We start from the raw sequence: 120,769 nt of genomic DNA on the forward strand, positions 1-120,769 counted from the left end.
ATCAAAATCCTCGAGGAGAAAGCAGGCAAAAACCTCTGATCTTGCCTGCAGCAATTTCTTACTCAACACGTCTCTGGAGGCAAAGGAAACAAAAGCAAAAATGAACTACTGGGACCTCATCAAAATAAAAAGCTTCTGCACAGCGAAGGAAACAATCAGCAAAACTAAAAGTCAACCGACAGAATGGGAGAAGATATTTGCAAATGAGATCAGATAAAGATTTAATATCCAAAATCTGCAAAGAACTTATCAAACTCAACACCCAAAACAAATAATCCAGGTAAGAAATGGGAAAAAGACATGAATAGACACTTCTCCAAAGAAGACAACCAGATGGCCAACGTATACATGAAAAAATGCTCAACATCGTTCATCATCAGGGAAATACAAATCAAGACCACAATGTGATACCACCTGACACCTGTCAGAATGGCTAACATTGGCAACTCAGGCAACAACAGATGTTGGCGAGGATGCAGAGAAAGAGGATCTCTTTTGCATTGTTGGTGGGAATGCAAGCTGGTGCAGTCACTCTGGAAAACAGTATGGAGGTTTCTCAAAAAACTATAAATAGAACTACCCTATGACCCAGGAATTGCCCTACTAGGCATTTATCCAAGGGATACAGGTGTGCTGTTTCAAAGGGACACATGCACCCCCATGTTTATAGCAGCACTATCAACAATAGCCAAAGTATGGAAAGAGCCCAAATGTCCAAAGATGAATGAATGGATAAAGAAAATGTGGTATACACACACACACACACACACACACACTGGAGTATTACTCAGCAATCAAAAATAATGAAATCTTGCCATTTGCAACTACGTGGATGGAACTGGAGGGTATTATGCTAAGTGAAATTAGTAAGAGAAAGACAAAAATCATATGACTCCACTCATATGAGGACTTTAAGAGACAAAACAGATGAACATAAGGGAAGGGAAACAAAAATAATATAAAAACAGGGAAGGGGACAAAACAAAAGAGAATAATAAATATGAAGAACAAACTGAGGGTTATTGGAGGGATTGTGGGAGGCAGGATGGGCTAAATGGGTAAGGGGCATTAAGGAATCTACTGAAACCATTGCTTCACTATATACTAACTAATTTGGCTGTAAATTTTAAAAAATAAAAAATAAAGTTAAATAAAAAAAAACTTTGAGACAGACAAAATTAATTGTCATTAACAAATTGCAACAGAGGTAACATGAGCTTATTTGACCTTTGCTCATAACTTTAAAGACAGGTCCAATAAACTAAATTAGTTTATACACCGAATATGTTTCACCTGCATCCATCTAAAAGTCAATTTTTCCCCATTGTCAATTTTCATTTGGGGCACCAGTGGTGGTATCTGAAATGGGTGGTCCAAGGGGGGTGCAATTTGCTCCTTGACTTGGAGAATGGAAAGATGAACCAGTGGTGCCTGAGACACTAAGGATGTTATAGGACCACACCCAAGTTGGTACAGAAAAATGAGGGGAATGGGAAGGCAGAAACAGCAACTGCTTGGGAATATTCCTTTAAGTCCCTGTCCTGAGGTAGACTAACCGCAGTTGGCTCCAATTATAGCTGTTAACCTGGGAATGAGGGAGAATTTCTCACACCTATTAAGCAGAGGAACAGGGAGAGAAAGTCAGCATCCCCTTTTAGTCTGGTTCCATCTAGGCTAGACCAATAAGGTCCTCTTCTCGAGGTTCCTTCTGATATCTGCTGGGTTTTTGGGACTTTCCTGGTTGGGACTCTTATTCTTTTTAATGTCCTTTCCCCTTGCAGTAGGTTCATATTTATGGCCTTCTCAGTCCCTGCTCTAATCTCCTGGAGAGCCTCTTGATACCAACAGATGTGGACCAGCATCTGGAGAGTGGCTGGATCTGGCCGAGGTTGCAATCTGGCTGCAGGTCCTTGTGGGGGAGCGTTCTCTGGCCCAGAAGTGAGGAGAGATGGGCAGCAGTGGCAGTGGCAGTGACAGTGAAATGGTGGCAGCAGCGGAAAGACACATGGGGGGAAGAGTTTCAAGCTCAGAGGAGGGGAGGGAGACTACTGAATCATGAGGAGGCCCAACACTAGGGGAGTGGTGGGTGGCTTCTTTGGATCCCTGGGTGAGTCTCAGGATAAAGTGGCTAATCCTTTGCCTGTCTCTCCTTGCTTGTCCTGACCCCACAATGCTCCCGTGAAGCAGAGTCACAAAGACAGACAGAGGGACAGGGGCACCCCCTCCAATGAAGAGACCAGCCAGATGCCTGCCTGGCCATGTCCCAAAGGAACTCAGGTGATGCTGACCCTACAGATCCCAGCCCTGGGACCCACAATCAGAAAGCACTCTGATATCACCACAGACTGAGCACCATCCATCGTGGAATCACAGACGGGCCCACTCCGACTCCATGGGCCCCTGGAGACCCAAGGGCGCCTGCCCATGGAGCCACAGAATCAAACTCAGCAGGCAAGCTAGACTGAGTCGCAAGTTCACACGCACATACACACCAGAGGTTATTACATTCCCTCCCATAGAATTCCTACCTGTGAGACTTATGAAGTCTTGGGGAATGATCAGGTCCCCCTTCCACTCTTGTGAGTGGGACTGACTAGATTACCAGTTCTGATGTTGGGTCCAGGTTCTTACTTGCCAAGTCTCCTTGAGTCGGGCGGGAATGGCAGAAGGGGGCTGGACTGAGGCGACAGAGATGGAGACTGCCGAAATGCAGGCAGAGCACACACTCTCTGTCGAGATCCCTCATTCCCTCACTGCCTCATCATTCTCCCAAACCAGCGGCAACAATGGGCCAGTGCGGTTGAGTTTCCCATTCAGGGAACCACATTTTTTTTACAGAACAAGGCTGGTATGCTGGAGGAAAAATGAAGTGGCACTAGGAGATCTTGGTGGATCAGAGATTTATTTAACACTGGCAGGCTCAGAGGAGATTGTTTCTCCAAAGATCTGAGCCTGGAATGCAAGGAGGAGGGTAATTTATAGTCGTCAGCTTCTAGATCTGTGGGATTTTTCATGCTCACAGCAAACAAAGGAAGAACCCAGAGGAGGGGTCTCTAATCTAGAGACCAGAGCTTATTTTAGCCCCAACCACCATTTTTGGTGCAGTACTTTATTCACTTCTCCAACACACACATAATGTATCTATTCTGATCCCCGAGCTGTGTTTTTAGGAGGCTTAGAGTCACATTAAAATGTGGTAAGGCTTTCAGTCACACAGCAAATGCCCAGGGATTGTTAGCTGGCTCCCACTCCATTCCTATGCTAGCCTAGAGCAATCCATTTCTGACATCTCCAAATAATGATTAACTACCTTGACTGACTTTGTGGGGCTTGGCATTGATGGTTACCCAGGTTGCCTCTCTCCCCTGGCTACTTGGGATGCCTTCACATGAAAAGCAAATGGTTCCCATATAAGCATTCAGCCTCCAGAAGTGCCCAGGGCATTGCCTGTTCAAGGAACACTTCCAAAGTGCCTGATTCCAAAGACATAAGTGTGAAAATCCGTTATACCAAAACCACTAGTGACTATCCACTGTAGGTTAGGGTAAGAAATCCACTCAGTGACAAAAGATTCTCATCCCTTTATGAAGTCCCAAAGGAAGAATTCTTGCAAAACTGGTTACCAGGGTAGCCAATAGAGGATTCCTTTGCCCCAGCCAAGAGGTGTTTCTCATGTCCAAGTCAGCCAGCTTGTCAAAAGAGTGTGCTGGTCATTTAATTCTCAGATTTATTCCATTCTCAATTGAAATGGAAAACTTAGGCACTTTTGCCCTTTTTCAAACTAGGTCTTCCCTGTGAGATATTCACAGCCAATGTCCAAGAGGTACCTCCTCTGCTTTTAACTGGACAGTCGCATTGGCCTCAATTTCCTCAGGGATAGGTTGAGCAACAGGGCCCCTTGGGACCTGAATTTCCTAACTCTATTGACAAAGGGAGGCCTAAAGCACTGCAAGGTGCCCAGAACAGAATTTCTTCCCACAGGCTAAGTCCAGAGGGGCTGGGATGGAGCTGGCCTCCCTTATGGGACCAGAAGGAGCTTAGCTACTCATTTCTCTCTCAGCATTATACCATCCTCTTCTGCAGCGAAAAACTTGGACATTGTCTCCATTGCCATCCCCTGGCACTTTTTCTACTAGGCAATTACTGTGGGGCTTCAGGACCAGAGTGTAAGAGCCATGTCCTCTCTTGTCATGTGGGGAGTCAGGCCACGTCCTCCCAACTTGCAGAAAAGTTAGGCAACATGGGCCCACCCACAGGGCTTGCCTTTCAGCCTTCCCGTTGGCCACAAAAGACATAAAGCTTTGGAAGAAGCCTGGCACAGAATGTTTGCATGTAGGCAGGGACAGAGGAGTGGGATGGAGCCAGTCTCAGTTCTGCAGAAAGGGGAAATGAAGCTAGGCACCAAATTATTGGATAATATAAGTTATATCCTATATATCTCTTAAAATAAAAACTCTGGCTTTCCATATGTTCCCATCTCCTTTCGGATTATCTAAGGAGGTCACACTCAGGAGCAATGGGATCGTCACTCACATTAGAAGCACTCGGGGATTAATGGAGAGTTCCCTGTCACTGCCTGAGCTAACCAAGAGCAATCAGTTTCTGACTTAACAAAGAAAAACATGCTCTCCTTTGACTGAACATGTGGTGCTTGTGATAGGCTGAAGGTGGCATGGGGATGTTTACGCTGATTATGTCCCACACTGGGCTTATTGAGCTGCCTTCATGCTGAAAAAACAGAAGGCCCCCAGATGGGCATGTTGCTCCCAGATACTGGTCAGTGCAGAAAGAGACCAGGCAAAGTCTCCTGCCTGGTTCCAAACACTTGAAGGTCCACAGGGAGACCGACCTTGAGTCACTGAAGGAATATTGCATCTATACTTGATGGAAAGGGCAGGAGAAAAGGCAATAGACCGAATTCCTGGCTTACCAATCTTATGGATTAACATTTATTGCAGTGGGGTATCAGGCGTAGTCAATGGACACTTTCCTGGGTCCAAACCATTGGTGTGTTTTACACTTGAGATTATGATGGTCACTTTATTCTTTGCTTTATCCTATTCTCCTCTGTAAGAAAGAACTTTGGGCCTCTGTGTATCCATGTCCATTTTTGGTCTCTTTGTCAAACTAGGTTTCCTCTGGTAGGCATCTGGGGCCAGACAAATGCAGGCTAATTTGAGGGCCAAGTTCTCTGGACTCTGGGATACTTTGGGCTATGGGACCTCACACAACGTGTGTTATAGAACCATGCATACATCAGGAGACCTAGCACATTTGAGGGGCCAGCATGGAACATTTGCCTATAGGCAGGCCCAGAGGTATTAGGAGAAGGAGTTAGGAGGAGTCCTTCTGCAACAAGAAAACACTGAGCCATATAGTACATTTTCAGTTGTATCCCATTCTGATTTGAAATGCAGATGAAGGTTTCCTCTGGACTGGGCTTCCAGGTAAACCCAGTGGTGTTTTCCCCTTTCCTTAGTGCACACTTGCTTCCAATTCTGAAGACAGCCAGTTTCAGATAGGTTATACTAGTCACTTTATTCTCTGCTTGATCCCTTTCTCATAGGAAAGGAAGAACTTTGGCTTTCATGTGTCCATTCTCATTCCACCACCAGTTTTCTTTCTCTCTTTTTTTAAACCTGTTTTTAGACATTTCTCATTTTTGAGTGAGAGAGAGAGAGCGAGCGAGCATGAGTGCGGTAGGGGCAGAAAGGGGGAGACAGGAGAGGCAGGAGGCAGTCTCCAAGTTGTGAGCACAAAGCCTGATGCGGAGCTTGACCTCACAACCATGAGATCATGACCTGAGCTGAAATCAAGAGTCAGCCACTTAATTGAATCAGCCACCAATGTGCCTCATCCGTTGTGCTTGTCTTATTATATCTTGCTTCCCACCAGGCACAGTGGGCCTGACAATAACTCAGTGAAAAACCAGGGATTGTTGGAAAGTTCCCATGCTATTCCCATGCTAACTGTATGCATTCAGTTTCTGATACACAAAAGGATCTAATGATCCCTGTCACTGATGACGTGATGTTTGAAAGCCTGGAGTTGGCATGGCAATAGTTAGATAGCATAACTCTAAACACTGGCTGATACATATACCTTCATTCTGAAGAACAGAGAGTTAACCCATTTTCAGTATTCTTTAGGACCTTCAGAATGTGCAGGAACAGCTCATTCAAGGATCAGTGCAACAGAACCACTTTCCAAATACTTGAGGATCAGCTACAATCCAGAAACTGCCAACAGTGTAGTATGACTGCCTCAAAGAACATGACCAAAAAAAAAATCCAATGCCATAAACTTTCCCTCTCCTTCTGAAGGGACAGTGCAGGAAGTTTCCCTTTGTCCTAGTCCACACAGGATTCTAACTCCACAGACAACATCTTCACAGGACATTGTGTTAGTCACTTAATTTTTTTACTATATCCCCTTGTCTTCTGTTTATAAAGAACTTTGGCCTTCTGTGTATTCTCCTCCACGCTGTTGCTCCTTTTCATGCTCAATTCTCCCTGTTGTCCATTTAGGCACTCTGTCTTAGACCATTTCCTATACATTTAACTAGGGAGTCTGGCCATGTTCTTGTCACTCTGAGATACGCTGGGCCACAGGGTCCCTCAAAAATGGCCTCTCAGTACTCTGTTTACAAAGACAAGCCCAGGGCATTTCAAGATTCCCAGCAGGAATGCTTCTGTGAGGTGAGGGTCCGAGGCATCAGGAAGGAGCTATTCTAACTTCTGGGACAAGAGGAACATGGAGCTAGAGAATTCATTCTCAGCTCTATCCCGTTCTCATTTGAAATGAAAAGCTTGGGCCCTGTGTGTAGCCATTCCAATTCCCTGGCTGTATTGATAACTACGTCTTGGGTCCCAGGAAAGGCTAATGAAACTGTCCCCCACATAGGGAGTCCCCAGCCAGTCCTAATGAGCTCTGACTCTGGTCTGTGCTAACCAAGAGGAATCAGTTTCTTATATTCCAAATGAAAGATTGCCTTCCTGGGAGTACTTGGTGTTTGCCTGGGTGATCAAAGAAATGATTCTTAAGCAACTTGTCTCACTCTCTGGCTGCTAAAGATGCTTAACTCTCAAGTATTCTCGAGAAACTGTTTAGCACTGAAAGAGACCATTCAAGACCTATTGCACCAGAGCCCAGTTCTAAACAGTTCAGCACAAACCCACTACCCTTTAATCATGGCTACCTCTATCCATTGATAGGATGGGAAGGGAAAACAGTGAACTCCCAAAGCTTTTCTTCTCTTTCTCAAGTAACAAGCATCTTGCCATGAGGGATCCCACGGCATACAGTGGTGGTTTTCCTTTGCCCCAGCCCATGTGTTTCTTATTCCTGAGAGAGTCAGCTTGCCAGGAAATTGTATTTGTCATTTCATCCTCAGATTTATCCCATTCTCAACTCTCATAGGAACACTGTCCCTCTGTGTATTTATTTCCACCCTTGTCTTCTTTTTTTGTGTTTATTATTATATTTCAGAGAGAGAGATTGAGAGAGAAAGGGAAAGAGAGAGAGACAGAGTACAGGAGGGGAGGGGTATAAAGAGAGGGACAGATGATCCCAAGCAGTCTCTGTGCTCACAGGAGAGAACCTGATGTGGGGGTCAAACTTGCAAACCATGATATCATGACCTTTGTGATAATCCGATGCTTAAGAACTGAGCCACCCAGGAGCCCCCTCCTTTTTCTATTTTAATTTTTTAAAAAAAATTTATTTAATTTATTTAATTTCTTTAAAAAATTTATTTAGGGGCGCCTGGGTGGCTCAGTCGGTTAGGCGTCTGACTTCGGCTCAGGTCATGATCTCGCGGTCCGTGAGTTCGAGCCCCGCGTCGGGCTCTGTGCTGAGAGCTCAGAGCCTGGAGCCTGTTTCAGATTCTGTGTCTCCCTCTCTCTCTGCCCCTCCCCTGTTCACGCTCTGTCTCTCTCTGTCTCAAAAATAAATAATAAAAAATGTTAAAAAAAATAAAAAAATTATTTAATTTTGAGAGAGAGACAGAGAGAGACAATATGCAAGCAGGTGGAAGGGCTGAGAGAGAGAGAGAGAATCTAGCAGGCTCCAAGCGCCGAGCTGTCAGAACTAAGCCCGGCATGGGACTCGAACTCATGAACTGCGAGATCATGACCTGAGCCCAAACCAAGAATCAGAGGCTTAAGCGACTGAGTCATCCAGGCACCCAATTTTACTCTTTTTAAAACTAGAACCTGACATGGGCAAATCTGGCTTCAGGTTCATAGCAATTCCCTCTGCTTTTATTGGGGATTCTGAATGAGTACTTGTGACAGTAGAATAGGTTGGACCACTGGAGCCCTGCAACAACCCTTCCAGATCAATATTCACATTAGATGTAGGTCAATGGAAAGTACTCAGCACAGAATATTTGAGTGGAACTAAGGCCAAAGGTGTTGGGAGGCAGTTGACCTCACTTCTCGGGCAGGGGCAAATTAAGGGACACATTTCCCTCTCAGCTTTCTTCCATTCTTATCTAAAATGAAACTTTGGCTGTTATAGAGCAATTCCCATCACTTTGCTATTTGCTAACTAGGACTTGATTTGCAGCCTGGGTGGGCCAGTGAGACTGTCAGTAATCCAGTGAGGTCCCAGGGATTGCTGGTGAGTTCTCACACTGCTTCTGTGCTAAACAAGAGTAATTATTTTCTGACAACCTACAGGAAAGATTGTCTTGCTGTCAGAGAGCACTTAGTGCCTGGCCTCAGATTCCCAAGAGCACATGATCCACACGTTCCAGGTATGTTCCAGGACCTAGTCAGTGCAGACAGTGGCCCTTCAAAACCTAATGCACCACAGGAATGGTTGCAAACACTTGAGAAATAGACTGGAGCATGTACCCATTACCCCTGAATCCCTGCTGTCTCTATCCTCTAATCGGAAGAGCAGAGAAAAAAGCCAAGGTTAGAAGTTTTCCCTCTCTTTCAGAAGGAAATATACAGACTTCTTGCAGACTGGGATTTCAGGAGGTTTCCCTTTTGAGGTTTAGTTAGTCTCTGCCCCAGGAATTTCTTACTCCTTAGACACGACCTTGCCAGGAAATTGTCTTTATAAACACTTTATTCTACCCTGTGTCCCATTGTCATCAATAATGAAGCATTTTGGCCTCTACATTTCCATTTAAATGAATACCTTTTGTCTGCTTGCAAAGTAATTTCTCCCTGGTTGCCATTCAGAGCCAGTGTCTCAGAGAAATATCTTTTCCTTTAAGTTGGGGAATCTGGCCAAGTCCTGATATCTCTGGCAAAGTTGGGACACAAGACCCCTCATTTTGTGCCTTTCAGAAGTGTGTGGATAATGAGTGGCATAGGGCCCTTGAAGGTGTCCAGCAGAGTGTCCATGTGTAGGCAATGCCAGGGTTTGGGAGGGACCTGGCCTTACTACTGGTTGAAGGAGAAACTGTGTTAAATGTTTAATTCCTAGCTTTATCCTAATCTCCTCTGTAATGTAGAAGCTTTGCCTTCCTTATAGCCCTTACCATCTAGTTTGTTTTCATAACTAGGTCACCACCAGGTGGAATACCAATTCCATCTGTCACATAACCAACATCTAGGATTTGTGATGAAATAACACTCTGGTCCTGTGCTGTGTGAGAGCAATCAGTTCCTTTATCCCAAAGTATAATCACCCTCCAGCCCATGAGTGCCTGTTGCTTGCCTGACCCAGGTAATCTTTGTGAAGGGTAGCCAGATGGCCTCTCTCCCCTGACTGATTGACTTGTCTTCATTCCCTAAGGCAGATGGGTCAGGCATGCATAGTAGACTGCAGGACAATTTGCCCCAAAGAAGCCTTAGAAGGAATGATGCATCATGACTTGGTTAGAAATCTTACAGCACCATTGGGAGCACTAACTGTTACCAGTGAATCACTTCCCTGAGCAGTAGGGCATACAAAGGGGCCTAGGTCAGGAGCCTTCCTTCTCTGTCTTTTTAAATTATTTTTATTTATTTTTGAGACACACAGAGAGAGATAGAGCATGAGCAGGGGAGAAACAGAGAGAGAGGGAGACACAGAATTGGAAGCAGGCTCAAGGCTCTGAGCTGTCAGCACAGAGCCCGACGTGGGGCTCTAACTCACGTACTGTGAGATCATGACCTAAACTGAAGTCAGTCGCTTTACTGACTGAGCCACCCAGGTACCCCTTCCTTCTCTTTCTGAAAGAAAAGAACAGGCCTTTTGACAAATGGTCACGCAGGTGTAGGCAATGGTTGTTTCCCTTTGCCCCTGACCACAGGTGTTTCTTACTAGAGACAACAGCTTCTCAGGAGATTGTGTTATGCACGTCCTTGTCAGCTTCATTTTGGTCTCCTTTGTAAGGAAGGATTTGGGCCCTCTATTTCCCTCTTGCTTTTTTTTTCAAACAAGGATTTTGGTGGAGTTGACTCAGAATCAGTTTCAGAGCAATATCACCCACTTTCAACTGGGGACTCTGGCTGAGTCCTGGTGACTTTGGCATAGACTGGCAACAGGAAGTCTTTTTTTTTTTTTAATTTTTTTTTTCAACGTTTTTTATTTATTTTTGGGACAGAGAGAGACAGAGCACGAACGGGGGAGGGGCAGAGAGAGAGGGAGACACAGAATCGGAAACAGGCTCCAGGCTCCGAGCCATCAGCCCAGAGCCTGACGCGGGGCTCGAACTCACGGACCGCGAGATCGTGACCTGGCTGAAGTCGGACGCTTAACCGACTGCGCCACCCAGGCGCCCCATGGAAGTCTTGTAACTTACCATGAGAACTCTGTTCACAATGAGAAGCCTAGGGCATATGAAGGTGCCAAGTTGGGTAAGGATGGATATGTGTAGGAAGTACCAGAGATTTGGGGAGGCACTGGCCTTACACAGGCAGCAAAGAGAAATGAAGTTACCTATATATGCCCAGCATTACCCCATATCCATCTGTAATGTAGACCCTCCCTCCTTGCAGCCATTCCTACCAATTTGCTATTTTCTAAATCGCTGGTCACATTCAGGGACAATTGGACTTCCACTCACTTCACACAAGCAGAGCCCAAAGATTGGTGCTAAATTCCCACTCTGGTCCTTTGCTATGTGAGAGCAAACAGTAACTTCAAATCAAAGAAAGCATAGCCTTCTTGTTCCTGAGTGCTTGGTGCTTGGCCAGCTCCTGTAAAGTGCATTGAAGGATAGACATGCCTTCCTTCTGAGTCAAACATGCACACTAGGTTTCAGGACTAAGAACCAAAAGGGCCCTTTCAAGAACTACTGCATCACGTCCAGGCTCCAAACACTTGATCCCCAGCTAGGTGCAGGATCCCCTTACTTCCAAACCAGTGGTGATTCTATTTCCTAATGGGAAGGACAGGAAATACCACCAAATCCAGCTTTTACTGTTTGTTAATGAACAATAGAGACCTCCTGCAGAATTTCCTTCTTGGGTGTAGCCAATGGAGTTTTCCTTTTACACTGACCCTCAGGTCTTTCTTACCCCCCAGACAGCCAGCCTGCCAAGAGATAGGAGTAGGCACTCAATTCTAAGCCCATTCCCATCTGTGATGAAGACCTTTGGTCCTGAGGTTGCCTATTTGCATTGTATTGCTCTTTTTTTCGAACTAGTTTTTACCTGAGAGCCTTACAGAGTAAGTGCCTCAGAAAAATATACCCTGTTTACATTAGAACTTTCCAGGATCCATAGGTCTGTGACAGGTACACAGTCCAGGTCCAAACATTGGCGTGGGGTTCCCAGTCCATTCCTGAGCCAATTGACAGTGTCTGGTATCCCAGAGAAAAGCAGGCCCCTCTGTCCTTGGGGGCTTCGTGCTTAGTCAGCTAGAGTCATTGCAGGGATGTGTAGCCAGCTGGCCTCAATCCCCTGGATGACAAAGATGCCTTCATCCTGCAAAGTATATTGTTCATGCATGTGCACTCTTATTGAAGCTGTGGTTAGTGCCCAATGGGACTTTAAAGTGAATATTGGTTCTAGGCTGTGTTCTAACCACTTGGCCATCAGCTAAGAGCCCCAAACAGCCACATCTTTATCACTGCAGCCCAGCCACTACTGGAAAAGGGCAAGAAAAAGACCAAAAGCCAGGGATTTCCCTCTTTTTCCAAAGGAAGAATGCAGACCCTTTGTAGACAGGGCTTCTGGCTGTAGCCTGTAGGGAGCTCCTTTCACCAAAGTCGACATGTCCTGCTTATTCCTGAGAAAGCCAGCTTGCAAGGAGATGACACTAGTCACTTTATTCTCCACATGATCCCATTCTCATTCCTAGTGAATAACTCTGGCCTTCTGTGGGTCAATTTTCACCCTTTTCCTCTATTTGGCACTCAAACCTCTCTGAGGTCCATTCCATGTAGTCTCACAGAGGAATATCATTGTTGTTCAGCTGGACACCATCATCTCATCCTTTGATTATGTGATACATTTGGCCAGAGGACCCTGGCAAGTTGATGTCCTAACCATGCAGGCATTCAGAGGTCTAGGGCATTGGAAGAGCCCAGGGTAGAACATAGCCTCTGAATGGCTGCATACTTCTGAAACCCAGTGAATTAATGAAGAAGGAGCCCTATGGCAAAACTTCTCTTTCAATCAGAAGGACTGGAACAGAGTACCAGGTGGAAGACACAGGAAATAACTCTTGAGACACTGACTCTGAATGGATCACAGGAAGAACCTTGTTTCCACAAGACATCAGAGATGTGTCAAGGTGGATAAGGAGGGATAAAGCTCTGCAGAGCTTGGAAGGTGATTTCTATGGAGAAGGGAGTGCCAAGAACTAGTTCTCTGCACTGGGCTGGCCATGGGAAGAATAAGAAACAACAGATGGCTTAGGGAAAAGTGCCCTCTAGAATCTCCATCTGGGATCCCTGTCAGCTGCAGGCCTGCCTTCTTCCTTCAGAAGTTTCTTAGGGCCCTAGGACTTGGTCTGTTTCTCTTGCTTTTCCCATCATTGAATGGAGAGAGCAGTGATAGTGCTGTAGATGGTGAGTGCACCCAGCTCTGGCTCCAATGTGTGGAGAGGGGCCTCGGTGCCCTCTTCCTGTAAAAGGTTCTTTCTCTGCTGACCAACTTTTGTAGGCTATCGCTCCAGTGTGAACTGTCTGCTTTTCAGAAGGAAGGCATCTCAATCAGGCAGAGCAAGTAGGTGAGCTGGCTCCCCTCCCCCTCCCCCTTGCTACAAACAGCCACACACCAAACGCAGAGATAGGAGGGCTATTCTCCTTTGGGATATCTGGTGGGAATGGCTGTCACTGAGCATCAGACTGAGTGGTAACCCAGTGCCCATTCCTGGGTGCCTGCTGAGGGAGTGCCAGCTCCATGCCACCTAAGGGTGAATGAAGATGCAGTGAGAAATACAGGAAGGGAGAGGGAATGGCTATAGCCAGGACCAAAGGGTGTTCAATATTTCCACCCAAAGGAAATGCAATCAATGTGGCATGGAGATGTTTATCTTCATTTCCCTGGGCCAAGCAAGGAAGCCTGCTCCCTGCTAATACATCTCACCCAGCCTCCTCACAAACAGATCTCAGATGGACTGATTCTGATGCCCTAGGGTTATGGATGTCCATCTAGTCCTAAAAGCAAAAGGCCAGAGCTTCTTTGGCTCCCTGTGTCCCACAGTCACAAGGGCTGCTCCCCTTTGAACCTTATCTGAAATTTGCAGATAGTACTCTGAAACACTAATTTGGTTGGACCCTGAGATGAACCTTGATGGATAATAAAGCAATGCCATGAAACTGGATACATCGACAGCCACAGTTTTTCATGAAGGATGAGAATGGATCTTGTTTAGAAGAACCTGACTATCTCAATGTATTCGCAAGCTGGCTAGCTTAGGAATCACAGAAACCTTTTGGGGGATTTGGCCACAGGAGTGCTCAAAAGGATGCCCACTGGAGCCCTGTGAACAAGAGGCCCACATTCTCCCTCAAGAAATAGAGGGGAATGTTGGTTTCTGGTGTACTTCTGCCCATCGTATCCATTGAGAGGGGCAGCAGAGTCTTTGAGATATGAAGAATGTGCTTCCATGTGACAATCAAGAGACGGGAATGGGGCCTTGGTTCAATATTTATTCAAAAGGCATTTCATGTGCTGATCAGGTTTTGGAATATGCTGCACATGCACAGACTGTTCTTTTGAATGAGGGTAGCTCCACCCATTAGGGGTGGGGATCACGTGGCTACCCATTTCCACGATATGGTAGCCTAACGAACACCAAGGGATCAGGAAGAAGAGGGATATCCTGTCCTCTGGGATATCAGAATCTGAGAGCCCTGTGTTTTCTCAGAAAGGCTTCAAAACTCACCTCCACACTGGGACGTTGTGTGGTGTAGGGGACAGACACAGGGTCTCCTTGTGTGCACTGAGACAATGTTAAGAAGGCAGAAATGGGAGAGGAATGACAACAAAGTGAGTCAAAGCTGTGCATTCAAATGGGCACAGGGGAAACCGAGGAAGGAGATCACAACCTTCCCTTCCACTTGTCCCACACAGCCGGCAGTATCCACCACCAACCTCTGGTCTAGACTACACACAAGTATTCTCCTTGGGCACCTGCACACACCCTGGGTTTGGGGAGGACCACATCATTCTGAAACCAAATTCAGAAGGGTCCAATGCAGCACCTCAATCACCATCAACAGGACCACCAAAACCCCAAGCTGAAACAAGAGGATACTACTCTGAGATACTGTCTTGAAATAGTTTCCGTGCAAACCAACTTTCATCAAAAGGACTAAAGGGTGACAGTGGAGACAGTCAGTGTTCTTCATCACACATGAGGTTTGGAGAAAACTGAGAATGAATTACCTAGGTCAATCTCCTATCAGGCAGGTTGTATACAGAATAAGAAAGTCCTGTGGGCTTAAGCCAAGGGAAACCTATTCAGGACTATAGCTGGGAGCCCAGTCAGCAATAATCCTGAATTCTTTCTTGAGGAGCCAGTGATTTCTGGATTTGTCTATCCCTGCCTCTTTTCCCATCAGTTGAGGGAGGCAGCAGTTTTTCAGCTGGAGCTATTGGGTTCTGATGGGTCTTGTTAAAGGAATCTGCAACAAGGGCTTGGTTCCCTAATTCCTGGCAAGGCCTCTTCCAGTGCTGACCCTCTCCCTGTTTGTACTGCCATTGGCCAAACTGTATGCTTCTCAGAATGAAGGCAACTCAATCATCCAGGTCAGGGAGGCAAGCTGGCTCCCCTTCATCCTCCATAGCACAGCAGGCCAAGCACCAAGCACGCTTTCCTTTTGTAGAGCAGAGCCTGATAGCTTTCACTGAGCACAGGAGCAGAGTGGGAATTTGTGGCCTACTCTGAGGTGTCAGCTGAGTGCTAGATGGCTCCATGTTTCCTACGTGTGAATGAGGAGATAGTCAGAAACACAAAAGGGATAGGGAATGGCTGTAGTCAGGATCAAAGTGTGTTCAATATTTCCATCTAATGAGAATGTGATCAATGTGGAAAGAGATGTATAACTTCCTTTCTTCTAGGCCCAGCAAGGAGGTCAGCTCCTTTCTTCTACGTCTGGCCCAGCCTCCACACAAACAGCTCTCGCCTGGAACCCTTCCAGTGCCCTAGGGTTCTGGATGTCTCTGTCTTCCTGAAACCAAAATTCCAGGGCTCCTTTGGTTTCACCTGTCCCACAGTCACAAGGGCTGCTCCACATTTGTCACTTGCAAGCCAGAGGTTGTAACCTGAAGGACGGAGTATCTATGGGCCACATGACCAACCATGATAGATAATAAAGCAATAGAATGTATCTTGATATACTGAGGGCCAGAGTCCTTCATGAAGGATGAGTTTGGATCATGTTTATAAGACCCTGACTAACACAAAGTATTCACAAGCTGGCTTGCTCTGAATCACAAGAACATTTGTGGGCTTTGGCTACAGGAGTACTCCAATGGATGCCCTTTGAAGCCATGTTGAGCAAAAGACCCACATTCTCCCTTTAGAAGGCAGCAGTGGTTCTGAAATATGAAGAATTTGCTTCCATCATCGAGGTTAGAATGAGGCCAAGGTGCACTGTTTATTCAAAAGTCTTTGTGTGAACTGATTAAGTCATGGAGCATGCTGCACATGCACAGACTGTTCTTCCATAAGAGGGTATCTCCATCAACTAGGGGCAGGAACTCCAGGTAGCTACTCCCATGATACTCTACCCTGCTAAGCACCGAGAACTCAGGGTCAGGAGGGCTGGTTGTCTCCTGTGACATCAGACTCTGCATAGAACCAGAATGGGAGTATGTGGCCTACCCTAAGGTGCCACCTGAGTCAGTGACAATTCTATGTTTCCTATATGTGAACAGAAATATACTTAGATACACAACAATGGGGTGGACATGTCTAGGAGGATGAGGACCAAAGCTCAACATTCCAAATGGGAAAAGGATTGATCTGGAAAGGGGATGTCTCGCTTCATTTCCTCTCAGCCCATAAAGGAGATCAGCTCTTTCTAGCAAACTCTAGTCCAGCATAGAATCATTCTCCACTGATCCTCTTCCAATGACATGCCTCTAGATGTCCATATACACTTCACCTCTTCTTACCCCAAGCAGGATCCTGGTTCCCTCCCCAGACCTCTGAACTAGCCTACATACAAACATTCTCTTTTGGGCACTTTCAAATGCCCTAGACCTCTGTATATCCACATACTTCTGAAACTAAATTGAGAAAGGCCCAATGCCAAACCCATATTGCAGTCACAGGGATACCACCAGACTCCCAAGTTAAAAGCAGGGAATATTGGTCTGAGACACTGTCTCTATTTGGATTCCATGCAGAACGTTGTTTCTGAAGAGAAGACAACGGTGTGTAAAGGGAAACCACGGATGGCCAGAGTTCTTTCCTAGAGATGTTAATGGGAGAATGTTGAGAATTAAATATACAGCACAATCTCCTACTGGTATGGCTGTCTCACCAATACTAAAAGCCTGAGAGTTTAAGCAAAGGGAGCCCTCTACAATCTACACCTGGGAAACCCTGTCAGAAGAGGCCTGCATTCTTCCTGCAGTAGGAGCCTGAAATCCCTGGCTTTGTCTGTCTTTTTCCCTTTTGTCATCAGTGGATAGAAACAGCACTGGTTGAGCTGTAGTTGTTGGGTACTCCTACCTGTGACTCAGGGTCTGGAATAAGAACCTGGCATTGTCTTCCTAGAAAGGGCTCTTCTTGCACTCACCAGTTCCTGGAGCAAAATGCCCATATGTGAACTTTCTGCTAGTGAAAATGAGGGCATGTCAACCAGCAACAGAAATGAGGCAAATTGGCTCACCTTACCCTCCAGAGCACAACTGGCCAAGTGCTCATGTATCTTCCCTTTGGATATTTGACACTTGTTCTTCTCATTGAACACATGACCAAAGTGGCAACTCCCTGCATCTTCTTGGGTGATGTCTGAGTGTGTGAGATCTCCTTGGCTCCTATGTGCGAACAAAGATCTCATTAGAAAAAAATAGTGACAGGAAGTAATGTACCCAATGAAGGCCAATGTTCTACATTTCCATTGGGAATGGAATCAATCTGCAGCCCGGGTGAAGCAGCCCAAGAGGATCCCTGAGGCTTCCCCGACCAGGGACCCATCGACTCTTGTGGCATTCGCAGCTAAAGACTGATCCTGACCGGCACACTCCCTTGTTCCCTCAACTCAGCATTTGGGGAGACCAATGCCCTGTTGTGAGTTTGGCCCCTGGACCCTCCTGCGACCTAACCGTAACCCTAACCCTATCCCGAACCGGAACTCTCCACTGAAACCTAGGCCGGCCTTGAACCCTAAACCTCCACTTGAGTCGCCCCTTCTCATGGGCCCTCACGTCAGCCCTTGAGGGAGATCACGAGACCGGAGTCGCTTCGGCCTTGGCGACGTCCCTGGGCTGAAACCTAACCCTAGCTAAGGCTCTCTCCCCGTGGGGACCCAATCCCAAAGTCTGACAACAGCACGCGCCTGGGGGCCAGAAGCGGTGCAGACTCACTCGGCATGGAACCTGGAAGCTCAGTATGTCGTTTCCCAGGCACGGCTGCAACTGCCGGGAGGATCCTGAGGTCTCCCCAACCAGGGGCCCATCGATTTGTTTGTCCTTGGCAGCCAAAGACTGATCCTGACCGGCACCCTCCCATGTGCCCTCAACTCAGCCCTTCAGGGAGACTACTGCCCTGCTGTGGGTTCGGCCCCTGGAGCCTCCTGGGACTTCACTCTAACCCTAAACCTACCCCTAACCGAAACCCTCCTCTGAAACCTAGGCCGACCTGAAACCCTAACCCTACACTTGTGGCACACCGTCGCATGGGCCCTCACTTCAGCTCTCCAGGGAGATCACGAAACTGGAGTCGCTTGGGCCCTGGCGACTTCCCTGGAACAAACCCTAACCCTGGCAATGGCTCTCTCCCATGGGGACCCATTCCCAAAGTCTGACGACAGCACGTGCCTGGGGTCCAGACACGATGCAGGCTCACTCGGCATGTAACCTGGAAGCTCACCGTGTCGTTTCCCAGGCCCGGCTGCAGCTGCCCGAGAGGTTTCCTGAGGCCTCCCCAACCAGGTGCCCATCGACTTGTGTGTCCTTGGCGGCCAAGGACTGATCCTGAGTGGCCCCTCCCTTATGCCCTAACTAAGCCCTTCCGGGAGACAAATGCCTTGCTGTGGGTTCGGACCCTGGAGTCTCCTGGGACCTAACCTTAACCCTAACCTTACCCCGAGCAGTAACCCTCCACCGAAAACTAAGCCGGCCTCGAAACCTACAGCTCCACTTGAGCCGACCCGTCGCATGGTCCCTCACTTCAGCCCTTGAGGGAGATCACGAGACCGGAGTCGCTTTGGCCCTGGAGACGTCCCTGGACCGCACCTTAACCCTAGCTAAGGCTCTCTTCCCATGGGGACCCAATCCCAAAGTCTGACAACACCACGTGCCTGAGGGCCAGAAGCTGTGCAGGCTCATTCGGCATGCAACATGGAAGCTCAGCATATCATTTCCCAGGCCCAGCTGCAACGGCCGGGAGGATTCTTAAGGTCTCCCCGACCAGGGGGCCATCGATTTGTTTGTCCTTGGCAGCCAAAGACTGATCCTTACTGGCACCCTCCCTTGTGTGCTCAACTCAGCCCTTCGGAGAGACCACTGCCCTGATGTGGGTTCGTAGCCTGTCGCCTCCTGTGACCTAAATCTAACCCTAACCCTACCCAGAAACGTACCCTCCACTGAAACCTAACCCGGTCTCAAACCCGAACCAAACACTTGATCCACCCCGTTCAAGGAGCCCTCACTTCAGCCCTGGAGGGAGATCACGAGACCAGAGTTGCTTTGGCCCTGGCGACGTGGCTGGACTGAACCCTAACCCTAGCTAAGACACTCTCCCCATGGGGAACCAATTCCAAAATCTGACAACACCACGCACTTGGGCTTCACAAGCAGTGCAAGATCACTCGGCATGGAATGTGGAAAATGACCATGTCGTTTCCCAGGTGCGGCTGCAGCTGCCCGAGAGGATTCCTGAGGCCTCCCCGACCAGGGTTCCATCGACGTGTGTGGCCTTGGCAGCCAAAGACTGATCCTGATTGGCACCCTCCCTTGTGCCCTCAACTCAGACTTTCGAGGAGACCACTGCCCTGCTGTGGGGTCGTAGCCTGTAGCCTCCTGGGACCTAACGCTAACCCTAACCCTATATCGAAGTGTACCCTCCACCGAAACCTAACCAGGTCTCGAAACCTAACCCTACACTTGAGCTGCCCTGTCACATGAGCCCTCACTTCAGCCCTTGAGGGGGAGATCACGAGACCCGAGTCGCTTCAGCCCTGGCAATGTCCCTGGAACGAACCCTAATCCTAGTTAAGGAACTCTCCCCATGGGGTCCCTATACCAAAATCGGACAACACCACGCGCCTGGCGTCCACAAGCAGTGCAGGCTCACTTGGCCTGGAACCTGGAGCTCACCATGACATTTCCCAGTCCTGGCTACAGCTGCCCAAGATGATTCCTGTGGCCTCCCCGACCAGGGGCACATCGACGTGTGTCGCCTTCGCAGCCAAAGCCTGATCCTGATCAGCACCCTCCCTTGTGCTCTCAACTCAGCCCTTTGGTGAGACCACTGCCCTGCTGTGGGTTCGGCGCCTGGAGACTCCTGGAACCTAACCCTAACACAAACCCAACGTAGAACCGGGACCCTCTACCAAAACCTAAGCCGACCTCGATCCTAAATGTACACTTGAAACGCCCCATCGCATGAGCCCTCATTTCACCCCTTGAGGGAGATCTCGACACTGTAGTCGCTTCGACCCTGGCGACGTCCCTGGACCGAAACCAACCGCTAGCTAAGGCACTCTCCCCATGGGGACCCTATACCAAAATGGGACAACACCACGCGCCTGGAGTCCACAAGCGTTGTGGGCTCACTCAGCATGGAACCTGGAGCTCACCGTGTCATTTCCCAGGCCCGGCTGCAGCTGCCAGAGAGGATTCCAGAGGCCTCCCCGACCAGGGGCCCATCGATATGTGTGGCCTTGGCAGCCAAAGACTGTTCCTGATCGGCAGCATCCCTTGTGCCGTCATTTGAGCCCTTCAGGGAGACCACTGCCCTTCTGTGGTTCGGCTCCTGGAGCCTCCTGGGACGTAACGCTAACCCTAAACCCACGTCGATCCGGGACTCTCTACCGAAACCTAAGCCGGCCTCGATCCCTCAACGTACACTTGAGATGCCTCTTCTCATGAGTCCTCACTTCAGCCCTCGAGGGAGATCACGAGACCGGAGTCGCTTCGGCCATGGCGACATCCGTGGACTGAAACCTAACCCTAGCTAAGGCACTCTCACCATGGGGACCCTATACCAAAATGGGACAACACCATGCCCCTGGAGTCCACACGCAGTGCAGGCTCATCGGAATGGAACCTGGAGCTCATCATGTCGTTCCCCAGGCACGTCTGCAGCTGCCCAAGAAGATTCCTGAGGGCTCACCGAAAAGGGGCCCATGGACGTGTGTGGCCTTGACAGCCCAAGACTGATCCTGATGGGCACCCTCCCTTGTGCCCTCAACTCAGCCCTTCGGGGAGACCACTGCCCTGCTGTGGGTTCTTAGCCTGTATCCTCCTTGGACCTAACCCTAACCCTAACGCTCCCGAACCGTACCCTCCACCGAAACTGAAGCCAGTCTCGAAACTTAACCCTACACTTGAGCCGTCCCATCGCATGAGCCCTCACTTCACCCCTCGATGGTGATCACGAGACCGGGGTCGTTTCGCCCTGGTGACGTCCCTGGACCGAACCCTAACCCTAGCTCAGGCACTCTCCCCATGGGGACCCAATCCCAAAATATGACAACACCACGCGCCTGGGCTTCACAAGCGGTGCAGGCTCACTCGGTATGGAACCTGGAAGCTGACCATGTCCTTTCCCAGGCGTGGCTTCAGTTTCCCGAGAGGATTCCTGAGGCCTCCCCGACCAGGGTTCCATCGACGTGTGTGGCCTTGGCAGCAAAAGACTGCTCCTGACCGGCAGCCTCCCTTGTGTCCTCAACTCAGCCTTTCGGGGAGACCACTGCCCTGCTGTGGGTTCGGCGCCTGGAGCCACCTGGGACCTAAACCTAACCCTAACCCGACGCCGTTCCGGGACCCCCACCGAAACCTAAGCCGGCCTCGAGCCCTCAACATACACTAGAGACGCCCTGTCGCATGAGCCCTCACTTCACCCTTTGAGGGAGATCACAAGACCGGAGTCGCATTGTCCTTGGCGACGGCCCTGGACCAAACCCTCACCTAGCTAAGGCACTCTCCCCATGGGGACCCTATATCAAAATCGGACAACACCACGTGCCTAGGGTCCAGAAATCATGCAGGCTCACTCGGCATGGAACCTGAAGCTCATCATGTTGTTTCTCAGGCCCGGCTGGGGCTGCCCAAGAGGATTCCTGAGGCCTCCCGTCCACGGGCCCATTGACGTGTGTGGCCTTGGCAGCCCAAGACTGATCCTGATTGGCACCCTCCCTTGTGTCCTCAACTCAGCCCTTCGGGGAGACCACTGCCCTACTGTGGGTTTGTAGCCTGTAGCCTCCTGGGACCTAAACTTAACCCTAATCCTACCCTGAACCGTACCCTCCACCGAGACTTAAACAGGTCTCGAACCCCAACCCTACACTTGAGTAGCCCCGTGGCATAATCCCTCACTTCAGCCCTCGAGGAACATCACGAGACCGGAGTCACTTTGGCGCTGGCGACATCCCTGGACCAAACCCTAACGCTACCTAAGGCACTCTCAGCATGGGGACCCAATCCCAAAATCTGACAACACCACGTGCTTGGGCTACACAAGCGGTGCAGGCTCACTCGCTTGGAACCTGGCAGCTATGTCGTTTCCCAGGCGCGGCTCAAGCTGCCCGAGAGGATTCCTGAGACATCCCCAACCAGGGTTCCATCAACATGTGTGGCCTGGCAGCCAAATACTCATCCTGATCAGCACGCTCCCTTGTGCCCTCAACTCAGCACTTTGGGGAGATCACTGCCCTGCTGTGGGTACGTAACCTATAGCCTCCTGGGACCTAACCCTAACCCTACCCCGAACTGTACACTCCACCAAAACCTAAGCCGGTCTTGAAACCTAAACCTACACTTGAGGCGCCCCGTCACATGAGCCCTCACTTCAATCCTCGAGGGACATCACTAGACCGGAGTCACTTTGGCGCTGGCGACGTCCCTGGACCGAACCCTAACACTACCTAAGGCACTCTCAGCATGGGGACCCAATCCCAAAATCTGACAGCACCACGTGCTTGGGCTACACAAGCGGTGCAGGCTCACTCGCTTGGAACCTGGCAGTTGACTATGTCGTTTCCCAGGCATGGCTCCAGCTGCCCGAGAGGATTCCTGAGACGTCCCCAACCAAGGTTCCATCAACGTGTGTGGCCTGGCAGCCAAATACTGATCCTGATTGGCATGCTCCCTTGTGCCCTCAACTCAGCACTTCGGGGAGACCACTGCCCTGCTGTGGGTTCGTAACCTGTAGCCTCCTGGGACCTAACCCTAACCCTACCCCGAACTGTAAACTCCACCAAAACCTAAGCCGGTCTCGAACCCTAAGCCTACACTTGAGGTGTCCCGTCGCATGAGCCCTCACTTCAACCCTCGAGGGACATCACGAGACGGTAGTCTCTTTGGTTCTGGCGACGTCCCAGGACCGAACCCTAACCCTAGCTAAGGCACTCTCCCCATGGGGACACAATCCTAAAATATGACAACACCACGCCCCTGGGCTTCACAAGCGGTGCAGGCTCACTCAGCATGGAACCTGGAAGCTGACCATGTCGTTTCCCAGGCGCAGCTGCAGCTGCCCGAGGGGATTCCTGAGTCCTCCCCGACCTGGGTTCCATCGACGTGTGTGCCTTGGCAGCCAAAGACTGATCCTGAGCGGCAGCCTACTTTGTGCCCTCAACTCAGCCCTTCTGGGAGACCACTGCCCTGCTGTGGGTTTGTTGCCTGTAGTTTCCTGGGACCCAACCCTAACCCTAACCCTACACCGAACCGTACCCTACACCGAAACCTAAGCCGGACTCGAAACCTAACCCTACACTTGAGCCGCCCTGTCTCATGAGCGCTCACTTCACCTATCGAGGGAGATCATGAGACCAGAGTCGCTTCGGCCTTGGCGACATCCCTGGACCGAACCATAACCCTAGCTAAGGCACTCTCCCCATGGGGACCCAATCCCAAAATCTGACAACACCATGCACCTGGGCTTCACAAGCGGTGCAGACTCACTCCGTATGGAACCTGGAAACTGACCATGTCCTTTCACAGGCACGGCTACAGCTGCCCGGGAGGATTCCTGAGGTCACCCCAACCAGGGTTCGATCAACGTGTGTGGCCTTGGAAGCAAAAGACTGACCCTGCCCGGCAGCTTCCCTTGTGCCCTCTACTCAGCCCTTCAACACGACCACTGCCCTGCAGTGGGTTCGGCGCCTGGAGCCACCTGGGAACTAACACTAACCCTAACCCAACGTCGATCTGGGACTCTCCATCGAAACCTATGCCGGCCTCGATCTCTCAACCTACAGTTGAGACGCCCATTCGCATGAGCCCTCACTTCAGCCCTTGAGGGAGATCACCAGACCGGAGTCTCTTCTTCCCTGGAAACTTGCCTGGACTGAACCCTAACCCTAGCTAAGGTACTCTCCCCATGGGTTCCCTATAGCAGAATCGGACAACACCACCCGCCTGAGGTCCAGAAACCATGCAGGCTCACTCGGCATGGAACCTGGAGCTCACCATGTCGTTTCCCAGGCCAGGCTGCAGCTGCCCGAGAGAATTCCTTAAGCCTCCCTCACCAGGGGCCCATTGACATGTGTGGCCTTGGCAGCCAAAGGCTGATCGTGATCGGCACCCTCCCGTGTGCCCTCAACTCAGCCCTTCGGGGAGACCACCACCCTGCTGTGGGTTCTTAGCCTGTAGACTCCGTGGACATAACCCTAACCCTAACCCTACCCCGAACCGATCCTTCCATCGAACTTAATCGGGTCTCGTACCCTAAACCTGCACTGGAGCCACCCCGTTGCATGAGACCTCATTTCAACCCTCGAGGGAGATCACGAGACCAGAGTCGCTTTGGTCGTGGCGACCTCCCTGGAAAGAACCCTAACCCTAGCTAAGGCACTCTCCCCATGGGTACCCAATCCCAAAATCTGACAACACCACGCACCTGGGCTTCACAAACGGTGCAATCTCACTCGGCATGGAACCTGGAAGCTGACCATGTCGTTTCCCAGGCGCGGCTGCAGCTGCCCGAGGGGAATCCTGAGTCCTCCCTGACCAGGGTTCCGTCGACGTGTGTGCCTTGGCAGCCAAAGACTGATCCTGAGCGGCAGCCTACTTTGTGCCCTCAACTCAGCCCTTCTGCGAGACCACAGCCCTGCTGTGGGTTCGGCGTCTGGAGCCTCCTGGGACCTAACCTTAACCCTACCCAATGTCGAACCGGGACCCTCCACCAACCTAAGCTGGCTTCGATCCCTAAACGAACACTTGAGACGCCTGTTCGCATGAGCCCTCACTTCAGCCCTCGATGGAGATCACGAGACTGGAGTTGCTTCGTCCCTGGAAACTTGCCTGGACTGAACCCTAACCCTAGCTAAGGCACACTCCCCATGTGAACCCTATGCGAAAATCGGACAAGACCATGCGCCTGGGGTCCACAAGCAGTGCAGGCTCACTCGGCCTGGAACCTGGAGCTCAGCATGTCGTTTCCCTGGCCCGCCTGTAGCTGCCCGAGAGGATTCCTGAGGCCTCCCCGACCTCGGTTCCATCAACGTGTGTGGCTTTGCCAGCCAAAGACTGATCCTGAGCAGCAGCCTCCCTTGTGCCCTCAACTCAGCCCTTCGTGGAGACCAGAGCTCTGCTGTGGGTTAGTAGCTTGTAGCTTCTTGGGACCTAACCCTAACCCTAACCCTACCCCGAACCATACCCTCCACCGGGTCCTCACCCGGTGTCGAACCCTAAACCTACACTTGAGCCGCCCCCTCACATTAGCCCTCACTTTAGCCCTCGAGGGAGATCACGAGAACAGAGTCGCTTCGGCCTCTGCAACGTCCCTGGACCGAACCCTAACCCTATCTAAGGCACTGTCCCCATGGGTACCCAATCCCAAAATCTGACAAAACCACTCACCTGGGCTTCATAAGCGGTGCAGCCAACTCGGCATGGAACCGGGAAGCTGACCATGTCGTTTCCCAGGCGCGGCTGCAGTTGCCCTAGCGGATTCCTGAGTCCTCCCCGACCAGGGTTCCATCGACGTGTGTTCCTTGGCAGCCACAGACTGATCCTGATCGGCAGCCTACTTTGTGCCCTCAACTTAGCCCTTCTGGGAGACCACAGCCCAACTGTGGGTTCGGCCTCTGGAGCCTCCTGGGACCTAACCCTAACCCTACCTAATATCGAACCGGGACCCTCCACCAAAACCTAAGCCGGCTTCGATCCCTAAACGAACAATTGAGACGCCTGTTCGCATGAGCCCTCACTTGAGCCCTCGATGGAGATCACGAGACCGGAGTCGCTTCGTCCCTCAAACTTGCCTGGACTGAAGCCTAACCCTAGCTAAGGCACTCTCCCCATGTGAACCCTATACGAAAATCGGACAAGACCATGCGCCTGGGGTCCAGAAGCAGTGCAGGCTCACTCGGCCTGGAATCTGGAGCTCAGCATGTCGTTTCCCTGGCCCGCCTGCAGCTGCCCGAGAGGATTCCTGAGGCCTCCTCGACCAGGGGCCCATCGACGTGGGTGTCCTTGGCAGGCAAAGACTTATCCTGATCGGCACCTTCCCTTGTCCCCTCAACTCAGTCCTTGGTGGAGACCACAGCTCTGCTGTGGGTTCGTAGCCTGTAGCTTCCTGGGACCTAACCTTAACCCTAACCCTACCCCGAACTGTACCCTCCACTGGGCCCTCACCTGGTCTCGAACCCTAACCCCACACTTGAGACCCCCCGTCGCATGATCCCTGGCTTCAGCCCTCGAGGGCGATAACGAGAACGGAGTCTCTTCGGCCTCTGAGACGTCCCTGGACCGAACCCTAACCCTAGCTAAGGCACTGTCCCCATGAGTACCCGATTCCAAAATCTGACAACACCACACACTTGGGCTTCACAAGCGGTGCAGGCTCACTTGCCATGGAACCTGGAAGCTGACCATGTCTTTTCCCAGGTGCGGCTGCAGCTGCCCGAGAGGATTCCTGAGGCCTCCCTGACCACGGTTCCATCAACGTGTGTGGCCTTGGCAGCCAAAGACAGATCCTGAGCGGCAGCCTCCCTTGTGCCCTCAACTCAGCCCTTCGGGGAGACCACAGCTCTGCTGTGGGTTCGTAGCTTGTAGCTTCCTGGGACCTAACCCTAACCCTAACCCTACCCCGAACCGTACCCTCCACCGGGCCCTCACCCGGTGTCGAACCCTAACCCTACACTTGAGCCGCCCCCTCACATTAGCCCTCACTTTAGCCCTCGAGGGAGAGCACGAGAACGGAGTCGCTTCGGCCTCTGTGACGTCCCTGGACCGAACCCTAACCCTATCTAAGGCACTGTCCCCATGGGTACTCAATCCCAAAATCTGACATACCACGCACCTGGGCTTCACAAGTGTTGCAGCCAACTCGGCATGGAACCTGGAAGCTGACCATGTCGTTTCCCAGGCGCGGCTGCAGCTGCCCAAGGGGATTCCTGAGTCCTCCCCGACCAGGGTTCCATCGACGTGTGTTCCTTGGCAGCCAAAGACTGATCCTGAGCGGCAGCCTACTTTGTGCCCTCAACTGAGCCCTTCGTGGAGACCAGAGCTCTGCTGTGGGTTCGTAGCGTGTAGCTTCCTGAGACCTAACCCTAACCCTAACCCTACCCCGAAACGTAACCTCCACCGGCCCTCACCCGGTCTCGAACCCTAACCCCACACTTGAGCCACCCCGTCGCATGAGCCCTCACTTCAGCCCTCGATGGAGATCACGAGACCGGAGTCGCTTCGTCCCTGGAAACTTGCCTGGACTGAACCCTAACCCTAGCTAAGGCACTCTCCCCATGTGAACCCTATACGAAAATCGGACAAAAACATGCCCCTGAGGTCCAGAAGCAGCGCAGGCTCACTCAGCCTGGAACCTGGAGCTCAGCATGTCGTTTCCCTGGCCCGCCTGCAGCTGCCCGAGAGGATTCCTGAGGCCTCCCCGAACTCGGTTCCATCAACGTGTGTGGCCTTGGCAGCCAAACTGATCCTGAGCGGCAGCCTCCCTTGTGCCCTCAACTCAGCACTTCGGGGAGACCACAGCTCTGCTGTGGGTTCGTAGCCTGTAGCTTCCTGGGACCTAGCCCTAACCCTAACCCTACCCCGAACCGTACCCTCCACCGGGCCCTCATCCGCTATCGAACCCTAACCCTACCCTTGAGCCGCCCCCTCACATTAGCCCTCACTTTAGCCCTCGAGGGAGATCATGAGAACGGAGTCGCTTCAGCCTCTGCAACGTCACTGGACCGAAACCTAACCCTAGCTAAGGCACTGTCCCCATGGGTAACCTGTCCCAAAATGTGACAAAACCCGCACCTGGGCTTGACAAGCGGTGCAGCCAACTCGGCATGGAACTTGAAAGCTGATCATGTCGTTTCCCAGGCGCGGCTGCAGCTGCCCAATGGGATTCCTGACGCCTCCCCGACCAGGGTTCCATTGATGTGTGTGTCTTGGCAGCCAAAGACTGATCCTGAGTGGTAGCCTCCCTTGTGCCCTCAAATCAGCACTTCGGGGAGACCTCAGCTGTGTTGTGGGTTTATACCCTGTAGCTTCCTGGGACCTAACCCTAACCCTAACCATACCCCGAACTGTACCGCCCACCGGGAACCTCAGCCGGTGTCAAACCCTAACCCTACACTTGAGCCGTCCCCTCATATTAGCCCTCACTTTAGCCCTCTAGGGAGATCACGAGAACGGCGTCACTTCGGCCCTGGCGACGTCCCTGGACCGAACCCTAACCCTAGCTAAGGCACTGTCCCCATGGGTACCCAATCCCAAAATCTGACAAAACCACGCACCTGGGCTTCACAAGCGGTGCAGCCTACTCGGCATGGAACCTGGAAGCTGACCATGTCGTTTCCCAGGCGCGGCTACAGCTGCCCGAGAGGATTCCTGAGGCCCCCTTGACCACGGTTCCATCAACGTGTGTGGCCTTGGCAGCCAAAGACAGATCCTGAGCGGCAGCCTCCCTTGTGCCCCCAACTTAGCCCTTCGGCGAGACCACAGCTCTCCTGTGTGTTCGTAGCCTGTAGCTTCCTGGGACCTATCCCTAACCCTAACCTAACCCCGAAACGTGCCCTCCAGCGGGCCCTCACCTTGTCTCGAACCCTAACCCTACACTTGAGCCGCCCCGTCACATTAGCCTTGACCTCAGCCCTCGAGGGAGATCACGAGACCGGAGTGGCTTCGTCCCTGGAAACATGCCTGGACTGAACCCTAACCCTAGCTAAGGCACTCTCCCCATGTGAACCCTATACGAAAATCGGACAAGACCATGCGCCTGGGGTCCAGAAGCAGTGCAGGCTCACTCGGCCTGGAACCTGGAGCTCAGCATGTAGTTTCCCTGGCCCGCCTGCAGCTGCCCGAGAGGATTAATTAGGCCTCCCCGACCAGGGGCCCATCGACGTGGGTGTCCTTGGCAGCCAAAAACTTATCCTCGTCGGCACCTTCCCATGTCCCCTCAACTCAGCCCTTCGTGGAGACCAGAGCTCTGCTGTGTGTTCGTAGGCTGTAGCTTCCTGGGACCTAACCCTAACCCAAACCCTACCCCAAACCCTACCCACCACCGGGCCCTCACCCAGTCTCCAACCCTAACCCCACACTTGAGCCGCCCCGTCGCATGAGCCCTCACTTCAGCCCACGAGGGCGATAACGAGAACGGAGTCGCTTCGGCCTCTGAGACGTCCCTGGACCGAACCCTAACCCTAGCTAAGGCACTGTCCCCATGAGTACCCAATTCCAAAATCTGACAACACCACGCACCTGGGCTTCACAAGTGGTGCAGGCTCACTTGCCACGGAACCTGGAAGCTGACCATGTATTTTCCCAAGCACGGCTGCAGCTGCCCGAGAGGATTCCTGAGGCCTCCCTGACCACGGTTCCATCAACGTGTGTGGCCTTGGCAGCCAAAGACAGATCCTGAGCGGCAGCCTCCCTTGTGCCCTCAACTCAGCCCTTCGGGGAGACCACAGTTCTGCTGTGGGTTCGTAGCTTGTAGCTTCCTGGGACCTAACCCTAACCCTACCCAATGTCGAACCGGGACCCTCCACCGAAACCTAAGCCGGCTTCGTTCCCTAAACGAACACTTGAGACACCTGTTCGCATGAGGCCTAACTTCAGCCCTCGAGGGCGATAACGAGAACGGAGTCTCTTCGGCCTCTGAGACGTCCCTGGACCAAACCCTAACCCTAGCTAAGGCACTCTCCCCATGGGTACCCAATCCCAAAATCTGACAACACCACGCACCTGGGATTCACAAGCGGTGCAGCCAACTCGGCATGGAACCTGCAAGCTGATCATGTCGTTTCCCAGGCGCGGCTACAGCTGCCTGAGAGGATTCCTGAGGCCTCCTTGACCACGGATCTATCAACGTGTGTGGCCTTGGCAGCCAAAGACAGATCCTGAGCGGCAGCCTCCCTTGTGCCCTCAACTCAGCCCTTCGGGGAGACCACAGCTCTGCTGTGGGTTCATAGCTTGTAGCTTCCTGGGACTTAACCCTAACCCTAACCCTACCCCGAACCGTATCCTCCACCTGGCCCTCACCCGGTGTCGAACCCTAACCCTACACTTGAGCCGCCCCCTCACATTAGCCCTCACTTTAGCCTTCAAGGGAGATCACGAGAACGGAGTCGCTTCGGCCTCTGCGACGTCCCTGGACCGAACCCTAACCCTATCTAAGGCACTGTCCCCATGGGTACCCAACCCAAAATCTGACAAAAGCACGCACCTGGGCTTCACAAGCGGTGCAGCCAACTCGGCATGGAACCTGGAAGCGGACCATGTCGCTTCCCAGGCGCGGCTGAAGCTGCCCGAGGGGATTCCTGAGTCCTCCCCGACCAGGATTCCATCGACGTGTGTGCCTTGGCAGCCAAAGACTGATCCTGAGCGGCAGCATACTTTGTGCCCTCAACTCAGCCCTTCTGGGAGACCACAGCCCTGCTGTGGGTTCGGTGTCTGGAGCCTCCTGGGACCTAACCCTAACCCTAACCCAATGTCGAACCGGGACCCACTAGCGAAATCTAAGCCGACTTCGATCCTTAAATGAACACTTGAGACGCTTGTTTGCATAAGCCCTCACTTCAGCCCTCGATGGAGATCACGAGACCGGAGTCGCTTCGTCCCTGGAAACTTGCCTGGACTGAACCCTAACCCTAGCTGAGGCACTCTCCCCATGTGAACCGTATACGAAAATCGGACAAGACCATGCGCCTGGAGTCCAGAAGCAGTGCAGCCTCACTCGGCATGGAACATGGAGCTCACAATATCGTTTCCCCGGCCAGCCTGCAGCTGCCCGAGAAGATTCCTGAGGCCTCCCGGACCAGGGGCCCATCGACGTGTGTGGCCTTGGCAGCCAAAGACTGATCTTGAACGGCACCCTCCCTTGTGCCCTCAACTGAACCCCTCAGGGAGACTGCTGCCCTGCTGTGGGTTCGTAGCCTATAGCTTCCTGGGACCTAACCCTAACCCTAACCCTACCCCGAAACATACCCTCCACCGGGCCCTCACCCGGTCTCGATGCCTAACCCTACACTTGAGCCGCCCCGTCGCATGAGCCCTCACTTCAGCGTTCTTGGGAGATCACGAAAACGGAGTCCCTTTGGCCCTGGCGACATCCCTGGATCGAACCCTAACCCTAGCTAAGGCACTGTCCCCATGGGTACCCAGTCCCAAAATCTGACCCACCACGCACCTGGGCTTCACCAGAGGTGCAGCCTACTCGGCATGGAACCTGGAAGCTGACCATGAGGATTCCCAGGTGTGGCTGCAGCTGCCCAAGAGGATTCCTGAGGCCTCCACAACCTCGGTTCCATCAACGTCTGTGGCCATGGCAGCCAAACACTTACCCTGACCGGCAGCCTGCCTTATTGACTCAACTCATCTCTTCGGGGAGCCCACAGCCCTGCTGTGGGTTTGGTGCGTGGAGCCTACTGGGACCTAACCCTAACCCTAACCCAACGTCGATTCGGGACCCTCTACCGAAACCTTAGCTGGCTTCGAACCCTAAACGAACACTTGAGACGCCTGTTCCCATGAGCACTCACTCAGCCCTCGATGGAGATCACGAGACCTGAGACGCTTCATCCATGGAAAAGTGCCTGGACTGAACCCTAACCCTAGCTAAGGCACTCTCCCCATGTGAACCCTATACGAAAATCGGACAAGACCATTCGCCTGGGGTCCAGAAGCAGTGCAGACTCACTCGCCATGGAACGTAGAGCTCACAATTTCGTTTCCCCGGCCCGCCTGCAGCTGCCCGAGAGGATTCCTGAGGCCTCCCCGACCAGCGGCCCATCGACATGTGTGGCCTTGGCAGCCAAAGACTGATCCTGATCGGTACCCTCCCTTGTGCCCTCAACTCAACCCTTCTGGGAGAGCACAGCTCTGCTGTGGGTTCGTAGCCTGTAGCTTCCTGGGACCTAACAGTAACCCTAACTCTACCCCGAAACGGACCCTGCAAGGGGCCCTCACAAGGTCTCCAACCCTAACCCTACACTTGAGCCGCCCCGTTGCACGAGCCCTCACTTCAGCCCTCGAGAGTGATCACGAGAACGGAGCTGCTTCAGCCCTGGCAATATCCCTGGCCCGAACCCTAACCCTAGCTAAGGCGTTGTCACCATGGGTACCCAATCAAAAAATGTGACAACACCACGCAACTGGGCTTCACAAGCGATACAGACTCACTCGGCATGGATCCTGGAGCTCACCTTGTCTTTTCCGAGTCCCGGAGACAGCTGCCCAAGAAGATTCCTGAGGCTTCACAGACCAGGGTTCCATCGATGTGTGTGGCCTTGGCAGCAAAAGACTGATCCTGACCAGCAGCCTCCCTTGTGCACTCAACTCAGCCCTTTGGGGCGACCACAGCCCTGCTGTGGGTTCGGAGCCTGGAGCCTCCTGGGACCTAACCCTAACCCTAACCCAACGTCGAACCAGGACCCTCCACCTAAACCTAAGCCGCCCTTGATCCCTCAACGTACAAATGAGATGCCTGGTCGCATGAGCCCTCACTTCAAACCTCGAGGGAGACCACGAGACCGGAGTCACTTCATCCCTGGAATCCTCCGTGGACTGAAGCCTAACCCTAGCTAAGGCTTTCTCCCCATGTGAACCCCATACCAAAATTGGACAAGACCACGCGCTTGGGGTCCAGAAGCGGTGCAGGCTGACTCGGCCTGGAACCGGGAAACTCACCATGTCGTTTCCCCAGCCCGACTGCAGCTACCCGAGAGGATTCCGGAGGCCTCCGCGACCAGGGGCCCAATCACGTGTGTGGCCTTGGCAGCCAAAGACAGATCCTGACAGGCAGCCTCCCTTGTGCCCTCAACTCAGTCCTTCAGGGAGACCACTGCCCTGCTGTGGGTTCGTGCCTGGAGCCTCTTGGGACCTAACCCTAACCCTAACCGTACACGAACCTGGACCCTCTACCACAACCTAAGCCTGCCTCGAACCCTAACCCTGCTCTTGAGCCGCCTTCTGGCATGGGCCATCACTTCAGCCCTCGAGGGAGATCTCGAGACCTGAGTCGCTTCGGCCCTGGCGACGTCCCTGAACCAAACCCTAACACTAGCTAAGGCTCCCTCCCCATGGATCCCATTTCGAACGTCTGAGAACACCAGACGCCTGGGGTCCAGAAGCGGTGCAGGGTGACTCGGCATGCAACCTGGAATCTCACCATGTCATTTCCCAAGCTGGCTGCAGCTGCCCAAAGCGATTCCGGAGGCCTCCTCGAACAGCGGCCGATCGACGTGTCTGCCCTTGGCAGCAAAAGACGGATCCTGACCGGCAGCCTCCCTTGTGCCCTCAACTGAGCCCTTCGGGGAAACCACTGCCCTGCTGTGGGTTCGGTGCCTGGAGCCTCCTGGGGCCTAACCCTAACCCTAACACAACCCCGAACCGGGACCCTCCATCGAAACCTAAGCCTGCCTCGAACACTAAGCCTACACTTGAGCCGCCTTGCTGCATGGGCCCTCACTTAAGCCCTCGAGGGAGATTACGACCCGGAGGTGCTTCGGCGCTGGTGAAGTCCCTGGACCGAACCATAACCCTAGCTAACGCTCTCTCCCCATGGGGACCCAATTCCAACGTCTGACAACACCACACGCCTGGGATCCAGAAGCGGTGCCGGCTGATTGGCATGGAACCTGGAAGCTCACCATGTCGTTTCCCAGACCCAGCTGCAGCTGCCTGAGAGGTTTCCAGAGCCCTCCTCGACCAGTGGCCCAATCACGTGTGTGGCCTTGGCAGCCAAAGACGGATCCTGACCTGCAGACTCCCTGGTGCCCTCAACTCAGCCCTTCAGGGAGAGCCCTGCCCTGCTGTGGGTTCAGCGCCTGGAGCCTCCTGGGACCTAACCCTAACCCTAACCAAACGTCAAACCAGGACCCTCCACCAAAACCTAAGCCAGCCTCGATCCCTCAAAGTACAAATGAGACGCCTGGTTGCATGAGAGCTCACTTCAGGCTCGAAGGAGACCAAGAGACCTGAGTCTCTTCGTCCCTGGAAACGTCCCTGGACTGAACCCTCACCCTAGCTAAGGCACTCTCCCCATGTGAACCCCATACCAAAATCGGACAAGACCATGCGCAGGGGGTCCAGAAGCAGTGCAGGCGCACTAGGCACGGAAACTGGAGCTCACCATGTCGTTTCCCAGGCCCGGCTACAGCTGCCCGAGAGGATTCCTGAGGCCTCCCCGACCGGGGGCTCATAGACGTATGTGGCCTTTGCAGCCAAAGACTGATCCTGATAGGCAGCCTCCCTTGTGCCCTCAACGCAGCCCTTCGTGGAGACCATAGCCTTCCTGTGTGTTCAGCGCCTGGAGCCTCCTGGGACCTAACCCTAACCCTAACCCAACGTCGAACCGGGACCCTCCCCCGAAACCTAAGCCGGCTTCATTCCGTCAACTTACACTTGAGACGCCTGGTCGCATGAGCCCTCCCTTCAGCCCTCGAGGGAGATCAGGAGACCAGAGTCTCTTCGTCCCTGGAAACGTCCCTGGACCGAACCCTAACCCTAGCTAAGGCACTGTCCCCATGGGTACCCAATGCCAATATCTGACAAAACCACGCACCTGGGCTTCACAAGCGGTGCAGGCTCACTTGGCATGGAACCTGGAAGCTGACCATGTCGTTTCCCAGGCACGGCTGCAGCTGCCCGAGAGGATTCCTGAGGCCTCCCTGACCAGGGGCCCATCGACGTATGTGGCCTTGGCAGCCAAAGACTGATCCTGATCGGCACCCTCCTTTGTGCCCTCAACTCAACCCTTCGGCAAGACCACTGCCCTCCTGCGGGTTCGTAGCCTGTAGCTTCCTGGGACCTAACCCTAACCCTAACCCTACCCTGAACCGTACCCTCCACCGGGCCCTCACCCTGTCTCGAACATTAACTCTACACTTGAGTCGCCCCGTCACATTAGCCCTCACTTCAGCCCTCGAGAGCAATCACGAGAACCGAGTCGCTTCGACCCTGGCGACTTCCCTGGATGGAACCCTAACCCTAGCTAAGGCACTGTCCCCATGGGTACCCAATCCCAAGATCTGACAACACCACGCACCTGGGCTTCACAAGCGGTGCAGGCTCACTCGCCATGGAACCTAAGCTGACCATGTCTTTTCCCAGGCGCAGCTGCAGCTGCCCGAGGGGATTCCTGAGTCCTCCCCGACCAGGGTTCCATCACGTGTGTGCCTTGGAAGCAAAAGACTGATCCTGAGCGGCAGCCTACTTTGTGCCCTCAACTCAGCACTTCTGGGAGACCACAGCCCTGCTGTGGGTTCGGTGTCTGGAGCCTCCTGGGACCTAACCCTAACCCTAACCCAACGTCAAACCGGGACCCTCCACCGAAACCTAAGCCGGCTTTGATCCCTAAACGAACACTTGAGACGCCTGTTCGCATGTGCCCTCAGTTCAGCCCTCGATGGAGATCACAAGACCGGAGTCGTTTCGTCCCTGGAAACGTGCCTGGACTGAACCCTAACCCTAGCTAAGGCACACTCCCCATATGAACCCTATACGAAAATCGGACAAGAGTATGCGCCTAGGACCAGAAGCAGTGTAGGCTCACTAGGCATGGAACCTGGACTCACCGTGTCGTTTCCCAGGACCGGCTGCAGCTGCCCGAGAGGGTTTCTGAGGCCTCCGCGACCAGGGGCTCATCGACGTGTGTGGCCTTGGCAGCCAAAGACTGATCCTGATCGGCACCCTCCCTTGTGCCCTCAACTCAAACCTTCGGGGAGACCCTTGCCCTTATGTGGGTTCATAGCCTGTAGCTTCCTGGGACCTAACCCTAACCCCAACCCTACCCCGAACCGTACCCTCCACCGTGCCCTCACCCTGTCTCGAACCCTAACCCTACAATTGAGCCGCCCCGTCTCATGAGCCCTCTCTTCAACCCTCGAGGGCGATAACGTGAACGGAGTCACTTCTGCCCTGGCGACGTCCCTGGACTGAACCCTAACCCTAATAAGTCCCTGTATCCATGGGTACCCAATCCCAAAATCTGACAGCACCATGCACCTGGACTTCACAAGCGGTGCAGGCTCACTCGGCATGGAACCTGGAAGCTCACCATGTCATTTCCCAGGCCAGGCTGCAGCTGCCTGAGAAGATTCCGTAGGCCTCCTGGACCAGGGGCCCAATCGCGTGTGTGGCCTTGGCAGACAAAGACGGATCCTGATGGGCACCGTCCCTTGTGCCCTCAACTCAGCCCTTCGGGGAGACCACTGACCTGCTGTGGGTTCGTGCCTGGAGGCTCCTGGGACCTAACGCTAAACCTAACCCTACCCCGAAGGGGGACCCTCCACCTCCACCTAAGCCTGCCTCTAACCCTAACCCTACATGAGCCGCCTTGCTGCATGGGCCCTCACTTCAGCCCTCAAGGGAGATCACGAGACCAGAGAGCTTCGGACCTGGCGACGTCCCTGGACCGAACCCTAACCCTAGCTAAGGCTCTCTTCCCATGGGGACTCAAATCCAACGTCTGAGAACACCAGGCGCCTGGGGTCCAGAAGCGGTACAGGCTGACTCGGCATGGAACCTGGAAGCTCACCATGTCGTTTCTCAGGTCTGGCTGCAGCTGCCCGAAAGGATTCCGGAGGCCTCCTCAAACATGGGCCAATCAACATGTGTTGCCTTGGAGCCAAAGACGGAACCTGACCAGCACCATCCCTTGTGCCCTCAACTCAGCCCTTCAGGGAGACCACTGCCCTGCTGTGGGTTCGGCGCCTGGAGCCTCCTGCGACCTAACCCTAAACCTAACCCTACCCCGAACTGGGACCCTCTAGCGCAACCTAAGCCTCCCTCGAACCCTAACCCTGCTCTTGAGCCGCCTTCTGGCATGGGCCCTCACTTCAGCCCTCGAGGGAGATCACGAGACCTGAGTCGCTTCGGCCTTGGCAGCGTCCCTGGACCAAACCCTAACCCTAGCTAAGGCTCCCTCCCCATGGATCCCATTTCCAACATCTGAGAACACCAGGCGCCTGGGGTCCAGAAGCAGTGCAGGCTGACTCGGCATGGAAGCTGGAAGGTCACCATGTCCTTTCCCAGGCCTGGCTGCAGCTGCCCGAGAGGATTCCGTAGGCTTCCTGGACCAGGGTCCAAATCACGTGTGTGGCCTTGGCAGACAAAGACGGATCCTGACCAGCACCATCCCTTGTGCCCTCAAATCAGCCCTTCGGGGAGACAACTGACCTGCTGTGGGTTCGTGCCTGGAACCTTCTGGGACCTAACGTTAAACTTAACCCTACCCCGAACTGGGACCCTCCACCTCCAGCTAAGCCTGCCTCGATCCCTAACCCTTCACTTGAGCCGCCTTGCTGCATGGGCCCTCACTTCAGCCCTCGAGGGAGATCACGAGACTGGAGTCCCTTCGGTCCTGGCGACATCCCTGGACCGAACCCTAACCCTAGCTAAGGCTCCCTCCCCATGGGGACCCAATTCGAACGTCTGAGAACACAAGGCGCCTGGGGTCCAGAAGCTGTGCAGGCTGACTCAGCATGGAACCTGGAAGCTCACCATGTCATTTCCCAGGCCCGGCTGCAGCTGCCCGAAAGGATTCCGGAAGCCTCTTCCAACAGGGGCTGATCGACCTGCGTGGCCTTGGCAGCCAAAGACGGATCCTGACCGGCACCGTCCCTTGTGCCCTCAACTCAACCCTTTGGGGAGACCACTGCCCTGCTGTGGGTTCGGCGCCTGGAGCCTCCTGGGACTTAACCCTAACCCTAACCGTACCCTGAACCGGGACCCTCCACCACAACCTAACCCTGCCTCGAACCCTAACCCTGCACTTGAGCCGCCTTGCTGCATGGGCCCTGACTTCAGCCCTCAAGGGAGATCACGAGACCTTCGGGGAGACCACCGCCCTGCTGTGGGTTCGGCCCTGGCGACGTCCCTGGCTCGAACCCTAACCCTAGCTAAGGCTCTCTCCCCATGGGGACCCAATTCCAACGTCTGACAACACCACGGGCCTGGCGTCCAGAAGTGGTGCAGGCTGACTCGGCATGGAACCTGGAAACTCACCATGTCGTTTCCCAGGCCCGGCTGCCTCTGCCCGAGAGGATTCCGGGGGCCTCCTCGAACAGGGGCCGATCGATGTTTGTGGCCTTGGCAGCCAAAGACGGATCCTGACTGGCACCGTCCCTTGTGCCCTCAACTCAGCTCTTTGGGGAGACCACTGCCCTGCTGTGGGTTCAGCGCCTGGAGCCCCCTGGGACCTAACCCTAACCCTAACCCTACCCCATACCGGGACCCTCCACCAACACCTAAGCCTGCCTCGAACACCAACCCTGCACTTGAGCCGCCTTGCTGCATGGGCCCTCACTTCAGCCCTCCAGGGAGATCACAAGACCGGAGTCGCTTTGGCCCTGGCGACGTCCCTGGACCGAACCCTAACCCTAGCTAAGGCACTGTCCACATGGGTACCCAATGCCAAAATCTGACAACACCACGCACTTGGGCTTCACAAGCTGTGCAGTCTCACTCGGCATGGAACCTGGAAACTGACCATGTCGTTTGCCAGGTGCGGCTGCGGCTGCCAGAGAGGATTCCTGAGGCCTCCCCGACCAGGGTTCCATCGACGTGTGAGGCCTTGGCAGCAACAGACTGATCCTGACCGGCAGCCTCCCTTGTGCCCTCAACTCAGCCCTTCGGGGAGACCATAGCCCTCCAGTGGGTTCAGCGCCAGGAGCCTCCTGGGACCTAACCCTAACCCTAACACAACGTCGAACCGGGACCCTCCACCGAAACCTAAGCCGGCCTCAATCCCTCAACATACACTTGAGACGCCTGTTCGCATGAGCCCTCACTTCACCCCTCGAGGGCGATCACGAGACTGGAGTGGCTTCGGCCCTGGCAACGTCCCTCGACCGAACCCTAACCCTAGCTAAGGCTCTCTCCCCATGGGGACCCAATCCCAAAGTCTGACAAGACCACGCGCCTGGGGTCCAAAAGCGGTGCAGGCTTACTCACCTTGGAACCTGGAGGCTGAGCAGGTCGTTTGCCAGGCCTGGCTTGAGCTGCCGGAAGGGATTCCTGTGGCCTCCCTTACCAGGGACCCATCGACTCTTGTGGCATTTGCAGCCAAAGATTGATCCTGACCGGCACACTCCCTTGTTCCCTCAACTCAGCCCTTCGGGGAGACCACTGCCCTTTTGTGATTTGGCCCCTGGAGCCTCCTGGGGCCTAACCCTACCCTGAACCAGAACCCTCCACTGAAACCTAGGCTGGCCTCGACCCTAACCCTCCACTTGAGCCGCCCTGTCACATGAGCCCTCACTTCAGCCCTCGAGGGTTCACAAGACTGGAGTCGCTTCAGCCCTGGCGAAGTTCCTGGACCGAACCCTAACCCTAGCTAAGGCTCTCTCACCATGGGGACCCAATACCAAAGTCTGACACCACGCCCCTGGGGTCCAGAAGTGGTGCAGGCTCACTAGGCATGGAACCTGGAAACTCAGAATGTCGTTTTCCCGGCCTGGCTGCATCCGCCGGGAGGTTTCCTGAGGTCTCCCCGACCAGGGGCCCATGGAGTTGTTGTCCTTGGCAGCCAAAGACTGATCCTGACTGGCCCCCTCCCATGTACCTTCTACTCAGCCCTTCAGGGAGACCACTGCCCTGCTGTAGGTTCGGCGCCTGGAGCCTCCTGGGACCTAACCGTAACCCTAACCTTACCCCGTGCTGGAACCCTCTACGGAAACCTAAGCTGGCCTCGAACCCAAACCCTCCATCCGCCCCGTCGCATAAGCCTTCACTTGAGCCCCCGAGGGAGATCAAGAGACCGGAATCGCTTCGGCCCTGGCGACGTCCCTGGACCGAACCCTAACCCTAGCTAAGGCTCCCTCCCCATGGGGACCCAATCTCAAAGCCTGACAACACCACGCGCCTGGGGTCCAGAAGCAGTGTAGGCTCACTCGCCATGGAACCTGGAAGCTCAGCATGTCATTGCACAGGCCGGGCTGTAGCTGCCGAGTGGATTCCTGAGGCCTCCTTACCAGGGGCCCATCGAATTATGTGTCCTTGGCAGCCATAGGCTGATCCTGACCTGCACCCTCCATTGTGCCGTCAACTCAGCCCTTCGGGGAGACCACTGCCCTGCTGTGGGTTCGGCCCCTGGAGGCTCCTTGGACCTTACCCTAACCCTAACCTTACCCCGAACCAGAACCCTCCACCGAAAACTAAGCCAGTCTCGAAACCTAAAGCTCCACTTGAGCCGCCCCATCGCATGGGCCCTCACTTCAGCCCTCGAGGGAGATCACGAGACCAGAGTCGCTTCGGCCTTGTTCCCAGAGGATTGCTGTGGGCCGCTGAAGGGGGAGAGGCCGAGGGGGCTGCTGTCTTGGGATACCAAAGAATCCCACTGTGCAAGGGCCTGGCATCTCGGCACCGAGATTTGGAATCACAAAGGGAACTGTTTCGGCTCTTAAGACTAATTTCCCTGGGGTGAACTCAATGGTAATCTTACATTCAACAGTGGGCTGAATTGTAAGTATCTGAGCACAGAGAGGCTGACTGTGCGTAAGGGTTTACATACAGGATTTATAGCATTTTTCAAACAGCGCTACCACTCACTGCCAAGAGATGGGCTCCCTGGTTTTGAAAAATGCACAAGAAATCTGAGATAGGGGTCTCTTCCATGGGACAAGCCACAGTGTTGGTTCCACTATCACATGGAATTATTCTTCTCCTAGCCAGATATGAATGATATTGTGGCACCTCATCTGATATTGCACATTAGACTAACAGAGACCAAGTAAGTACCAGGCATGGGCAGAACAAGTCAAAAGGTAGGAGACTGACTACCAGCTTCAGTATCAATCATCAGATTCATTCCTCATTGAAATAGTGGTCTGAGAGAACTTATTTTAAGAGAGAAACTGACAAGGGGTCAGGAAAATGAGCTTATAGAACAAGGAAAGAGAGGAAGGGGAAAAAGAAGAGTATAGTAAGAAAAGCTGTTCTTTGAAGCACTAAAGGGTGATTGTGCTCTAGATGTTCCCTTTCATTGCTGAGCAGGTTTTGGAAGCTTTGCGGGGATGAAGGGAGGAAGTTCATGCCTTTTCTATTATCCAAAGTAATCTGGTTTCTTCAATTCAATGTGTTTTTTCAATCCCTTCTTGCCCCCCCCCAGCACTCAGCACAGCAGCTCTCTCGCTGAATGCACGTCCCAGACATCAGGTGAACCATGATGCAGACCCAGGTGGGTGGGAGCCCCCAGCGGCAGGGCTCACGCACATAATAACCCTGCTGGTTTTTACTCTTTCATAGTGTACTTTCCAGCTCTACTCAAGGGTGCTACTGGTCTAGTTCTTCAAACCATGAAGATTTCATTCAGACTGCGTTGGTCAAAGATTACTCAAGATTTTAGAACTGGGGGGAGTTTTGGAAGCATTCTCCTCCAAACCTTTGTTCTATGGTAAGGAGACAGAAGTCCTTAACGAGGTGGGACCAAGGTTGGAGAGTAGCCCTTCCTTCCCTCTATGTCCAGCTCCATATTCCTATCTCCTATGCTTCCCCTGCAAACACCTGCCTCCCATATGACTCTCCTGCCATTCTCTCACCTTGTTGGTTCTTCTTACCTCCTTGTCCCATCAACATGCTGGTCCCTTTGAACAGAACACCCTCTCTGACACCCAGTCAGAAGCTTTGCAGCTTTTCCCAACTTTTCTGGGATCAGAGGCTCCATCCTGTGTTTCCAGAACACCATTTTAAAACTCTCCACATAGAATTACCTATTTAGACACCTGCTTCTTTTAGGAGCCTGACTACCCTAAGTGCCTCTCCATGGGGCTCTGGTGTGTACAAGACACTTCATGTTTACTGAGAGAAGGAATGCATAGGAGCCGGACCCAAGCATCCTTTGACTTTAGCTGGGGCACCTCAGACTCACATCTCCAGCTGTTCTCTGGATGTACCCCCACTTTAGAACCTGTTGTCAGAATCTCCTCTTCTGTCATCTGGCACTCCATTTGATGGCACTCATAAGATGTCTCTGTGCAGGGATCCTGCTCATTCACTGCATACTGTCTTACCAATGTGTCCCAACTCTGATAAGTGACCCTGGCTGGCCTCTAAAAGGCACTTGGCTGCTGGCTCAGGTAATGTTTCCTGGGAAAGCCAACAGAAGATGCTCTAGCTTCTAGGCCCTTACGTTTCTCCTGCACTCTCAATTTTTAAAAAAAAATCACCTAATGGGGTGCCTGAGTGGCTCAGTTGGTTGAGTGTCTGACTTCGGCTCAGGTCATGATCTCACAGTTCATGGGTTCAAGCCCCACATTGGGTTCTGTGCTGACAGCTCAGAGCTTCAGATCCTGTCTCCCTCTCTCTGCCCCTCCTCCACTTGCATTCTGTCTCTCTTGGTCTCTCAAAAATGAATAAATGTATAAAAAATTTTTTTAATCACCTGATACCTAAACCTTGACAAGTTGGTTTTTTTTTTTTTCATTTTTAGGAACATCTGGTGCTTCAGGCTAACCTGGCATAACTTCCTAAGCATTTCAGGACTCTTGCCCCAGACAGTCCTGTCTCCTTCTACCACAAGGCCCCATGGAGGAAAGTTCTGAGGGAAAGCATGCATGAAACTAGGCAAAGCTCTGAAATACCAACTATCCTGGTCCTCCCGGTTCCTGCTTTGGTACTGGCCCACTTCACTTGAAGTGTATTCAGAGATGTTTACATTCAGAAGATCTTAGGCTAAAAAAAATTTACCTTCTATTATAGAGTTTTAGGCACCAACATGGCACTTGGTTCAGAAGGGCTTGCCAGAGGTAGTGACATCAAGACAGGGGATGTCCAAGCCAACCATAAGGGGGGCCAGGCCAGGGCCCGATGTGACAGGTGTGTTGAGCCCCCAAATGGCCAATGACCCATCAAGGAGGTGGTGATGGTGATATGGAAGCAGGCTATCTTATCAAAGACAACGTGACATGTGGAATCCCACTTACTGGCATTTTCCCTAATCAAACTTGGGAACAGTTGTCAGAAGGGAAAGACAAAACCTCACAAAAAATTTCAAGTGGCTGCTGTAACATGCTTATTAGTAAAAGTCTTAAAGTCTTCAGAAGTCAGTGATTTCGGAATCTAAAAGTCATAGAGAAGCTTAAGTCTTAACTCTTTGTGGAGCTTGCCTGGATGACACTACCAGTGCAGTGGAGCAGAGGAGAGGGTTTGTGGGTGCAGGAAATGCTCTTTTGGTTTTAGGCACATCCTCTCCCACTCACACACTGCCGTCCCTGAGATCTGAAGCAGTGTCCCTCAACTACAGACCCAAATACATTTTTAGGCACACCCCCAAGCAGGCACCCTCTGAAGAGGGCAATCCCCTGGGGAATCCTGTTATTAATGGAAACTGCACCTCTCCCCTTCCAGGATGCTTCATCAGCGTCACTCCCTCATCCCCTCTCAAGGTAGAATTTTACAGACTTCCCTTAAGAGAGCTGGAAGAGGGACAAGGATGCAGGCTGTCCTGAAAGTTATCTACTCAGCTGACACCATGAGTGGGAATGACTTCCAGGCAGCACAAACTTGATGACAAGTTGGCTAATTCTGAGTCTTTCAGACAGTCATCCTCAGCTCCATCTCAGAAACTGGCACAGCAGCTTCTGGAGAACAACAGTCTTCCAGCCTATCTCCCAAAGACAAACTCTTCTTTCCAGCCACCGCCTATGAAAACGGGAACAAGCTTTCTGCAAACTTGGTGAGGCAACCTGAACATACCTGTGTGCTTGACTGAGACTGTCCCCGAGACCAAGACCTCAGGTGAAGGTGACATGACAATACTGAGGCTGGCAGAGCCTTTGTGGGGTGGGTGGTAGACCAAGGCATTTGAGACGAGGAGGGGTTGCAACCTACCAAAAATACCACAGCCTCTGTATGGAGAGGGCCTGCATACAGTACCTGGAGCCACAGCAGTCCTAGTAAGGGCGGCATCTGTAGGAGAGAGGGGTCAGAGGCCAGTCAGTGTCCTGGGTCGGAAGGAAAGCCAAACCAGTCATGAGGTCCAGGCCAATTCAGGGCAATGGGCAGAAACGCCACCGCTGCACTTCACCAACCAGAACTGAGTGCTGTCTGGTGGCCCAAACAGAAGGTGCAGAGATGGATCTGGCCAGTGCAGATCAGTGTGATTCAAAGCGCCACTACCATCTCCAGATGCTGAATCACAATGGTTCCCTTCTCGTGGGGCCTGTGAACCAAGGCCAGCATGAGTCATGCCAGCACTGCAATGGGAAGGAAGTTCAACAGACCCGTGTCTACATGCTGTAGACCCTGCTCAGCACTCGAGCCCTGATGATGGTCCAAAGCTGGGAGCACGCCACTGGCAAGTCCCCTGAGGTTCAAAGCAGAGCTTATGAAGTCAGACAGATTAGCAAGTTTAGTTCTGGTCTTGCCACTTAATGGCTATGGGACTCTGGCAAGTTACTGGACCTCTGCAAGCCTCAGTTTCCCCATAACTGAGTTTTTGTAGTTTCCCAGTGAAAGGGGTGGGAGGGCAGGACCCCTTTACAGTGCTGCATCCTTATATACTCCGCTGACGGGACCGTCCTTGTCTCACTGCCCCCCTCCCCTCCAGGGTGCCTTGAGGCTTGGGGCCCTGTGAGGTGCGGGCGGGGCTCAGGGGCTATTCCTCCCCTAGAAGAGCTGCCCAGTCAAGGCCCTTCAGACTCAGTGCAGGCTCCAAGGAGTCAACCCAGTTTCCTTTAAGATGCCTGCCACCCCCTTTTTTTGGAAAAGAGAGATGACTATGAAAGCTGAAGCCCCTTGGTTCTGCACCTTGGAATGTCCAGAGAAACTGTCACTGCAGTGACTTGAGTCCATGTGGCCATAGGTGGGGAAAAGGGAGAAGGTGGACTGTTTCTCAGTAATGTTGGATGATCATATAGTTGTCATCTAGGTTCCTGCCAACTTTCTTCTTTTAAAAAATGGCCGGGAGAAATACACAATTTGATCCAGGATCTTAGACACTGAATCTGTAGATAATTCTGGTACAAATTGGCTTGCTTTATGAATAATTGTGTAGAAAATAGCTCCCTGGGAAGTATTAGTGAAGATTAGTTAAGACGGAGAGTTAGGAGTTATAGTGAAACTCAGCAGACCTGAGTTCCTATGCCGTTTCTCCTTGGTTGGCTCCCAGGGCTTGAGTCTATCTTTTTATTTTATTATTATTATTTTTGAAATGTTTATTTATTTCTGAGAGAGAGAGAGAGAGAGAGAGAGAGACTGTGAACAGGGGAGGGGCAGAGAGAGAAGGCAACAGAGAATACCAAGTAGGCTCCATGCCATCAACACAGCGCCCAATGCAGGGCTCAAACTCCCGAATGGAGAGATCATGACCTGAGCCAAAACCCAGAGTCGGACACTTAACTGAATGAGCCACCTAGGAGCCCTCTTGTGTTTATCTTTTTAAATACCCAGCACCCAACTGCTGCTAAATCTATCACTTCAAGGACAAAACTGATCTGAGAGACTCCTGCCCAGTCATCACCACCACCAGTACCTCATTCTCCATATGATACAGATGTTTTCACATCCAGTCCTCCCATAATCCACACACACGAACTTCTATGTACTAGATAGAACTTGTTATGATTTCCATGAGATGCTTCCGTCAATTGGTGACATAAGGTGATCTGTTTAACTTGCCTTAATCAATCAACACATAGTAGAACACTGAAGTGTGTGCCTAAAAATGCTGCTGATCGAACGAAAGAAAAAAGAAGCAAACAAGTCCACAGACTCTTAAATACAAACAATAAACTGGCAGTTCCCAGAGGAGAGGTAGGTGGGGCAGAGTGAAACAAGTGAAGGAGATTAAGAGTGCACTTACTCTCATGAGCACTGAGTAATGTATAGAATTGCTGAATCATCATATTGTACATCTGAAACTAAGTATATAAATTATATAAGTATATAAGTATATAAATTATACTTAAATTAAAAAATAAATTTAGAGGTGCCTGGGTGGTTCCGTCAGTTAAGCATACGACTTTGGCTCATGTCATGGTCTGACACTTTGTGGGTTTGAGCCCCGTGTCGGGCTCTGCGCTGACGGCTCAGAGCCAGGAGTCTGCTTCTGATTCTGTGTCTCCCTCTCTCTGCCCCTCCCCTGCTCACACTCTGTCTCTCTCTCTCTCTCTCTCTCTCTCAAAAATAAATAAATGTTTAAAAAATAAAAATAAAAAATAAATTTAAAAAATGCTGTGGGTTCTCATAATCTATGCATCCATTAAAAAGCCACACCAAGGTGCTACTAAGGAGAGTAGCTTTGCACTGGACCCTCGGATGGGGCGCGAGGGATAGAACAATGAAAAGCCAGACAGAAGTCCTTGCCAAGGAGGAGCTTTCTATCCAGAAAAGGGAGGCAAACAATAAATAAAAAAATATATATGAACTGTGTTGGATGGCAGTAAGTCCCACTGTGGTGAAAAATAAAGTAAGAGCTGGCAGGCTGAGAGCAAGGTAGAGGGTGTAGTAGATAATAACACAAGTTTAAACAAGGAGTTGAGGGATGACTCACTGAGAAGGTGACATCTGAGCAGAGACCACACAGAAATGCAGCCTGGCAATGACCTGGGCCAGCACAAGGGCCTCAGTGGTGGAGGAGTGTGGCTCTGGGGTGGCTGGACCTGCTGCCCCTCCAGTCCCAGTCGCACAGGGACTGTGGTTGCATTGTGGAGAAGAGTGGTTAAGCATAGAGCATGAGAGGAGATGAACTGCCCTGTTCAGGGGGCTGGGGGTGGGGGTAGGGAATCTGGGCCAGGGCTGGACCAGCAAGGACCCAGCACTGCCCAAACAGCACCCTCTGCTAATGTGATGCACAGCATCGTCCACAGTGACCCTGTGGTGCCCTCCTCCTCAAGAATCTCCATGGTCCTGGGTAACCAATATGTGTGTGCTCATGTGCGTGTGTGTGTGCGTGTGCACATCTGTGTGGAGAAAGAGGGGAGCATTCAAGGGAGAAAAAGGACTTCTTGCTTTTAGGGTAGGTGGAGTCCAAACAATTAATTGTAAATGAAAAGAGATGAAACTCTTTTCTATCATGCATCAGTAAAGAGAATCCTCAGCAATTACACTGGATTCATGATAAATGTGATAATATGACAAGCAGGTTTCAAAGATGGCCCCAAGATTCTCACCTCTTTGTGTATGTGGTGTTCACGATCCCCTCCCCTAGCAAGGGGTCCTACGAATATGATGAAATGGCCACCCCCATGATTATAGAATATTATGTAAGGTTTTATGTTATTTAAGGCTCTCCTGCTGGCTTCAAGAAGTAGCTACTGTGTTGTCAGAGGCACACATGGCTTGGACTGAGGGTGGTCTCCAGGAGCTGACTGCAACCACCAACCAGCCAATGAGGAAACTGGCACCTCAGTCTGACAAGCACAAGGAACTGAACTCTGCCAACCTGCATGAACTTACAGAACCCCAAGCTACAGATGAGGACACAACCCAGCCAACTTCCTTATTTCAGCTTTGTGGGACCCAGAGCAGAGGACTCATAGATGCTATGCCCAGACTTGTCATCTATAAAAATTATAAGATAATAAATATACAGTAAAACCTTGGTTTGCGAGCATACTTCATTCCAGAAAACTGCTTGTAATCCAAAGCACTCGTATAATCAAAACAAATTTCAAGAACCACTGGCTCAGTTGTGATCACGTGACATTCAGCATCATGTACAACTTGTATTGCAAGACATCACTTCTTTATCAACTTAAGATTTATTAGGAATGTTTGCTTGTCTTGCAGAACACCTGCAGGACGAGTTGCTTGCAATCCAAGGTTTTACTGTAATAAGTTTGTAGTAATTTATTATGTAGCAACAGAATACTAAGACAAGTAAGGACAAAGGTCACAGGTTATGAGAACTTCGAGGTGTTTTACCACTGTCATAATACCCAAAGCTTCTATATACAAGGTAAGTATTATTAGCTTCATGTTTGAAATAATCTCAGGAAACAAGGCATTAGGTATGTTTTGTCTCTTAACTGCAGGGCACTATCTGCTAAAGCCAAGAATTGACTTGACCAGCATTCCAGGAAAGTGTTTAGCACAGACACTGCCTCTTAGGTAATATGGAGTCTTCCATTACCGAAGGGTAACTTCTTTATCCCTACTTGGTTTGCCCATTCTTCCTGGGCCCTGCTTTTACAAGCTGCTATGGGCCGAGCCATCCCAGTGATGATGTGTGGTGACTGTACTAACAGTGAGTCCACAATCATTTAGCTCATGCGAACGAACCAACTGGAAGAGGCAGAGAGAACCAGAGCAGTTGAAGAGATGCCTAAGAAAGCAAAAGAGGTTGAGAAAATGTAGGAGGTGAAGGGGAAGTTTAACGTGGCAGAAGCCATTCCCAAAGGGCAAATCAAGCCCCAAGGAAGTGACAGGGAAAAGAGAGAAACTCAGCCAGAGCACAGAAACAGACACCAGCAAAGAATCCTTGGGTAAATAGCAGGAAGTCCCTGGGACAGAGGCGACAGATGGAAATTCTGCGACCACAGTTTAGTAATGCTTTAACTAGGGACAGATTATTGATTCCCCCAAATGCTTATACCACTCTGTGCCAATAACTCTCCACAATTAGCAGATAATTTAATCATTACAGATAGAAATAATACAGTAAGATGTGATATTAGGTAAAAGTATGATGTTCGTTTGGAAAGAACTCTCAATGCTGCCGTGATAAATTATACATCAGAACAGTGTTGTTTAGCTACTGTGACCGCCTAATGGATTGTGAAATCAGGTTATTAGGTTGTGATATCCATTTTACAGAGGCAAAGATAGATTTTAAAGAAATCCTAAGACATCATATGTAAGAAGTGTTTTGTGAAACTTCTCTTTTGGCCACATATATACCCATACAGATGTGTGTGTGTACTAGGCTACAACACAAAGGCTGTTTCCTCAAAGCTCTGTTGTGTAAGCCCCAAGAGTGGACAAGCTCAAGTTGTGTTGAGTCTAGATCAGCTTCTATACCCTCCTGGTAGGTTCTGGGCAGCATCAGGTCCAACCAGAAGGTCACTTCCTGCTGGCAGTGGTGTTGCGCTTCTACCTGGGTGATACTGGTCAAATGGCTATTGCATTTTTGTTCAAAACTCTACTAAAAGTCACCCTGAAATGATCAAATTCTGGAAGATGCAACTCTCAGGAAGGCCCCCTCAAGTGGGAATGGCCCCTGCTCACCTGCCTGCTTATAAGCACCCAATGAAGGGAGGAGGCGGCTGAAGAGTGGTAGACAACAAAGATGGCAGATGTTTGTGGATTGGGAGAAATGAGACTGTTCTCTTCCCGGTTCAGAACACTTTCTCTCCAATGCTCTACCACCTTAGCCGCCATGAAATTTCCTGCGTATCTCTATCTGGGTTTTACCCCTAACTATAACCAGAACAGCCTCAAGCACGGTCAGAGCTGAGGGCAGACTCAGGGAGTCCATTCAACTCAGGTAAACATGAACTTGCTATAAAGAAGACTACTCCTGACCAGCGCCCTCCCTTGTGCCCTCAACTCAGACCTTCGGGGAAACAAATGCACTGCTGTGGATTCAACGCCTGGAGCCTCCTGGGAACTAACGCTAATGCTCACCCTAACTTTAACCCTAACCAGAACCCTCAACCGAAACATAACCCTGTCTCGAACCCTAACACTACACTGAAACCGCGCCATCACATGGGCCCTCACTTAAGCCCTCAAGGGACATCAGAAGACTGGAGTCGTGTCAGCCCTGACAATGTCCCTGGACAGAACACTAACCATAGCTAAGGCTCTCTCCCCATGGGGACCCAACACCAAGGTCTGACAACACCACTTGCCTGGGGTCCATAAGCGGTGCAGGATCACCTGGCATATTACCTGGAACATCACCATGTCGTTTCCAAGTCCCGGCTGCAGCTGCACGAGAGGATTCCTGAGGCATACTGGTCCACTGGCCCATAGAGTTCTACGGCCTTGGATCACAAATACTATCTGACCGGGACCTTCCCTTGTGCCCTCAAGGCAGCCCTTCGGGGAGATAACGGCACAGCTGTGGGTTCAGCGACTGGAAACTCTTGGGACCGAACACTAACCCCCAGCCTAAGCCCTAACCCTACCCTAATCCACTATCCCTAAAAATAAAAAACCTAAAGCTAACCCTAAACCTAACCATAAACTGTAACACTAACCCTAACACTAACCCCTGATCCAAATACCGACCCATTACCCTAACCAATGTCCTAGACCTAGACCTCACCTTAACCCTAAATCTAATGAAAACCCTAACCCTAACCCTAACCCTAACCTAACCCTAACTCTCAAACCCAAGCCCTAAACCTAAACCTAAGCCTAACCCAAGACCAAACCTAATGCCTAAACCTAACTCCAAACCCTAACCCCTAACCATAACCCTAAACAGTAACCCTAACCCTAAACCCAACCCTAATGCATAAACCTAACTCTAACCCCTAATGCTAACCCCTAACAACAACCTTAACCGTAACCCTAACCCCTAACATCAAACCCAAACCCAAACCCTAACCCAATGCTCACAACACACAGGAATGGTGTCACATTGGCACTGGTGAAGTCCCTGGACAGAATATTAACCCGAGTTAAGGATCTCTCTGGTTGGGGACCCAATTCCTAACTCTGAGAACACCACAAAAAAAGGGCCCAAAGTGGTGCAGGATTACTCAGCATGGAACATGGAACATCATCATGACATTTCAAATGCCCGCATGGAGCTGCAGAAGGGGGTTGATGAGGCCAAACCGAAGATGTCACACACACGAGGCTGGCCTTGGCAAAGACTAAGTCTGAACAGGTCGCTCAAATAAGGCCTATACTCAATCCTCTGAGGAGACCACTACGCTGCTGGAGTTTCAGCACTTGGAGCTTCCTGGGACCTAACCCTAACCTAAACCATGACACTCAGCATACCGCTCAAACTAAACCTCAACCCAACTCTAAACCTAACCCTACACATGACCCGCACAATCATGGACCTCATTCAGCCTTCTAGGGTGATCACGGCACTGGTGTCACTTCAGCCCTGGCAACATCGATGGACCGAACCTTAACCTTGGCTAAAGATTTCCCCAGTGGGGACCCCATTCTTAAGTCTAAGGACACAATGGACGTGAGGACCATAAACAGAAGAAGATTACTCGCCATGGAACCTGGAACATCACCGTGTCATTTCCAAAGACAGAAGGAGATCCACAGGGGATTTCTTGAGGTCTAACCGAGGAGTAACCCTGGCACCCAAAACTCAGCCTCACTGGGACGCTCATTAGACCACCCACTCAGCCCTGCGGGGAAACAACTTCCCTACTGGGTGTATAGCACCAAGAGCCTCCTATGACGAAACCTAATCTTAACTGTTACCTTCAGTATACACGTGAAGCTAAATCTCACGTCATCGTTAACACCCACCCTACACCTAACTCCCAACATGCATGGGCCTTCAATTCATCGATGCAGAGAGATCACAGGACTGGTATCACTTGGGCGCTACAAACTTCCCTGACCCAAATTCAAAGTGTAAGTAAGGTCCTCTCCGCATAGGGAACCAATTCCACAGTCTGACACAATACAAATAGGATTGAGAAATGGTGGATAAATACTCGACATGGAAACTAAAATATCACAGAATCATTTCAAAACCACGAATGTAGCTACAAAAGAGGATTCCTGAAGACTACCGGACCATAGGCCCATAGAGCGCTCTAGACTTGCAACACAAAGACTAACCCTAAATGGCACCCTCCCTTGACCACTCGACTCAGACCTTCAGGGAGACAAGTGCCCTATGGTGAGTCCAGCACCTGGAGCTGTCTGGGATGTAACCCTAACCTTAAACTAACCCTAACCCAAACTCTAATGATAACCTAAATCCTAACCCTAACCCTAACTGGAACACTAACCCTAACACTAACCCTAACCCCCTAACCCTAACCCTACCATAACCATAACCCCTAACCCTAATCCTAACCCCTAACCCTAACCCTAACCCTCGGAAGGAGACCAGGAGTCACACCTGCCCCTGGCCACATTAATTACACATTGTCATAGAACAAATTGTCCCATCTTCGAATCTCTTCTCTCTCCTTTACAAAGAGCAGAGACCACATGTGAGGAAGGTAAGGAAATTAGTGCTCAGTGAAGGAGTGGGAGACTCCAGGATTATTCCACAGCACAGAATCCACACTTGGCAGGCTTTCTGGAGGCCATGGTCCTGGAGTCATGCATGTGGCTCTCTGAGACCATGCAGCCTCAGTGAGAAACTGCCTGCTGGGAAACACAGTTCCTCCTATATTCTTGATTCTTAACAAGTATAAATGTCCAAGATTATATTACAACAGAGAGGCCAAGGACTACAGGGCCAGTCTGCTATGTGGCTCTTGTGGCCAAGGCCACATTCAACATTTGGAGGGTTATTATATCTCTTGGCAGGATAGGAGGCTAGGAGGGAAGAGTTATTTGTCTCAACCACACAGACGTTGGGAATGGAAACATCCTGTGGACCGGTCTACACTGCCCATAGACCTGTTAAATTGCCAAGAGCACAGTCAGCTCAGTAATTGGCTATGGGGGTTTTTAGGACCTGAGCTGGTGGACCACAGATGCCTGCCTGGATGGTCAGAGGCCAAGGGCTGTCCTGTCTGAGACCTGACTGTCTACTGCTGATGGCTCCAATGGGACCAGGGATACAGCCAGTGCCAGGAGGCCCCTCCCATTCCACAAGAAGGGCTGCACATGGGGTCTTATAGGATGCTGCACTCAGACCTATATAAACCGACACATGTCCGAGTGCCCTGTGGGTCAGGGCTGTGCTGAAACCTAGGGCTGCCCAGGCAGAGTGTGGCCAGCAACACCCTCACCAGGTGAGAGGGTGGAAGAATCCTGTGTAATCTCTGAGGCTCTCCACAATGCTGGACTGGGTCTGAGTTCGATCTGAAATAGTCAGGGACCAAGCGGACATTTGACTCTCCTTCTCTTGGTACCCAGGGCTGAAGGGGCAGAAGACCGATGTTCAGATCAACCTCTGATGCATGTGTGATCCTGGGTGAGTCCTGTCCAATCTGGAGGGCCAGAGAGATGGAAAAGGGGGATGAAACACAGGCCCTGATCTCAAGCCTTGCACTGACCCCATTGCATGTGTATTTTAACAATAAAATCTTAAGTCTAAACCTTAACATTTTGTTTATACACTCACCACTGATGGACATTTGCATAGTTTCTACATTTTGGCTATTGTTAACACTGCTAGGGGTTAGGGGTTCCAGGTTCAGGGCTTAGGTCCAGGTTTTGGGTTCAGGGTTCAGATTCAGGTTGGAGTTAGAGGTCTGGGTTTGCAGTTCAAGGTTTAGGGCTAGGGTTTCAGATTGGGGTTTGGGTTCGAGGTTCAGGGTTCAGGTTAGGGGGTAGGCTAAAGGTTAGAGGTTACAAATTTTCTTCAGGTTGTCATCATAGATACAAAATTTCTCCCCAAAGGGTATAAACCTAGAATCTATTTACTCTGTGTGTCATGAACAGGTTCAGAGTTAGTGTCCCAGTAACTCCCTACTGACAGCATTCTGATGCTAGAGTTGGCCAGCTGCACAGAGGCTTCCCCTTGTCTCAAACATACCCTTTGCAGAGAACACACCCTGTGTGATTCATGGAGGTGTGAAACTAAGACCAGGACTCATGGAATATGAAACAGGATACAATATGAAACAATTCATGGACTCCTTATTCTTTCACAATAACAAATATCGAGTTTGGCTCCCAACAGAATGTTATAATGTACCCCAGGAGTGACTATGGTACTATCGACACAAAATGAAGAAACCCTTTTTTTTTTTTAATTTTTTAAATGTTTATTTATTTTTGAGAGAGAAAGAGAGACAGAATGAGAGTGGGTTAGGAGCAGAGAGAGGGGAGACACAGAAGCAGAGGTAGGCTCCAGGCTCTGAGCTGTCAGCACAGAGCCCAACGCAGGGCTCGAACTCACGAGCTGTGAGATCATGACCTGAGCTGAAGTCTGACACTCAACCGACTGAGCCACCCAGGCGCCCCAAGAAACCCTTTTAAAGAGAAAGGAAAAAGAGTTTTATTTGAGCTCAAGTTAGGGCTGCTGCCAACATACACAATATTCCCAAAGAAGAGAATGCTCAGGAGAAGGAACATTTGGCACAGGGTTACATGGTTTTTCAGTAGTTACAAATCTATGTGACAAAGGACATTCCAGAAAGTTACAGACTTTATCTTATCTTTTTGGTATGTGCAGGGCTATGTGACTTTAATCTTATGGGAACCAGGGATGTTTCTTTCCTTTTCTTATCTTCTGTTCAAAATCCTCCTTTGTGGTTTTTTGTCTGTTTGTTTTGTATGTTTGTTTAATGAAGCAGACATACAATGTGTGCTCAGGGAAGAAATAGAGTCCATGCTCTGAAGTTCTGCCAGGTCATTCTGACCTTGGTAAATGTTGAATTGTAGCTTCTCTGGGGAGCCCAGGAGCAAGGCCGACAAACATTAACAGCTGAAAGTTTCCCATATCATTACTCACTACTGGTACCAAACAGGGCTCCCTCCCCCTGGCTTAAGCTAAGAATCACAGGAGGATACTTACTTCATTGTCAAAAATAAAACTGTATTAATAACTAATTGGATGTTCCAGTGTACAATTTGTAGGGGAGTCATCAACATTTTCAATATGCAAATACCTAAAACGCAGGCAATATTGTAACACACGGCTCATTGGAATACCAACTACAAGGAGATTGATAGAAGTAATAAAAATATATCTACTATTAAACTCAACAATCACACTTTATGAGGATACCTATCCATAAAATCTAACATCTCTCCATAAGGAATACATCCATTAAGATCATGAGTGACAACAGCCTGCTGTCCCCTGTAACCACCCCGTCACTTACCAGATGCCTGTAATACCCACTCCAGCCGCTAGAGACATACTTCCCAGCAACAGAAGGGGACTTGCCCACTCCTCAGGCATCAACTCTTACAGGGACCTACATCTTAACAATCCTGCTCCTTGGAAATTCCAGCCCTTAGAACAAAGTCACAGAAACCACGCCCATACTTCATTAAAAAAAAGGCCGGTATCTCATCAGCCAGACGCTGCAGGTCCACCACCACTCTCGTGAAGTAACTCCACAGTGGACTCCAGATCCACCCTCTTCCCAAGATTACAAAGTGCATCATTCTTCCAATACCCCATCCTTAGAACAATTCTTTTTATTGTCTTAATCAGTCCTGCGTGCAGGCTCAAAGTGAGCCCTGTGAAAGCCAGGTACCTTCTTAAGAGCACTCAGGCTGTCATGTCTATTGAGATTTGCAGATCCTTTCAGACAGATGGGGTGCCCTCTCTCCGACTTCTCTACCAACTACAAAATACATCAACATCCAAAAGCCATTCTTCTGTGAAATTACTTATGGTGAAACACCACCAACCCCTCACACCTTCTAAACCTAGGTAAATTGGCCAGGGCTGTGACCCCTACCCCCTACTCTGCACAACCCCTTACCTGTGTGTTCCAGACCGGTTTTCACTTTGTTCATTCTCAGCCATTGTCTCTGCAGAATAGTTCATACCAAGCCAGCACCTGGGACATACTCAATTCTATAAGTTAATATTTATTTCATCAACCACCACACATCCCCAAACCATTATCACCATGGCAACCAGAAACACCATCCACACCAGCAAAGGTTCCTCTTCTTTGAGTACTTGAGAACAGAACCTTGTGGAGGTGAGCTCTACATGGTGCAAAGAAAAAATACTGCTCCCAGATTCTCCTGCAAGCTCTCAAGAAAAGGGTTTTTAGTAATATTTCAACTCTAACTTACCTTATAATGGCACATCCACATGTCTACAACCCAATGGGAGTGGTATTAATAAAATGACCTGTAGCCCTCAGGTGATTTTATTTTATTTTATTTTTTTTTTTTTAAATTTTTTTTTTCAACGTTTTTTATTTATTTTGGGGACAGAGAGAGACAGAGCATGAACGGGGGAGGGGCAGAGAGAGAGGCAGACACAGAATCGGAAACAGGCTCCAGGCTCTGAGCCATCAGCCCAGAGCCTGACGCGGGGCTCGAACTCACGGACCGTGAGATCGTGACCTGGCTGAAGTCGGACGCTTAACCGACTGCGCCACCCAGGCGCCCCTATTTTATTTTATTTTTTAAAGAGAGAGAGAAGGGAGCACCTGGGTGGCTCAGTCACTTAAGCATCTAGCTCTTGGTTTCAGCTCAGGTCGTGACCTCACAGTTCATGAGTTCGAGCACCTGAACTGACAGTGAAGACCCTGCTTGAGATTCCCTCTCTCTCTCTGTCTGTCTCTCTCCTCTCTCTCTCCCTCCCCTGCTATCTCTCTCTCAAAAATAAATAAACTTAAAAAAAATAAAAGAGAGAGTGAGTGCACACACAAGCAGAGGAGGGCCAGAGAGAGAGGAATAGAGAGAATCCCAAACAGGCTCCACTCCCAGCATGGAGTCCAACATAGAACTCAACGTGAGGCTCTATCTCACGACCATGAGATCATGACCTCTGGGGCTTGATCTCACCATGATATAATGACCTGAACAGAAATCAGGAGTCCAGATGCTTAACCAACTGAGCCACCTAGACGCCACATCCCTCAGGTGATTTTAAAGGTGCTTTCTGATTCATTAAATAACATGATCAGTTGCAGTTTGGGAATTCACTACAGTTTATATGGCAGTGATGCTCAAAGATGGAAGTGTGAATGTGAGTGTGTGCATTTGAGTATATGTTTAATTCTAGTCACAGTAATTCAGTAGAATAGACCTTCTCATTATTATAGAACTTTGATTTGAATGGCACCAAACAGTTCAAGATGGTTGAAAGCAGTAAATACTATGGCATTCATGCTTGGTGTTCACTCTTTGCTTTTCTTTTAAAATAACTTAAAGCACATTAAAATGCATCATGGTACCTCTTTTTCAACAAACCAAGATGCCCTGAAAAATGTGTCCAAGCTGATTTCCCCTCCTCTGCTGCCCTCTGGAAGCAAGGATAGATCCACTTCAAGCAAGAAAATATTTCCCAGAGCTTCAGCTGTGTCTTCACAGTTAGAGTTCAGCTAATTTCCAAGTTCCATGTTCCTTTCTTTTTCCATAGCATGTCAAACCTTCTGAATTATGTAAGCTTCTTCAATGTAATGCTTTATTCCTGAGAAAACATCAATCATGTGGCCACCTAGGTGCATTGGACAAATCCTGTCACTGTGAGGATGGCCCTGGGGTCCTCTATCATCCATGACGTACGTCAAGGAACCCCCACAGTCAGGAAGGCTTGCTTCCTGAGGAGTAAGGAAAAGGCAGTGAGTCAACATGTCAGTCTAGGTAAAAGTTGTAAATCCAAACATTACACTACAAAGTTTTGGCCCTATAGTCTTTGGTTTTGTGGTATCTTCTGCATTTTAAATTTTGAAAAGAAGTTGGTAGCCTCAGAAAAGACAGCTATCATCTGGTTTCTGTGGCAGAACAAACATCTATCTCCCTTAGGCCTTTTTATGAACTTCTGAAATTTCTGTTTGCTTCCAACTACTCATGGGACAATAAGAACGCTACCTTTAATGTTGGCAAGGGCAGGGGCACCTGGGTGGCTCAGTGAATTAAGCAGCTGACCTCAGCTTAGGTCATGATCAGTTTGTGAGTTCTAGCCCCATGCTAGGCTCTGTGCTGACAGTGCAGAGCCTGCTTGGGATTCTCTCTTCCCCATCCCCATTCATGCTCTCTCTCTCAAAATAAATAAATAAGTTTAAAATATATATATATTGGTAAGGCCAGTGCTAACCATCACAGAGGTGGACAACAAACTGAAAACAAGGCAGGCAGTCCAAATAAATAGGCGAAGGCAAACAGGTCCACCCTTTCCACACACAAAGCTCTCTGAAAGGCCCAGGGGCTGGCCTAAAGACAGAGAGGGGTGATCTTATAGCTACTCCAGCCACTTGTTCACCTAAAATCCACTCTCAGTGACTAGAGAGCTGCCCAGATAGTCAAAAAAGAAAGGAGCAGAAAGGCCAGAGCATCACAGTTTGCTCTATCCAAGCTGCAGGCCAGATCTTCGCAAAGTAGGAGACATAGCTTTCAATGGACCTCTATAGAAGCCCCTTCTTGTATCAAAGACAAATGTGAGAACTGTGGCTATTTGAACTTTTTGCTTTGAAATTGGACAATGTTTATCCCTAATAACTCCCAAAGAACAAGTTATCATTCTTTCATTATAATACTAACATCAGTAACTTATATATTCTATGGGAAAGACAGAAAACCAGAGACACCTAAATCTAGGCAGCCCTGTTGTTGAAATGAATTGAAGGACTAGATGTGACTTAAGAGGGCAAAACACACTAGCAGGTGAAGAGCAGCTCTTTACAATTATAAACTGAGAAACAGAATGCCACAGTTACCCTGTGTAAATGTCTGTATTTATTTCTCTGTCATTTTTCTGATGTTCCTTGAGACGTACGTTAATGCTCTAGTTTGGATTGGAAATTTAAGTCTGCCTTTTTCTGACAAAAATTCTGTACGGTTTTAGACCTTCAATTCACAGACTGCACTGTGTTTGCAATTGTGATTCTGTGTCAGCTTTGAGTATACGCACAGGCACAGCTGTGTCCTCCTCCATCAAGGACACTGAGGTGATCACTTCTTGCTGCAACTTTAGTTCTCCTGTATCCACCTGCTCCCCACTTCAAGTTTAGACCCTAGAACCTAGCAGGAATTGAGAAAACACCCAAATAAGTTATGAAGTATGTGCTAAATAGGAGACTTAAAGTTTCTAAATAGGACTTAAGTCTCCTAAATAGGAGACTTAAAGTGGACTTTAAAAGTCTGTAAGGTCTAGTTTTAGTACAGGGTTTTATGAGGCTAATTTGTGCTTTCTTAGGTTACTTCAGGTTTAGGGCAATATACTGACAGGCTCTAAAAGACTAAGGTTTCAATAATTGGGAGTTCATTTGAATTATCCATATACTCTATGATAGCTTTGTTTACATAATTTCAATTCAAAATAATGGCAGAGGGTATTTTGTTGCTATGTTAGTTTGTCATTTATAGAGAAATTCTCACTAAAATGGACCGAATTACTGCCCCATCACAATCTACATTTGGCTTCCAAGAGTTGCCCTACACTAGAGGCTTGTTTGTTCAGAGTTCTGTTAAAACAACTCATTCTAACACTTGAGGAAAAAACCAAGTACCACAGCCAAATTCTGGCCTGCAGCCACCATGAACCTTGTTTCTGAAATTGGATTTCAAAACAGAAGGTAAAAAGCTCCACAGAAGCTTCTTGGGGCACCCAGGTGGCTCAGTCAGTTGGGCATCCAACTTTGGCTCAGGTCATGATCTTGAGGTTCATGAGTTCAAGCCCCACAGCATGCTTGCTGCTGTCAGCACAGAGTCTGCTTTGGAACCTCTGTCTCTGTCTCTGTCTCTGTCTCTGTCTCTCTCTCTCTGCCCCTCCTCCACGCACATACACACACACTCTCTCTCAAAAATAAATAAATGTTTAAAAAAAAAAAAAAGGTTCTTAAATAACAGAAACTCAGAACTCCAGTGCTCCAAAGGCATCCACACACTTGGCAACCAGGTCCAGACCCTAGGGACTTCCATCTGCAGATAGCAGAGCTCAGAACAACTCTGTGTCCGCAAACAGTTCACAAATTGACAAACCACCCCAGGAGGGCAGATCTTCAGCAACTGAAGAAATAATACACTGTTATCTTGCTATCAGTCTCTGGTCACTACCCAGTTCTTTAACTGGAAATTGTGTGATGTGAGTACAAATTACACTACCTTCCAGGGGGAGGCCTTAGGGGTAACAATAGTAATAAGAGTTGAAAGTTATTTTGGTAACACTGATACAGCAGCAACACGTAATTATTACAATACTTTTAAAATACAGGCCTAAAATGAGAAAAACAGCAATCTCAAAAGTTAATATGTAAAACTAAGTGGTCAGAGAAAAGATTCTCTCATTTCTACATTTATTTATGTATGGCTTAAATTTATGGCTTAAAGAGTATGGATTGTATTTCTATTAAGGCTGAAGACTTTTTCACTATTTATTGGACATCTATGTTTCTTCTCTTGTAAATAAGCTGTTCGTCTTTTTTCTGTATATTTAATGCGGTGTTCAACTTTCCTTTTTCACAAAGAAAGTTTTGTTGTGTTAGTAGATAAAAGTTCATGTCACAGTTTTGGACTTGGGAGAGTGGGAGGTGTTTTCCCAGGTAAAGGAAATTTTCAACTTTTAACATTTGGGGACCCTACTCCTGGGCTTCCGGAAACTACTTAACGTTTACCAAGGTCCGTAGCACACACTATGTCTGCTTCATTAAATAAAATAACAAAAGAGGTGCATTCTTAACACAAAAAGATAAGAAAAAGTAAGAAACTTCCCTGATTCCTTCAAGATTAAAGTCACACAGCGCTGCATATACTGGAAACTTAAAGTCTGCAACTCTTGGAAACGTTCTTTGCCTAATAAAATGGAACTTTTAATGTAAAAAATGTATATAACCCTATACTGAAGATTGTGTATCACAGGAAGTTGTCCTAATCTAGACCTGAATAAAACACTCTTTTTAAAAATTTTTTAATGTTTTTATTTATTTTCAAAGGAGAGAGACAGAGCATGAGTGGGGGGAGGAGCACAGAAAGAGAGTGAGACACAGAATTCAAAACAGGCTCCAGGCTCTAAGCTGTCAGCACAGAGCCCAATGCGGGGCTTGAACTCACGAGCTGTGAGATTATGAAGTCGGGCGCTTAACCGACTGAGCCACCCATGTGCCCCAAAATGCTCTTTTTTAAAGAGATTCTAAAATGTTTGTTTATTGTGCCTTACAAGATGAATGGTTCCTCCTCCCTCTCCCAGGAGTGTGTTTACAGTGTACCTTGGCCGGTACAGTCTTCAGGCCCAGGCAACAATATATATGTGTGTGTATATATATATATATACACACACATATATATATACACACACATATATATATACACACACATATATATTGTGTATACACAATATGTATATATTGTGTATATATATATATGTATATATACACACTATATATATATATACACACACATATACATGTGTATTTATATATGTGTATATATATATATTTGTGTGTGTGTATATGTATATGTGTATATATATATATATATATATAGTTTTAACCCTTTTAATTGTGCAGTTTTCTTTCGAGGCTATTAAATCTAAACACAACTAACGGATCACTCTGCTACACAAGCAAAAACCTGCAAATGCCCTAAAATGCGCCTGTCACTATTTAAATATTAGAAGTCAGAATATTCTCAAAAATCAAAGAACGCAGGGCCCTCAGTTCCAAGTGAATGGGAGGTCAAAACAGCAGACTGGAGAAGCCTTGCACTGAGCATGAGTGGGTACCGACTGCACAACCCGGCGGGCTGCTGGTTCGACGGCAAAGCTCACTAGGCATTCGCAACAATGAATCTGCTGCGCAGCACCGTCTCGGCCGGCCATTCGAGGTCTGCGGGCGTGTTCACCTCAAGGAACCGGCAGAAGCGAGAAACAGAGCGGCCAGGCGACCTTAGGCCGGGGATCGGACCGTCGACCTGCCGGAGTCAACAAGGACTACAGCCGCTGAGACCGCGGCTCACTCGGTCAGGGTAACCAGCACTGTAGACCCAACCCTGGCCGGCGCCCGGGATCCTCCGGGGGCGGGACTGAGCGCGTAACTTCCGGAGGCAGGGCGGGCTGCTCCGCACGCCAACGTACTCCCAAAACGGCGCCCGGCGATCTGCGACCTGATTGGGCGGCGCTGGAGGGCGCGGGACGACAAACTAGCTTCCCATCAGCCCCCACGGACCGTCCCGCGGCCGCGCGCACGCCCGCGCGCCCGCATCCCGCGCCTGCGCCGCGCAGCCATTCGGGAGGCCGCCGCGCTGCAGGGCCTCGCGGAGCAGCCGGGTCCCGCGAGCGCAGCTTCCGAGGTCATTCGAGTGTCTGGACGCCGCCGAGGCCCACCGGTGAGGAGCGGGGCGGGACTGTCGCCCGGGCCGGGGCCCACCCCGCCTCCGCCAAGGCCCGAGTCCGGGGAACCCCGTCCGGGGCGTGCACCGAGGAGCGGCCTGCGCCCGGTCCGCCGGCGGGGTGGGCCTCGGAGCGGGGGGCGAGCCCCGCGTTCTCTGCGGGAGGCGGGAAACGCTCTGCGCGATCCCGCGGGGAGGTCGGGAACCGGCTCGGGAAGGAAAGCGCTCCTTCCGCTACGGGCCAGGACGCAGTTTTCGCGGCACCTAGTCGGCGTGGGCTTTTGTCATTGTTGCTGCTTAAAAATGAGCTGGGCAACCCAGAGTGGGAGACACGTAATCACGTAGCTGGGAAGGGGTTACTGCCCAGAATATGTAAAGAACTTCTACGACTCAACAACAGAAACAACCTGGCTTTAAAAAACGGGCAAGGGCTGGCCAGTGAGCACGTCACAGGATGCTCCGCAGGATGCTTCCAGACATCAGAGTTAGGAAAATAAAAACCAGAATGAGGTACCACTTCACACCCACTCGGACGGCTGTCATCAAAAGAAAAATAACAGGTGTTGGGGAGGGTGTGGAGAAGGGGGCACACTCGTGCATTGCTGGCAGCCACGTAAAGGGGTGCAGCCAGGAGGTATGGAAAAAGGGTTAGTTGTTGCTCACATTTTAGCGTAGTTACTCTAACACCCAGCAATTCCGCTCCTAGGGCTAAACTCTAAAGAATTGAAAGCAGGGCCTCAAATATTTGTTCACCAGTGTTACTAGCAGCTTTATTCAAAATGAGCCAAAGGCGGAAATACTCCAGATGTCTATCAACAGATGAATGGAAAGCAAATTGTGTAATGTAATTCATCCATAAAAAGGAATAAAATTCTAATACATGCTGTAATATAGATGTGGAAAGTGAAATAAGCCAGACACAAAAGGACAAATGTATGATTCCACTCATAGGGACAGAAAATTGAGTAGAGATTACCAGGGGCTGCGGAGGTGGAGGGGTGGGGGGAATGGGGAGTTACTGTTTAATGGGTACAGAGTTTCTCTTTGTCCTAATGAAAAGTCCTGGAAATGGACAATGGTGATGTTATACAACATTGCAATATACTTGATTCCACTGAATTGTGCTTTTGAAAATTGTTAAAATGGTAAATTTTGTTGTGTTTTGCCATAAGTTTTTAAAATGTACGGGAAAAGGCAAAACCAGGAAGACAGTAAAGAGATCAGTGGTTAATGAGGAGCACAGGGAATTGTTATGGCTGTGACATTCTGTCCATTCTGTAATGCTAGGTATGTGACACAGTGTGTGTGGAAAATTATAGACTTGTACAACAGGTAGAATGACCCCTAACTACACTCTGCACTTCAGTAACAATAATATATCAGTATTCATTCCTCAGTTATAACAAATACTAACAGAAGTTGTGTGCAGAGGAGGAAAGAAGGTATATGAAAGCTGAAACTTTGCATTCAATTTCTTCTTTAACCTAAAACTACAAATAAAGTTTACTACTTTTCAATTGACATTTAGGGGTGAAGAGAAATGCTACTGGATATATAATAGAACCCGATTGGTTTTAACTGTGCTATACATAATTTTGTGCATTTATTTTTAAAACTATGCATCAGAATGTTTTTAAAGACAACCAGTGGTGTTAGAGTCTAATGAAGCTGTTGGATAGGAGATAAGTGTGATGTGGTGGACTGGCAAACCACTAATGACAACTTTTTTAGGGACTGCGTGTAGCCTGTAGAGGCAGAAAGTAGGATGAGGGAAACTTTTGTAGAGTTACCTTCATACTTAGGCTTAGGAGCTCTGAAATTTGGGTGGGAGGGTAGAAGGAATCTGTGTGTCTGGCCTATACTCAGGAGTCCCCATGGGAAAGACCTCATGGTGTTACAGCAGAGATCCAGAATCAGGATCTTGTGTTACTTCCTCTGACCTAAGTGTTGTGATCTTGGGCGCTTTTCTCCTTCAGCATCACTTTTCTCATTTTAAAGTGAAGGGTTTGGACTCAAGTCCTCTGACAACCCTTTCAGTCCCTTGCTGATCATTGATTAGGGAGGGCTCTTACCTGGCAGGGCCGGTCATTCTAGTCCATGACTGAGTACTTTGTAACCCTGCTGGCTTCCACTTGCTGCTTCTAGTTCACCTTACCTATTAATCCATACTTCTTCCACTTTTGAAGTTAATCAGTTTCTGTAATCCCAAAATACATGGTTTGTATTTATTTATTTATTTATTTATTTATATTTTTAAATGTTTATTAAAAACATAAAAACAGAGTGTGAGACGGGGAGGGGCAGAGAGAGAGAGAAAGACAGACCCAAAGAGGCTCCATGCTCTGAGCTGTCAGCACAGAGCCCGACGCGGGGCTCGAACTCACAAGCCGCGAGATCATGACCTGAGCCGAAGTTGGATGCTCAACCAACTGAGCCACCCAGGCGCCCCCCAAAATACATGTTTTTAAAGACTGCCTGCCATCCTGGTTGCTTTTGTTTGCGTGTTCCCCTGTGTTATGAACTCAAGTGTCCTTCCTGCTCAGAGCTAGAGACAGTGATCTACTGGGACTTTCTGTCCAGTGTAGAATATGGAATGCAGTTCTCTGTAGATTCGTCTTCCTGATTTTGTGCGCTGTACTGGCTTGTCAAGATCTTACTAAATTCCAGGGTATTAGTCAAGGTGTGTTAGAAAGAACCTGGATAGATGGCAGAACTTTAATCTGGTCCTTTGTCAGATGTTCATTATTTGCTTCATCTTGAGCAAGTTACTTAATGTTTAGGCTTGAATTTCCTCAGCTATAAATTGAGTTTTAAAGTAGTTGCTCCCTGAGGTCTTTCTGCTCTAAATCCCAATGTTCAAAGGCTAGATGATAGCTTAGGTCTCTTCTAGTTTTAAAATCTTGTGAACCTAAGGTCAGGTCTCCAGTCTTCATGACCAGATGTTTTAGAGGTAACAAACACATACTTTCTTAGCATACACCGTGTGCCAGGGATGTGCAAGGGCTACAGGGTGAATGGGTAGACCCTGCCCTCAGAGAGCCAGACTCCTGCCAGAGGGTGAAGGCTACACTGGAGGTGCGCAGACAAAGAGGATGGGGGGTGGGAGTGGCCATTATTAAGAAGTAATTCTGCGTGAGGGGTCTGATGGCTGGGTGGCAAGACAGGGAGTGTAAAGAAGGGGCGATGCCTGTGCAAAGGTCCAGACGCTTGGTTTGTGGGGGAGTTACAGATGGGTCAGTACTTAGACCTGTCGGCGGCCAGACAGATCGTGAAGAGCTTTACATGCCTGGTTTTGTCTGCTGAGTGCTGTCACATCAGCTGAAGTGGGATGGTGGGCTGGAGAGTGCTGTGGTTAAACACATGAGCGTTAATTCTGTAGTGGATTTTAAAGTGGAATTAGACATGGGTGGCATCATGGTACGGTCACCTTTGGTATTATTTCAGTAAAGCAAGTGTTCAGCTTATTGGATTGGACCCCTGTCACTGTTGCAGGGAGCAGGACAGCGAGAGAAATAGGCAGAATTCTATTACAGGGCCACAGATGACCACAGAAATGTAGTTTTGCTTATACTTCCTTTATTTTTTTCAGGTCCAACTTCTCATCTCTGTATCTCTGTTCTTCATGTACTACAGGCTTTTTTCTGTAGTTAAGTCAGAAAGCCATGTAGACTTGCCTGCCCTTTGAAGACAGACTTTTAAGACTTCTAGGAAGATAGCTGGTAAGTCTACCAGGGGATAGCATGTTGGTCTCTATTTCTTCCCTGCTGTAAAAGCACTTGTCCTGGATTCATAGTGTCTTTCTACCAGCTTTACTTAGCATATGTTTTTGTTTGCTTTTTAATGTTTAGGAGAATATTTTAAGATATGAACATTTTTGAAAAGTGTTTGGATTTCGTAAGGAAAAACCACTTATAAAAGCATATACACTCATATGTAATGATGTGGGAATGTGTGCTAGATACGCATTTATATGACAGAGTTTGGGGTTTGAGAAGTGAATTTTTTACCATTCTTTTTAATTTTTTTAAGAGGTTTCTAGAGTATGATAATGAGGTGTGGGAGTAGGCAGGTTTGGGTAGTAGGCACTTTGAGATTGGCCAGAAGAGTTGGTGACAGGAAGAGGAAATAGGGGCAGGTGGGAGAGCTGGGGACTTTTAAAGTGTGAGGAGCTTGAAAGAGAATGGGATGGGTGAGATTTTGATTGGGTGGCACTAGATGAAGGGTGGGAGAGCTGATGATTTAGGCAACAATTAAAGACCAAAGGAGACCATCCAGTCAGAGAAGCTGAGGTGGCTGGAGGCCGCCCGAGGCAGAAGCCAGCAGACTTAGGCCAAATGGTATTCCTCAAAGACAGACTCATTTACAGGAGCAGCTGTAAAATGTAGTGAGCGTACAATTTCCAGAGAGGCAAGAAACAGGTACAACTGATGGAAAATAGAAATAAGGAGAAAGAGTGGTAGAGCTTTGCCCGTAGAAAAGATCCACAGGACTTGGGTAGTAGTCGAGACCGGGGGTGTGGCTGAAGAGGGGACCAGCTCTCTACTGTTGCACTGTGTCAGAGGTGTCTATTTATGAGTTGTGCTTTTGTGTTATCCTCTTTTTCATTTGGTAAAACCTTCCTGGCAATAGAATATTGTGCTCAGTCATTTCTGTGGTAGTAGAAGGAAATGCTCTATACCCTTACAGTTCATAATCTGATCCCCATATTGTACACTTATTGGGTTCATTGATAACCTCTGTTTTATGAGTTAGTATTGGTAAAAGTTGGTGAGTTAGCATATAGGAAATAAAATCGTTTCATTGATGGGACTATATTAGGGAAAGAAAGGAGAGGGGTCGCTAAGTAAGATACTTTTGCTGTATGCCAGTTTCTTGAGAAGATGGGAAAAGTCTCCATAGTTTTGTTTAATAAGTTTCTGAAGTCATGGAAGTAAAAAGCCTCTTCCTGTCACGAGTGGGACCTGAGTATATTTGGGATGAGATACTGTGTGTTGGTCAGTCATAAAGTTACCAAGATCATTTGGGAATATTTATTTACCAGAAATGAAGTATTTGTTAGAGGGTACTCTTGTAGTTTTTAATATAATAAATCATAGCTGACACTGAGTGCTAACTCTGAACATGCTACAAAATATCACATCCATTTTAGAGTCCTGGAAACTGAAGCATAGAAAGGTTTAGCAACTTAACAAAAGCCGTATCATGGAGCTAGGACTCCCTCAAACCCAGCAGGCCTGAGCTCTTAACCTCTGTGTCATAATACATACGACATAGGGAATATTATACTACAATGATGTGATATCCCCCATTATTTAATATGAGCATGCCTTGACCGTTCATTAGGGCCGCTTATTGCCAGGTGGGATTATTAAGATAAATCTTCCCTATTCTTTTAACATTCTTCTAGTTTTATGAAACATTGGGTCTGAGGTTAGCCTGCATGTTCTTTCTACATGTTTTACTTGCCAACCACGAGATCATGACCTGAGCTGCTGACTGAGCCACCCAGGTGCCCCAGAAATGTTAAGTCTTTTATTTTATTAAAAAAATTTTTTTTTCTTTTTTTTTTTCTTTTTTTTATTTATTTTTGGGACAGAGAGAGACAGAGCATGAACGGGGGAGGGGCAGAGAGAGACGGAGACACAGACTCGGAAACAGGCTCCAGGCTCCGAGCCATCAGCCCAGAGCCTGATGCGGGGCTCGAACTCACGGACCACAAGATCGTGACCTGGCTGAAGTCGGACGCTTAACCGACTGCGCCACCCAGGCGCCCCCAAAAATTTTTTTTTTCTTACATTTATTTACTTTTGAGAGAGAGAGACAGAACACAAGTTGGGGAGGGGCAGAGAGAATGAGACACAAAATCTGAAGCAGCTTCCAGGCTCTGAGCTGTCAGCACAAAGCCCAGTGCAGGGCTTGAACTCACAAACTGAGATCATACCTGAGCCAAAGTCAGATGCTTAACCAGCTGAGCCACCCAGGCGTCCCTGTTAAGTCTTTTAAATGAATGTTTTTGAAATTATTAAAGGGCAATCCTGTGAACATAAGAAGTGTCTCTGTAGTGTTTTCTGAGGAGCAGTAACATGGAAGGAATACATTTTGACCCTTCATTACTGTTAGCACAGAGCACATTGTGGGTCCTGGGGAGTGGCTGGTACTTTTGGTAAAGGATGGGACATAATGTAATGGGAAAAGACTTTGTGATCCATTTGGATAAACTGTATGTGTTACAGAATCTGTTTTAGCAGTTGTTGGGTTCCCATACTGAGAAGAACACACCAGATGGAGCCGGTGGAGAATAGGATAGAGTCCAGTTGGAAGAACGTGGGACTCTTGATCTTGGGGTCATGAGTTTGAACCCCGCGTTGGGAGTAGAGATTACCTTACAAAATTAAAAAGAAAAAGGAAAAAAAAGGAAAAGAGTTCAGAATGGATTCATAAACACAAAATTTAGTAAATGCTAAATGGAACATTACACATCAGTGAGGAAAAGGGTTGCAAAGACAACTGAACTGTCCGTTTGGGGTGAAAAAATAAGCTGAAAAAATAGGCTATCCCACTCCTTATACACGATGGAGTAAAAATACAAATGTTAAAAAAAAAAGAATGAAACCATCAAACTCACAAGAAAAATATGTAGACTGCTTTAAAAGTAATGGAGTGGGAAAGCATGATTTAAAACAGTCGTAAGGAAAACCTTTAAGTTTTTCATTTGTATGTGAACCAGTTGTGTGTGAAAACAACGCATGCACACATACACACACACATACCGTAAGTCAAGAGATGGTAAACTAGGAACATATCTTCAGTAGAAGGACTGATTTATTTTATGCAAAGACTACAGATAATTAAAAGGACAAGGCATACCCTACAAAAGAAATACACATGTGTAATAAAAAGGGAAAATGTTCACTCTTTCTCACTAAAGAACAGCTCGTTAAAACGATGATGAGGGGCGCCTGGGTGGCGCAGTCGGTAAAGCGTCCGACTTCAGCCAGGTCACGATCTCGCGGTCCGTGAGTTCGAGCCCCGCGTCAGGCTCTGGGCTGATGGCTCGGAGCCTGGAGCCTGTTTCCGATTCTGTGTCTCCCTCTCTCTCTGCCCCTCCCCCGTTCATGCTCTGTCTCTCTCTGTCCCCAAAATTAAAAAAAAAAAAAAACAAAAAAAAAAACGATGATGAGACTCCAGTTTTCACCCTAGAAGTAGCAAAGATTAGAAGTTAATAATAGTGTTCTTGAGGGATTGGGGAATTGCCCCTGAACTGTTGGTTGGTGTGCAGTACTACTGTAACTTTCTGAGAGGTGGGTGAAATGTATCAGTTTTAAATGCAAAGAGCCTTTGAACTGGGTAATTCACTTGTAGGAATTTTCCCTTCAGCAGCACCCTCATATTCAAGATATGTACAAGGAAATATAGTGCTTCCTCTATGTAAAAATGTCCTAGAAAATGCTCGTCATAATTCAGCAGAACTCCTGAGACCTATGCCTTCCCTCTCCATAGAAACATGAAAACTTGCCCTAGTTCTGTTTCCAGAATGACCAAAACCTGCTCCTCTCTTTGCTTTACCTGAAGCGTCAGGAGCCTGGTCTTGGTTCTCTTGAGCCACCTGCTCTTACTTAAATGAGCAGGTTGTAGAATATTGTGTTTAGAATCCTATTTGTGTAGCATGTCTTTGTGAGAGATTGTGTAGTCTTAGAGCAAGTGATACTGTGTAAATATCTTGTTCTGCATGAATGAGTATATTTCTAACTCTGAGCTTCTGTTACTTTTCACCATCCTAGAAAACGTGCTTATTTAAACTTTTAAAAAGTCATAATTACTGGCAAGCAAGTTCCTGCTTCAAGGATGTCCTCTATCTGAATTGCCCTTTTGCTAAGCAAACTCCTTTACATCATTCAGGATCTACGCTGGAGCTTCTTTCCTTGACAGCCTTTTCTGTGTTGCCCTTCACACTTACCTGTGCAACTAATGTTAGCACCATAGTACAAGACACATCTTTAAACCCAAGTGCCTAGAAAAGCAAGGGACAGAAAATAATTAATCTTAAATGAAAGAATAAAATATTAGGATGGATAAAATATTATAAAATGTGTTGATATTTTTAAAAAGCCATCTTTTCATAATTTTAGATTAATGAGTGCTTTCTGAAATGGATCTAGTTTTCTTGCTCAGCCTTAAATTTGCCTAGCTTTAATTTTGATGTTTGCTCAACTTTATGTGCTGACAGCTTGTTGATGCAGAGTTATAGAGTCAAGGTGTAAGGCACATGCTGGGTAATTCTGGGGTCAGGCTTGGGTCACTGGTAGTCTAGAACATGGGTAAGGTACCATTCCGAACCTGTTTCTTCATCTATAAATGAAAATACTAATACTGAGTCATAGTGTTAGGTGGATTAAATGAGATGATATATGTAAAGGCAGTTTTGAGGCTCAGCTAAAAACTAATTCCATCTCGGGGTACCTGGGTGACTCAGTCATTTAAGCATCTGACTCTTGATCTCAGCTCAGGTATTGATCTCAGGGTCATGAGTTCAAGCCCTGTGTTAGGACTCTACTACTTTAAAAAGAAAAAAATTAATTCCATCTACCTTTTCTCTTCAAAATCTTTGTTGAGATATTATCTGATAAATGCACGTACCATTCTAGACTTAAAATTAAGCGATTATAGAATGAAAAGTTCTAGGACAGCATTTTATTTAAAATTATGTTCCCTGAAAATAATTAATTTCTACTTTATTGCAGCACTATTGAAAGTTTTAAAAGAATATAATCGTGTGTGTTGTAACAGAAAGAGAAATGGAAGTATTCCAGGAACTCCGTAAGCCCTCAGCACGTTTGGAGTGTGACCACTGCAGTTTCCGAGGCACAGATTATGAAAATGTGCAAATCCACATGGGCACCATCCATCCAGAATTTTGTGATGAAATGGATGCTGGTGGGTTAGGTAAAATGATATTTTACCAGAAAAGTGCAAAGCTATTCCACTGCCATAAATGCTTCTTCACCAGCAAGATGTACTCTAATGTGTACTATCACATCACATCCAAACACGCAGGCCCAGAGAAGTGGAATGAGAAACCAAAAACTCAGCTAAGCAAAGAAGCAGATCCTGGGAAGAGCCCTCCTCTTCCTGAACACCAGAAAATACCCTCTAATTCAGCAGAACTCCCAAAATCCATACCTGCCCTTTCCATAGAAACACAGAAACTTGGCCCAGTTTTGTCTCCAGAATCCCCAAAACCTGCTCCTCTCACTTCCCTGGAGCCTCAGAAGCCTGGCCCTGTTGTTTCTCCTGAGCCACAGATACCTTCTCTTCCTTCTCCTGACCCTGCAAAATCTGCCTCTCTTTCTTCTCCTGAACTTCCGAAGTCAGTCCCTGTTGTTTCTGAATCTCAGAAACCAGTCCCTATTCCTTCTCCAGAACCACAGAAACTTACTCCTTTATCTCCTGAGCCAGTAAAGGCCACTCTTCCTAATCCCAAACCCCAGAAACACTCCCATTTCCCAGAAACATTGGGGCCACCTTCAGCCTCTTCTCCAGAGTCACCAGTTTTAGCTGCTTCCCCTGAACCTTGGGGTCCTTCCCCAACTGCATCTCCGGAGTCTCGGAAGCCAGCCCGGACTGTCTCCCCTGAGCCAAGGAAGCCATCCCCATCGGAATCTCCTGAGCCTTGGAAGCCATTCCCTGCTGCCTCCCCAGAGCCCAGGAGACCAGCCCCAGCTGTGTCACCAGGTTCTTGGAAGCCAGGGCCACCTGGGTCCCCAAGGTCTTGGAAATCCAGTCCTTCAGCATCATCAGGACCTTGGAAGCCAGCTAAACCTGCTCCAGCTGTGTCTCCTGGTCCTTGGAAGCCAATTCCTTCTGTTTCACCTGGACCATGGAAACCAGCTCCCTCTGTGTCCCCCGCATCTTGGAAGTCTTCATCGGTCTCACCTGGTTCCTGGAAGTCTCCCCCCGCATCTCCTGAGTCGTGGAAGTCTGGCCCACCAGAACTCCGAAAGACAACTCCCACCTTGTCACCTGAACATTGGAAGACCATTCCCTCAGTGTCCCCTGAGCTTCGTAAAGCAGGACCTCCCTTGTCTCCTGAGCTTCGTAAACCAGGCCCACCATTGTCCCCAGAGATCCGCAGTCCAGCGGGATCTCCAGAGCTCAGAAAACCTTCAGGGTCTCCAGAGCTTTGGAAGCTATCTCCGGATCAGCGGAAAACTTCTCCTGCTTCACTTGATTTTCCTGAGTCCCAGAAAAGTTCCCGTGGTGGTTCCCCTGATCTCTGGAAGTCTTCCTTTTTTATTGAGCCTCAGAAACCTATCTTCCCTGAGACCCGGAAACCTGGACCATCTGAGTCCCCCAAAGCCACCTCTGATGTCTGGAAGCCTGTTCTCTCTCTTGATGTTGAACCTAGAAAACCTGCCCTGTTTTCTGAGCCCACCAAAACAGCTCCTCCTGCTTCTCCTGAACCAAGAAAACGTGCTCTTTTTCCAGAGCCCCGGAAACATGCCCTTTTCTCGGAACTTCCCAAGTCTGCTATCTTCTCAGAATCCCAGAAGGCAGTTGAGCTTGATGATGACCTACAGACAGATGCCATAGATGATCAAAAGTGTGATATTTTGGTTCAGGAAGACCTACTAGCTACACCTAAGAAACTCTTAGAAGACACTTTATTTCCTTCCTCAAAGAAGCTCAAGAAAGACAACCAAGAGAACTCAGATGCCGAGCTTAGTAGCAGTGAGTATATAAAAGCAGATTTAGATGTGATAGACAGCAAGGGCCAAGAATCAAGCAGCGATCAAGAGCAGGTTGATGTGGAATCTATTGATTTTAGTAAAGAGAACAAAATGGACATGACCAGTCCAGAGCAGTCCAAAAACGTATTACAATTTACTGAAGAAAAAGAGGCTTTTATCTCTGAAGAAGAGATTGCAAAATATATGAAGCGTGGAAAAGGAAAGTATTATTGCAAAATTTGTTGCTGTCGAGCTATGAAAAAAGGTGCTGTTTTGCATCATTTGGTTAATAAGCATAATGTTCACAGCCCTTACAAATGTACAATCTGTGGAAAGGCTTTCCTTTTGGAATCTCTCCTTAAAAATCATGTAGCAGCCCATGGGCAAAGTTTACTTAAATGTCCACGTTGTAATTTTGAATCAAATTTCCCAAGAGGCTTTAAGAAACATTTAACTCATTGTCAAAGCCGGCATAATGAAGAGGCAAATAAAAAGCTAATGGAAGCTCTTGAACAGCCACTGGAGGAGCAGCAAATCTGATTTTTACACTTGGCGTGGATATACGATCTACAGAGTTGTTTGTTGAAACTGTAAAGCCTAGTTAAGTAGCATAGTTGGAATGGTAGATGTTGATGTGTATGATGTACCGTGTTTGTCTCAGTAGTGTTACAAAGGGTAAGCATTTGGTCCTTTTTTTCATGGCCTCTGTTTATGTGGCTGGCTTGTTAAGTTAATAAATTCGTAACTATATTCCAGGTGGATTCAGATTTCTCTAATTTCTTTAAATGTATTTGAATAATATGAAGATGTAGGCGGTCCACTTAATCCAGAGCAAGTTGTACTCGATTTAAAACATCTAATAAAGTATATCTTTTTTTTGTGAAACTGACTTCAGACAATGGAAATTATTAGTTGGAATGTTTAACAATTAGGCATGAAATTTTTTCTTTCCTTATTTTCAGATCATAAAAGTTATTTTGAAGTTCCTATTTGATCATATAAAGTTAGAATTTTGAGCAGTTCTAGATGTTTATTAGCTTTTACGTCATGGAAAATTGGAGTCTCAGGGTTGCTGATTTTCTGCTAAAAGAAGAGGGGTCAAGTAAGTTTGAAAATGTTTGCAGCCTTCTTTCTCCTCTAGGAGACTGGGAAAGATGAGTGTGACTTAGACTTAGGTCTTGTCCTTAGATGTTCCCTTTGGGTTCTTACACACTGCACTGACACCCCAGCCCCCCACCCCCCGCTCCATTCTGGCTCTTTTCTTACCTGTGAGTTCACACCAATAGATGATCCTTAACTGCCAAATGTGTCAGAACTACACTTCTGCCCCTGGGCCTCATGCGCCACCTATTGGGATTTCAGACCTGGTAATGAGTAGGAACTGAAGAGTCTTCCAGATTCACAGTAGAAAATTTTATAAGTAGACGTTTCTGTTTGAGAGTACGTCAATTGTCTGTTTTCCACGGTTGTTACTGTAAATACCTTGTACCTGTTCGTGGGTTATTTTGTTCCAAAATATTTTGTCAAATGTGTATCGACCAAATTAAAAGCAAAGGCTTTCATGTCAGCAGTATCTTCATGTGTGTGTCTTCTTTTGTGTAATTTTCATTGTATAATACCCAGATTCCGTTATTCTTTCCCATACTCCCTTTTTTCAGCATGCTGATTTTCATGTCTGGATAAGCATTTTCTAAGCTGTGTTTTCTCAGCTCTGTGGTCAGGTAAGTGAGGGAGAAGCTACCCTAGGTGAGGCTCCTTGTGGAATATCCACATCCTGGCTGACTCATGAAACATTTAGTGCCATGAGGATTGGGAGACTACTTTTAATTAAGCTGTTTCTAGACGTTTTTGAACAGGGAGCACTTTTTCTCATAGCATCATAATTAGCATGCCAATCGAGAAGGTAGTGTTTACAGAATACTGGGAAGGTCTTACAGGCTCCAGGTCTCTCCCCGCTTTGAGCACAGTCTGGCAGGGAAAGCACTGTGAGTAGTTGATGGTGTTTTCAGTTCACACTGGGCACCTTGAGAGCAAGCTTCTACTACTGAGTTTTCCTTCTAGGCCAACAGTAGGACAGATGGGATATCTTGGATATACAGTGGTCTTTTTCTCATCTATACTGACTTGATTAAAATTACAACTGGAAAAGAGAATGTGCAGCACCCAGAAACCCTTTTGAAGCCTGCAGTCTCAGACCAATTGTGTTATGTATAACACATTTTCCTTAGGACCTTGCATACTTCTCACAGAATGCTTCCTAGACTTTTGCTCAAGGTGGAGCCAACTAGATCCCATGACTTGCCATCTTAGGTGAGTTTTTTCGTAACACAGGATGTTATGCTAAAGTAGGGGGTGACAAATAGTTTTGGCCTCTAAGCCACCATGTTCTTGGCTCATCTCATTTGTGGCTTTCCACTTTTTTTTTCCTTTTACCTCTTCCGGTCAAAGTAACCTAATACCCTTTTTTTCAACCTTGATAATTCTGGTTTCTATATGATAGCATCCCAACTCTAATCAATGCAGCCCTACATGTTCATTTTATTTTCCTATGTAATTACAACTATTTTAAATGAACTCGATCCAGTTATTTTATATAATACGAAAAATTGTACCATCTTTCGCTCAACACTCATGGACCTGACACCATTACATTTTAGGGTGGCCTATTTAGTTTTCATTAATTTGACCCTAAGTACATGAACTATGATGTGTCTTTAGCAGATACTGCTTTTGTTTTAAATATTGGTGTGGATTGTAGCTTTTGTCTTAGATGAAGGCCTAGACGGGTGCTTACCATGTTGGATCTTCAGAGATCGTAAAGTGAAGAGGGGCATCTTTTAAGCTGAGTTACATCCCTAGATCTTAAAAACCCTGAAATTGTCCCCATTTCTCAATCTTGCAGTTTCTGTTGAGTAACTTTGAGTATGCAGTGTATTAGTTTCCCCTTCCTGTCATAACAAATGACATGAAATTTAGTTGCTTAAAACAACACAAATTTGTTTTCCGACATTTCTGTAGTTCACAGGGCCAAAGTCAAGGTGTCAGCTGGGCTGCCCTTCCTGGAGGCACCAGAAGAGCATCCGTTCCCTTCCCTTTATGTTTTCTGTCAGTTCGTGGCCCGCTTGCTAGCACCTACATCTCCTGCTTCCTTCTTCCATGTAAGGGCCCTTACGTTTACATTAAGCCACCTGGATAATCTAGGATGACCTCCCTGTTTTGAAGGCAGCGGGTTAGCGGCCCTAAATCTTTGCCATATAAACTGCCATAATCACAGGGTCTGGTGGTTTGGACTTGGACGTCTTTTGGGGCGTCCTGCTAGACCTGGGCTTGAAATTTGGGGTTTTGATTCCTCTGCTTGACCTATTGCAAGCTAGGTTTCTTCAGCAGTATATCTTCTGTGGCCACCTCACTGTGTACATGTATTAGTACCGTAGACTGCTTGTAGTCTGAGGACTCCAGTGTCAACCCCCATTCACCCTTTACACACAAGTAAGGTCTCCACAAGACTGATTTTTATGTTGCACATTTAAGGTCCAGTTACTTAGGATCTTCCATTGGCAAACCATACCTTACTCAAGCAGCCTTCCAACCCTCCCCCTGCTCATTTTTTTCTTCCCCAAGAAAATGCTCCCTCTGTTTCCTGTTAAACTGCTATCCTCACCAAGCCTGGCACATTTCCCTCCACCTTCCAATGCTAGTCTTGCCAAACTGCATTGTATTTTAGGAATTGGAGAAAACAGAAAAACCCTGTAAGGCTGAATTGGGCCTCATTTAGTATTGATTCAGTGCAGGAATGTAACATTTTCGTTACAAATTCTCCAGACTGGAGACACTACACTAAATCTGAAAACTGAAAAAAGTCATTGGAATGAAATCAGATGTGTCAACACTTTTGATCCTCACCAATTAATGGCTTAGTTGGTTTGAGCATAATTTTAATTAACTTTTGCTTCCATCACCACCCAATCTATTGCGAATGCTTGTTGTGGGCCTGGTTTGTATAAATGGGAGAGTTTTAGTCATGTGAAATAAGAAGGTAGTAAAAGCCAATCAATTCCAGTGAGGATTCTGGGAAGATGGTGGAGTGGGACACCCCAGGAATCTGTCCCCCCCCATGTGGACAACAATTACACTCATAGAACCTGTCTGATGTAACTGTTTGGAACTCCAGTCTCTTGAAGGCTCACAACTTCCAGGGGAAGACTTGTACAGTAAATTTTAGCTCTTCACACAGTGGCAGCTACCCACCCCCCACCCCTGGCCATGTGAGCATCTTGCCCACAACTTACAGGAACTAAGGTGGGTAAAAAGGACCCTGTCTTCCAAATTGTTGGGCATCTGTGCTTTGCTGATTGCTAGTTTTGATCAAAGAGGTGCAGGCAGACAGGCATTCTCATTCTATCTCCCCCATTAATGCAATCCCCTTCCCCCACCCCACTCCCACCTCCCGGCTGAAGTGACTTTCAGGATATTTAAAGGGGCAGCACTCCACCCACCCATCTCCCACTGCCCTGACCTCAGTTTTGCTTTTCCCCTTTGGGGAGCCAGACTTTAAAGACTAGGACTTTGAAAAACAGCTGCATGTACAGGGAAAATTAGAAAGTGGCCATGAATGCCCAAGGAAAGGCTCAGAATAGACATAAGACACTTTACACCTCAGGCTGATCCTCAGCGTAGAGCATACAATAATAAGACAGTAAATCCTGGGAAAGGAGGAGAAACTGATTTACACAGTTACACATTTTAGATTCAAAAGTCCAGTGTTTCACAAAATGTAAGACAAACAGGAAAGTGTGACCCATTCAAAGGAAAAAACTTCAACAGAAACTGTCCCTGAGAAAGACTTAATGGCAGATTTATTAGACAAAGACTCCAGAACGATGGACCTAAAGATGCTCAAAGGCCTAATGAGAAGTGGAGAAAGTCAACAAAATGATGTGTGGACAAAATGGAAATACCAACAGGGTGATCAAAAACCTAAAAAGAAACCAAGAAGAAATTCTGGAGCTGAAAATACCACAACTGAGATGAAAAATTCACTAGAAGGATTCAAAGGCAGATTTGAGCAAACAGAAAAATCCGTGAACGTAAAGACAGGATGATGAAATATATCCAGGCTGAGGAACAGAAAGAAAAGATTGAAGAAAAGCAAGCAGAACCTAAGAGACCTGTAGGACACCATCAAGTAGACGAACATACACTCTGTGGGTGTCCCAGAAGAGGGAGAGAAAGGGGCAGAGCAAATATTCAAAGAAATAAATGGCTGAAAACTTCCCAAACATCCAGGAAGTTCTACAAACTCCAAGAAGTATGAACTCAGAAACACATTATAGTTGAAAGAAAAAGAATGAATCTTGTAAGCAGTAAGAGAAGAAAATTGTCACATACACAGGATCCTCAATGAGATTATGTGCAGATTTCTTATCAAAATTTATAGGCCAGAAGACACTGGGTCAAAGTAAGAGTGCTAAAATAAAAACTGTCAACCAAGAATCAAATATCTGGCAAACACAGTCCTCCAAAAGTGAGGAAGAAATCAAGACATTCCCAGAAAAAAAAGAGCTCAGGGAGTTTGTGACCACTAGATATGTCCCACAGTAAATGTTCAGCAGAGTCCTGCAGGGACACCAAACACTACCTTGAAGCTGTATGGATGGAGAAAGTAATATCTTCATAAAGGTAAATGTATGGTCAATTATAGATGCTGGTACTATAACAATGGTTTGTAACTGTACTTTTTTCTTAGCTAAGTGATTTCAGAGACTAAATACATATAAAGAAAAAAATTATTATAAAACTAGTATTATTGTAACTTGGCTTTGTGACTCCAAGTCTTGTTTTCTACGTTACTCAGGAGACTACTGCATTTAGAAGAATTAGTTTTGGTTTGGGGACATACAGTGTATAAAGTTGTAATTTTGTGGCATCAACAACGTAAAGGGGGAGGGATAGAGTTGTAAGAGAGCAGAGTTTTTGTATGCTTATTCAACTTATGCTGCTACAAATTCAAATTAGAATGTTATAACTTTAAGATGTTGATCCCCATGGTACCCACAAAGAAAATTGCTGTAGATTTCATGCAAAAGGAAATAAAGAATTCAAACATTTTACTTTTAAAAATCAACTAAATGTAAAAGGGAAAAATACAGGAATGAGGGGAAAAAATCTGGACAAACTTTCAATATGCCCTATGAGCTACAGAGCATATGGGAAACAAATAGCACAATGTCTCATCTAGTGGATCAGACAGAGACTTTCCACCTCAGCAAGAAAGAACTGGATGATAAACTGAGGACAGTTCACGAGCCCCCTTATAGGTGGGAAAAAAGCAGGGGGGGGGGGGGCGGGGGCAGGACCCCAGAGGGTTTTGCTGGTGCGAAGGGGCTCTTCTCTTCTGCCAGGCAGAGCTGGCTCTGCTAAATGACCATCTCAAATTCACAGCCAGCAGAGTGAGGCAGGCAGGAACTGACAGGGTCTGCTGACTCCACAGTGCCTGGCACATTGTAGGCACTCAATAAATGCTAGTTGAATACATGAGTGAATGGACTTTCCACACACATGCAAGTGAAAGGCTACCAGGAACCTGATGCTGGCCAGCTGAGTCCCTTTATGCGATGTATCGTGACAACACAAAGCCAATCATCTTCCAGTCTTGTTTGCTCCTGCTAAGGAGGAGGCAGAGGGCACTTTGCTTGGAACAGGGTTCCTGAGTAAAGGTCACCTGCTCTTGCTGGTGAAGAAAAAAGCAGGAGTGGTGAGCATAGAAACCAGCCTGACCTTGGATACTCTTTGTGCTTGTGGAACTGCAAAAGGAACCCATGACTTCTCTCCTGCCCTGTATTATGTATGAGACTGGAAGCCAGACTCCCTCTCCATGCAAGGACTCCCACCATCTGACTGTTAACAAAACTGAGGTAAGGCACCAGCAAAGCTAAGGACCTACTTTGTTGGACATTATAGCTTTAACGCTTGATAAGCACACACTTACTCTCCTGCTGAGGATAATGAGCATAGTGGTTGAGAGCTTGGGCTGTGCATTCAGACAGACCTACATTTGTACCTGCCTTCATCACTTAATGTGTGTGTATATGTGTGTGCATGCCTGAATGTGAGCTTGAGTGAGTTGTTATCCTCATAGGCAAAATGGGATAGATTGCAGGACCTACCACATAAGGTTATTATGGAATAAGACAGCATAAAGTGCTCAGAGCAGTTAGTAAATGTTAGATGCCACTGTTACTCATACGTTAATTGAATTGTGCAAATGAGAATTTTCACCACTGGTAGGGAAAGTAATATTGAAGGATGAAGATTTTATGGCTTACCTCCTCTTGGCAAGGTATTGCGGGCCTTTGGGGATTTCTTTCTATCAAACATCTGAATTACAAATAGCCAACACGTAACCACCATGAAAATATCCAATGGTGGACTCCCACCCTGGAGTCATAGCTGATGTCGGAGCTCTAGTGGGCAAGATATCTGATTCCCCACACACCATGTGAGTGTAAGTCACCATGTAAGTGAGACATTGGGTCCTGCTTAAAACTCAACCCAGGCACTACTTCCTCACCGAGGAAGCCTTTCTTGCTTCCAGGCTGGGCAAGACACCTTTTCCAAGGCTCCCAGACACCTATTGTTGCTGACTTTTACTGGAGTGTTTCCCTCTTCTTGAGGGCAGAGACTTGCATGTCATATTCCTGGAAGTAGCATTTTCTCAAATATTTGTTGAGGAGTAGAGGATTGGGCATTCTTTGCTACCCAGCATTTTCCCATGGACACTGTGCTACCTATCAGTTATTTTTGAACCTGGCTGCACATTAGAATCACCTGGAAAGCTTTATGGGGCACCTGCGTGGCTCAGTCGGTTAAGCCTCTGACTTTGGCTCCAGTCGTGATCTCGCAGTTCATGAGTTCGAGCCCCACATTGGGCTCTGTGCTGACAGCTCAGAGCCTGGAGCCTGCTTCAGATTCTGTGTCTCCCTCTCTCTCTCTGCCCCTCCCTTGCTCATGCTCTGTCTGTCTCTCTCAAAATGAATAAATGTTAAATTTTTTTTTAATAAGAAAAAATCACCTGGAAAGCTTTAAAAACTACTGGTTCCTGGGCCCCATTCCAGGCCAGTGAAATCTGGGTATAGAACTCAGGCTTGGGTGTTTTCCAGAGTCTCACATGTTTCCAAATACAGTCACAATTGAGACCCAGCATTATAAACCATGAATGCTAAGCCCTCAGGCTTACCCATAGCCCAGCCAGCCCACCCTCATGGAGCTATTGGGGAACACAGGAGTAGGGCACAATGACTGTGCCCATTGTGAATCACATTCGTAGTAAAGCAGGAATGTCCTGTCATGTAATTTTAGTTTTAAAACAATATCTAAACAAGCATAGAAAAAGCCAAAGGAGTTCAATTCTTTAAATTGTGGTCCACGAGGGCTGCCTGTTTGGCTCAGTCTGAAATCCGACTCGATTTCAGCCCAGGTCATGGTTTGTGAGTCTGAGCCCGAGTCAGTACTTGAAGTCTGTGGTTAAAAAATTACATTTGTTCCCAGTGGGGAATTCTACTGCCTATGTTTCACCTTTGGAGCTTCCTGTCATTAGTGAAGCCATGTTTGCCAGAGAAGAAGCACAGAGGGGAGGCTGGGCGGAAAGATGGCAGCCTCTGCTGGTCTCACCCAGCCTCTTCCACTCTAAACGGGTGGGATTTCCTCTGGACAGAATTCAAGGCAAGCATAAAGTATCATGAGACTACACAACTTTCCAAACGTTTCTCATGTTTAAGGGATGTAGATTTTCCTGTATCTTAAGTAGTAAGTAGTAAGCTGGAATTTCTTAAGTAGTAAGCTGGAAGAGGGATGGCATTTAAGGGTTGGGGTGAGTGAACAAATGGCAGAAAGAACCAGTAATTTGGTGCAGCAAAGGCCTCTTTCCCTTATGGGTTGGCTGGTCTTTGGCACATCACATGGTTTGTCTGCAACACACCTGAATGATAATACTGCTTCTAAGATGAGTTCAAGGACACACAGGAGGAGGTTTGAGAGACAGTTTAGGAACACAGAGAAGGGTGTGAGCTTGAGGTCACAGAATGATTTCCAAAAGGCTAAAAAAGCAGAATGAATGTGTTTTAGACTTAATCAGATTGTGAGTACAGAATGAGCAAATGAGCCGGTTCCCAAAGGAGAATTTGGGGAACAACAGTGTATTTAGTGAAGGCTGAAATAGCCACTGAAAATCTGTTTTTTATCAACTTTATTTCCCAATTGCAGTCATTTTTCATACAATTAAATATTTCTACTTGCTATTGACTAAAAAATAAACATATAGATTAGTTGCCAGGCAGAATCGTTTTTAGCAATATATATTTGACTATTAAATATGTGTAAAATGTTTGGTAGTAGTACAGAACAAAATTAAAGGGTTTATTGATTAGTTTTTAAATAAATTAACTATTCCTAAAGCCCAATACTAGAGTTTCATATACTCATGTACTGCTATTTACTGAAGCAACATAGCTCCCATTATCATATTCCCTGCTTCACAAATTCCTAAGTTTAGCTACACATTATACTGCATTACCTTAGGTAGTAAGAAACAGACTGTTAGCTCTACATAAGTTTAATCTTGACTTTACTGCATTTAGTAATCTCTTAACAAGATGTGTTCCTGATTCCTTTGTATAAATTTGTCCTCATTTTGAGACATAAATTTCATATTTATTTGAATTGAAAACAAAGTTATGGGGCACCTGTCTGGCTCAGTCAGTGGAATATGTGACTCTTTATCCCTGGTTTGTGGTTTCAAACCCCATGTTGGGTGTAAAGTTTACTTAAAACTCTTGGGGGCACCTGGGTGGTTCAGTCAGTTAAGCGTCTGACTCTTAGTTTCAGCTCAGGTCATGATCTCACGGGTCCATGAGATGGAGCCCTGTGTCTAGCTCCATGCTGAGAGCATGAAACCTGCTTGGGATTCTCTCTCTCTCCCTCTCTCTGCACCTCCCCACTTGCTCTCTCTCTCTCTCTCTCTGTCTCTCTCAAAATAAATAAACTTAAAAAAAAACAAAGTTATACTTTTCTGAGAAAATAAGCCTGATTTTGACTCATTGGTCTAAAAACAAAGACTAATTGGCAGAGGTTACATGGTGACTATTTTCCATAAATTGCATTAATTAAGTCTACAATCCAAGGCTTTCGTAACTCTCTGTAAAAATATTGTACTGACAAACATGTACTGAAATTACTGCCTTGAACTCCACCCACCAACAAGTTTTCTTGAATAGATCAGATTAAACTGTTTACCTCTAAGAATGAAAGGGTAGCAGGTGTGATTAGTAGTTATTTGATAAGTCCTGGTAAAGTCTTCTTCTGTGCCTGCTTCCCAGGAACAGAAAATTAATGAGTCTACTGATTGAATAACAAATCCTTTTAAAAGTCAGGTCTTTGGGGCGCCTGGGTGGCTCAGTCGGTTGGGCGTCCAACTTCGGCTCAGGTCATGATCTCGCAGTTCGTGGGTTCAAGCCCCGCATCAGGCTCTGTACTGATGGCTCAGAGCCTGGAGCCTGCTTCGGATTCTGTGTCTCCCTCTCTCTCTGACCCTCCCCTGTTCATGCTCTGTCTCTCTCTGTCTCCAAAATAAATAAACGTTAAAAAAAATTTTAAAAAAAGTCAGGTCTTTGGGTGCCTGGGTGGCTCAGTCAGTTGAGCATCTGACTTCGGCTCAGGTCATGATCTCACAGTTCGTGGGTTCAAGCCCCGCATCAGGCTCTGTGCTGACAGCTCAGAGCCTGGAGCCTGCTTTAGATTCTGTGTCTCCCTCTCTCTCTGCCCTTCCCTTGTTCATGCTCTGTCTCTCTCTCTCTCTCAAAAACAAACATTAAAAAAGTTAAATAAATAAATAAATAAATAAATAAATAAATAAGGTAGGTCTTTGCTTTCAGTAAGATTCAGAGGATTATCAGATGGTAAACCCTCAGAAGTAATTTGTGATTATAGATAACTGGAACATTTGGTGTATAACTTGAAAGAAATTTAAAGAATTAGGTGGCATTTTTATAACAAGACCCCTCTGCTCCCTCATACATCAACACAGTCTCAGCAATTAGACCCATAAAAATGAAAAACAGAAGAGGACAAGGTATTCTTTCAATTCATCTGTGAACATATGAACCAACTGGAAAAAAAATCCCCATCTGAGATGAATTTTCTTTTTAACATTTTATTACTGGAAATTTTAAACATTCACAGGAGAGAGAGTAATAACATGGACCCATACCAGCTTCAGCAGTTGCCAATATGCTGCTGTTTTCAGTTCACAGAGGGACATTGTACCTTCTCTGCTTAGGTCTTCGTCAGGCTGCTATAGCAGACCACCACTGACTGGCTCCCATGGTGGGCAACACCTGTGCCAGAATGTGTGTGTCTGCTTCTTTGGGCAGGTTACCTGGAAGTCATGGATGGATTCTCTCTGCCTGGAATAAGAAATGACCCTCCCGGGGCGCCTGGGTGGCGCAGTCGGTTAAGCGTCCGACTTCAGCCAGGTCACGATCTCGCGGTCCGTGAGTTCGAGCCCCGCGTCAGGCTCTGGGCTGATGGCTCGGAGCCTGGAGCCTGTTTCCGACTCTGTGTCTCCCTCTCTCTCTGCCCCTCCCCTGTTCATGCTCTGTCTCTCTCTGTCCCAGAAATAAATAAAAAAAAAAAAAAAAAAAAAAAGAAATGACCCTCCCAAGAGAGGTGAGGAGCCCCCCACAGATTTCCTGCTGAACGAGCAGCAGCAGGGCAAGTACGGGCTGCGGTGGAGGGGACGCAGGGTGCATGTGGCATTTTCAAGTCACCTTGGGCATCATGGCTGCTCCTTCCTCCCTATTTAAAGAAAGCTCTTGTTCTTGGCACTAGAGGCCTGGCTCATGGATATGAGGGAAGCCAGGGCGTGTCCCACTTGGCTGAACTTGTACAGGCTGACTGTGGTTTGCAGCAGCCCCCAGGAGAGCTGCAGAGCATCCATGGGACCTCCTGTCTAGGAGCTGATAGGGGTCCTCCATGGGCCACATGGTCAGATGCTTTTCTTTCCTGAGAGTGTCCCAGAGTGGAACCAACAAAGGGTGAATTGATTTGTTCACTCATTTAAAAGTGCCTACTCTGTGTCAGAACCAGTGTTAGGCTCTGGAATATGAAATGAATAAAGGAGCTTGCTTCTGTGGTGTTCAAAGGCAGAGGGGAGTGGTAACAGAAAAACTAGTGCTATGAGGGGATGAGTGGACACTGAGTTGATTCCTTTTTTTTTTTTTAATGTTTATTTTTGAGAGAGAGTGTGTGTGTGCACAAGCAGGGGAGGGGCAGAGAGAGAGAGAGAGAGGGAGAGAGAGGAAGATACAGAATCTGAAACAGGCTCCAGGTAAGCTGTCAGCACAGAGCCCGACACAGATCTGGAACTGGGGAATGGCAAGATCATGACCTGAGCTGAAGTCAGATGCTTAACTGACTGAACCACCCTGGTGCCCCAACACTGAATTGATTCTTAAATGAAGAGTGAGTTTCCCAGGGGAATCTGGGTACTTGGGGCACTGGGGAGACTGGTCCATAGCAGGTGGCTCACACCCTTAGGTGCAGGTGGAGCCTGGGAGCCTTGTGGGATTAGAAGGTCTGCATGGGGCTCAAGCTGCTGTACTCTCCAACAAGTGAGGATACAAAGGAGAGGCATCTCAGTAGCTAAGGGGACAGCCACCTCAGCAGGAAACAAGGACACAAAGAGGTGACTGTTGAGGCAGCATGTGTGTGTTGGACACAGCAAGGGGCAGGAAGGATGCTACCGAGGCACAGGTTATCTCAGATTACTCAGGTTCACAGCAGTGCCGTCCCTAAAGTGACCCCAACTGGTGACACCCATGCTGGTCCCTTGTGTCCTCTACTTGAGACAGTCAACTCCACAGTTGCTCCCAAGATGTCAGTGAGCTGGGTTCCTGCGGCATACTGGCCCCTGAATCTTGCCAACGGAGACACAGCCTTGCCAACAGAGTCAAGCTTGTGGATCTTTGCCAATCTGCAGTAAATGCCTACAGAAAGAAAAGTCCCATAACAAACGTGTAGGTTCTCACAAGGTCCTTCGAGTGTAGCTAACCTCCTGGCTGGTGGAGGATCTCTGATCTGTGGAATTATTCTAGTCTAGAAATTGGTTGAAGGGACATGTCTCTACCTGATTGTTGCTCAAGTCAGGCCTATATTCACAAGACCTGACATAGGTTTTAACTACGCAAACCAAGCAGGAATCTAGTGGGCAGTTTATCCTTTTCAAACCTAGGCACTTGGTAATCAGTCACCCCCAGAATTATCTGGGGCAGGGCCATTCTGATCACTACACTGGCCCTGTTGCCTGCTATGTTCAGCTTCCTGGCTTGACACTAAACTCCTGAGTCTTCCTTTCCCATTTAAGCCAGGGTACCTGTATTAGTTGCCTCTGGCTGCCATGACAAATGGCCACAAGTGTAGTGGCTTAAAAGCACAGAAATTTATTCTGCTATAGTTCTAGAGGCTGAACCCACCATCAGTATAAGCAGGGCTTGTTCCCACTGGAGGCTCTGGGGGACAGTCTGATCTTGGCCTCCTCCAACTTGTGGGGGCTGGGCTTCCTTGGCTTGTAACAGCATCTGCACATCACCTTCTCTGCATACCTGGGTGTAAAATCTTTCCCTGCCTCCCCCTCTCAGATTCTGAATTTAATCACGTGTACAAAGACCCTTTTTCTCCCCAGGCTCCAAAGACTAGGATGTGGACATCTCTTGCGGCCATCCTCCAGCCCACTCCAGAGTCCACCTTAAATGTGATGGGAATTTTTGGCCTCTCAACTTCACTTGGCCACCACTGAGTTTAGGCCCCTAGTAGCCAGTCGAGCAAACAACTAGAACTTCTCCTTTGTTTAAACCAACACACTATCCAGGAATTCAATCCAACTTAGTATCATTTTCTTTCTTCTCTAGACTCCTGCCCTCAGAATCTATTCTTTCATTTGTTCCCCTCATTTTGGCTGACATGAATTCTTAAAGGGCTGTGTTCTTTTTGTGTGGAAGCCAAGTTGTTCCAGTATCAACTTTGTTATTGGCTACTTCAGGTCTGAAAACAGTGGTGGCGTGGGGAGAAACATAAGATCTGTTTCCTTGGGGACGGGACAGCATGGGAGTAACAGTGGGTCTGGGTGTTGGTGAGCCTGTCAAAGACTCCTAAATACCTCCATTCTGGTTCAGAGGACACTCTTTCTGTGTTACTGAACGAACTGTCACATATGTGGCTATTTCAACCCTGTTTTACCCCTTGCATAGCAACTCTCAGGGTTTATGTTTTAAGAATTCAGGTTGTTTTGTTTGCTGCTTACATTGCAACTCAGGACTGTTAGAAATCACCACCCGACACTACAATCTTGCATTGCTTTTGCCTTTCACGTTGTTCCGTGGTGATCGCAATGGAGCAAACCTGAACAAATCCACAACAGATATTGATACCAGGTCACCACAGGTGATTAGCCACTTTCCACCACAGGGTATGGGCTGCCAGATTCTTTTTGCTGGATACTAATGGTATTTCTGCTCAGGCCAGTGTAACTTCTTCCTTCAGCTTTCCCTATGTTACTTTTGCCTCTAACTCCCTCCCTGATTGTCAGTTTTCCTTTAGAGTTCTTGGTTTTAAGCAACAGAAACCAATCCTAGTTGACTTAAGCAGAGAAGGGAAATTATTGGAAGGATCTCAAGTAGCCCAGAGAATGAACTTGAAGCCTGGAGAATGAGCTAAGTCTCAGAACCAACAGACCGGGTGCAGTGTAGTGAGCACGTACTGGGCCCCTGGGGAAGCACCACTGCCCTCCCACTGGGTGCCGTTATCCCCACCACCACAGGCTGCTGCCTTGGATGGCCTGATTGTGCCTGCCTCTGCATCACTCTTGAGTCAGGGTTATGACGTCAAGCTCTGGCTTCCTGTTGCCAGGAGCAAGGGACCCCAAATAGATCACTGTACTTGGGGAGAAGATGATTGATTAAAAGGTACATTTCTTTGTCCACACTTTATTTCAGTCCTTACGCCAGTGAACTGTAATGGTCTATGCATCCACTTGTGTGGATTTTCCTGGCAAACAGAGAGCTCATTATCAGCACAAGTCCTGTGCTTTGTAACATGAGCATGTGGCATCTGTCCCCGGCACAGCATACACACCCAGACAAGTGGGTCATCACTGAAGGAATAAAGTAAGTGTGTAGGCTGTAAAGCTGCCCTTGGCAGGTGAGGGTTTGTGTCTGTGGTCTGGAAGGGGGAGATGCAGTCATCTCTCTTATTCTTAGAGGGTAGAACTTGTAATTCACATCTTAGAAGCAGCACAAGACGGTTACTGAAATGTGTATTAAGTGGAAATGCTAGGTTCTAGGAAAACCTGGATGACTTCACATTTTTCTAAATATTTCTTGAGTAATTTGCAAAAGTTGCAAGAGGAACCACAGCTCTATCACATTACGACCTATCAATTGGTTGTCCATTAGAACCTCGAGCCTTTGGGGTTTCTCTTCATAGTCGTTTGTAAGTGGAAGTAATGGCTGTGTGCTGCTGGGGCCTCTGGGTCTGACAGGCAGTATGGTGGGGTTTCTCAAGGCTTCAGAACCACCTTGAGGATAAGAGCTGAGACCTAAATTATCAGTAGTTCTTAGGCAGCACTTGAGAATGTGCATTTCTGACGAGTCCTCTAGGAGCTGCTGGGGGTGGGGTATCACACTGTTGTACAAAGAGTGGATTTCCTTGGGGTGAATGAAAGCTTCCTCACACATTAAAACAAAACAAAACCTTTCGTCCAGGGTCAGATTTGTGTGCAAGTAATAGAAACAGTCACTCAAACTGTTTACACAAGGGACACCCCCCTCACCTAACAGAAGCCCACAGGAGGTGGGCAGTTCGACCACCACGGTCAGGAGCCTGGGGTCTTCCCACCTCTTCATTTTGGCTCTGTGTGAAGGCTGACTACCCTTGGGCCTCTTTGGCCACATACGGGAGGATAGAGTTAGATCTGCCTTGTGCCCTCCCTGCACTCACTGACATCATGTGCCCATCACCTGACCAGTGACAGCCAGCAGGACCAGGCCCAGGCCCAGAGCAGACTGGCCGCGTCTGGGGTCTGCCCTGGTCAGAAGGAAGCAGGCTGCTGGGGGATCTGCTTGGAAGAAGGAAGGCGACAGGAATCACATGGCTACTTGGCAATGGAGAGAAAATACATATCATTATCTGTCACTTAAGGTGACAGTTTTTCCCTAGAATATTGAATCACTCCATTTTATGTTTATGGCAAGATAATGGTGACAACAATTTAGTGCTGGGTTACAAAGAGCCTAATGTATGACACTTACAGCTTTTTAAAAGTTGTTCCTTTGAGTATCTGACAAACATTTAATATAGACCATTCCATAGAAAGAAAGAGTATGATCTTGTTTATTCATAATATCAGGGAGACTAATTTAGGGGCCATGGATGGCCACTAGAGCAACAGTGTCATATCAACACTCAACATGGATTTCGGATGAAGGGTTTCTGATCTAGACAATCTGGTTCTGGCACTTATGACCTGGAAGATTCGAGGAAGACCCTACCTTTTAGGGGTTTCAGCTCCTTGTATGTTTAAGGAAGAGTATGAGCCCTGAGAATGCAGGGACTGGTCTGCTGTGTTCACTGCTTATGCCCGACACCTACAAAAGTGCCTGCCACAGAGGCGCTTGGAGAGAATGTGACGAAGGAATGCAGGAACCTCCCAGAGTGGTTACACTGCCTCTTCAAAGGACTGTTGTCAGACTACAAGTAAAGAGCATCATAAATGTGAGATGCTGTTACTTCACTTGAGGGACACTGGAATTCCTTAATGATGCCCATCTTTTCAGTGGGAATATGGCTTTGTTACAAAGATAGGTATACCCTCTGTGAAGAAGCACAGGTGCTCCTCAAATCAAGTGATGTTTTTTGAGAGTGTGTGGGACTGATTTGGCCTATTATAACCTGGTCTGTCTCTGCCTGTGTCTACCCGTCTCTGTCTCTCTCTCTCACTGATGTTTAGGGCAGATGCACAATGTGTTTGGGAAAGAAGTATCATCGGATTATTCTTTGAATCTGCGTCATGGAAAATTTGATTTGTTAATTCACATGCCTGACAACATAATGCTACAGATCTTCTCTTTTCTTGATTTGGATGACATTGGGCAGCTCTCAAAAACCTGCAAAAAAATTCCAAAAGGTAAGGCCTTAAAATATTATATATACACACACACACGCACACGCACACACACGTGTGTGCATGTATTTTTTACTGGTAAATATTACACAGAATTTCAAAGAGAAAGGGCATGATTTAGAAAACTTTAACTTCATGTAATGACGCACTGGATTTTGGCAATGATAAAATATGTTTTACTTACAGCCTAAGAAACTGGTTAAGTTATGCTCAAGAGGAAAAAGTAGCACCAAGAAAGAAAGATAAAGTGGTCTTTTGTAAAATATAAGGTCAATGAGCACTGTAGGCAAAACTATTCTAGCAAAAGGAAATGCATCATGCTGCATTTCAAGGCAAATGGTGTTAAAACACACATATTAAAGAGAATGTTAAAAACAGTACTAATACAGTTTCTAATTGAACTTAAGCAAATACTAAAAACAGAAAAAGAAATTGCATGGAAATTCCTAAGGGTGGTTTTCACCAGTGTCCTTCAATGAGAAACTTGGCAGTAGATTAACAAAGATCCCTGGGGAAAGAATTACTTTTCAAATTCCTAATTTTACACATATTGTTTCAGGCATCTGTAGATATTTGGTAATAAATAAATTTTGAATTCCTTAGGAATGAGAAGCAATGAAAATCTATCTTTGTATATAATCATTATTTAAAAGTTAGAAAACAACTAAAAATCACTTAATCCTACCTCCAATTGCTATTAAATTGTGGAATAGTTCCTGTATTTTTCCTAAAAGCTTGAGTATGTTTTGTGTTTGTACCTACTAACTCCCTTCACCCATTTTGCCCATCCCTCCCACCCATCGCCCCCGGCCCCCAACGACCACCAGTTTGTTCTCTGTATTTATGAGTCTGTTTCTGTTTGTGTTTTTAGATTCCACATAGGAGTGAAATCATTTGTATTACTTTTTTTCTGTCTTATTTCACTTACAATAACACCCTCTATGTCCAACCGGGTTGTCACAAATGACAAGATCTCATACTTTTTTTGTGACTAGAGTAATATTCCATGGTATATACAAACCGCATCTTTATTCATCTATCCACAAACACCTGGGCTGCTTCCATATCTCGGCTATTGTAAATAATCCTGCAATAAACATAGTGGTGCATATAACTTTCCAAATTAGTGTTTTCATTTTCTTTGGGAAAATACCCAGCAGTGGAATTACTGAATCATATGGTATTCCCATTTTTCATTTTTTTAGGAAATTCTGTACCATTTTCCACAATACACTCCCACCAGCAGTGTACGAGGTTCCCTTTTCTCCACATCCTTACCCACGCTTGTTATCTCTTGTCTTTGATCTTGGCCATTCTGAACAGGATGAGGTGATCTCTCATCGTGGTTTTAATTTGCAGTTCCCTGATGATTAGTGATGTTGTGCACCTTTTCATGTGTCTTTTGACCATCTGTGTCTTTGGGAAAATATCTATTCAGGTCTTCTGCCTGTTTATTAATCAGATTATTTTTTTCCAGTAATGATTTGTATAATCTTTATATATTTTGGATACTAACCCCTTATCAAATATGTCATTTACAAATATCTTCTCCCATTCTGTAGGTTGCCTTTTTGTTTTGTTGGTGGTTTCCTTTGCTGTGCAAAAGATTTTCTTTTTGGTGTAGTCCCAATGGTTTCTTTTTGCTTTTGTTTCCCTTGCCTGAGGAGAGGTAGCCACAAATATGTTGCTAAGGCTGAGTAATCCATGAGATTACGGCCTATGTTTTCTTTGAGGAGTTTTACAGTTTCGGGTCTCACTGTTAGATGTTTAATCCATTTGGGGTTTATTTTTGTGTGTGGTGTAGAAAAGTGATCCGTCTTCATTCTTCCGCCCGTAGCTGTCCAGACCCAGCACCATTTACTGAGGAGACCATCCTGTCCCCATTGTGTATTCTTGCTTCCTTTGTTGCAGATTGATTGACCGTGTTCTTACATGTTGGTACACATCTTTCCAGACATTTTCTAGCACAGACATCCTGTATATCTATGAACTATTTAAAGCACATCTCGTACTTGTAATTTTGTGACACACTGTGGACATTTCAATGTCTGTATTCTGCCATGGCTGCTGAGGAGCAGTGGGCAGAGCATAGGGACAGCTGGCATGCTTACTGTCTGTACATGTGCAGGTCTGTCTGTAGGGTGCAGTGTTAGGAGTTCAAATGCTGAGTGTGAGGATATTTCCATTTTATATTTTGATATGGCAATTTTGCCTGAGGAATTTCCTTCCTAACACAGGAATGACCAAATCTTGTTGGAATGATCCAGGAGAGGGGAGCCACCATTGGTTTCCTTCCTAATGTCCTGCACACTCTTAGCCCTTGGGTTTCCAGTGACAGGCCTTTCTCACAGCTCCAGCCACCACAACAAAATACCATAGATGGGGGGCACCTGGGTAGCTCAGTTGGTTAAGCGTCCAACTTTGGCTCAGGTCATGATCTGGCAGTTTGTGGGTTCGAGCCCCACGTCGGGCTCTGTGCTGACAGCTCAGAGCCTGGAGCCTGCTTCAGAATCTGTGTCTCCTTCTCTCTCTGCCCCTCCCCCACTTGCACTCTGTCTCTGTCTCAAAAATGAATAAACATTAAAATTAAAAAAAAAAATACTGCAGATGGGCCACTTTAGCCACAGACACTTCTCACAGTTCTAGAGGCTGGAAGTTCAAGATCAAGGTGCTAGCTGTTTTGGTTCTTACTGAGGCATTCCTAACTTACACCTTTTGGTGTTTCCTCCTACAAGGACACTAATTCTATCAGATCAGAGCCCCATACTTATGACCTCATTTAACACTGATTACTTCTTTACTCCAGATATAGCCACACTGAGGAAGCAGTTAAGACTTTAACATGTGAACCCTGTGGAGACCAAGTTCAGTCCATAGTAAGGCTTGAGTGTGAATATCATGGTTTCTATCACTGTTAAGACATCTAAGAAACGCCAGCAGTTTTGTACCCAAACAGCATCTTCTACATTGGCCCTCACACCCGAGTGACACAAGAATCCTTTGTCAAATCAATTGTTCCATTTTTTGGTTCAGGAAAGTATGGTCCTGGGGCACCTGGGTGGCTTAGTCGATTACACGTACAACTTTGGCTCAGGTCATGATCTCGCGGTTCGTGAGTTCAAGTTCGAGCCCCGCGTTAGGCTCTGTGCTAACAGCTCAGAGCCTGGAGTCTGCTTCAGATTCTGTGTCTCCCTCTCGCTCTCTCTGCCCCTCCCCCACTCACGCTCTGTCTCTCAAAAATAAACGTTAAAAAAAAAAAAAGCATGGTCCCAGTGATGCAGGAAGTGGCTACTTCGTGCATATATAACTGGGCAAATTATATGTAGGCACACGGCTCTCAGTTTGGCACCTTGATTTTTCTATCATGACAATAATTTATTCTACTAAAAATGCTATTATCATTGAAAAATGCCATTCTTCTATGGGGTAGACTGCTTGTGTTTAAATTGGCCAAGATGCCTTACCTTTTATCCCTTTAGTCATACCAAGTTACTTATGTAATTATTTTTTTAGATGTGTAACAGTGAAGAACTTGGGGAGAAATTTAACATGTTACAAGACAAACATGCTTTTGACACAAAGAAGGATAGACACTTACAAGAAGTTGTAAGCTTTCCACCAAAATGCAGGCCAACAGAAACACACAGAGAAGACAGCATTTTTCTAAACTTGACTGAAGTGACAAACTTTTAAAAGGATTTAAACTGAATTTTCATATAATAATGACTATCATTAAACCTTACTAAAGCTGACACTGGGTTGAAGAAATTACCTGGTAGATTTAAGCAGGCTAATTTGCTTGGGGAAAAACAAACAAATGAACAAAAAAACAACCCTCTTGACTCTGAACACTGTTCTGAAAATAAACTTATTTTCGCTCTTTTTTTTCCTTTTTTTGGTAGTAATTAACACAGATTGAATAGATCAAATATACATTTAAATTCTCCATTTTAATCTCTGACATGTTCTTAATTTTAAAGACAGGAAGAATAGAACAGAAAACAAATCTGTCTAAAGTATAATTACCTCTCTTTTCATCAGAGTTAAGAAAATAGACTTAAAAATGAGAATTCACTCATACAGATGAAAATAAAAAATCCTTTCTCATGGCGTAATGTGAAGAAATTCATGCCCTTCTCCACCCGAGGTCCTCTCCATGTCACGACTGCGGCTGAGCCATAACCACTCCTCTCCTTAGTTCCTGGGGCCACATGATCCACTAGACTTCCTGAGACTTGTATTAAAGAATCTGTTGCCCCGTGAGCTACCTCACCCTCCCCAAGTGTTTCACTGTCATGTGATTCATTAAGTGGGAGACAATTACTTGGTAATACTATTATCAAGCAAGTGAAAACTTATTTCCAAAGATGTATGTGAGATTCTTCAAGGTACCTATTTCACGTCAGATTTGAGGAATTACTTCAGTCAGTTGGTGTTTCTAATTTACTAGCAAGACTGAGAGCCATTAAAATACTGATAGTTGGGGCGCCTGGGTGGCTCGGTCAGTTAAGCGTCCGACTTCGGCTCAGGTCATGATCTCACGGCCCGTGAGCTCGAGCCCCGCGTCGGGCTCTGTGCTGACAGCTCGGAGCCTGGAGCCTGTTTCGGATTCTGTGTCTCCCTCTCTCTCTGCCCCTCCCCTGTTCATGCTCTGTCTCTGTCTCAAAAATAAATAAACGTTAAAAAAAAAATACTGATAGTTAATGCTCTGCTTTGCTATGTTCATGTTTAAATATAATTACTAAAATTATTAGGTAGCTGTGGGGCGCCTCGGGGGGGAGGGGCTCAGTTGGTTGACCAACTCTTGATTTTCGCTCAGGTCATGATCTCAGAGTTGTGGGATCGAGCCCTGCATCAGGCTCTGTGCTTAGAATGGAGCCTGCTTGGGATTAACTGTCTCCCTCCCTCTGCCCTTCTCCCTTGCTCGTGCTCTCTCTGAAAAATAAAAATAAAAATAAAATACTTAAGTAGCTGAATAAAACCAAAAACAAATCCAAAATGAGAAACAGAAAAAAGAAAGTTTTGCAGAGGAATTACTAGAAAGTGAACCAACAGGTGGCCAACCCCACCCCACTCCTTGGTCATGGTGAGCCCTCCCCACAATACGGGCTCCCATGGGCAATGCCCGTGTGAAGAATATTCTTTAACATTTCTATCATTTCTTAGACATGTGATAAACTCAAAAACTCATTTCTGGGTAATTAGTAGTAAAAACTTTACAAATATGAAAACAGCTTTTGGCTTTGCCAGCAACAAGTGCTGGACATCTCTAAACCTGTTTCTTAGTTTGTAAAAGGGAGATTATGTGTGTCGTGTCCTGTCCAACCATCTTAAAAATGAGTCTAAGCCAAAACTAGGGAGTATACATGGAAGTGTTTTATACCGAAGTAGTCCATTATACAAATGTATTATTGTTTTAAATCAGTAATCTCAAAGTGACTTCTGCGAAGCCCTGGGGACAGATCTCAAGAATCTTTCACAGGATGTAGCTACTTTTTATTTACTTATTTTCCAGCCTCATGGAGGTATAATTGACAAGTAAATTTATAATATATATTTAAAGCATACAACATACTGATTGGTAAAATGCATACATTATGAAAGGATTCACACTGAGTAATAAATAGCACCTCACATATTTACTTCTTTTTGGTGAGAAAATTCTGTCTTAGCAAATTCCAATTATACAATACAGTATTAACTATCGTCACTGTTATACATTAGACCCTTGACCTATTAATCTTATAACTGAATAACAGAACTTCACTAACCTCTCCCTATTTCCCTCATGCCCTAGTCCCTGGCAGCCACCATTTTACTCTGTTTCTATGAGTTTGACTTTTTTTTTTTTAGGCTGTACATATATAAGGGATAGCAGGCAGTATTTGTCTTTTTCTGTCTGGCTTACTTCACTTAGTATAATGCTCTCCAAGTTCATCCATGTTGTTGAAAATGGCAGGGTTTCCTTTTTTAAGGCTGCATAATACTCACTTCATTTTTTTTATTCATTCACCCATAGTGGACACTAAGGCTGTTTCCACACCTTGGCTACTGTGAATAATCTGTGACAACCATGTGAACAGATATCTCTTCGAGGTAGTGGTTCCAATTCCCTTTGGATCTATGCCCACAGTGGCACTGATGGATCATATGGTAGTTCTATTTTTAATTTCTTGAGGAACCTCCACGCTGGCAAACCATAGTGGCTCTAACATTTGGCATTCCGACCAACACTGCATGAGGGTTCCCTTTCCTTCACATCCTTGCCAAGACTTGCTCTCTTGTCTTTTTTATTTTACCCACTCTGACAGGTGTGAGGTGGTATCTCATTGTGGTTTTGATTTGTATTTCCCTGGTGATGAGTGATGCTGAGCACCTTTTCACGCATCTGTTGGCTATCTGGATGTTTTCTTTGGAAAAATGTCTATTCAGGTCTTTTGCTCCTTTTTCTTTTTTAATTGGGTAATTTGGTTTTTTTTGCTATTGAGTTGCTATGAATTCTTTCCATATTTTGGATATTAACCCCTTATTAGGTATGTTGTTTGAAGATATCTTCTTCCTCTCCATAGGCTGCCTCTTCATTTTATAGATAGGTTCCTTTCCTGTGAAGAAGTTTTTCAGTTCAATGTGGTTCCATTGTTTATTTTTACTTTTGTTGCCTTTGCTGTTGGTGTCAAAATATAAAAAATTATCACCAAGACCGGTATCAAGGAGCTAACCCTCTGTGTTTCCTTCTGGAAATTTGACGGTTTCAGGTCTTATGTTCAAGGCTTTATTCTTATTCTATTTTGAGCTGTACTTGTGTTTACAGATCAAAGCCCAAGTCAGCAGTGAGGACACAGTGTCTCACTGATCAGGAAATCCAGTGTGATCCAAAGTCTAAGTAGGAGTCAGCAAAGTACGATCCACAAGCCAAATATGGCCTGCTATGTATCTTTATAAATAAAATCTTATTGGAACACAGCCCTACCCATTTGTTATGTATTGCATAATGGCAGAGTTTGCAAGTTTTAACAGAGACCAGAGAGCCTGCAACATCTAAATAGTTACTACCCACCTACCCTTTTTCCATCAGGGCTGACCCCACCAGGTCACATAGACCTCACTAAATCACAGCAAGTCCTTTGCCCCCTCCCCCCGCCAAATTCTTGGAGCTCCAGAGTCAAGAGCAAGGGCATAGCAATGCCATGGAATAGACTATATGTCTGACAGACATTTTTAAAATGATAAATGAGTATTCTAAGTTTTTTGATAAATATTTCATATCTAGAAAGGAATAGATACAACCAGCAAAATTCTCAGATAACTAAAGCTACATTTTATTTATTTATTTAAAAAAAATTTTTTTAAAATGTTTATTCATTTTTTGAGAGAGAGCACGAGAGTGGGGAGGGGCAGAGAGAGAAGGAAGACACAGAATCTGAAACAGGCTCCAGGCTTTGAGCTGTCGGCACAGAGCCCGACGTGGGACTCAAACCCACAAAGTGTGAGATCATGACCTGAGCTGAAGTCAGATGCTTAACTGACTGAGCCACCCAGGCGCCCCTAAAGCTACATTTTATTATTTTTTTTTTTTTAACGACTAATGGCATTTGGTATCTTTATTTATTTATTTTTTATTTATTTATCCTTGGGACAGAGAGAGACAGAGCATGAACGGGGGAGGGGCAGAGAGAGAGGGAGACACAGAATCGGAAACAGGCTCCAGGCTCCGAGCCATCAGCCCAGAGCCTGACGCGGGGCTCGAACTCACGGACCGCGAGATCGTGACCCGGCTGAAGTCGGACGCCCAACCGACTGCGCCACCCAGGCGCCCCTAAAGCTACATTTTAAAAAGCAATGTTTTATTATGTAAAATTTGATGTAGGAAAAGTACAACTGGACTTCAAATTCATAGCAACTAAAATTTTTATTTAGTAAGTGGTTCAAAGCATAGTGCCAAAAATACATTAATGTTTAAAAATTTTACTAACATTAAAAAATACTGTAGAACACATAACTGCAGAAAGTTCCAATGAGTCATTTCAAAATAAAACTGCCTCAGACTGTGAAAAGAAAAACCCTAGATGCCATAACTAAGTTATCCTTGTCCCAAAATAATGCCCTTACGTTGTCTCAGCAACCCTTAAATCACGGTGGTTATACACCATGAGCACATCCATCAAAAGACTGTGAAAAAAGTCAGTGACCACATTGCTAAAAGGGCAATTCTTAAAGCTGTCAGATTTTATACAGTGTTAAGTCCCTATCACAGGGACTATAACACAATACAGACTTCAGGGAATCTTCAGGACAGATGGCACAGGTGTCTGTATCACCGAGTTACAATGGAATGAGAGCCCTCCCTTCCCCCGAACAATAGCTCACATACTACATGATATGAATCCCAACAGATCACTTACAAATGTGTAGAACTCAAAGTACAGGTTATTTTGGCTAAATGATACATACTACTTTATACTAAAAATAATAAAATCTATGACAACTTTTCAATTTTTTAAAAGATTGCTTCTTTCTTAAGAATGGTTTCTAGATGTTTCTATGCCACATTTATATTTCTAGTTTCTGATTTCTTTATAAGGAGTAAATTCACTTTGCAGGTTAGATTCAAGGCTGATTTGTACATTTCCAGAATGCCCTCTCTAACCCACAGAATGCCGAATGGGAGGTCCCAAACATATGCGCTGACTCACCCCGCCTCTTCGCTCTTCTGGGAACCCCCCTGTGCTGAATCTTCAGCCTCGTCCCTGTTCCTGCCAGGGCACTCCACAGAGGTTCCCCTACCACCTTCTCGTGCTCGGATGCGAACTCTTGGCTGGTACAGCTGCAAGGCCGGCCGATCCTGCCAGGACAGAGCAGTGGGTTACCCTTCCAAAGGCCAGCAACACAGGAGGGAGCAACTTCTCTACTTCCAGGGTCTGATAACTCTAATTACCTAAAAAAAAAAATCAACTAAAAATCTGCCTTTTTCACAGCACTATCTCATCTCAGAAACCAGACACTTTGAAGCTAAAAAAAAAAGCCATGAACAGAAAGACAGTTAATATTTAAAATAACTTGAAAAAAGGTAAAAATTAGAAAGGTTACTGTGCAAACCCAGATCTCCCTGGAACCAGCAGAACCACGGTGTCTGCCCTCCCAGGCAGAGGTGAAGACTTACACATTTCAGCCCCTCTAAATTACCAGGCAGGGTGAACATGTGGCCTGAGACAAAGCAAGGCATGGCCCCTCAGCGGCGGCTTTTTTTTTTTTTTTTTCAACGTTTTTTATTTATTTTTGGGACAGAGAGAGACAGAGCATGAACGGGGGAGGGGCAGAGAGAGAGGCAGACACAGAATCGGAAACAGGCTCCAGGCTCCGAGCCATCAGCCCAGAGCCTGACGCGGGGCTCGAACTCGCGGACCGTGAGATCGTGACCTGGCTGAAGTCGGACGCTTAACCGACTGCGCCACCCAGGCGCCCCGCGGCTTTTTAAGGCCATGAACTAAATAATTACTGATGTCTGTAATGAGTGATTTCTATGTGGGTTATTTCTGAACTGCCCCTTCATAGGAAACACCAACCCATCATCTGATTCAAGTCTTAGAGGTGAAGAAACGCAATGATGGTTGAGCAACGTGAATAAGACACTACGGAACTGCTTCCAGATATCAGCACAGTGAGGCCAGGGAAGGACAGAACAGCAGAAGCCAGGCAGCTCTGCCCTGACGGAGAGGAGGAACAACCAAACCCCAGCTCAGGGGAGCTTCCAGCCCCTCAAGGAAGCCTCCTACACTCCTTCTGTGGCCACCTGGGGGCCCAAGGACAGGGCAGCTTGGGTGGGCATATCTGGGGAGGTGTTTCTGCAGGGCCTCACAGTCACTGCCAGGGCACTTAGCAGCCCTTTTCCCCAGTGGAAGCCTGGCCAGGGAGGAGAGTGGCAAAGGCCTTGGCAGGACCCCTGGGTGCAGAGAGAAGGGCAGGGTTCACATGCCACCTCCTGCCTGGGGCCAACACACATGGTCCTGCTCTCACCAGGGCAGCACTGGTGTGCACAGATGGGGGTCAACACTGATACTGAAAGAACATCGTAACCTGCCAGGCCTCGTAAGAAGGAGCCATTATGCACAAGGCGCCTCATTTCCACCACAGCATCACAGAGTTCATGGAGAGGACTCCCAACGCCTAAAGCTGTGCTCACTGCTGCTACAAAAAAAGGGAGCTGAAAACAAGTGTTCATATAAACACCTCCCACCAAAAAGACCCATGGCTGTTCTGGTGTACCTGAGATTAAGGAAACTAGAGAAACTCCTGGGTGACACAGATGTGATTAGCCAGGGGTGAAGAAGGCTCTCCTCTTGCCTGTGGTTTTGCCTGCCCTGGAAACATTTTAAAAATCAACATCACTAATACCAGCAACACCCTGGGTGACTGGAAGGGAAGGCAGATCTGAGAAAAACAGTCTCAGGTCACACACTGTATGCTTCCACTTACATAGCACTTATATAGCAATGACGAAACCATGCAGACAGCAGACAGTGTCCCTGTAGAGGTTGTGAATGGGGTGGGACGAGGGTGTTCCCCTTGGACACTGGGCGGCCAGCCTGTGGGGGACTCAATGGCACCACGGGGCCTGGCCCTATAGGGAGGGGACCCCATTAATAGTGCTTCTCTACAACAATGTGATCTGAGTAAAAGTTAACCTCAAACTTCTGGGGAAAAAAAAAGAAAAAAGAAAGAAAAGCCGTTTGTTGGTCTAAGTAGGCCACTCCAATCCTGTGTTGACTGTGCACACCTAACTGATGAGTATTTATGAGCCATTTGACCATCTACTAATAATCACTACATTGTTAATCACATAAAAGAAAGCTCCCTGAAGCGTCATGAAATGCAAACTGTCAGGGCAGTGCACTCCCTAAGAGCACAGGACCCAGTGGGGGCAGACTTCCCACTGGCAGAGTGCATGACCCTAAGTCCCCGACACCCACACAGATTTCTCTCTTTGGGCTAACTAAAACAACTTCCGTCTGATAAAGCAGGCATAAAGCCGCAGGTGTGCTGTTTGTGCTTTTACGGCTGATGAATGAAAGATGATCCCAAACAAGCAGAAGAACCTTGTTTCCTGGGCGCTCCATTTTGGCTGCTGGGCCACCTTCACTCCTCTGCTCTTTCCCGGGCCACTCTGCTGCCTCCACAGCGCTGCCACTGTCCTGGCTCCCCTTCTTCCCTCTGTCGGGGGGGCCTCCTTTCCCCCATCTCGGCTCCTCCTCATTTCTCCGCGAACACGTGTCAAACTCACAGTGAGCTCTCTGCTTTCTACTGTCATCCAAGTGGCATCTTTGTGTTTCAGGGTCTTTTTCTCTGAATCTTCGGTCCAACTCCCTTTGCTCTTCATTGCTCTCATTCTGTGACCTGTGATTCAATTCAAATTATCAGTCACCTCAGGTATACTGCTTGACGAGAACCTGTCTGCCCGTCCATACCGCAAGTTCCAGAAGAGGCGGGGAATACCTCAGTCTGCACGTCACCATGCTGCCAAGTGGGCACATAATAGGCATTCAATAAAAAACTGCTAAAAGATGAACTGACAATGGTAACGACAGTATCTACTGTTAAACTTGAATGACAGGTAGGAATAGGCACTGTGGTGAGGAACTATGTATACTTACTTTTCTAACTCTTAGTAACCCCCCAAAGTAGACTAACAACCCCCTTTACAGATAGAGTACCGGAGACCAAAGTGGTCAGGTGACTTTCCTAGGGCCCCAGGTACACATTCATCATGACACAGAGCTGATACTGACAGCCTTGTTTCTGCTTCAAGCGTAGCTACAATTAATTGAAATTTACTAATTTTATACATATATCAAACTCTTAAATGAATAGTAAATAAATAAGTGGCTCCTTAGCTCCTTTGCTTCTTAAAGTCCACAACCAACAGGCAAAAGTCCTCACACACTATTTTTGACTTCCCACAAAACAGAAGCAGCAGGACTGCTGGGGAGAAAAATATCTATAAGCAAAGTGAGAATTCATACCAGAAACATGATGAAAGGCACTGCTATATCATAAGCGATAATAATACAAACACATATAACAGAAACTACAGTCCTAACAGATCACAGATTTCATAATCATGCATAAATTAATTTCATAAACTGAGCAATAAACTGGAATCCCCAAAAAGAGGGAAAAATTTTTTTTTTTATCACAACTCTTTGTATAAGAAAGACAGTAAGAATTCATTGTGACTGGTATGTTTCTGGGCAAATGGCAGCCTAACCCCACAACCCTGCCATCTCACATCCAAGTGCAAATTCACTTCTGGACCCCTTGGAAGCAGAGCAGCCCTGGGATCCAGGAAGCTCCATGGGTGTCCGGATGCAGTGCACGAGCAAGAGCCCTGGGCCAGGGGAACAAGAAGCCCAGACACACGTGGCCCCACTGACTGTGGGGAGGTGACCAAACCCTGAGGACGCTCAGGGGCGAGAGGGAGGGGCTCCTACCTGACAAGGTTCTGGCGGGTCTCTCTGGCCCCCATGCAAAGACAGTGTCTGTCCCATTCCACACAAGCCCTGCTCAAGCTCCTTTCGTGAGCCGCATGTCACAAGCACGCAGAGAAGTACATGCCCCAAGGACCCCTAGCCTGAGACAGGCAGGGCTAGTGCAATACTGGGATCCACACAGCTGCTGGTCAGATTCCACGGGAGGGCCACAGGGATGGTAACACCAACACAGGAATCCTAGCACTTGGACAAAAGACTGGGAAGGAGATCCTGAAGACCTAAAGAGTGATAACAGGAATCCAAAGGGAGCAAGGACAGGAACGGCTAAGGAACTAGAAGCAGGACATGTTCCTGCTTTGAAGACAGACTTGAGGCTGCAGACGAAATGCATTTACCAAGCCCCTAGCGTGACCCAGAAGAAATAAGGATGTGGGCAAGCATTATCTTGGTAAAACCCAATTCCACAAACAGTTTGAAATACGATAAAGGACACATACGACTCTGACACAGTGACAGTCACAGGCTCACTTTTCCCTGGGCTCCTCCAGCGAGCTCCCCAAGGGCATGGGCTTCTGGACAGCACAGCCAGGACAGGACTCCTGTTCTCCATCTCTAGTATCCATTTCCTCTCCTCTTTCTTTTGGCTTCTCAGTGGTTGGTTCCTCTCCCTTTTCTGGTTTCTTAAGAAGCTAAGAAATTATAATGTCAGTAAAATATCACTTTTAGAATATGGTATAAACGAAGCTGTTTAAAATAAAAAAAATTAAAAACATAAAGCAACATTGAGTACATGTTTGAATAGCAAACAATGTAAGCTAAAGGTACAGCAACCAGGTTTTTGGTTAAACACGGGAACAGTCAGTCAACGAAATACCATCGTTATGAACAACGATTTAGGACGGCTGATGTGAGAAGACACGCATGCTGACACAACAAAAGAATGCTACAGAACTGAACGACCTGGTCTCTATGTTTACACACACACAACAACAGCTGTAAGGCTGGCAATGCTGTTAACAGTGGTGTCCAGGTGGTGGGACTGAAATGATCTTCTTTTCTTGTATCAACAAGTTCTGTTTTTTTCCAAAATTAACAAGTATTGCTTTTGTAACGAAAAAAAATCATTGTTTAAAATGCTGCATTATACTGATGACTTTTAGAATAGTTTAGACTTTTCAGAACACTTCCTACTCTTTCTTGAATCAGCCTGAGCAGCGGCTGTCGTGGAATTTGGGCCCTCCTCGCTGTTCTCTGTGTAGTTTACTCTTTGAAATTCAACTGCCACAGGCAAGTCAGTTTATAAACAAAAACAGAAGGTACACTTCTGAGAATTTTTTTCTAACTTGAAAAAGTGAACGTATTTTAAATTGCACTACAGCAAAATGACACACAGATAAGTTTCAACTACATGAGTTCATTTAAGAATAAAACAGGTAGGGGCGCCTGGGTGGCTCAGTCGGTTGAGCGTCTGACTTCGGCTCAGGTCACGATCTCACGGTTCGTGAGTTCGAGCCCCGCGTCAGGCTCTGGGCTGATGGCTCAGAGCCTGGAGCCTGCTTCCGATTCTGTGTCTCCCTCTCTCTCTGCCCCTCCCCCGTTCATGCTCTGTCTCTCTCTGTCTCAAAAATAAATAAACATTAAAAAAAAAATTAAAAAAAAAAAAAAAAGAATAAAACAGGTAAAATGTGAGGCCAAGCACTGGAAGTTGCAGTACCTTACATAGTCTTCTCCTGTCTGTGGGCTCTATGAATTGACACATTTTCTTTCACATATCTATTGACACATTTTTAACTAAAAAAGCATTACATGCTGGTCCTAGAAGTAAACCACAGGGAAGTACGATAGTTTATGTTCCTGCCCATCCATCCAATGAATAACTTAGTGCACCTACGAATCGTTTTTACTTGCAATACTTCTGAAACCAAATGTGTGGTGTCTTTTCCAAAACCATTTCTCCAACTCTCAACACAGACTGGTATCCTACAATTCATTTCAGTTTTGACACCACTTAGTTGCAATTAATGTCACACCCCACAAAACTGTTCCCACTTCAGATGCCAGTCAAAAGTCTCAAGTTGCCACTAGCACGCTGACTGGCTATATATTCAGGGGTTCTTGAATGAGAACAACTTGTGGAACTCAGCAAAACTTCACAGGAACTAGGTCACTGGATTATTACAAAGGACACAGTGCAGGGATGGCTAGACTAGGTCACTGAATTACTACAAAGGACACAGTGCAGGAACTAGGTCACTGGATTATTACAAAGGACACAGTGCAGGGACGGCTACACTAGGTCACCGGATTATTACAAAGGACACAATGCAGGAACCAGGTCACTGGATTATTACAAAGGACACTGCAGGGACAGCTAGACTAGGTCACTGGATTATTACAAAGGACACAGTGCAGGGACGGCTAGACTAGGTCACTGAACTATTACAAAGGACACAGTGCAGGAACTAGGTCACTGGATTATTACAAAGGACACAGTGCAGGGACGGCTAGATCAAAGAGGTGTTCCGTGCAAGGTACGGGGGAATGGCTCAGAGCCTCCAGGCCCTCTCCATCAGCAGAACCCTCCTGCACCTTGATGTGTTCACCAGCTTGGATGCTCTCTGGACCCCATACTTTAGGGAACTCTATGGAGGCTCCACTACATGTCCACAAATGATTAAATCATTGGTGGCTGGGGACTGAATTCAATCTCCAGCCCTCTCCCATCTCTTGAGGTCACAGGGCTGGCTGAGTGTTCCAACCCTCTAATCACACCCAGTCTTTCTGACAATCAGCTCTTATCCTGAAGCTACCAAGGCCTCAGCCACCTGTCACCTCACTGGCACAGAGAAGATGCTCTTATCACTCTGGGGGTTGCAAGGGTTTTAGGAGCTATGTGCCAGAACTAGGGAAAAAGTCCTTGTGTTAGGTGTTAGGAATACAGTTGTGAGTAAGAGACAAGTGCCCACGGTGAAGGAATCCACAGTACATTCTAGCTGAGGCAGTGGTGGCCATGGGGGGGAGGGGGAGAACGGTGTACGCAGTGACAAAATAGAAAAAGTGAACCAGATAGATGGTGTGAAATGCTACAAACAACTAATAGAACAGAAAACACACACACACACACACACACACACACACACACACACACACACACACAAAAATCCCCAGAGAGATGTGGGGTGAGAGTAAGAGCAGGAATGGGTTCTCAAGGGGGTCATGGAGGGACTCTCTGTGGAGGTTAGACATGAATAGAGACCAGATAATGAGAAAGAGACACTTAAGAGAAACTGTAAGTCTTGGGGGAAACTCCCAGTAGAAGGAAGCAAGCAGAGGCCTAAGGTGAAACCAGAGGGAGGAGGAGACAGAGAGGCAGGAGATTCAGGGAGGTGGGGGAGGGAAGAGTGAGGGAGGGGAGAGGAAGGAGGAGGATGGAGGGAGGAGGAAGAAGAGGGGAAGAGGGAGGCGGGGGAGGGAAGAGGGAGGGGGAGGAGGAACAGAGGCCAGGTCTTGCGTGCTTCCACGAAGTCCACCTTGGTTTTTAATAAGCTTTGTAGAAAAGATCACACAACTAATAATGTCATCTATTGTCCACAACTTGTGTACTCAGGAATTGTATTTGTAACTTTGTATTGTATTTCTAACTTCCTACTTCAGCTTAAGCTCATCACCTAGTTTTAGAGTCCTCAGAGGAAAATAAAAACAGCTGGGTTGCTTTCCTTGTATCACAGTTTCCTTTATGTTAAAAATAGCCTGAGGATATCTCTCTGCATCTGTATTTTTATTATATTAATAAACTCTTTTAGCATGTCTTCACTGATTTTATTTTTCAGGTTACAAAAGAATTTTAACTCTCCAAATGATTCTTAAGTCAGAAATCCTGAAAATGAGCACAGATGCTCATTAAAGGCAAACCTTGGGCGTGGCTATGGGTAATAAGGTCTAGACACCAGACACTCCCCTAAGGACACAGGCTTGATTACCTATGCCATTGTGGTCTAACCTGCCACCAAGATTTTGTTTTACCAGATTTGAACAAGAATAACCCTTTCTCTTGCTTTATGTTTTAACTCCTTTTTTTCTACAGGAAGGAACATATGTTTACTTTTAGTGATATAATTTTGTTTTTTATTTCTTTGACTTATTTTGGACTCTAATTCCATAATTTTTTTTTTGTAAATTTTTTTTTAATGCTTATTTATTTTTGAGAGAGAGAGAGAGAGAGAGAGAAAGTGAGAGAGAGAGAGAGAGAGAGAGAGAGAGAGAGAGTGTGAGCGGAGGAGGGGCAGATAGAGAGGGAGATACAGAATCCGAAGCAGGCTCCAGGCTCCGAGCTATTAGCACAGAGCCCGAGGCAGGGCTCAAACTCACGAACTGTGATATCATGACCTGTGCCAAAGTCGGATGCTCAACCGACTGAGCCACCCAGGCGCTCCTAATTCCATAATTTAAAATGTAAAAGTAAAATGAATGCTACATTCCAAATACTTTAAGCCTTACTTAATTTTACAACTGAAATTATAAGCTACAAGTGTCATTATTCCTGAAAAACTCTCAGCACTACTGACAAAAGTACTTTTGAGAGTGTAAAGATTAGGCACTGGGTTAGCTATGATTCCGTGTTTAGAAAGATAAATGAGAAGGTTAGATAATATTTCCATATCGGTGGCCACAAAATTTCTATTAAACGTATATCTATTCGGTGCCTGGCCATGACAGAACTGAATTTCTGTCAGGATTAATGCTTAAGGTTTCTCCGTAATATTAAGGTTTCATTTTATTGATTACCTTTCCAAGGCTGTTGATTTATGCTGTTGGAGATGAAAAGTTTGTTACAGGAAGTCTATCTGCTACAATTTTGTTGGGAGACTTGTGTGTTCACTAAAACTACAAGGACAAATGAAAAACACGACCTCAGAGTTGTTTCCTGAGGAATACCCTGGTTTTGCTATGTCCTTGCTGACGGAGGGGGAATGAACGTGTTTATTTGATAGTCTTGGCTGGGTTCCTCAATTTCATCAATGCTATCAGATTAGGAGATACTTTCTGTGGGACAATCAGTTCCCCATTCATCTTGCCCATCCAGGTGCTGTCTTTGCAGCAAATGTGCTCGAGGGACATGACCTGCCCCACACCTTTCATCTAGATAAGGTTTTCAACACTGCCTTTAAACTTCAAGAGAGACACCTGAAGAAACAGTCTTTGGAAATTACTCCTTAGTGCTGTTCATCAGATACTTCTGGTTCTCCTCCTAGTGCTTCCTAAACATGCCCCCAACCTGAGGTTAGGTACCGCCGTGTGACTTGCTTTGGCCAGTGAAACGTGGGCAGAAGAGAAACATGGGCATACGACCTGCAGCATCACACGTTCCTGCCTGGTCATAAGGGCTGTGGAAGCAAATGCCAAGGTGCAGCCTTGGTTGCCGGGTCCTGGGCAGTAACGGCAAGTGGTGACCGACAGCCACAGCCCGCCACCAACAGACTCCTTGCGTGAACTGGTGTGAGGCTACCTGTTCCTGCAGCAAACCTAGCCAGGCCTCAAGGATACACACGGTTGTGTGTTTTTGTACAAGTTTTGTGAAGAAATTGTTCCCTTCAGCCAGTGAGCCTCATGTGACCACCTACAGGAGAAACTGATTTAGAAGCAAAGGCCTAGAAAAAGCCTCGCCTTCCTTAAAGAACTGGCCTGTTTTTCCTTCATGGATAATGACACTGTTTCTGATCAAGCATACCAGAAACCAGTCTATTGCTCAATTATGGTGACTGTGATCTCTTCCCCATCCTTTCCCTTTCTACTCTATCTTCCCCCAAGTCCTGATCTTTTCTTTTTCTGATATAATTTTAATGAATCCCTATAAAGCATCTCAAACCCTTTGTGCAATGAGGGGAGGTGCACATTAGGTTGAAGTCTAGGATTAATAAGGTCATCTGAGCAGAAGACTAAGAAGTAAGGGCTGGCTCAAACTGGGGCAACATATTTTACACTGGAAAGACCTCCTTCTGTGCATGAAGCCACCCTTCCATATGAATGCATCAGTCAAAGGAGAAATTGGGCAAGAGAGTAGAAACATTGCTGCTCCTGCAAAGAAAATGGTAACACCCAACACCAGGAGTGAGCCCTCATCTAGAAAGGCCAGTGCACATGGCGCCAGTGGTTTCCAAACATGTACGTTTTAGTCAGGAAGTCTTCTCTCTGATGGAAACGTAAGCAGAAGCCCCAACTCTGACATGTAAGTGTGGGGCTCCGCTGGGTGGTCCTTCTCCACCTCCCCCACAGCATGCCCAAGGAACCCCCAGGGCTCAGGGAACACAGTTTGAGAACCACTGCTGTATCGCAGAGAAATGGAACTATAATAGTAAGAGACAAGGCTGAAAGTTTCCTTACAAGTAGCAAGAGCTAAACACCTAAAGGGCGTGCCTGTAGCAGAACTACTTTTGGAAAAACGAAAGGAGCGGTCCCCTCAAGATTACCTTAATCCTTACTTCTCTCTCTGCTGTTCTCTTCTGTTTGTCTGCTTCTTTTCTCTTACACCTCTCCTCGTCTCTCTTTTTTCTCTTTTCTTCTTCCCGTAAGCGCTTCTTCTCCAGCTCCCTCCTCCTTCGCTCTTCTCGCTTCTCTTCTCGAATCCTCTGAAGACATGGAAAAGCATGTGTATAAATTGTCTGCACGAATGTGGCAGAGACAGGAAGGATATTTATCAGGTAAAAAGGTCAACCTACCTGCTTCTCTAATTTTCTATTTCTAATATATTCCAAAAGAGGTGTGGTTCTTCTAGCTAAAACACAAAAATTCGAATGTAGTATTTAACTCTAAAATATGATTTCTTTCCTTTATTTTAAATACTTGTTTTCAATTTAATCCTTAAATAATCAGTCTGGCTCAGTAGGCATAGCGTGCAACTTTTGATTTGGGGGTTGGAAATTTGAGCCCCACGTTGAGTGCAGAGATTACTTAAAAATAAAATATTTACAATAAATAAACGAATACAATTTAGATGTGCACACATTGTACCTGGAGAAATTCCTATTCCAGCACTATAAAATCACATCATCTGGAGGCACTGACAACTCTACACACAGTAGGCAACGAACTCCTGATTCTTAAGGGAGGCTTCATGTTACTCACAAAGACGCCATAAAAGCAAAAAAGAAAAATGAGTACAATGGATTAGACTTCCTGAATGCTACGAGTATCTTCACATTATTTTTTTTAAGTTTATTTATTGGGGGCGGGGGAGGGGAGTGGGCAGAGAGAGAGAGAGAGAGAGAGAGGGAGGGAGAGAGAGAATCCCAAGCAAGCTCCATGCTGTCAGCATAGAGCCCAACACAGGGCTCGAACTCACAAACCGTGAGATCATGACTTGAGCCGAAATCAAGAATCAGACACTTAACTGACTGAGCCACCCAGGTGCCCAAGTATCTTTGCATTTTTGCGGATATTTTAAAACATTACATAGCCCGCTGATAGATTCACTGATTCAACATATATTCTGGGAGTTTCTTCCTTTTCTGCTCTCTAGACAATGATTTTAAGCAATGTGGATTCTTGTGATTTCTCATGATATACACTCTACAAACCAGAATAACCAGGTGTAAAAGTTTAGACAGTGACACTGCCCCCCACCCCATGGCACTTTATCTAAGCAGCACTAGCCACCCAGGAATGAACCTCTCCATAAACTCAAACCTGATCCTCAGTTTTCATGCCCTGGACCTGTCTGACCTAACCTGAAATTTGGTTCCCATTTGTGGCAGGCCTCCGGGCATAGCCTCTCAAAGGGATTGCTTCTGAGAAGCATGTGTTCCCTATGGCAGTGGCTGTGGATGCAGGTGGGAAGGCAGAAGATGGTTTGGGTCTATGCTACAGCTCTTTCAAGATCTAAGATTAAGTGAGGGAAGAAAGAATCCCTGGACGCACTTGAAGGCTGGCCAAGACATACATTTCCAGAATTCTAAGGATCAGGAATTAATCATAAATTCTACAAGAAAGCCCCTGGGCAGGGGTTCTTACCTTGGAATTAAAGACTCCTGAACACCGCAACATAATATACCAATGGCTTCTGCCAAGCAAGCTTTGCCCTGGATTCAGGGCTGTGCAAATGCCCACGTTTCATCATAAGTACAGGGGCCAAGAGGAGCCCATTTCCTCCCTGGGTGGCTCCTGTGTTAACCATGAACTCTGGCTCAGGATGAGCACAGCCAATGCCCTTTGTAATAGGCAATCACCTCAAATAGGGAGGATCTGCTCTTCACCATGGGAGTTCTGGACTTGTCAGCAAAGAGCAGGACCAAGATCTCCCTGGGTAGGTGGGGGAGCTAACACCGAGATCCCACCTGCCTTCCCCCTTCTACAAACACCTCCCTTGTTACCCCAAAGGATCGATATGAAGGGTACATGAGACCCTGGATAAGAAAGTGCTTTACAAACCACAGAAATGTATCATTTGTTAAACAAGGTGCATGGCCATGTAATATAACACTAACTTATCCAACAGCATGACTCTCACCACTCACAGAGAGCTGTTCCATTCTAGGCACTGTCACCACCACCTGGCAGCAGGGATGCTAAGGCTCAGGTGTGGCCACACAGCTGCTAAGTCTTAGGGCTGGAACCTGAGCCCAGGTCTGTCCGCTCCACAGACCCTGCCATGCCACCGCACTAACCTGCAACTTCAGAGGGATTTAATATTTCCATTTAACCCTCATTGCTCAGACTAGATCATAAGAGTCCACTAAAGGCCAAAATCGAAGAAAAGAAAAAGGCAATCTGCCATGAATTGCCTGATTAAGATTCAAACTTCAATGGGCACAGATTCTGAATCACACTTACTCATTCAGCAAAACACTATGATCACCTACTGTGCACCAGGAACAAGGTGAGGGGCTGGGAATGGGAAAGGATGTCCCCCTTGTGTGGGAGGGTGGCTGGAGCAGCTAGATGGTGTGTGTCTGGCCACCAAGGCCTGCCTCAAAACTATCCACCAGTGGAAGCTCCTGGTCCTTTTCTGTGGGTACCCTGTACAAAGGCTTTTATAGCAAAGTAGGAAAGAAATGATAGTGGGGGGGAGGGGGACAGGGCAAGTCCTGTATATTTTTAATTTGCTTCTTTTCTAAGCTCTTCCTAAATTTAACATGCTCTACAGTGAGATCTCAATTTGCCTCCAGTAAGTTTCCTTCCCCAGTTTGCCCCAGGTCAGTGATGGTGCCCCCATCCACCGATCTGTTTGGGTAAAACTCCTGGGGGCCTGGATTCTTTCTGTTTCCTTTCTTCCCACACCCAATCCACCAGAGCTTATGTGGACTCTGCTGGCTAGCACAAGCAGCCCTCCCTGGACTGGAGCAAAGCCTCCCCACTGGAAGCCCAATGTCTTCTCAGGGCATCCACAATCCATCATGTATGGAGCGACGGGGAGAACTAATCAAGCCACGCCACTCCCTCAATGGTCTCCAGCTGTCTCTCCAATAAACTCCGAACCTCTCACTCACCTGCCTCTCCAGCCGCTCCGCCTGAGGCCCACCCGTGTACCAAGCACACAGGCATGTATCCCACTCCTATGGGTCCGCAGCTCAGCTCCCAGCTCTCATCTCTAGTCCCCTCTTCTCCCGCCTCTTAGCATGGCTGCTCTCAGCTCAAATGTGGACTCAGAGGGTCTTTCCCACTCAGGATTATTTCACCACATTGTGGCACTGCCCCATGAAGATGCCCTGGCTTGAAGCCTGGTTATTTTTCGGGTGTTTACTGCAGTCTTGCCCATGAGCAGGGCAGCTACGTGATGGCCGTGGCCATGCTCACTCCCTACTCCCAGTCAACATGTGCTGACCAAAAATGAGCAAATGTACCCTAAGCACATCTTTACAAATATTTGCTTTAGTGATTAAAAATCTTTTGAGCCACACATTAAATCAGCTGTTACAAAACATAAACCTTCATTACTTGACTAATGAAGACCATTTCAAATGTTAACCTCTCTTACTACTTTCCTCAACAAACATTTACTGAATACCTAACCTTGTCTAACCATGTACTACTGGGACCACCAATATGAAAATACGGTTCTACTGGGGGGGAGGGTGGGGAGAGATGGGTAAATAAAAATGTAAACTATTAACAGGACAATCATCCCGTTCTAGACATCTTGATGGGCAAGTGGGACACAGCCACAGGGAGGGATAGGAGAGCAGGGGCGAGTGGGAGCAGACAGCAAGGGAGACACCAGGTAAGTTTACAACCTGCCACCAGGAGATAGCCATTTCTAAAATATGCTGCTTGCAAAAAAGGGCTGAAGCCTGATTCAAAGCAGACTCTGTGCTCTGGCTGGGTTTATCCACTTGTCTGCTTGCTCTCTCAGAGCGCTTGGTATTTTCTGAACAGTAACAACATGGCCTCACACTTGGGCAAAGCATCTCATCTCTAGGACTGCTCTTGAGAAAGATGACTGACTTCAATCTTGAGACACAGCACTCCCTCCCTGATGTAGCAGGTACAGAGCACTCCACGGTCTTCTTTACTGCTCATCTGGAAGCATCGTAACTGTCAACAAAACGCCTATGACTGGAAGTTCTGGTGCTCTCCATCAACAGACACGCAGAAATATTTTCACGGGTTGCCATCCTTTTGTTACAACTGGAAAACATTCTACATTCCTGCCAAGCCTGTCATGAGCGTGTATTTTTAAATACTCATGAAAAAGAAATACAAGCTTTGTAGGTACACGTCTCAACAAATAGAAGAAATGAGCAAACAGACCAATAAGCTCTCTTGTCTTTGCCTCCATGTCTCCCAGAAGAGTTTCAGGATTGGCATTCGTTTTCTCTTCCTCCATACAGTAAGTTTCCAAAAACTTCTTGTATTCCGGATCTGTAAATTTAAAAAGAAAAATGGAAAATAAACACGCTCCTCCCCATATCTGGTAGACGAATTATATCTGATCAGTGTATTTGATTTGGCAGTTTCCTAATTCAGCCTTTGTAAAAGGACTCACCATCTTCAATGCTTCCGGTTTTGGCATCTTTTTTCTTTAGCTTCTTTTTGGCTATCTTCTGGAATGGGGCAAACTCTACCACTGCAGGATATTCTAGGCCTGTATTAGAAACAAATTGCAAAAGCCATTCTGAAATTCCACTACATTCATTTTAGTAAATAACGTTTGCTTTCTTAAAGACCGCGTATAACAATGACAATGTTAACTGTTTTAACTATATTTCGAGCAACCATAACCTTAGCATGTCAAACTCCAGACATGAACAAAGGACGAGCATTTATTTATCAAATAAAATGATTTTTCATGTGTTAGTAGTGGTTACAAAACTGAATGCATTCAAAATTCATCAAATGGTGAATTCTACATTAACTCAATGTTAATAAACTCTCTCTTTCCCACTGAAGAGTTTATCGTGGAGTACCTTTAAATACATTTCTTAGTCACATTTAAATTTCTTCTAATTTTAAAAGGTTAATGCCATTATCAATCTGTTATGTGAGTTCAAGGGAATTACTCTGCTTACAAGAGACACTTGACTAAAAGAGGGGCTTCGAAGGGTGTGCACAATAATCAGACAGGGTTTGCTTCAAACAGGAATGTTTACAATGAAAGCCATGAGAAACTGACTTGGTCATTATGTGCGGGGGGGGAAAAACATACCAAGAAATGTTCACCAAGATAACCTGCTATACACTTAATCAATACATGGAACACTTTCATGTTGGTACTAAATTCACTGAGTAATCACCTTCAGCCTCGTCAGGAATGGTCACGTGACTATGATATTGCAACTCTTATTATCTGAAAGATATTTCGATGCTAACCCTAACTATCCAGGAGAAAGTCAAGAACCAGGAGGAGAGCAGGGCTTTGGACAGAGAGGAACAATGTCTCATTCACTGCTCCATCAACAATGCCTGGGACATAGATAGTTATTAAATAGGAGTTGACACACTTCCTGATTTCAAAGCTTATTACAAACCTACAGTAATCAAAACAGTATGGTATTGGGGCACCTGAGTGGCTCAGTCAGTGAGCATCTGACTCTTGATTTTGGCTCAGGTCATGATTCCAGAGTTGTGGAATCAAGCCCCACCTTGGGCTCTGTTGAGCATGGAGCCTGCTCCAGATTCTCATTCTCTCATTCTCTCCTTCTCTCTCTCTCTTTCTTTCTTTCTCTCTCTCTCTCTCTCTCTCTCCCCTCCCTGCCCCTCTTCTTCCTCACTCACACGTGCTCTCTCTCTAATGGGGAAATTGGGGAGATGACATTCAATGGGGAAATGACAATCTTCTTTAACAAATAGTGCTGGAAAAACTGGATAACCACATGCAAAAGAATGAAGTTGAACTCTTACCTAGTATCATAGACAAAAGTTAGCTGAAAATGGATCAAAGACCTAAACATGACACTTAAAACTATAAAACCCTTGGCAGAAAACATGGAGTAAAAGCTTGACATTAGATTTGGCAATGACTTCTTAGATATGACACCAAAAGTACAGGCAACTAAAATAAAAAAAGAAAAATTGGACATCACATTAGAAACATCAACAGAATATAGTATATGTGCTGCCAAAGCAAGCACTGAAACATCAACAGAATATAAAGACTACCTATGGAATGGGGAAAAAAAATCATATATCCAATGAGGGGTTAAGATCTATAATATATTAACAAAAATTTTACAATTTAACAAGAAACAACTCAATTTAAAAATGGGCGAAGAAATTGAACATCCCTCCATTTCTCTTCCTCCAAAGAAGACATCAGCCAACACACAAAAAGATGCCGACATCACTAAGCATTAGGGAAATGCAAATCAAAATCACAATGAGATACTGCCTCATACCCGCTAGGATGTCTGTTACCAAAAAACCCCAGAAAACAACAATTGCTGGCAAGGATATGGAAAAACTGGAACCCTGTGCACTATCAGCAGGAAGAGAAAATAAGCAGCCTCTACAGAAAACAGTAGGGCAGTTCCTCAAAAAATTAATACTATAATTATAATATGATCTAACAATCCCACAATGGTATCCACCCAAAAAAACTGAAAGCTGGGTGTCCAAGAGATACTTGCACACCATGTTCACAGCAGCACTGTTCACAACAAAGAGCTGGAAGCAACCCAAGGGTCCACTGAAAAATGGATAAACAAAATGTGGTACACACACACAGCCGAATATTACTCAGCCTTAAAAAGGAAATTCTGACACCTGCTACAACATGGGTGAACACCCATGCTGGAAAAACTGGATAACCAGGACTACATGCTACATGGCTGTAGGACACCAGGCTACATGAAGTAAGCCAGGCACAAACAGAGAAATACTGTAAGATTCCACTTATAGGAGGTATCCAGAGTAGTAAATTCATAGAAACAAAACACAGAAAGGTGGATGCCAGGGGCTGGGGGTCGGGGAGGAGAGGGGAGTTATCTAACAAGTACAGAGTTTTCGTTTTACAAGATCAAAAGAGTTCTGGAAGTGGGCCGCACAACAGTGTGAATGTACTTAACACTACTGAACTGTGCACTCAGGAAAGACTAAGATGGTAAATCTAGTTTTGCGTATCTTACCATAACTTTTTAAAAACTAAAGGAAAAAGGCACTTGAACAAACAAGCATTTAACACAAATGTCAAATAGTTCAAGCATTAAATTTGTTTTTGCTCAAAGAAAAGAATCTCTTGGCCTAGTCACTCTTTGAGGGTTTCTTGCTCCCTCTCAGTGGAGGAGAAAACACTTATCAGTAGTGCGGTGGGTGGAGTGGGAGGAGGCTGGCTGGTGAAAGGTGTACAGAGAATATGCTGATACAGGTGTACAGACTTGATTGCAGTGGACACAACAGTTGACAGTCTGACAGGAAAGGAGGACAAAGGGAGGACCCAAAAGTACAGAGAACTGGGACCGTTTACAGTAGAGATAAATATCATGGTCTCAGCGGGCAGCTGTTCAACAGTGAGAAAGTGATGTTCGTTACTACAATCCCCATCCCCCATGACATAATCCAGACATGTATGATTAAAAAAGTTCTCTGTTGAGCCAAAGCATAAGAGACTGTTAAAAACTGAAAACAAACTGAGGGTTGATGGGGGGTGGGAGGGAGGGCAGGGTGGGTGATGGGTATTGAGGAGGGCATCTTTTGGGATGAGCACTGGGTGTTGTATGGAAACCAATTTGACAGTAAATTTCATATATTAAAAAATAAAAAAAAAATAAATAAATAAACATTAAAAAAAATAAGAAAAAAAAATGTAGATAGTATTAACTGTCACATAGTTATTGTTAGAGTTAAATAAAATTGTAAATATAATGCCAAAAAAAAAAAAAAAAGTTCTCTGTTTAAGACATAGATATAAGTGAATAATATAACTTAAAAGACTTATATTGAATATGAACAAAGCAATTCAGTTTTGGTACAAAAGAAAGTGAAGCTCACTTATCCAGGAAACTCATTTATATGAAAAACTTCACTCTCTGATAATACATAAATAGATTACAAAGACTTGCCGGAGTTCGTTGGTTTACACATAATTTCAATTTTCAACACAAGCACATAACCACAGTAACACAATAAAAAATTATGAACTTATTTTAAGTTGGTATCTGAGAACTTAATTACAGTTCACAAACATTCCAGCAAAACATAATTAATGTAGTTAGAGATTATAATAGTTTAAAAAGCCAACAATCGAACCTTTACTGTCAATGAAGATATATCCATCAAAACGATCTCTAAAAAGAAGGATGTCATCAGGATTTCTAAAATTAATGTATGCTCTTGAGTAGAGATGAGGATAAAGACTGAAATAAAAGATAACAGTGAAAACTGTTAGCAAAAAAATGCAAGGCTTCTTTAATTTTGATTTTCTTTTCCTTTTCTAGATGCAACAAACTATTTCAAATAAAACCTTTATGCCAAAGAATCACTTCTCTTTTAATTACAATAATCTGGGTATTCTTTAGCAAAAAAACCAAAAAAACAAAAATAAACAAAACATTACCCGAGATCTTTTTAATAACTTGGGAAAGACACTTAAGGTCAGTTTCTCTATTACACAAAACCAGGGTTAAAATAATGGTCTTCCGAGGTTGAAAATCACAGGCAGAGTTATTTAAAGGTTTTCCTTAGTACACACGATGATGTAATACAACCTAATCATGATTCATTCACAGTTGAAAACGTTATATTTACAAGATATTCTTCACTGATGACCACTTTTACGTATGTTAAAGGGATATTAATTGTAGCACATGGTATGGGGACTATAGAAGAACTAACTCTTTCTCCTTGATCTCACAACTACCAATTTCCTTCATAGGCAGGAACTTTCAACCCCATTTCACAGACATGAACACTGAGGCCCAGAGAAATTCAGTATGTGCAAAAGGTGCAGCTAGTTAAAGATAGGACTATGATTCAACCTGAGTCGCTCTGAGTCCGGTGCCTGTCCTTTAATGGTACCAGTTTTCTTAAAGGTTAGTCATTTGAAAATCATCTATTTTTTTAAAACCAAATCTATATTTACCTGTGATATTTTTCTTTGAATGGACTGGCATTTTTAACTTAAATGTATTTATTCAGAAGGAAAGTTTATATGGCTACCATAACAAACTCATGGCACTCATGACACTGAAGATAAAAAGGATAATAATGATAATAAAGGTAATAATAAAAACAGTGAAAACTCACAAAATTCTAGCTGAACTATCACCCGTTGAAGGTCTAACATGAGGTCTGCTCTTTCATTGTTAATAAAAAGAAAATCTGGAAGTGTGAAAGTGTTGTCAGAGCCACCTTACTACCAAGATGTAAAAGAGAATCAAAAAAGATATAACCTGGCAGGTGTGAGGTGGGGACAGGGGTCTCAGTGATTTAAGGGAGCACAAGTCGGTTTCTGGGGGCTGGAATATTGTTTCTGTCTCTGGTGTTTGTTCTCTTTAGACTATGGTGGTGCTAGTAGAATGTAATGATCTGCCTACTTGGAAACAATTTGCAGAAATAAAGGTCTGCACTGATTTCTGAGTACATGTAGGAAAGAAGGTGGAAATAAACATAGCTTTCATCATCTATAATAATCTTAATCTCTCACCAAGTGACAAGACCTCCCAGCTTCTTAATGTTGGTAAGCAGCTTCTCACCTGAAATCGGCAGTAAAGAACTCAAAGTAATCATGTGCCGGCAGTGGGTGTAGCTGCTCTTCCAGCTGCTCCTTGGTGAGGCTGGGAGGAAGCCGCCGGATGACCACCTGTAGAAAGGACTCTGGGTGGGTTTTGTTTCACTATCATTGCCTCAATAATTTGAATGTCACCTGTGTTTTGGCTCAGAAGATCTCAACCAGGAGTCCAGCAGAAACACACATTTTAAAGCTAAGAAATACATGCATGGAGAACATGGCTGTCAAAAGGGTAATGAGGGCTGACTAATCTAAACGGAATCAGTAAGGTCAGAAAAGGGGTGCATAAAGCAGCTCCTTTTCAGGAAACCAGACAACTCTTGGCATGACGCTTACTGTCCATGCCCGAGTTGAAAAATAAAACCTCCGCCTACATTCTCCCTGCACGCAGAGCAACAGCAACTCTAACAGCCCGGCGGTGCACCGGTTCTTCCTGCCAAGGGACCTCCGCCTGCGATGCGCACTTGTCGCCCCTGCCCGCAGTATCCTCCTGCCGCCCTCCCTGGACAGGACCGGACCCTCGCCGAGCCGCCCCCTCGCATCGCCCGGGCCGAGGACAGAGCCTCCCCGTGGCCCAGCATCTCAGCGTGGCAACCCCAATCGGAAACAACACAGGCTGAACGCACTCTTTTTCCTCCTTCCATATCAGAAAAGGCCGCGTTTGGCGGAACGGGAAACGGTTCCAGCTGCACGTCGTCCCCGCCTCCCCCAACCGCTGTCCGCGGTGCTGAAGCGGCTGGCCCAGCTCGGACCCGCGCTCCCATCACTCGCCGCGCGTGGCATCACCTCCTCCCACCACTCCAAACCCTGAGTCCGCCCCATCTTCGCTCAGACCATCCCTCTTCTCGCGAGGTTTGCCTGCCCAACCCCGTTCCCGCAGCCCCTCGCCTCCGCCCACCCACCTTTCTTAGCCCCACCCCTCGAGACCACCCCAACCATTGGCCCCACCCCCGCCACGCTGAAGAGCATCCCTCTTCTCCTCGCGAGGTTTGCAGGGACGCCCTCGCCTCTCCTGTTGAAGACCCTCCTCCTCTCGCGAGGCTTATCTGTCCCGCCCCTTCCCCACCTTGCTCAGGACCGTTTTCTTCTCCTCGCGATGTTTGCAAGTGCCGTCCCCGCAAACGAAGAACGAGGCTGGTGGCGCCTCGGGTTCTCGCCGCGGCGACTCCCGGCGGAACTGGACTTCCACGGCCGACGGCTTCTCCCTCCCGCTCGGGCCCCGCGCAGCAACGGCAGCCCCTGGGCCTCCGGCCCCCTCCTCTGAGCGCATCTCGCACCCGCCGCGGAGAGGCCTCTGCCTCCTTCCCAGGGCGAAACCTCGCGAGAACTGGGACCACACCGCCCCTTCTCCCTCCCCCCGCTCCCCCGACCCATGATGCTCCACGTCCAGCATGGCATCCTTCTGTCCCAGGGGACTCAACCTGGTAGTGCCGCGGGACGTAAAGCCGAGGTGGGCCCTGGCAGCCCGGGTTGGTCTGGGACGGCAAGGGGTCGAAAGGCCTCTCCCAGTAGCCAGTCGGCGGGAAATTAGGGACCAGAGCACGTTTGGCTAAGTGTTCCTGAGAATTACATACACGTGCTTCACATTTACAGCTATTTTATTTTCCAAGGAAATCTGAACCTTTCTTCCGAGAACAGCACTTAAGAAGAATGGAGGGGTTGGCAAACAGCACAAATGGCTTCCCCATACGGAGGAGAATAAATGCGCCGCAGTTGGAAGCAGAAAGTGGCCGGCTCAGAAAGAGGGTTTATTCATCTCTGAGCCCCGCATTCTAGGGGCGAGTGCCTTGCTCAGACCCAGGGCACCCACAAAACGGGGCCTGAAGGATTTGCAGCAATGTTTACACAACTGTTCGAAGCTATTAATGGGACAGCAACCAAGCCAGGTTCTCGTTCATATATTTTTCTTTTATGAACTTAAGAGGCAGTAGCACTTCAGATTAGAATGTATAGAAGGTCTTCAGTTT

The 120,769-nt window shown here is 47.1% G+C and overlaps 2 protein-coding genes across 14 annotated transcripts; one reads left to right on the top strand and one right to left on the bottom strand.

The window, feature by feature from the left end:
* The first annotated feature begins 62,064 nt into the window (after positions 1–62,064).
* Positions 62,065–90,097, top strand: CHAMP1 (chromosome alignment maintaining phosphoprotein 1). 4 transcript variants are annotated; one of them, XR_009265355.1, is made up of 3 exons: positions 62,065–62,201; positions 65,794–65,923; positions 84,358–84,413. XR_009265355.1 is itself a non-coding variant. In XM_058741406.1 (3 exons), exon 3 carries the CDS (start codon positions 71,000–71,002, stop codon positions 73,469–73,471), a length of 2,472 nt encoding a protein of 823 aa, XP_058597389.1. In that variant the 5' UTR covers positions 62,070–62,201; positions 65,794–65,923; positions 70,946–70,999; the 3' UTR covers positions 73,472–74,504. The 4 variants fall into 4 exon arrangements, 2 of the variants coding, with proteins under 2 accessions (XP_058597389.1, XP_058597394.1); XR_009265354.1 differs by lacking the exon at positions 84,358–84,413 and adding an exon at positions 89,988–90,097 and having other exon boundaries at positions 62,066–62,201; XM_058741406.1 differs by lacking the exon at positions 84,358–84,413 and adding an exon at positions 70,946–74,504 and having other exon boundaries at positions 62,070–62,201.
* UPF3A (UPF3A regulator of nonsense mediated mRNA decay) lies at positions 87,951–120,072 on the bottom strand. Of its 10 annotated transcripts, none has more exons than XM_058741479.1 (11): positions 119,869–120,072; positions 118,768–118,874; positions 117,323–117,429; positions 113,625–113,723; positions 113,390–113,500; positions 109,363–109,418; positions 109,126–109,272; positions 103,175–103,335; positions 101,255–101,552; positions 98,855–99,003; positions 87,951–90,144 (listed from the first exon to the last, which is right to left on the bottom strand). In XM_058741479.1, the coding sequence occupies exons 1-11, from the start codon at positions 120,070–120,072 to the stop codon at positions 89,880–89,882; spliced, it is 1,704 nt and encodes a 567-aa protein (XP_058597462.1). In that variant the 3' UTR covers positions 87,951–89,879. The 10 variants fall into 10 exon arrangements, 9 of the variants coding, with proteins under 9 accessions (XP_058597462.1, XP_058597454.1, XP_058597473.1 ...); XM_058741471.1 differs by having other exon boundaries at positions 109,114–109,272; XM_058741490.1 differs by lacking the exon at positions 119,869–120,072 and adding an exon at positions 119,429–119,609 and having other exon boundaries at positions 109,114–109,272.
* Positions 120,073–120,769: the final 697 nt, after the last annotated feature.

The sequence above is a fragment of the Neofelis nebulosa genome, chromosome 1 (assembly GCF_028018385.1).
Source record: "Neofelis nebulosa isolate mNeoNeb1 chromosome 1, mNeoNeb1.pri, whole genome shotgun sequence".
In the NCBI taxonomy this organism is placed as follows: Eukaryota; Metazoa; Chordata; class Mammalia; order Carnivora; family Felidae; genus Neofelis; species Neofelis nebulosa.

Coding starts and splice junctions, on each gene's coding strand:
- CHAMP1 (XM_058741406.1), top strand. CDS start 71,000: ATGGAAGTATTCCAGGAACTCCGTAAGCCCTCAGCACGTTTGGAGTGT.
- UPF3A (XM_058741471.1), bottom strand. CDS start 120,072: ATGCGCTCAGAGGAGGGGGCCGGAGGCCCAGGGGCTGCCGTTGCTGCG. Junction 113,724..117,322: donor TATCTTCATTGACAGTAAAG/GTTCGATTGTTG, acceptor TTTCTAATACAG/GCCTAGAATATCCTGCAGTG. Junction 109,273..109,362: donor ATAGAAAATTAGAGAAGCAG/GTAGGTTGACCT, acceptor CCATGTCTTCAG/AGGATTCGAGAAGAGAAGCG.